General features: G+C 41.9%; 2 protein-coding genes and 4 long non-coding RNA genes across 11 annotated transcripts; 2 read left to right on the plus strand and 4 right to left on the minus strand.

Annotated features, from left to right (window-relative positions):
• Positions 1-6,428: 6,428 nt before the first annotated feature.
• On the minus strand, positions 6,429-23,662 carry CA1H5orf47 (chromosome A1 C5orf47 homolog). 2 transcript variants are annotated; one of them, XR_008300276.1, is made up of 5 exons: positions 23,313-23,662; positions 15,124-15,209; positions 13,755-13,903; positions 11,906-11,944; positions 6,429-9,275 (listed from the first exon to the last, which is right to left on the minus strand). XR_008300276.1 is itself a non-coding variant. In XM_053226357.1 (4 exons), the coding sequence occupies exons 1-3, from the start codon at positions 23,587-23,589 to the stop codon at positions 13,778-13,780; spliced, it is 489 nt and encodes a 162-aa protein (XP_053082332.1). In that variant the 5' UTR covers positions 23,590-23,662; the 3' UTR covers positions 6,429-9,275; positions 13,755-13,777. The 2 variants fall into 2 exon arrangements, 1 of the variants encoding a protein (XP_053082332.1); XM_053226357.1 differs by lacking the exon at positions 11,906-11,944.
• Positions 23,663-30,530: 6,868 nt separating this feature from the next.
• Positions 30,531-31,825, plus strand: LOC113592812 (uncharacterized). Of its 2 annotated transcripts, none has more exons than XR_003412757.2 (2): positions 30,531-30,595; positions 31,676-31,825. It is a non-coding gene; the product is annotated as an uncharacterized LOC113592812 (long non-coding RNA). The 2 variants fall into 2 exon arrangements; XR_008300278.1 differs by lacking the exon at positions 30,531-30,595 and adding an exon at positions 30,602-30,991.
• Positions 31,826-38,799: 6,974 nt separating this feature from the next.
• LOC128316414 (uncharacterized) lies at positions 38,800-43,822 on the plus strand. Its single transcript, XR_008300288.1, has 2 exons — positions 38,800-39,500; positions 40,447-43,822. It is a non-coding gene; the product is annotated as an uncharacterized LOC128316414 (long non-coding RNA).
• CPEB4 (cytoplasmic polyadenylation element binding protein 4) lies at positions 42,116-108,838 on the minus strand. Of its 4 annotated transcripts, XM_015072698.3 has the most exons (10): positions 106,282-108,838; positions 86,483-86,564; positions 67,871-67,921; positions 58,237-58,260; positions 56,343-56,516; positions 53,100-53,189; positions 52,604-52,722; positions 50,599-50,713; positions 49,069-49,250; positions 42,116-46,567 (listed from the first exon to the last, which is right to left on the minus strand). In XM_015072698.3, exons 1-10 carry the CDS (start codon positions 107,404-107,406, stop codon positions 46,340-46,342), a joined length of 2,190 nt encoding a protein of 729 aa, XP_014928184.1. In that variant the 5' UTR covers positions 107,407-108,838; the 3' UTR covers positions 42,116-46,339. The 4 variants fall into 4 exon arrangements, with proteins under 4 accessions (XP_014928184.1, XP_014928186.1, XP_014928185.1 ...); XM_015072700.3 differs by lacking the exon at positions 67,871-67,921; XM_015072699.3 differs by lacking the exon at positions 58,237-58,260 and having other exon boundaries at positions 106,282-108,837.
• On the minus strand, positions 69,988-79,996 carry LOC113592821 (uncharacterized). The gene is made up of 2 exons (XR_003412766.2): positions 79,331-79,996; positions 69,988-71,224 (listed from the first exon to the last, which is right to left on the minus strand). It is a non-coding gene; the product is annotated as an uncharacterized LOC113592821 (long non-coding RNA).
• Positions 91,239-92,698, minus strand: LOC128316412 (uncharacterized). Its single transcript, XR_008300286.1, has 2 exons — positions 92,417-92,698; positions 91,239-92,179 (listed from the first exon to the last, which is right to left on the minus strand). It is a non-coding gene; the product is annotated as an uncharacterized LOC128316412 (long non-coding RNA).
• Positions 108,839-144,179: the final 35,341 nt, after the last annotated feature.

Below are 144,179 nucleotides of genomic sequence, written 5' to 3' on the forward strand. Positions count from 1 at the left end.
CTACTGTACTAATGGTCTACTATTGACCAGAAGCCTTACTGACAACATAAACAGTCAAGTAGCAATATTTTGTATGTTATTTGTATTACAGACTATATGCTCATGGTAAATAAGCTAGAGAAAAGAAAATGTTAGGAAAATTATGAGGACAAGAAAATACATTTACAGTACTGTACCATATTCATAAAAAAAATCAGTGTGTAAGTGGACCTATGCAGTTCAAAACCATGCTGTTCAAAGATCAACTGTATACATACGTATATATACACGTATCACATTATCACATTTTTTTATCCATTCATCCCTTGATGAACAAAGGTTGATTCTATACCTTGGCTATAGTGAGTAATGCTGCAGTGAACACGAGAGGACAGATATCTCTTTGAGACACCGATTTCTTTCCCTTTGGATGTATACCCAGATAGTGGGATTGCAGGATCATATGGTAGTTCTATTTATAACTTTTTGAGGAACCTTCATACTGTTTTCCATAATCGTTGTATCAATTAACGTTCCCACCAAAAGTGCACAGGGGTTACTTTTTCTCCCTATGCTCACCAACAGTTGTTATCTTTTATCTTTTTGAATTTTAGCTATTCTAACAGGTGTGAGGTGATATCTCGTTGCGGTTTTTATTTGCGTTTCCCTGACGATTAATGATGTGTAGCATTTTTTATATGCCTGTTTTTCCTAAACAAAGTGCAACACGGATGTGAGCGTCCCTCTCAGAATGTGAACTCTATACGTCGGCAAGGAACGAAAACTTAGAGTATTGCAAATTTCCCATGAAAAGTTCCTTTTTGCAGAGAAGTTCTACTTGCTTGATTTTTTTATGTCTATGTTAAAGAACTGAGGAAAACTCATCCCTCACTGACCCATATAAGGTAAAAGGGCCCTTGCTTCCTCTCAGTACATGCTCAAAACAGGTGCCAAGGCTGTTCTGTTAAATGTTAGTTGGTCCATATCAATCCTCTGCTCAAAACTGTTCAACAGTTTTTCCTCTAACTCTGAAGAAAAGGAAAGTCCTCAAAGTAGCACAATGCAATCTGGCCTCTGTCACCCTCTCACCTTATCTCCTCCTCCTACTCACTCTCACTCACTCCACTGGACCTGTTTTTTGCCCACCCCCCCTCGTTCTTCAGCCTTGGGGCACTGGCCTCTATGTAGAATGCTCTTAGGGTCTTTCCTCATATATCTGCATATATTCCTTACTTAGGTTTTTATGTAAATGTTACCTTCTATGGGAGGCCTTCCCTTCAGCTCCCTACCTAACACTGCATCCCTTGACACACACCTTCATCTCCTTTATTCTTCTCCATAGTGGTGTTGTTTTTTTTTTTTTGATGTTTATTTTTGTATTTTGTGTATTATCTCTCTTCCCCTGAAGACAGGGATTTTTACATCTTTTGTTTGCTTCTATTCCTCCAGGGCCTAGAAGAGAATCTGGAACATACGAATTTATCGTAACAAAAAGTGGGAAAATCCAGGCTCAAGTTGTTTTATTGCCAGAAGTGTGGATATTTTTCCACACTTCACTTCACTTTTAAAAAGTGAAGAATAAAATAAACCACAGTGAAGGTCAACAATACATATGAATGTTGGCAATATGATACTAAAAATATTAATACAATATTAAAATCCCAAAAAGATTATATGTAGCCTAATGTACTCATTCGAAAATTAAACACAAGTTTTAGGGAGACACGTAATTACAAAAAAACTACATAAAAAGGAAAGTAGAGAAATCATATGCATGATCAGCAGGATGGGTATCCGGAATACAGGAAAGGGAGGGAGGATGGGTTGAAGGTATTAAACAATGTGATTTGATATAGCTTATTTTCAAGATATTGTTTTGGGGATAGGTTCACAGTTGCTTATTGCATTATTAAAAGTCACTAAATAAAAACAGACCATGCGCTGATCGATGAGAATGCGATGAACCAAGATTAATGATTAATGAAATCTCTACCCTTGAGATTCATAAGTGTGTCAGGATAGAGATATGGTGATCAAAATTTCATGATGATATGAAATTGAACATAATCAAGTAATAGTTGATGGCCCAAACTTCTGGATTCAGCTTAGTATGTACCAAACTGGAAGGAGCATCACTCCCATCCTAACAAAAAGAAAGCTGAATCTCTGCAGAAATCACAATTTTCCTTTAACCCATCAGAGTACTGAGGTTACAGTGGAACCAACTTACTTGAAATCTAAAGAGAGATCAGCATGCCAGTAACTTTCTTACCTGAGTTAGAACCCAGACGCTATACAAGTTGGTAAGAATAATTCAGCTAAAATTTTAATGGATTGTGAAAAGCTGAATTTGAGGCAGTCTGAGAGTATAGAATCCACAGGAACAACAGACATGAGAATTTTCACCTGTTCCCAGGTCTTCTCCACATATTTCACCAGGTGCTCACTAGAGAGATTGAGGACAGAGCAAAAGGGCAGAGAAAGCCTTCTTCATGGTGTAGAACTTGCATAGGAAAATGGGTGCACCACAGGAAAGGCACAAAGCTGCGTTCAGATCCTTCCCTGTCTCTAGTGGAAAAGACTGGCAACATACATGACCAGATGAGAAATTTTACCAGAAAAACTAAAAGCATAAGAAAGAATCAAGTGAAAATATTAGGGATTTTAAAAGTGCTGGAATACAAAGTTTTAATGCCCGTAAAGAGATGAAAAACATTCCCTGAAGGCTCATCAGTAGACTTGAAACAGTGGTGGAAAGAATTAACGAACTGGAAGATAAATCAATAAAAACTGCGCAAAATAAAAAACAAAGATAAAGAATGGAACGAAAGAGAACAGAGCATTCACAAGCTGTCTAGAATAGCTGTTAGACATACGAATGTCTAACGTATGTGTAACTGGAACACTAGAAGGAGAAGACAGAAAGAATGAAATGGAAGAAATATCTCAAGAGATGGTGGCAAATTTTTCCAAAAGTAATAAAAGATACCAAAGCACACATCCAAAAAGTTCAGAAGATATCAGGAACAAAAACAAAAACAAACAAGCTGCAACAACTTCAACACATCGTATTCAAACTGCTGAAGACCCAAAACAGGGAAACCCTTAAAGGCAGCCAGAGACCAAAGAAACTGGACATACAAAGAAACAAAGACATATATAACAGCAGACTTCTCATCTGAAACTATGCAAGCTAGAAGGCACTGGAGTGTCACCCTTAACATCCTTAAGAAAATTAATCCAGAGTTCTACACAGGGAAAATACTATCCAAAAATAAAGAAAAACATAAAGATTTTTTTTTCAGAGAAGGAAAAATGAGAGTAATCATTACTAGTGGCCGTGCACTACAAGAAATGCTAAAGGAAGTTCTCTAATCAGGATGACAGCAGACAGAAACTTAAATTTACACAAATAAAGGAAGATCACTAGAAATGGCATAAATTAAGGTAAATATAGCATTCACTTTTAAATTATTTTTTAATTTTTTTAATGTTTTTATTTATTTTTGAGACAGAGAGAGACAGAGCATGAGCAGGGGAGGGGTACAGAAAAAGGGAGACACAGAATCTGAAGCAGGCTCCAGGCTCTGAGCTGTCAGCACAGAGCCCGACGCCGGGCTCGAACCCACAAACCGCGAGATCATGACCTGAGCCGAAGTCAGGCGCTCAACCGACTGAGCCACCCAGGCGCCCCTAAATTATTTTTAATTGCTCCAAAATAGTACTTGAAGGTAGACCAAATAATTTAAGATGTATACTGAAAACCCTAAAGAGACCACTAAATTTTTTTAAAGAAGTAATAAAGTATAAGCTGTGGTAGGCAGACTTCTAAGATGGCCCCTAATGATATCTTCTTCTGATAATCACTTCTTCATGTAATCACCTCTCCTTGAATATGGGAGGAACCTAGAGACGTGCTTCAAACTAATTTGTCAAAATATAATTTGACAAAAGAGATGGAATATCACTTGTGTGATTAGGCTATAAAAGACCAGACTTCCACATTGTTACAGACTCTCACTATTGTGGAGAGACCCAAATAGCAAGAAACTGAAGGTGGCCATAAGCCAAGGGCTAGCAAGAAACTTAAGGTTGCCAATAACGAATGAGTAAACTTGAAAGTATATCTTTCTCCAGTTGATACTTCAGATAAGAACAGAGACACTTAGCTGATACTCTGAAGCACTGGGAGAGACCATGAAGCAAAGGGTTCAGTTCAGCTGGGTCTATATTCCTGACCCCTAGAAACTGTGAGCTAATAAATGTGTGTGGTTTTAAGCCACTAAGTTTTGGGATAATTTGCTATGTAGCAATAGGTAACTAATGCTTAAACTAATAACTTAGATTCAATGGAGTAATAAAAAATACCCGATATAGAAGAAAACAGAAAAAGAGAACCAAAAGAGACAGAATCAATAGAAAATAGCTACCTAGGTGACAGACTTGAATCCAACCATATCAATAATGGTATTTACTGTAGTCTAAACACGCCAATTAGAAGACAAAACTTCCCAAATTGGATTTTAAAAACTATAGGCTTTCTACAAGAAATAGACCTTAAATATAAGCACAGACATGTTAGAAGTAATAGCCTGGAGAAGGATATACCAGGCAAGTGCCTACCAAAAGAAGACTAGCATAGCTATGTTAATGTCAAAGTAGACTTCAGAACAAGGATTATTACCAAGAATATAAAAAGACATTACCTAATGATAAAGTTGTCAATTTCTCCTTTATCACAGGTCAAACCATTCTAAATGTGTATACACCTAATAACATTGCATGAGAACAGCACTACCTTGATACTAAAACAAGACAAAAATTACAAAAAAAAGGAAAACTATAAATCAATATCCTTCATGAATATAAAGGCAAAAATCTTCAACAGAATAATAACAAGCCAATTCCGATAATACATTAAAAATGTATATATATTACATCACAACCAAGCAGGGTTTATTTCAGGAATGCAAGGCTTGCTCAGAGTTTTATAATCAACCAATGTAATTCACTTTATTAGAGCTTCATGCACTTTTCCCAAGCCCCACCTCCTCCTTAAACCCTGGAAACCACTGATCTGTTCTTATTTTCTATAATTTTCCCATTTCAAGGAAGGTACATAAATAGAACAATACAGTACGTAACCTTTTGTGATTGGCCTTTTTTTTACTCAGCACAATTCTCTGGAGACTCATGCAGGTTGTTGTGCATATCAATAGTTTGCTTCTTTTCATTGCTGAGTAGTATTCCATGGTATGGAGACACCAGTTTGTTTAATTATTCATCCACTGAAGGGCATCTGAGTTGTTTTCAATTCTTGGCTCTTATAAATAAAATGCTATAAGTATCATGTATTTTTATTTGATGAAATCAGACCAATCCAGTTTGAACCCTTTGCTTAATTCTATGTCATTAAGACTTTCTCCTATGTTTTCTTCTAAACATTTTATGGTTTTACATTTTATATTTACATGTATGATCCATTTTGATTATTTTTTTACATAAGGTGTAAGGTTTGGGTACAGGTTCATATTTTTGCACATGAATATCCAATTGTTTCAGCACTATTTATTGAAAAGACTACTTTTCTTCACTGAATTGCCTTTGTACTTTTTCTTTATAAAATATCGAGACTTATGCTTCTGGCAAAATAGATATATTTTTCCCTATTCCTACCACTAAAACCTTGGATATTATATATATAACCTTGGATATTATATATATAACAAACATAAGAAGACTCTGAAAGGTGTGAAGAAGAAGACAGATCAGCTAGGAACCTGAGTACCCAAGAAGCCAGCAACCTGGAAATGCCAATGGGCACAAACAAAAAATTCCCAATAAAAGCCTGCTCCACCTGAAAAAAAATAGCCTAGAAAGACAAAATTTTAATAACGTCTCTTCTCCAGCCAAACACCACAGAAAAAAAACTGGATCCCAAATAACACCCATGGCAGCAAAGGCTGAGTGGAGACTTCAGACTTCCACCTTTCCCCTGAACTGAAATGCCCCCTTATAACCCAATGGGGTTATGTCAGAAAAGGCCAAGTAGGGAGCCAGAATTTTCAACCCCACTGGCAAGTAATGAGTCTTCTCTTTCTTCCCACACTCCCTTACTCCCCCCTTTCCATTGTTGACACAGTGTCAATGGACATCACATGAGCAGCAGGAAGGCAGGAAAAAGAAAACAGAGAAAAGAAGAAACAGAAAACATAAAATAAAATAGAAGAGTTAAACCCTCATATATCAAGAACTACCTTAAATATAAATGGTATGCGGTGCCTGGATGGCTCAGTCGGTTGAGTATCCAACACATGATTTCTGCTCGGGTCATGATCCCAGGGTCATGGAATCTGCACTGAATGAGGAATCTGCTTAAGATTTTTTTTCTCTCTCTCTCCCTCTGCCTCTCCCCTGCTGTCTCTCTCTCTCTCAAATTAAAAAAAAATTAAAAAATATAAATGGTATAAATATATCAATTAAAAGACAGAGATTGGCTGAGTGGGTTAAAAAACATGACCCAACTATATGCTGTGTATAAACATTTCAAATATAATGAAGGATATAGGCAAGTTGAAAGTCAAAGGCTAGAAAAAGATGTATTAATTAAAACAAGGCAGAAGTAATTATATTAAGATCCTATAAAGTAGACTTAAGAGTAAAGAAAATTACCAGACACAGGGAGGAACATTAATTATATAATGATAAAGGGTCAATTCACAAAGAACACAGAGCAATACTAAATATGTTTGCACCAAGTAATATACAAAATATGTAAAGAAAAACTGATAGAACATAAAGCATAGACAAATACACAATTAAATAAAAAATGAAAACGTGACATGCAAAACCCTGTGGGACATAGTTAAAGCCGTGCTGAGAGGAAAAATTATGACACTAAATGCATACATTAGAAAAGGGGAAATGTCTCAAATCAGTAATCTAAGCCCCCAATTTAAGAATCTACAAAAAATAAAAAATAGGCCCAAAGCAGGCAGAGGAAAAAAATAATTGAAATTAAAGAAATCGGTCAAGTTCCTGGGCAGCCAGTGATGACAGGTGGCTGACACCAACTGGTCATGATTCTGTCTACTTAGTTGGTCAGTGTCTCTTCAGCAGTGGATACTTTCTCATGAGCACTGGCAAGTGATACAAACAATTCACACTTTGTGCCCCTTCCCGTATGTCCATCCACATGCCTCTGTATCAGATCTTTTTGTCTCCGATATTCCAGTCCTTCCTATCATGCCCCAGATCAGATGACCAGGTCATCGATAGATTCATATGGATTCTCGCCTTGAACCACCCCACCTATCACACAAAGTGGATAGCCATTTGTGCAGCTCACAACCCTGCCCTTTTCCCTTTCCAGTATCTTTCAGGGCCACTCTGGAACATGGCTATAGTACTAACACCATCTATATTGACTTGCACCCACAATGGAAAAATCCATTCGTAAACCAAAGCTCAGACTTTTCCTCCTCTTTTTTCTGGTTGTATGGGACCGCTTATATGGCCACAGGTGCAAGCAGAGGGAAGGGAACTAGTACAACTGATGTCGGTGACATGAGGATTGGACTATCTGCTCACACAGCCTGCTGCTTGTGCTGTCTGGCCCCACTTAGGAACTTTCTGCTGGGAAGTCTTCCTTCGCAGATGTGCTATTTCCATTTTGTGAGTCTGCTGCTGGTTTTTGTTTGTTTGTTTTTGTTTTTTGCCTCATGGCCAAGCGATTTGTTTCTACCAAAGCCTCAAACATGTTAAAGCTATCTCTCAAATGGCATTTAATTTTATGCTGTGGACAGTATGACCTTGATTTATAATTCCACTATGGGGCCCCTTTGGTTGGCTTTTCATAAGCTTCATACTACATCCTTTCCCACTAATGATATCCCCAACACCAAAGGGTCTTCCAAATCATATAATTCAAGGAGCAGGACTGCTTATTTCCGGGACTGGACCTACTGCAAAGCCCCTTCCTGAACTGGGTCCCACTCAAAGTTGGCAACCTTCTGTGTCAGTTAATAGATGGGCCTGGTCAATACTTCTAGGTGAGGAACGTACTGCCTTTAGAACCAAAGAGGTCTACCACGCACGTGCTTCAATTTTTGTGGCAAGAAATTCAGGATGGATGTGGAATTTTTTTTTTTATGTTTATTTATTTTTGAGCGAGAGAGAGACAGAGAGAGACACAGAGCACAGTGGGGGAGGGGCAGAGAGAGAGGGAGACAGAGAATCCGGAAGCAGCTTCCGGGCTCTGTCTGAGCTGTCAGCACAGAGGCCAACGCAGGGCTTGAAAGCATGAACTGCGAGATCATGACCTGAGCCAAAGTCAGACCTTAACCAACTGAGTCATCCAGGACCCCCATATGGGATTTTTTTGTCTTGTTTTGTTTTGTTTTATTTGTTTTTATCACAGGCAAACTCTTTTTGTCTTTTCCTCCTAAGTTTTCAGTTCCATATAGGCCTTTAAAACAATGCAGGGAAAGAGACTGCATCAACAAAAAGCAGATAAAATGATCTACGTAACAGCTGATTACTACTTAATACTGAGTAGAAAATAATGGTTCTTCACGGAGAAACATTTCTGAATTATTTTCAGAATTCTAAATCTCTCACTTATTGACTGAAAAAAAAAATGAATGTATCTATTAGTTAGGGGCCTGAAAAGGAGAAGAATGTTTCCTTTGATCTGTGCCCCAAAATTATCCTAAAATACTCCATATTACAATTTAGAATTTGCATAAATTTTCTAACTTTCCTTAGGATGAAAAGATGGCTTAAATAACCATTAGTTTTAACACCGAAAATAATTGTCACTATGTAAATTGTAGGTTTTTATCATAAGACAATTGGGAAATTTAGAAGAAGAAAGCCAGAAACAATTTAAATGAATCGAAGTTTAATTTAAAGCAGTTATATCATAATGAGGGATGAATAAAGTGGTGGTTTGCAGACACATTCATTAAAGGGAAACATTGGTAAATATAAATGCCTGCAATTGTATTGCTATGTCAATTTAAATTTTATGTATAAGATTAATTTAAAAGAATACAGAATAAGTACTAATTCACACTTGAAAAACACTTGCATAACACTTGTGTGCATACAACCATATTTAATTTGTAAAGAAATACTATTAATTTATAAAGAAGGTAGTTTTTCTATTCAAATATTAAAGTCCCAATACCAACAAAACACACCAAAATTAACATATAATTATGATTCAATTTAAAGTTCCATCTTTAAACTCTTCACAATCTTCTTTGGTAAATGGATCCAAAGATAGGTTAATCCTAAATAAAAGATGACAAAAGTGATTCTTGTTACTATAAAACGGTTAATAGTCACTAAAATATTTTAACTTTTCTAACATTGCAAAGCAACAGTTAGCCATTCTCTGTATTCACTGTTTTGGTAACTTTTACTTCCAGATTTTTCTTCTCCATTCCAGCACCGGCCAATAATATTGACGACTTCAACAGCCCCAGTTACAGAAACTGTGTCACAAAAACTGTGTCACAAAGGCCTTAACCTCCAGGCCACTTCAAGGCACTCACAAGCCAGGGTACCGCTTGGGCAATGTCATCATTTGGCACTTGTGCCTTACTTCTAGGAACTCTGACATTGTTCCTAGCTGATTTATTTCTACACTCCTACTTTTTGTACCCCTACATTCTCACTGAACAAGGCCATTGCCCTCCTTTGGACTGCCAAGCCCCTGGTCTCCTGCAAGCTTCATCCGTATCCCCCACCACCCCACCATCACTTCTCATTACTCCTGATGAAGCACCCAGAATCACTCTTTGAAACTGAGAATTGCTCTTCATCCTAGACATCACCGACATTCTGTGCTCCTCCTCTCCTCTCCTCCCATCCTCACACTGAGGCTTTCATGCACATCCACTGCCAGAACTACCTACGACCTTCACGCACCATAGACTGCACACTAGCCTCAGTATGAAACTTCAAGCTGCTCGCTTGGAATTTCTACCTGAACCCCTCACTATCACCTAAAATTCAACACGCCAAAATGAAACTCAGTAGCTTCACAAAATCGGTTCTTTCTCTTGACTTCCTTCTTTCTTATCTCCTCATTCTCAGAACTCAAGATGATCTCTCTCATCCCCTATGGCCAATCCTTTGTCTCCTCTCTACAAACTCTGCCACTCCCATTTAAGTGCATTTCACTCACTTGGACTGCTGTTAGAATCCTTGGATTTTCATTTCCTATCTTGCCTCCATTCCAAACCTTTCCACATTAGTAACATCAGATCTGATGTAAATGCAGATTTGATCAATCCACTGCTCTAAAATGTTCTATACTGGTGATGTTTGAGGTATTTGCATAGTCTTTTATTAAGCTTCCACAAAATACTTATTAATTACAAAAGGAAACATAAATTTCCTGAATTTGATCATTGATGGGTGGCTTTATGAAAGATACCTTTGTTCTTAGGATATACACACTAAAGTATTAAGGGGTAGTATTTTATTTATTTTTTTTAATGTTTATTTATTTTGAGAGAGAGAGAAAGAGCATGAGCAGGGGCAGGGCAGAGAGAGAGAGAGAGAGAGAGAGAGAGAGAGAGAGAGAGAGGCAGGCTGAGAGAGAATCCCTAGCAGGCTTCATGCTATCAGTGCAGAGCCCAACATGGGGCTCGATTCCACGAACCATGAGATCGCGACCTGAGCCAAAATCAAGAGTCAGACACTTAACCAACTAAGCCAGGTACCCCAAGGGGTAATATTTTAAACACACATACATACACACAGACAAAGAGAGAAAGTGCCTAAGAATGAACCTGCAAATGTGACGAAATGTTAAAAATCAGTGAAGTTAGGTAAAGGTTATGCTGGAGTTCTTTGAATTTTTCTTGCAAACTTCCTGTACTTTTGAAATCATTTAGAATAAGGGGTTAAGAAAATGTTTCATGTTGCTTTACTGTCTACTTAACTGAGTACAAATCCTTGGTCCAGTGCTCACATAGGACCCTTTGAAATACGGTCTCAGTGGACTTTTATACCTTCCCTCACAAGGACTCCATAAACGAGCTTTGATCAAACTACATATTCCTGGACATTTTCTTGGACTCCATGAACTTGCTCACATCCATGTCTAAAATATATTTCCCTCCCCCACCTTCCCATGTACAAAAGTCTGATTTCTTTTTTCCAACACCCATCTTACTTTTCTAGTACTTTCCAAACCCCACTAAATTGGTGTCATCTCTCCCTAGAAATTTAATGAGCCCAGGTAATTAGCAAACCAAGACACAACTGAAATAAATGGAGGAGAGATGATGCGTTCGATTTAAAACATGTAATATTTCAAAATAACTGTAGAATAGCCTGAAGAAATTCAGAGGTCAAAGGCGGAAGAGAGATTTAGGGGTCATACATCAAGAAAGAGTAATTGAAGCTATAAAATGGGTAAATTATTTCAGAATAAATATGTAAAGAGAGAGTCGACCCAACAACTACTCCTAGGGCAGCGTTGGATATCAAGTGGTAACAGAAGGGGCAAATTAAAAAATACACAGAAAATACAGTCAGAAAGGCAGAAAGTGAACCATGTCATAGCTTCCAGGACACTAAAAAAGAAAGACTGAAAGTAGCAGTGAGATAATATTAAATGTGAAAAGTTCAAAGAGAAAATAGAACTAAGAGATATTAACAAACAGAAACACACAAAAAAACCAAAAACCGTGGACCATGGAAAGAGTAGTTACAATAGCACTGTTAAGACAGGGCCCAAATGAAGCTTGTTAAATTTCAACAAATATTTAATGAGGCCTTACTGGGTTTAAGGAAGGAAACAGGCTGGAATTAGCAATGGTATACACTAAAAGTTGGAGAAGTGAAGATATAAAAGGGGAAGAAACAAAGTCTATACTTTATAATTATCATATAAATGAATTCTTACCAGAAGATGATAAGAAGATTCATCTTGTGTAATCTGAGTCTACGAACAACACAAAATATATGGGAAAATTCAACTTGGCCTCTAGTCCTGGTTTTCCCATTAATAAATACATATTAGGAAATAAGAGTCATAATACATTTCTAAATGTATTTCTATTAGTTTTTGTAATCTGGTTTAAAATTATAATGCAAAATAATGAACTACAAGGATACTTGTTTATAACAGGCTATTTCTGGAAAAGCATAGCATATTATTTTAAATTACTAAATAATTCTTACAAGATTACTTGATGTTTAGTAGAAGCCCTCCTTCTGAGGCACAAGAGACTGACAAGATCAAGGTTATGGCCAGAGCAAAATTAGATGTAATCTAATATGTTTATTAAAGTAACTGGATCTGGATTAACACTTGGAACAATGTCCAGGCTTCTTGCACATTGTTCTGCCTATTCAAACATCTTTTTCTCCCAATAAATCACGGACTACTTTTTCTTCCTAATCCCCCCATCTGCCTCATTCTTCTCCTTAATTGAACAAATAAAACCGAGTATCACTAATCTGAACATTGTTTATATGCCACTATAGCAAACAACTTATGCTATTATTGACGCAATATTACACTAACAGTCATGAGTTTCCAGTGTAACATTGCTTACAAAATGGCATTCTGTCCTAAATATTATCTTATGAAAATATTCTTCACAAAATTAAATTCTGCAGATTTACTGACTGTCAAAATAGAAGTTGCCATCGAGTGACTGTAGTAAGAGCCTACAGAAGCATTCAGCATGGTAACATGTGTATTAGGACAAGCATGTGAAGGAAAGGAAACAACTACTATGATTTATCAATTGATGTGGCATTATCAGTTACATAAATTTTATCCAACGTAATTGTTTGAGAATCCAGAATTTCCAGTGACTTTAATAAATATACTAGATCACATCTAATTTTTCTCTGGCCACAATATCAACTCATTATTTTTTTAATATGAAATTTATTGTCAAATTGGTTTCCATACAACACCCAGCGCTCATCCCAACAGGTGCCCTCCTCAATGCCCATCACCCACCCTCCTTTCCCTCCCACCCCCCATCAACCCTCAGTCTATTCTCAGTTTTTAAGAGTCTCTTATGGTTTGCCTCCTTATTGATGGAGCTTTAGAACATAGTTTAATTTATGAGTTGTTTCCCAGGAATGAAATAATGACATCAAGGCCATAATTCAAGAGCAGTTTTGTCAAAAGCATTAAATTATACTGCAGCATCCATGGAAAGGAAGTGACTATAAGAAGTGACACAGGATGTGTAATTTTATATTGCAGTTAAAATGTTTGTCTTCGTCAATATGGATGAGTTTTGTAATCTCTATTAAAAAGCTGCCATTAGGGGCGCCTGGGTGGCTCAGTCGGTTAAGCCTCCGACTTCAGCTCAGGTCATGATCTCACGGTCTGTGAGTTCGAGCCCCGCGTTGGGCTCTGGGCTGATGGCTCAGAGCCTGAAGCCTGCTTCTGATTCTGTGTCTCCCTCTCTCTCTCTGCCCCTCCCCCGTTCATGCTCTGTCTCTCTCTGTCTCAAAAATAAATAAACGTTAAAAAAAAAAATTTTAAAAAGCTGCCATTAAATCACAGGCAAGTGTGGTCCTTTCGCTCAGTAAATTCTCATCAACATTTACCTTCTGCTCTTCTCTACTCACACCTACATCGGCGGTCTAGTCTATAACTCAGTGCTTTAACATTGTTTGTGCTTTTTAATTACGATGAATAGTTGTAGCCTCATTTCTACAGTTCTGCACACCGCATGTGACAATTAGGAAAACTACTAGACTAATGTGACCCAAGGGTGACTAACCTGTTAGGAAAGCCAGTCTTCTTTCATACAATCAACTGTGTTAACTTGCTTTCACTGGATAGTTGTTGGTATTTCAGCCTGAGTCTGTATTTTTCATTTTCTTCAAGCATTCTAGAAATGACTTTGTATACTTTATTCCATACGCGAACCTTAAAAATATAAACACAGTTAAGGAACACCGAGCAGAAAGGTGGAAATACATTTTGACAGAGGCAACTGGCAGTGACTGAACTGTGTTGTACCTCAACTGAAACCACGCTAAGGCAATTCTAGCACTTACAGACCTAAAACTTAAATGTGACGGTTTTCCCATGATCAGTGATCTCTTTTGCTAATTTCCTAGCATTTCCTCTCTGTACTATTTAAATGAGCTACCCTGGATGAAGGCAATGCCTATAAGGTCCTATCTAAATGGTTCTAACACATTCAATTTTGTTTTCAACGGTTATGAAAATACTGAATTTCTATTCCACTGGGAAATTACTCGATTTTTAATGGGCAAGTGTTTTACATCTCATCTAGTAATAGCTTCCTACACTGGATTATTAGGATTAATGAAATATATACGTAAAGCACGTACCCCAATGTCTGGCATATTGTAGTTACGAGTAAATATTGGCTATTGCTCTGTTCTCTTCACCCAAGAGGAACTGATTCTTGGAGGAAATATTTCTTAGTATAGTGGGAAGATCAGGTGCACACTCAAATGACATTTGGGGTTAGTCACCTTGAATGCTGTTTTACACTATACATGGATTATAACTCATATAAACTCAAAGCTCAGAAACAATACAATTTGACGTGTCATTATCAACTAACGATTTCTTTAAGCTGAAGTGCTTAAGATCCATGGTGGAAAACAAAGATTCGTAGAGCTACTGATCTCGACTATGTTTAAAACACTCAAGTTGCCATGACATTTGGACAACCAGAGATGAAAATGGTTCAGCAGTAAAGGTTCATCCTCGTTAGCTTTCCTTCTAGAAAGTAAATGTATGTCCCTTGTCTTTAAAAGAGCAATATGTCATTAATACAGATACATTATTCTTTTCTGTGAAATCCATGATTTTCTCCTTATATTACACTAATATTCTGTGGAACATATATTTTTATGCTTTGAAAAATCTCCCATTATGTTTTGATTAAAATGTGTTCATATCTTCAAACACTGGAAGGACTGTTCTCTATAGTTAATAAATATTTCCAAACCCAGTTCTATTTCTGCTAAATTAATTCTATTTTCTCATTTCAGTAAATTAAATTTTCAAAAGATGGAACTGTTTTTACTGTTGAATATCTTCACACATTTGTATTTAGAGAAGTTAATCTAAAATTCAAATATTGCTCATTCTCCTTTATAATAATATACCTTTTTCTTTTTCTTCATTACTTTCGAAGCTTCATTCAAAGGTATAGGGAAATCAAACTGTTTAGCTAAATTCTTCTGGGTTAAACCTAATTTTAAAAAAAGAGAGAGTGAAAGGTAAAATATCAAGGCCAGCGCTTATTTTAAAGGATTCACTATCCTGAGAACAAAGACAATTATAAATGTCTCCTGAGCTCTCTTTGGGGATTTTTACACTCGTTGGTGTATTTCTGATCACAAGATGCTACCAGTTTACCAAGTAGCTAATATTATGCTGGGGAAGAAAACCAAGAAAACTAGAGACAAACTCCCTTAGAAATATCTAGAAATCCCTTAGAAAACTCTCTTTCTTTTTTGATTTGAAAGGTGAGTCCCAAAAAAATCAGCAATAGAATAAACAAATACCAGAGGCCACATCTTAACCCAATGCATCTCCAAACTCTCCTTTCTTCTCCGTTCAACTCCAGACACACATTATGCTTTCAACTATTCAAAATGCCTGTGGTTCTTCAAATGTTTTGCTCTTACCCTTCCTAGCCTTTGCACATGCTGTTCTATCTGGCTAAAACACTCTGTGTGCATGCATGTGTATACACACACACACACACACACACACACACACACACACACACACACAACCTACCAGGCAAATTTCTACCTGCTCTTCAAGACTCAGCTCACACTGTCACCTCCTCTCTACAGTCCCCTGAACAGCACTGGCTCTAGGAATGCTTAGGTCAGAGCACTTAGCACACTTTTATTTTATTTATTTTATTTTATTTTATTTTATTTTATTTTATTTTATTTTATTTTATTTTTTTAATGTTTTTATTTATTTTGGAGACAGAGAGAGACAGAGTATGAGCAGGGGAGGGGCAGAGAGAGAGGGAGACACAGAATCTGAAGCAGGCTCCAGGCTCTGAGCTGTCAGCACAGAGCCCAACTTGGGGCTCGAACCCACGGACCGGGAGATCATGACCTGAGCCGAAGTCGGACGCTTAACCGACTGAGCCATCCAGGCGCCCCCTTAGCACACTTTTATATCACATGTTTATAATGTGTTTCCTCCACTAGGCTGTGACCGGGATCCCAGAGGGTAATAACTATGTGGGTCTTAGTCATCTTTCTAGCCACACTACCAGACACACAGTAGGTACTAATAAAGGTTTGTCAGGAATGAATAAGCTTCCTCTCTCTACTCACCAGACCATGCTGCCTTCCCAAATATTAACTGTGAGAAGAAAACCCAAGGGCTTGTGTGTCCAAAGACAAAATCGTAAAACACTAAGCATGTGTTCCCTGAAAGCCTTTATATTCCCCTACCCAAACACTTACCCACCTTATTCCTACCCTGCCATCACCACTCTATACCTGGCTTTCTTCCACTCATTCAATATTTAGCTTTCCAGGAACCTTCTCTGATTTCACAAAGCACCCTATATGCTCAGTAATCATAACGTTTACCATGTTGTTTTATTCTTTATTAGAGATCCAATATCTAATACCATACACATTAGAAATGCAGTAAGCATTCCATTTGTTAGCGAATTAGAGTATGTTCTAAAATGGCATTGCCCAATTTCTTAGAAGCACACCACGAATTCCGTGTGGGGCACACACACAGCACTAAAGAACATTGACTCACACAGTGAGAAACTCATTCTCTCCCATTCTTTTTCATTCTGATTACATCAAGGAGAAAGTTTGGAAGTAGTATGTCATTAAGACTTCCCTGAGACTTGCTCCTCTCTCTTTATGACCACAGACCACCTTTATTAGACAAGCTATTTGGCTAGAATTTAATAATATTGTTGTTCCTTTATTAGATTGCTTTTAATTAATTTCTATGTGTGGCAAATGGTACAGGCTTGCCGCCGAGGTAATGATGCAACGTGTTCTAAAAAGAAAATTTAGTAGAGAGGGGAAAATGCACATATTAAGTAAATACATTAAGCAAATGATAGTACAGATGAAATGCAGATAGGGCATAGGAAAAGAACTCAAGGCTGGGAAATCTCTGTTCTTCATTTACCCATATGGACCCTTCTCCCCTAAATGTCTAAGCCTTTGGAATACTATACTTGCATCATTCCAAATGTTTTCCATTTGTAAGCCTTTCCTAACCTACACATTACTCCCCAGGGTCAGGATAGGAGCCATCAAGTCTGCCTGTAATTATCGGGGATCTAAAACGTGTCAAGGAGTATAGGGGATGCAAAAAAGAGAAAGGACGAAATCATTTCTTCTGTTTTGCATACTTCACTGAAGGTAGCTCCAGTACATACCAAAGACTTTGTCCCAACTCGTGTTTCCAAGCTTCCTCTAGCCTTCTTTCTGCACAGTTTCTATACACTCAAAATATGCTTCTAGTTCTTCCCTCATCACTCCCCATCATGGATCCATTCCCAGGGTTATGCTCACACATTTTTCCCACATATAATTCCTTCCTAGCTCAGCAACATGTGGGACTGTCGTGGAGTTTCTGCCACTGTGAAGTCTTCCCTAATTCTCTCATCTTCAAATTACTCACCACTCCGAAAGCATTTACTTGTACCTCCACAATAGTATGTCATCCCCTATGATATATCAATTATGAATATATCTCCCAAGTTCTGTGAGAACTAACTTATCAGTCTTGCCTGAAATGTTAGAAGAGTTTCCTGATTTGCCTGTCCCTGGATTTCTAAACTCCACTGCATCTTACAAAGAGCCGAAGATAAATTTGCTTATCTTCCAGAAGTGTAACTGTCTCTGATAGCTTCACTCCACCATTCAAAAATCTTTAGTGACTATAAAATGATTGTCTCCAAGGCATTCCACAATATGGTCCAAAACTTGCTTTTCATTCATTCTACAAATATTTAGTCCATTCTCACTATATACCACTCACTGGAATAACCACCCCCTTCCCTTCAAGCCATCTCTGTTCAGTAAGCCAACATTCACTGGTCATTTATTCCATATCAAACACTGGGCTGGGCCCTATGCATACATTACATACTGCATTTAGTTGTTATAGTGACTTATTAAGGTAGGAAGTATTATCCCCATTTTACATAGAAGGAAACTGAGGATCAGAGTGGTTAACTAACTTGGCCAATATCGCACTGCTAATAAATGACAGAGCCAAGATTATGTCTTTCTGACTTCAAAGCCAATACCCTTGATAATTTCTACCATCCCACTAGGAATTTCTCCATTCATGTCCCTTGATTTCCTGCCTTTATGCCTCTCCTTTCCCTAAACTATCAAAGCCTTTTGAAGGGGTCCATCTTACAGCATACATGTCTACTAGCTTATATTCACATTATTCATTTAGAAGTTCCTTATGAGTGGAATATTTGTCTGATCCATCTATGTCACGAGCACCTAATCTAGTGTCCACAGTGGGGGACACGTTCATGTTGTTGAACAAATAATTCAGCTGGTTTCCCAAGAAGAGCTAGGCATAAGCATTTAATAAATGTCCCTGTAATATTAATATTAAATCCACCCAAAACTGAGTAAAACTTAAGCACTTTCTGGCTTGGTTTAAATATAAATCTATGCCAGGACCTCTCTCCCTTAACTCTATTCTTGGTTGCCCAAGCACAGCAGGGGGGAGCTCTGAAGTTAAGGGCTCCATCCTCTGCCCAGCTGCCTAGCACAGAAACTTCAGAGTTGGCATGAACCCTTCCTTCTCCATCTTTCCGTCAGTCATTGGTCCTGTGTGCCAGCTCCATTGCTCTGCCTTAGGTCAGGCCTTTCATCTCTGTACTGGGCCACTGTGCCCCCTACCAGGGCTGTAGACTCCAGTGTCTCCCAGCCAACCCCATCGTAGTTCTCCTTCTTCCAGATCTGATCCTGTTACCCCTGCCACAAAGGAGCAGCAAAAATCCCAAAAGAGAAACCAACTAGAGGAAAGACGGACACCTTAGGTCTGCACAGGGTAAAGTTACAACAGCGCAACACTGCTTTCATAATCCTGCCTACCCAGTTACTTCTAACCGACATAGGTGGGGATCTCCAGCACGAATTCATGTATCCCCTCCCTTCTCCCCACCAGCTTCTTCACCTGCTTTCAGTGTTCTTCACTTCCAATCCACTACCTTGCTGAGGGACTATTATTTGTCCTCGCCATTTGTGGCCCTAAAGCAATACAGGCTTTCTATTGAATCCATTGTATTTGTCCTGGTTTCCTGCCAAAGCTGTAGAGCTCCCCCCCCCACCACCACCACCATACTCTTTCCTCTTCTTAGAACAGGACTTTCATTTGTTTCTATTATTCAAAGAAGCTGGAAACCCAGGGCTAAAATGTTTTATACTACCCCTGGATTTTTTAATCCCCAGCAGAGGGGCCAGGAAAAAAAACACCCAAAAACAAAAACCTGAGTGCCTTTTAACAATGAGGCCATCAGACGGGCTTGAAGTCCAAAATAATGACCCTGCTTAAGTATCTCTGAAGGCTTCCCACCACAGCTCATTCTCAGGAGTCAATCAAATTATACAGAGTACCATTTTATACATCTAAATTATCACAGCAAATTTAATCTGGAAGGATACCACACAAATATAGATTATAGAATATAGATTATAGAATATACAGAATATAGATTATTCAACTTGGGCTTCAGTCTTGCCTACCTCCAATTCAATCTCCCTTATATAGATAGCAATGGCCTAAATTAATCCAACCTCATCACCTCTCTTGTTCAAAACCTTTCAGTTTAGGATTTCAGAGTCACTGAAGACAATGGGGAAGGCGTGGTAACTGACTTCCCAAAATTTCACCCCAAACGACTTCACCTTTTGAAAATTCTACATAAAACCACGCCCTCAGCATTACTTGAAGACACAGAACACTGAAACTGCAAAATAACTGGAAGTAAAATAAGAAAATCATTGAATCGCAGAGCTATGATCCCATGTGCTTCCCCCCTCACCCCAAGCAGGGCTTTGCAGCCAACAGGGAAGCCAAAGGAAGGACACTAGAAAAAGTGCCTGCAGGAGAGGTGGAGCAACAGAAAGACTGAATCCACCCTAAATCTGAAAACACTAAGACAAAACCCTATGGATCATAGCGCAAATTACAGGGAAGGGAGTTCAATGGTCAATTTAAAGGCCTAGACACCACATAAAGTACTAAACATGCCATTTAATGGGACTGACTCAATTTAAAAGGGCAAGCATGATTTAAAGGGACAGTCTCTCAATTGCATGGCTTCTGGGGGAGAAAAAGAACAAAAAGGAAGAATCATAAATTAGGTCACAAAGAAAACATCGGTAGTACTCATAAAGTGGAGACCTTACAAACACTCTGACTACAGTGCAATAAAACCAGAGTTTACTAACAGAAACAAAACAGAAAAGTCCTGAAAATTAAAAATTTTTTAAACTTTAACTCCACAGTGAGAAGGGTAATACAAACTGAAATTACAGAATGAAAAAAAAATAGTGACACTGAAAATACTACGTATTAGAATCTATGGGATATATAATAGTGGTTAAAGGAAAATTCATTGCACTAAATATTTTTATCAATAAAAAGAATAAAAATAAATGAATGAAATGTCCTGCTGAAAATAAGTATAAAAAGAACACAGTAAACCAAAAGAAAGCATGTTTCATCTTTATTATCTATCTTCATTTTTTAATGAGGAAGAGACCAGAAAAACAAGATGTCTCATTAATAAACCAAAATCCTGGTCTTTTTTTTAATTAACAAAATGGACAAGACACTGGCTAACTTGCTCAAGAAAAAGGGAGAAAGCACGTACATACAGAAAAAAAAAATGACAATTTGGAAATAAGCACTGAAACACGAGAAATTTAAAAAAAAATTTTTTTAACATTTATTTATTTTTGAGACAGAGAGAGACAGAGCATGAACGGGGAAGGGTCAGAGAGAGAGAGAGAGAGAGAGACACACAGAATCGGAAACAAGCTCCAGGCTCTGAGCTGTCAGCACACAGCCCAATGTGGGGCTTGAACTCATGAACCGCGAGATCATGACCTGAGCCGAAGTTGGACGCTTAACCAACTGAGCCACCCAGGTGCCCCAGGAAATTTTTTAAAAATCATAAAATACCACTTGCGCACCTCTATGCAAACAGATTTGGAAACGATGAAATAGATAATTTCCTAGGGAAATACAGATTACCGTTAGACTTAGAAAGCTTGAAGAGAGCAATATCCATACAAGGTATAAAGAAAGTTAAGGAATTATCCCACAAAAAGCACTAGACCCAGATGGTTTCACAGAAGAACTCTACCAAACCTTCAAACACCAGGTAGTCCCACTGTTCTATAAATTATTCCAGAGCATAGAAAAGCAGGAAAAGTTTATTTTCATTCCTTTTATGAAGTATAACTCTGATACCTAAACCAGATGAAAACGTACAAAGAAAGAAAAACCACAGATCCCTATCTGTCACAAATACCAATGCCAAAACCTAAACAAATTCTTAGCAGAGTCCAACACTACTTTAAGAGAATGACACATCATAACCAAGTAGGCTTTATTTCAGGAATGCAAGGTTGGTTCAATACTAGGAAATCCATTTATATCACATGCCATACTAATAAATCTAAGGATAACATATATTTATCTCCATAGATCTGAGAAAGCCTTTGACAAAAATTCAACACCCATTTATGATAAAAACACTGAAAAAATAAAAGTTGAAGAATACTTTTTAATATTTTAAATATAAATGCCTTGGTCCTCAAGCCAGTACCTTATATAATGGGCAACACTAGAGACATTTCCCCTAAGGTCGGGAATAAGGCAAGGATACCCCACAATCTCCACTACTATTCAACATTGTACTCGAGGTATTAGCTGATGTATGCAGTATTATGCGTGCAGTAAGATAAAAACAGGCGATATTTTGATACATGGCAGGCATAAGAATGGGTAAAAAAGAAGTGAAATGATCTCACTTACAAATAATACCATAGTATACCTGAACAGTGACAAAACTTATTCTAATAATAAAAGAATGCAGTGAAGCGCTAGGACCTAAAATTAACACACCAACAGGCTAAGTGAAAGAAGACAATCAGGAAAGCTCATATATTGTATGACACAATTTACACGAGATGTCCAGAAAAAGCAAATCTATGCAGATAGAAAGTTTCGCACTTGCTTAGGGCTGGCGTTACGGGTAGGGGAGGCCAGTAAAAGGGAACAGTGAGTGTCAATGGATACAGGGTATGGTGCTAATAGGTACAGGGTTCTTTGGAGGGCAATAGAAATGTTCCAAAATTGAGTGTGGTGATGGTCGTACAACTCTGAAAAGCACTGAATTGTGCACTTTAAATAGGCGAGTTGAATGAACTGTGAATATCTCAATAAACTTTCCAAAAAAAAAAAAAAAAAAAAAAGCACATGTAGAGGGATGAGCCCTCAAAAGAGAGGCAGGACTTTTCCAGAAGGAACTGCTCTCTATCTTAACTGCGGTGGTGAGTTACTAAAGAATATAACCTTGTCAACCGCCTCAAAATGTATATAAATCAATCCTAAACAAAAGGTGATATTTGAAAGATCATGAAGTTTCCTATATACAAACAACAAGCATTTAGAGGACTTTACGGAAGAGGAACAGACGAGAAGGCCAAACACCTAGAATAAATTTAAGAGGATATACGCAAAACCTATGGAAACGTTTCAAATGGAAAACATTCCCGAAGGACACCGAAGCAGATGGAAGAAATGTTTTCAGAGAGGAAGTGACTCAACAGGGTAAAGATGTCGGTTCTGCTCAAGCTGATTTGTAAATTCAGCGAGCGCTAAGAACGCCGACAAGCACCCCGACGCCCCCTCATTCTGGGGGACGCCGGCGGCTCCCTCCGGTGCCCTTCCCAGGCCGTCGGGCTGACCTCACGTGACCGGCGTGTGCCCCTGGGCGCCCTCTCCGCCGCACGCGTGACGCCGGGCACGCGAGGGACCCGTCTTTCTGCCCCCCGCGCCGGCAGCCGGACAGACGGGAGGCGGAGCCTGGCCGCCGCCGGCCCCACTGCCCCGCCCCGCACCAAGGCCGCGGGCCGCGGCGGGGCGGGAGGGCTGACAGGACGCTGACGGAAAGGCCGAGGCCTGAGGCGCCCCACCGCCCTGAGACGGCGGCCCAGGGGACGCGGGGGCCGACTCCCAGACCGGCCCCCGACGGGCGGCGCGCCCCGCTCCCGCACGCCCGCCGCCCCCTAGGCGCCACCTGCTCGCGCCGCAGCCCGGGAACCGCTCCGCGCGCTCGACGCCGGCGCCGGTGGGGAGGCCGCGGGAGCCCGGGGGCCGGGGGCCAGCTCCGCGCCGGCCCGGGCCGCCGCCCGCGGCTCCTCGGGGCTGCAGCCGGCCCCGCGCCCGGTGCTCCCGCGGCCCCGAGCCCGGCGGCGGCCCAGCTGCAAGACGCCGCCGCACCGGTGCGAGCCGAAGCGCGTCACGTAGACGAAGCGCGCCAGGTCCCGCTCCTGCTCCCTGCCGGCCGCCGCCATGGCCGCCTTGGTCGCGCAACCGCCGTGGAGCTTCCTCAGCGACCGGCGGAGCGCGACGTCCAGTGAGCGGGCACGTCGGCGGACTGAGGGGGGCGGGGGGTGGGGAAGGGGGCGGGCCACGGTGCGGGGTGGGGGCTGAGGGGCGAGCGCTGGAGCGGGATCGCGGGGCAGGCAGTGGGCAGGGGATGTGCGTGAGGAAGGAGGGACGCCCGGTGATCACTCGGGAGACCACCCTTTAGAGGGCGGGGGACCCGGAAGGGTTTCTTTGCGGGGATGGTGGACCACTCCGCTGGAGAGTGGTGTTGAGGTTTGGGGACCAGATCACTCGGGGGTGGGGAGCAGACCGTGGGGGCACAGCCCTCTGAAGAAATGAGCGGAACCAAGAAGAGGATGGGGGAAAGGAAGCAGGCCACCGGGGCTCCCTTTCCCGTGGCTGAGGGTGAGAAATGTTTCCGAGTGATGAGCTGACCCTGGACTTGACCGATCTGGAGTGTCAGTCAATGAAGTTGGGGGCCTGGGGGGAGGGGAGGGGAAACGGCACCTTTTACTGCCACAGGGTTCCGGTGAGACCTTGGCATGGCATATGTTGTGCTGGACCAAGGCCCTGAGGTAGGCGGCTTACGCATGCCGACTTGAGGCCCATCGTGGTTCTGCTGCTCCCCAGCTGGATTACCTGGAGGCTACTTTCCTTCTATAAACCTCGTTTCCCCAGATGTAAACTCCGCATGACTGGGTTGTTAAATCAAAATAAGGCATTTTAAGCATCTGGCACATAGAGATAGTTCCCTTAGACTTAACATTTCACATTTATTGAGTACATACCCTATGAAGTGCCCATGGTAATATCTTTACATTTATACTTTACAAATGGTTTTCCCATAGACCACCCTTTTAAATCCATGCAGCATTTTATAGCAGAGGAACTGAAGCTCCAAAATGAGTGACTTCCCCCAAAGTAATAGGCAGAGACCTATTTTTCTTAAAATGAATCTTTTTAATTGAATTATAAATACGTGCAGAAAAGTGCACTGATCAGCAGTATCCAGATGGATGAATTTTCACACACTAAATATATCCATGTAATAGCCACCCACGTTCAGAAATGGTGCAATGCAGAAGCACCTCATGTCCTCACCCAGGCCCAATCCCTTTCCCTTCTTTCCCAATTGAAACCTCATCAGTTAGGTTTGCCCATTGTGTTTGACTTCCTTCACTCAAGTTGTGTTTGTGAGATACAAGGTATGGCGCGAGTTTGTACATCATTTGACTACACCGCCGTTTATTCATCGGTTCCACTGTTGGTGAACATTTGGTTGTTTCCTGTTTGAGGCCATTATGAATAGTGCTGCAAGGAACATTAAAATATATCTTTTGTTGAACATATATCACAAGGGGTATACTTTATTGCTTAGGGTATTCATAGGTTCAGCTTTAGTAACTACTGACAAACAGGTATTTAAGTGGTTGTACAAATTTTCACTTCCACCAGCAAAGCATGAGAATTCCAGTTGCTCCACATGTTCATTTTGCATTGTCAGTGTTTTTCATTTTAGCCATTCTGATGGGTATGTGTATTCGGGCTTTCCAGAGAAACAGAACCAATAATGATGTGAGTGTATATGTGTGTGGAGGGACAGAGAGAGAAAGGTTTTAAGGAATTGGGTTACATAAGAATGTAGGCTGGCAAATCCAAAATCTTCAGGAGTGGCCAGCAGCCTGGAGACCCAGGGAAAAGTTGATGCTGTAGTTCAGGTCTGAGGACCAACTGCTGGCAGAATTTTCCCTTCTTCAAGAGAGGTCATTAGTTTTCTATGAAGGCCTTCAACTGTTTGGATGAGATCCATCCACACTATGGAGGATAATCGGCTGTCCTCTAAATGTTAATTTCATGAAAAAATACTTTTGCAGAAACATCTATGATAATGTTTGACCAAATATCGGGGTACTGTGGCCTAGCCAACGGGACATATGAACTTAACCAACACAGTGTGATATTGCTTTCTTGTAATTTGCATGTCCCTGATTACTTAGGAAGTTAAGCTCATTGGCTATTTGGATATCATCTTTTGTGTTTAAATCTCTTGTCTATTTCTATATGGGATTTTCATCTGGTTCTCAGTCACTAAGAGGACTTCTTAAAAATATGTTCTGTATATTAGTTATTTGCTGGTCATATGTATTGTAATTTTTTTCTCACCTTGTGACTCACCTTTTTATGCTGTCTACGAACTCTTAATAAATAAAAGTTTTTAACTTTAGTCCAATATATCCGTATTTTTCTTTAGAATTATACTTTTTGTGTTTGATTTAATAGATCTTTGTCTATCCCAAGAAGTTCTTGGCTATCTTTTAGAAGCTTTATTGTTTATACTTCACATTTAAATATTCAATCCACCCGGAATTGATTTTTAGGAATAGTATAATATAGAGATTTAAGAATCATTATTTGTTTATATGGATATCTAGTTCATTTTGGCTAAAACCTCCAGTATAAGGTGAATACAAATGATAGTGAACATCCTTGTCTTATTTCTGCCCTCAAGGTAAAGTTTCAATGTTTTATTATTAGGTATAATAATAATTAAGTACTCTAGTCACTATAAATTTTTTTTAATCATGGTATTTGTCAGATTAAGGAAGTTCCCTTCTATTTTCAGTTTAGTTTGGTGTTAAATTTTATCCAATACTTTGACTATAATCTATTGAGATGGTTATATAATTTTACTCCCTTTGTCTGTAAATGTGATGAGTTGCATTGATTGAATTATAATGTTAAACCAACCCTCTATTCAGGGATAAGTCCTACTTGCTTGTGGCATATTATCATTTTATGTGATTGATACACTTCTAAATTTTATTTTTCAATGTTTTCCACTTCTGTGTTCACGACAGAGAATGACTTAAAACTTCTTTCTTAATGTATTTGGTAGGATTCATTGATGAAGACACCTAGGCATGAAGTTTTCTTTGTAAGAAGGTCTTTAGTAGTTATAGAATAATTCAGATTTTCTATTTCTTTTTGGGTCCATTTAGTAAACTGTGTTCTAGGATTTGTTCAGTCTGTATTTTAAAGCTTAGTAGCAAAAAATGTTCAAATATTCTTTTATTATCTTCTTAATGTCTCTAGGAGCATTGCAAGATCCTCCTTTTCATTCCTAATATTGATAATTTTTGCACTATTTTTTCTGATTTGGTCTCAACAGTAGACCATCAGTTTTATTAATCTGTTCCAAGAATTAACTTTTGGCTTTGCCAATTCCCTCTGTTGTTCTTTAATTCTTTCTATAACATCCTGTGATGGATACTTAAATCGTTGATATTAAGCCTTTTTTTTTTTTGTAATGCAGGCACATAAAGCAATACATTTTCCTCTGAGCATAGCTTTAGCTGCATGCCATAAGTTTTGTATTTCGTATTTCCGTTATTCCATTCAAAATATTTTAATTGTAGTTTCTTAGACATATGGGTTGCTTATAAGTATATTGTTTCATTTCCAAACATTTGAGAGCTTTTCAGTCTTTTTGTTATTTATTTTTAACTTAGTTCCATTGTAGTCAGTGACTATACTCTGAATGATTTCATTCCTTTGAAATTTTCTGAAACTTGTGTTAGAATGCAGCCTGTGGTCTACTTTTGGGAACTACCTTGTGCAGTTGAAAAGTATGTGTATTCTGTAGTTGTTGGGGCTAGTGTTCTATATATGCAAATTCGATCAAATTTATGAAGTGTCTTATCTAGGTTTCTTTTTTTTAGTATTTATTTACTTTAGAGAGAGAGAGTGCACATGGGCACACACACAAGCAGGGGAGGAGCAGGGAGAGAGGGAGACACAGAATCCAAAGCAGGCTCCAGGCTCCGAGCTGTCAGCACAGAGCCGGACATAGGGCTCAAACCCATAAACTGTGAGATCATGACCTGAGCGGAAGTCAGATGTTTAACTGAGTGAGCCACCCAGGAGCCCCTTATCTAGGTTTCTTAATGTATCCTTGTTGATTTCTTTTTATCTGTTTTGTACTATCAGTTAAATAAGGTCAGACTGTTCTATAAGTTGCTGACAGAGGTGTGCTGAAAATCATCTTCTATAGCTCTGAATTTTTTCTTCTCTTAGTTTTGTCAGTATTTGCTTTGTAGGTCTTTAACTGCTGTTAGATGCCTACACATTTACAATTGTTATATCTTCTGGTAATTTGACCCTTTGATTTTTATGAAGTATTAGCTCTAATGATGCTTCTTGGAATATATTCTGGTGGTTATTGTTTCATGGTATATCTCCATTATTTTACTTCCAACCTTTTTTCCTTATAATGTCTGTTGTAAACAGCATATAGATTTTTTTTTTGGTAATTCTACAATGTATTTTAAACATCATGAGACATTAATATTATTATTGTTTTATACACTCAGTATTCATTTTGACTTACCAAATTTTGATAAATCTACCTTCTCTGTTGTGTTTTCATTCATTCCCACATACCTGTTTTTCCAAATGGGATTATTTTCTCTCTACCTGAAGAACAACTTTAACATTTTACATTAGTGTGGTTGTACTGGTGATGAATTCACTTAGTCTTTTTTGTAACTACTTTTAAAGAATGTTTTTGCTGAATATCAAATTCAAGCTCGCCCGCTATTCTTTCAGCACTTTGAAGAAATTCTATTGTCTTGTCATTGCTATTTCTTTTGAGAAGTCAACTGTCAGTCAGATTACCGCCCCTTTAAAAGTGATGCAATTTTTCAGGGCGCCTGGGTGGCTCAGTCAGTTAAGCAATCCGACTTCGGCTCAGGTCATGATCTCACGGTTCATGAGTTCGAGCCCTGTGTCAGGCTCTTTGGTGACAGCTCAGAGCCTGGAACCTGCTTCAGATTCTGTGTCTCCCTCTCTCTCTGTCCCTCCCCTGCTTGTGCTCTGTCTCTGTCTCTCAAAACTACACACTGAAAAAAAAAAAGTGATGCAATTTTCGCCTCTGCCTGTCTTTCAGATTCTCTTTTTGTCTTTGCTTTTCAGCACTTTTATCACGAAATAGTCGACTGAGTATGGTGTTCTTGTATCTATCCAGCTTGGACTTCATGGTGCTTCTTGAATGTGTGATTTGCTATCATTTATCCGCTTTGGTAGATTCTAAGCTATTATTTCTCCAGCTGTTGCTTCTGCTTCATTCTTTCCCTTTTTTTCTGAGACTCCGCTACACATATTGTCTTCTTGTACCCTGTTCCGTATATTTCTTTTGCTCTTTTCTGTGGTTTCCGTCCTTGTTTCCGTCGTCGCTTCTGTCTGGTTATTTTCTGTAGACCAGTCCACTAGTCCACTTTCCACGAATTCACTAACCTGCCATCAAGTTCTAAATTTCAGTTACGTTTTTCAGTTCTGGAATGAAATGGAAACTGAGTTTTCTGCCTCTGAATTTCTTCAGAATATTTTCTAGAACGTATTGATCAGAGTGGTTTCCCATCCCATTAGGATCCGTGCAACCACTTTTCTTCTTTCTTGTTTTTTGGTTACTTGATTTTTGAATCCTGGTGTTCTGGGGAATTTGTGCATGCCAGATAATGTATAATTAAAACTATAGATTATTTGAGAGTCTGGATAATATTTATCTTTCGTTTCTGGCAGGCAGGTAGGGTAGGGGAGTTTGAATTGATTTATAGCTTCGCTTGAGTCTTTATAAAGGTCGGTGTATATCTTGTTCAGTCTTGCTCCTTAGAATGTAGCTCCTCAGATGTCCCAGTGTAAAGCCTGGGGCATTTACTAGGCCCTCCTTGGGTGACCTTGAACGCTAGGCTGCCACTCATAACCTGGGCAGCATCTGGGGAGGGGGGAGAATTATGGTGGAGAGTCCTCTTGGTGCTTCTCTAGTGTTTGATGGTCTTCTTGGCAGGAGAGACGCTGGACCTGACACAAATTAGTGCCCCCCCCCCCCCCCGGCCACCACAGGGATGGGACAGAGGCAGGGACCAGAGAAGACCGGCTTCCACACCTCACCAGTGTACGGCCTCTGACAGGACTACCAGCAGGATGTCAAGAGAGCCAGGTGGGTGAAAGCAGTTCCCAAAGCCAGAACCTTCTCAGGGTTCAGATCTCATCGCAAAGGACCCTCCTGAGAGTACCCCTCCGGGGTCCCTCTCTCCAAAGCAGCCTCTGTGCCCAAGTCCCTTCCTCACCCAATGTCTTTCCCACGGGCTGGGAGGTTCTTTCTAATGGAGCGGCTTACCCCGCAAGCCACTTGTCACCCCACAAGCCCTCCAGTTGCTACATGAAAGCAAGGACCCTGACCCTTTTGTTCCCACAGCCTGTCCCCAGGCACTTAACGCAGTGCCTGACACACACGTTCCACACTCCCCTGTTGTATTTATGAAGAAATAACGAAATGAGTGGCTAGACGCATTAGAAAAGGCCAAAAAGAGAAGGAAGTTGCTCAGCTAACTTCCTCCACCAGGTGGCAGTCACAGCTCCCATATAAAAGAGGATCGCCCCTTTCAAGGAGAAACCACTCAGTTTTTATTTTTGCCAAGGAGTTAGGAGCCTGAATTCAAACCACGACTCTTTCCTTTGGCTTTTCGAAAGTGACACTTGGAGAAGGTGCGTTCCCAACCCGTATGTCCCGTGGGGCGAGTGGTCCTGGCTGCCTGCGCAGGGGGCAGGCTGGGGTAGTGCTGCATAGAAAGACCAGGGCCAATTGGATAAGAAGGCATCTCAGCCCACAAAAGAGATATTTGCTCCTCCGTCGCCCCTCATCAGACAGCTGCAGGAGCTGAAAGAAAAACCAACGGATGCATATTCCTAGCCATGAATTTCATTTGGCCAGTCGTAGGCCTGGGGACATATGGTTCCCCCCCACCCCCCCCCCCCAGGAGGCAGCCGCTGACGACTGTCGGATAAGGGCCTTCCCACCTCATCCGTGCTGAAGTGCTGTTCCTTCACCCTCCACTGGCTCTGACGAGTACCGCTCCCTTGTTTTGGCCCTTTGTGAATGAGAGAACCACAGGATGGGACACCGCTCAACACTGAGTAAGTTGGGATTGAATGGATGGGAGGACCCCGCCCTGTGGGGAATGCAGAGAAACTTCACTAAACCTGGTGGCAGGGAAATCAAGTATTCCCTCCCTCCGCTGCTGCCTACACCAGCAAATCAACACCCATCTCACACATACACATGCACCCACACATGCTTTGGCCCCTGGTTTTTAAGCCCCATCTCTGAGATTAATTAAATTGTCTGTGTCATTCATCTATCTCATCTTCTTTCCGGAAAACCCCTCCGCATTAAACTAATGCTTAATCCGAATTAGAGCCCATCCAAGGCATCTAAGCGCCGCTCATTACTTGCTAAAGCAGGATCTCTCTTGCCCTTTCAAACAAGCAAAGGATTTCAATGAGACCTCCCAGGACAGGGAGGGGAACGGGGTAAGAATTTCCCTTTGTAAGCGATATGCTCCTTTTGAAGCTTCTGTGTGTCTAGGTACGATTAGAACTGCCTCGTTTCCTCCTGGTTCCCCGAAGGTTTGGCCTTTGCAGAAGCGTGCCAAGGGAATGGGATTAGTACTGCTTGGTAAATTGTGTTTCCTCCAAAATTAGCACAGCATGGACCCGAGTCGTTCTCACATATCCCTCACTCCAACCTATAGCCCTCCCGTGCCCACCTCTCTCCGTTCTGCCATCACTCTGGCCCATGCCTCTGTCATCTACCAACATCCACCGTCCTCACTCACAGACACCCCTGCCATCCCTTCCTAAATTGTTCTTCTGCTCCCACTCTAGCTCCCCTCTAGTCTCCACACCATCACCAGAGTAATCCCAGCTCAGTTCCCACCCTTGCCCTGCAGCTCCTTTTCAGCAGCTCTGTGTCTGATTCAAAACAAAACCCAAAGCCTCTGCCCCGGCTAACAGAGCCCTGCTTTATCTGGCCCTTTGGCCTCTCTGAGCTCATGCCACGACCTCTTCTTCCCCTTGTTGCTGTGTCCAGCCACACTGCTCTTCCTTAAGTATGTCAAGCTTGGTCTTGCCTCAGGACTCTTGCAGGTGCTGTTCCCTCTGCCCAGAATACCTTTCCCTTATATGTCACCTTGGCTTGTTTTTCTCCTTATTCAGGTCTCGGCTTAAATCTCACCTAGAGATGCCTTCTCGAACCTCCCAGTTCAAGTAGCTCCACTTCTCGTCTCCACCAAGTTACCCGGTTTTATTTTCCTCGTGACTCTCAGAACATTTTCCTGTTTATATATGTGTTTGTTGATTATCTGATTTCTGCTTCTGAATGTAAATGCCTACAGGACAGAGACTTCGCCCCCACAATATCCCCAGAGCCCAGAACAGTGCAAACACTTGGATGAATGATTGACTGAACAAGGAAACCCCTCAATATAATTCTCCTTTGCAGATTTCCACCTTTGGCTAATAGAGGGCAAGTTCAAAATTCAGATGAGTGGTTCTGTGCATAATAATGCTTTATCTTCATAAGGCACTGTCTCCTGAGAATCTCCCGGCAACTCCCCATGTTGGGAACAGGCATCGCATCTTGCCAGGGCTCAGAAGTTGAAATGACTCACCCAAACCTCTCTCTCTTACACACACAGGTGAGGTCTCAAATCCAGGTCTTTGTTTACAGGACGTAAACGCCAAGAGGACAGAGACTTTGCCTGTCTCATCCCCACAGTATCCTCAGGATACATAATATCCTCAGCAGGTATTTGCTGGAGAAATGAGGGATACATGAATGAGCAAACTCCTGGGTAGAAGTCTCTCTGTGAGGCGGAGGCACAGTCTAAAACAAAGCTGATTCCGACCTTTCACCCCATCTGGCTGCTCTGCTCTCCATATCCAGAGGACGCTCCTCCCCTCTTGGCCCCTGGATCCTGGGTCTGAGAAGCTTCCAGCTCGGGAGGCGTGCACACCACCCCTCCCAGCCACTATGCTCACCCTGTCCTTGGGACTCCAAGGTTTAAAAATTCAAGGCTTGGGGGCGCCTGGGTAACTAAGTCGGTTAGGCGTCTGACTTCAGCGCAGGTCATGATCACACAGTTTGTGAGTTCGAGCCCAGCACGGGGCTCTCTGCTGTCAGGGCGGAGCCAGCTTGGGATCCTCTGTCCTCTTCTCTCTCTGCCCCTCCCCTCCCCCACTGGTTCTCTTCTCTCTCTCTCTCTCTCTCTCTCTCTCTCAGAATAAATAAACTTAACAAAATTTTCAAGGTTTTCACGAGGCCAAAGTTCTTGCTTCTCCACATGGTCTGCGATGCAGCAGTTTGGAGAAGCAGTTCTGAGAGCTTGTTAGAAAGACAAGAGTTTCAGGCCCCCAGGAGTGCTGAATCAGAGCCTGCATTTGAACAATATCCCTAGCTGAACTTGGTGCCCATTAGCACTGCAGGGCTCGGAGCTACCTTTATCTGGCATTCCGATCTCTATTTTGCTGGTGAAATACCTGAGCCTTGGGGCCCCATCAGCTCTCAGGCCCTCCTTCTGAAGCACAGATCCTTTGGCGGCTGTTTTGAGAGCAGGTCTAGGAAAGAGAACTAATATCCAAATCCCGTGAGTCACTCATTCAGTAAACATTTATTGAGCACTTACGCTGTGCAAGGCACATGACTGCTCCTGAGGACACAAGCACGGGTAAGACAATATCTCCCCCGCCCCAAAAAACCGGGTAAACAAATGATGTATAATGCTAATTACACATTGTAAGAAATACTAGTCCGAAGGTGTGCTTCTGATAACAAAGTGTGATGGGTGGGGAGGTGGGACGGGGAGACTTGAGAAGGAGCGATTCAAAGTCCTCTTGGAGGTGATGTCTAAGTGAAGTCCTGCAGGGTGGAGGGGTTGCGTTGAAGTCTGAGGTCGGGGAGAGGCGGCGGGGTAGGCAGATACTTTCTCACTGAGGAGGCAATTGGTAGGAAGACCCTGCCCCAGAAGAAGGGGCTTGCATTGGAGGAGGGCCGCAGTGTGGCTGGAGTACACAGTGGAGAGAGGTGGGGGTGGGGGCCGGGGCCAGATCCCATAAGGCCTATGGGCTTGAGAAAACAAAAGCAGTTTTTTGGCTTTTTTAACATTTATTTGTTATTGAGAGACAGAGTGTGAGCAGGAGAGGGGCAGAGAGAGGAGGAGACACAGAATCCGAAGCAGGCTCCAGGCTCCGAGCTGTCAGCACAGAGCCCGACGCGGGGCTCGAACTCGCAGACCGCGAGATCGTGACCTGAGCCGAAGTCAGACGCTTAACCGACTGAGCCAGCCAGGCGCCCCGAGAAAACACAAGCAGTTTTATCTCCAGGGCCATGGGATGCTGTGGGAGGGTTTGGCAAGGCAAGGGCAGAGCCAGATTTCTGTTTGACCCCAGCTAACATGGTGGGGTGGGTGTTGGGGGGAAGGAATTGTAGCAGGTGGAGGCAGTAGCAGGGAGGGTGACCGCAAGGAGGCAACGCTGAGGCGGGGCAGGGGACCGGGCGTTCCCCTGACTTGGTTCTCACCACAGCCCTGGAGACCGGTGTCCTTGTCTCCTCCATACAGAGATAGCAAGTGTACTGTCTCAGAGAGGGGAAGGGACTTCCCCAAGGTATTGGCAGGCCACGATGGCCAGATCTGGCACAATAATGGTGATGATAATGACAGTCTCCAAAGTTTATTGTTCAAATGCTGCTTTTTTTACGATTGCCTCATTGAAGACTTAACCTCCGCCCCGAAGATGGGGATTTCATTTTTTTACCCCTTCTGACTGGTGAGACAAACAATATTCAGAGCTGAACTGAAGTGGCCAAATTCACTCACCCAGAGGTGGCAAAGGGACAGAAATCCTGGGGTCTCACCCTAGAACTATGCCCCCTGTCTCTGGGGTATGAGCCTGACTTCTAAATCCAAGTCACCTCTAGTACCCAACACCACGCCTGGGGCCACCTTTGCCTACGTTTTGCCGCTTATAAGGGCAAAGGGGAAATAGCGGAGGAAGGAAAAATCGTATTTGCTGGAAGGCAGCATGACGGAGCTGTCAGCTGGCAGACTCCAGGCCTAATCTCCAGCTCCTCCCCTTCTTTTCCTGCTGATTTCCCTAAAGTGAAAGATTCTTGGCTCATCTAAAACTCCCCAGAACACCAGGGTTCCAGGGCACAGTCCCTGGGAGTTTGTGTTCAAATCAGTAGCAGAGTCCTGACCCTCTGTGCAGGGTATGGTTCCCCACCGTGGGAGGAATCCCGTTCCCAACGTGGAAAAGAGACAGCAAGAACAGGGCGCAGCAGCAGCAGCACTTGGCCTGGAGTCGCCACACTTTCCCCGTCACCATGGCAACCCTTGCCGGCTGGAGGGGACAGAATGCTGAGAATATGCAGAAGGGAAATGATGTAGGACAGCGGCAGCAAGAGGGTTCCTGCCTGACGCACGCACGGCCACCCTGCCACCCTGTCCTGCCCCCAACCCAGCACAGGCACCAGCACTTTCTAAGTGCACAGAGAGTAATAATAAGAACAGCAGTCGTTCGGATGCTAATAATGATGAACACGTACTGAGGGCACTAACTGCCTGACGGAGACAGATCAAGGCGTCCAGAGACCCCACGTCTGAAGGTCGTGGAGCTGCGCCCTCCGTATTAACTCAAAGGGGAAAATGACACAAAATAAATACACCGAAATCCAGGAAAGATTCCAATTTTCTGCCATCGTGGGCAACTACTTGCCATCATTGCAAAATGTCCCCGTCCCAGACGAGAGAGGAAATGGTGTGGACGGCTGTGGCCCCAGCTGTTTGCAGCGTGTGTGGAGGGTGGGGCTACTGACCTCTGACACAAAATTGTATTTCTTAACTGAATTCCACTGCCCGCCTCTTCCAATTCTTCCCACTCCCCCTACTATCCACCTTCACCCACCCTCGTTCCCCCCGCCCCGGGACCCGCCCCGGGACACCCCTTGGGGAGCACTACTGATTCTGACATAAGTAGGACACTTTAGGGGACTAAATCTGAGTCCCCATTTGCATCCTTTCCAGTTTTAGAGTGTCGAGTTTGCTCTTTGTTAGGTTTGAATTCTTTGGGGGGCAAAGAAAAAGGAAGTTGCTGATGACTGTATTTGGCTGTGGCCTTAATGTCTCCCTCAGAAGGGTGTTGCTGCAAATCTATGTTCAGACATTCTAAGTTGGTTCTTCTAGGCTCTCTAGCATCACATCTGTTCAGAAACAGCTGTTCAGGCTGCAGCAATGATCAAAGCTGTGTATTCCAGAGCTCCGGTGCTCTAAAAATGGCAAACACTTCTCTTTCTCTTTATATACATATACATGTACATATATGTATATGTATATATTATATATGTCATATATATTATATATGGATATATATCATATATGATATATATGATATATATGGGGTATATATAATATATATATATGTGTATATATGTATATATGTGTATATATACGTATATAATCAAGAATATATATTCTCTGCAGAAATCTATTTTAATGATTCTGACATCTCAGTCCAGAAGCAAAATATTCGTGTGCCATTTTAAAATTCACCAGGAAAATTCGTCAGTAAGAAGGCCTCTCCCTGCTCTTTTGGATTTCAGAGCTTTTTTTTTTTTTTTTAAGTTTTTATTTTGAGACAGAGAGAAAAAGAGAGGGGGGAGGGGCAGGGAGAGGGGAAAGAGAGAGTCCCAAGCAGGCTCCACACTGTCAGCGCAGAGCCCGATGCACGGGACTTGAACTCATCAACCGTGAGGTCATGACCTGAACGGAAATCGGATGCTTAACTGACTGAGCCACCCAGGTGCCCCAGGACCATTTTTTTTAAGTTTGTTTATTTGAGAGAGAGAGAGTTTCTGTGCACCCACGCGCAAGCGGGGGGGTGGACAGAGAGAACCCCAAGCGGGCTCCGTGGTGGCCGTGCAGAGCCTGACACAGGACTCAAACTCACCAACTGTGAGATCAGGCCCTTAGCCGAAATCAAGAAACACCTAACCAACTGAGCCTCCCAGGCGCCCTGGATTTCATGATTATTTGGAGGAGATTACAAAGACTTTGCAGTCTCAAGAATGAGATGCGTGAGGGGAGGCTTGATTTGTACGATCTCTATATAGAACATGTTCAATTATAGTTCTATAGGAAGAAATAAAACCCTTTCTCCTGGGTGAGAGTTTCTTTGAATCTAAAAAAATATATCAGATGTATAGAGGTATATAATACGTATGCAAATCTCTCAGTCTGTCTGCCTGCCTACCTGCTTATCCATTCACCCATTTGTCCATCCATACACCCACCCATCTGCCCATCCATCCGTCTAGCTAACTAGATAGATATCCTTTCTTGACACCCATGTGATTTGGTTGGTCGGGTTTCTCCTTGGCTTTCTCAATTTAGGAGATGACGTAACTACACCCAAAAATAGCTATCACAGCATTGTTAAAGACATCCTTGTCAGAGACAATCAAGGGCAATGATTTTTCGATGGATTTGTAAAATGGTATTCTTTCAGTATCATTTCTTTTTAATTTTTAATGTTTATTTTTTGAGAGAGACAGAGCACGAGCGGGGGAGGGGCAGAGAGAGAGAGGGAGACACAGAATCTGAAGCAGGTTCCAGGCTCGAGCTGTCCGCACAGAGCCCGACGTGGGGCTCGAACTCACAGGCTGTGCGATCATGACCTGAGCCGAAGTTGGACGCTTAACCGATTGAGCCACCCAGGCGCCCCGCAGTATCACTTCTTGGTGAAATTTTAATGCAATTCCTCTTTGATTGGTTGGAAACTTAAAAGGGGGGTGAGGTCAAACAGGACCTGGGCGTCTGTGTGCCTGGGTTGGAATCCTGGCTTTGCAGACTGGTTAACCTTTCCGAACATTAGCCACACGAACAGTACCTACCTCGTGGCGTTGTGGGAGGTTGAAAAGAGGAAACGCCTATAGCAAGCGGGATGCCTGGCATCTGGTAGGCACGCCATCCATGCTAGTTGATGGGGGAGCGTTAGGCGAGCTGAGGGGCCGCACCCCCCCCCCCACTCCCACCCCCAACCAGGTGGGATGTGTGCTATTCCTTGGGCGCTCCTGGCTGCCCAAGAGTGAAGGAAAGGGGAAAAACAAATGGTTAACTGATAGAGATCATAGTCCCGCAGGACCTCAGTCTCCATCACCCCTCCACAGTGATGTGGGAAACGAAGGCAGAAGGAAATGGTGGATAGAACTAAATTTCCTTACAACCGGCCGCCGCCCATTGACAAATACTTGAGGCTGGCAGAGTAAAACGTCCAGGAACTCCTTACTGTCTCAATGCTTTGCTGGAAAAGAAAAACAATCTTAGCCTGACAGTAGCCAGGCCTCCAGTATCCTGGGAGTCTTCTTTAATATATGAAAATCTCACCGGAAACTTCCCCTGGACTTTACCTCCCCCCAACCCCATAGTATATAACCAGTCTCTCCTCGTGGTCCCCGGGGCAGCTCTTCCTGCCCACGGGTCCCGTCCCCGTGCTTCAGTAAAATCACCTTCTTTTGCACCAAAGACGTCTTCAAGAATTCTTCCTTGGTCTTTAGCTCCAGAACCCCACTTTCACTCCAAAAAAAAAAAAACAAACAAAGCAAAACAAAACAAAACAAAAAAACCTCATCACTAGCTGTTGTAATCGTTATTCTTACTCGAGAACTGTTCGTGATTCTGGAACTGGGGGGTTCATGGTGCTGGAGGAAAGGGTCTTCCTTTGGTCTTTGTTGCCCGCCCCAAACTGATCGGTCTTTCACTGGTGGTTCAGTCAAAGAGAAAAGGTATGCATTAAGAAGTCTGCAGCTCCTCCAAGTGAAAAGAAATGCCACTTCCACTGCCTTGCCCCTACTCCTGGAGAAGTCCGCCAAGTCTGGTCACTGAACCAAAGACACACACTTAGGGAAGCCAGTAGATAGACAAGAATCGTAGAGATGGCCCAGACCCAATCAAAACTCCCATTCTCGCCTGCAACTTTTGTTTTGTCTCCCTGTCTCGATACTTTCAAACATGATACCTTGCGCCCAGATTAGTTTTAAGAACGAAGCTTCTGTTTTAAAAGCAAATACCAATTGGAAGAAAAAAAACAAAAACAATCCCCTCCATTGCCATCCCCGTGGCAGTGAGGTTTACGGGGAAAGAACGTGGGATTTGGTAGATGGGGCTTGAATCCAGCCTTTACCTCATACGGGTTGTGTAACCTTGCAGGACACCCAACTTCTCCTGGAGATAGTTCTGTCTCCTGTTCAGTAGCTCCCAGGGCAGGGGTGGGGGTGGGGGGGGGCGGGGAAGGGAGGGTGCTGACCATGCTCATGTATGTAAGTGCCTAACATACCAAGGTAGTCGGCAATTACGGGCTGCCTCTTCCAGAATCAAACCATTCCCTCACTGCCGAGTCAGGCGGGCTGAGAGTCACCTGAGAGATGAGGCCATTCTACACCCCTACCCCCAACCCTATAGCAGGTCTTTGGAATCAAATCTTCAATAGCCGGCTAAACACACAAGGGGGCGCTTCCCTTTTCCCTCAACTATGAGAGGTGAATTCTGCCTCCACGCATTCAGATGAGGCGGCTCAGGTCTGTACTGGACCCCGCCTAAGACCTTTTATGCAGTTTCACACATGTTTATTACACCCAGTTCTCATCCTGGCTAACTCACTCCAGAACACGTTTTGAATGTCCTGCCGCCTGTGGCGGGTTCTGCAGCGGGGTGGGAGGGTCATTCCTGGGGATGTTTGGTCCTTTTCTCTCTCTTGGGGTTGGGGGAGGGGGGGGGTGGTGGGAGACGAGTGGAAAATAATCTCTTTAAATGGTGACATTTGCTTAATCACGTTGACATTTTTATGGTATCGAAGCCCTGCTTACCGAAATAGAACTCCAATGAAAAGGATAAAGAAAGCTCGGGCTTAGATTTGGACACCGCTGTTCATTTTTAACTTCTTGAGACACACGGCTCTTTTCCAACTCTGGTCGCCGCACTGAATCACAGTAAGACACTTTTTTTTTTTTTTCCTCTCCTTTTCCAACCAGTCCACAATGACACCCAATTTGACTAGGAAAAAAGATTCCAACTTAAAATATTCTGACAAGGTTCAGGCATGCCAAAAACACAATGTTCTTTAATAAGAGACTGAACTGGTACTGCAGAAGAGTTCATAGTAGGGCACGGATGTTCATTTTCTGAATTCTTAGAGTTTATTCAAAGCCTGCGGTCCCGGCTCTCGGAGCACTGGCAGGGGGTGCGGGGGACATTTGCGAGGGAAAATTTTCAAAGTTGGGAAATGACATGAATTATCAGGAAGACAGCATGTCACGAAGGGCAGATTCAAACCACAAGGTGCTTGTCTGAAGCAGCACTTGCCGTGGCACGCATGAGCAGTAAGGGCCACTCTGAGCCAGGGAGAGGCACGATCAACAATCGCTTCCTAAGGTGACGGACGGTCCATTCTGCAAAGAAACTTCTCTCTTCTGGAACTGGGAGTAGAGGGAGGGGAATTAAGAAGCTAAACCGGAAACGGTGCAGGGGTTAGAAGCTAGGCAATGACTTCGAAGCCCCGTAAAGTTAACATGGACAATGGTTACCAGCCTTGGGAATAACTAAGGAGGGACAGGACCAAGAGACCTTCTAGAACAAAAAACGGTAAGGTTCTTTGACTTCCTGATACTAGTAAACATACTAAAATTGGAGAGCAATAGATCCCAAGTATGTCCCATGGGGCCCTGTGTTATCTGTAAGCAGAGACCGTAGGCAAAGAAATTTGGTGGTGGGGGGAGGCACTTTTAAACAAAGTAAAATGGGTTTCTTCATTGTCCAACCTCTCAAAGCCTCAGCAAGCTAATTGCACGATTTGATTTTCCACGAAACAGGGTGTCTTATTTTCTATGTTTATCTAATGACCGAACTTCACATTTTTTTTTTGTCTGTTTCTTATAGAAAGGATTACCTTACTGTTTCGAAGATCCCGATTTGGGAAATAAATATGGAGTTCCTTGTTTATTATTCTGCCATTACATACTTCAGAAAAGAATTACTCTTTTGTATCATTGACATCTCCACAGTTCCTTAATTTCTAAAATCAGGAATTTACTTTCCCCATGACTTTTGATCAGACTTTAAGGTATTTATCCAACTTTAAGAAAGAAATCCATAAAAAAATCATTTTCCTTTTGAACTGGGTGTGGATACAAAGCCATTACCAAAAGAGGTTATGAAACAACTTGATTGTTAAGGATGGTGAAGAATGGGGTAGAGAACTTTCCTTTTTGGGTGAATTTGGGTGAACTACCAGTGAATAAGAAAATGCAGCCCAAATAGCCTCTCACACGCTACAGATTCACCGTTCTGTGATTTAAAACACCCACGTGTTGCGCCTACATATTATTTTCAGATTTAATTGTTATATCACTTACAGTTGATGTGCACTTGCCTAACATAAATATTTAAAACAAAAACAAAAACAAAAATAAAACAAAAACCAAAAACAAACCCCGGAATCTACTTACGTCTTTTTTTTTTTTTTTGCCCCTACTTTAAGTGCCTAAACCAACCCAGAACGCCCTAGGATGTTGTCGAAGTGGCGACCAAACGCCACCCACATCTCCAACGTCCCCTGAGGCTTCCTCAGGGGCCCTTCACTGAACTGGGAACATAAGTTTTCCCGCTATTGTCAGCCAAAGCTTGAGTGAGCCGGTATTCCCGGGGGATATCTAAGCGCTGCTCAGCCCTTCAGGCTAAGGCCCCTCAGGCTCCCCTACAGCTGGAAGAGCTACAGGTTGGAAAGACAAGTTAGATGCAAAAGACCTCTACAGTCCATTTGTCTCAGGACGAGAACGGCTTCTTCTCGTCTTAAGACTACTATCCTCGAGGTGAGAAAGAGCAGAAATTAAATTTGACAAAACAGAACACTCTCCGTGTTACGCTTCATGCCATAATAAGTCCTGAAGTTAAAAGTTTGAAGATGTGGTGTAAAATGTAAACACGAATGCACTGTGGTGCTCGGTAGTCCACGTGATTAACGAATCGAGTCAGAGATCCTACTGTGAATTCACATGCTACAGAGATTATTATCCCAGAGGCCATATCCTGTGACATTAGGATCCAGGGAAAAACTAGGGGTTTGAAAGTCCAGACTTATTAACCAAGATCCTCTTGTAGGGTGGCCAAAAATCAAGGCTCTTCATTAGCAAAGACCACAAATCAAACCCCCCACATATTGACCTTTCCTTACTTTTATTGGACATTGGCCTTCAGCAGGTGACCGAATGCTCGAATCCCTGCCGAGGCCTCCCATACACACGGGAGGCTATTTTAAAAAAAAAAGAAAGAAAGAAAAGAAAAGAAAAGGAAAGGGAAAAAAAAGGACTCTGCAGGGCAACGTGTGAACTAATAGTACAGATCTAAGACAACAACTCACAGATATTTACAAACTTACACAAGCAATGCATACTTGCGACTGGTCCCTATATGGCTGGACATCTTTTCGTATCAGTATGTTCTGCCTTGGCCCGAGATATACACCTAATATTTTTTAAAGGTTTCATTCCTGATCATGGAAGCATAACCTACTCATGTTGCAAATAAATAAGTATATTAAAAAGAAAGGCTGAGTTAAAAGTTTTATTCATTCAACATCTCACATTACAAATATTTAAAAATTATATGCATACTGGTATAAATAGTCATTTGCAAACTATTTAATAACATTAATTTTCCACTAGCACTTCAACAAATGAACTCTTTTAAAAAAGGAACTGTGTTATATAACTTAAGAGTAGAACATACAAAAATAGGAACTTAACGTGAAAATGACTTTAATAAAAAATGAATTACCCTTATTTAAAATGCTATAATAAATACTACAACCTCCCCATACACAGTAAAAACTATATGGAAATTCAGCCAAGTAGTACAATTAACTGACATACTTAAATAACTTTTCCTTCTGATAATATGAGCAATACACTGGAAAAAAAAAAAAAAACATTAGGGATTAGTAAAAACTAGACACCCACTTGCTAAAAGTTTCACTTCCAAAAAATATAACAAAAATCTGATGAAAATTATAAAAACTAATTATACTTTAAATTTTAAAAATATAAAAAATAAAACAGTTGAATACAATATTGTCCCAATTCTTACAATGCTATCAATCACAGTAGCTTTAAAATAAGATAATAAAATAAAGCAAATGACCAAAACCTCTTTTATTCCATTTTTAAAAATAATCTCAAATTTACATTAGTAGAAAGATTGATTTCTGATTCTTTTCTTTAGAAACACCAGCAAGAAAGAGGATTACTCTTAACAGTAGAAAATGACATTTTTAAATGTCTGCAATTAAAAACAAAGAATTACACTGCAAAGATCTTTCAAAAGTTTGAAATAAGTATTGCACATAACTTGAAGTTAACTTGCCACAATTCATCACATTCAAGTTTTAAATCACCTTTTAACAGAAGATTCAACTCTTCAAAACAAAAGGGGTGAATTATCAAGTCTTTCCAACAGCACTCTCATAAAATGCTAAATTCGTTCACTGCAAGTTTTATTTTGCATTCTGCAGAGGTCTGTGTATGGAGAAGTATATATATTATACCAAAGCGTGGGGACCAGAAGGGGAAGGGAGAGAGGGTTCCTTTACATAGAAAATAATCAGAAACACTTTATTTTACATTGCAAAAATAACCATGTAATTACTCTGTAACTACATTGTAAGTACATGGCTGGTGCCATGCTAGTGTGCTAGAACTACATGCTTGGTAAATTGAAGTGATACCCTAAAATCTGTAAACTAATTCCATGTTAATTATGTTTTGAGTTACATGGTAACTCCCAACTACAATCCCGTGTAATCTGAAGGACATGTAATCAATAACGTTCAGAGTAATAGATAATAATTGTTTATGCCCTGTAAATTGAAGTGTAACCAAATAATCTGTAAACACGCTTGTCACACAATCACAAGTAAATATTAGTAGAATAACAATTTCTTACATTAGTCATGCATACTAACATTACACACCTGTCCCACGGCAGGCTATTTTTTTTTTCTTTATATATAATTAAAAGAGCAGACATCTCTGAATCAAACACTTAACATCAATTTATTAATATTAAAAATGGCTAAACATTCACCAAGAATGTCTGCGTTGTGAATAATTTTAAAAACTTAGTAAGAAGCTGTAGACAATTTTGTTATTTTAAATTTCTACCCTATGCTTATGCGTTTAATTTTTTGTCTTTTTAGGAACTACCGTGTTATCTGTCATTTTCATGCGAATTTTTTTTCATTAATTTGTGACTTTACATAGACTATTTCTTAAATTATAGGTACACCAATAGCTGGTGCTGGGGAAGGATGTTTAAGCAACATGCTTTCTCTTCTCTGCAGACTCTAAAATAGCATTGCCAGTGCACAACATTCATAATTTAAAATGTATGCAGAGCACTGAAATGTATAAAAAGCAGAATATAAGAAAATAAAATTTATTAAAATTATTTATATTAAAAAATGAAGTATATGAAGATCTCTCAGTAATAAAAGTACAAAAAGCTACTCTTTGCAATATGAAAAATTGAGGTATTGCATAAAGAGATATCCCGTCAGTGAAAAGTGTGCCTAAAAATGTTCACTGTTGGAAAAACAAGATATACAAAAGTAGTGCATAACAAATATACATTATGTGCATGACAAAATAAGTTAGCTACAAAAACACTGTACCGAAATTCAGCAGGTCATGTACAAAGGGAAAAATTATTATTCAAAGCTAGTTCTCAAACAGTGTTATTTCTTGTTAACTCATCACACCTGTTTACTGAGTAGGAACAGTACAATAGCACACCCCAAGCCACCTACAAGCATCGAAAAGAATAAAAAGAGGCAAATGAACGTTTCGGTTAGAATTATGTCGTTCAGGAGAAAAGAAAAAAAAGTCCCTGACCAGCTACACAAGAGCACCCTCCATTCGCATGACTGCTTTCCGTATTTGCAGGGAATTCTTTAAAAGCAGCTCCCTTTCTGTGTCTGACCATTAGACAGCATATGCCTCCATTTTGACCTTTGGAACTTAACAGGTATGCAGTTCGTTAAAGCCTGTGTTAAAAATAAAGGACTGCTTTTCCTAACGATAATCAGCAGGGGTCATCAGCCAGGTGGTTCCACCGTAGTGCTGGGGCAAGTCTTTGGTTTTGAAGGATCCAAGACGGTACTGTTAGGTAGCACAACTAGCAGGATTTTTTTTAATGTTTTGCACACCGGTAATAATCCTTTTGGTGGTGGGTAGGGCATTTGATAAGAGAATGTCAATTAAAATAAAAGTCACTTCCATGACCAGGGCTTCAAGAGACTATTTTAAATTTACCCCTGAAGCGTACTGTTCAACACATAATAACGCCTTTCGAAGCTAGAATTTTATGTATAATAAAGCATGCATTACTTGATGAAGTTGGCACTTCAAACACTGACTATGTCCCATGCTAAGTTCTGAAACGGTAATGTTATTTTTATTTTATAGGAAGAGTAAGATAAACATACGTACCTTTGCACAGATTTACACAGTTACTTAGTTCAACAGTGCAAAACACTCTGCAACTACTTAACTTTTTTTTTTTTTAACTTTTTTTTTTTCCGTTGTCTATGTTACAACTAAATTACAGGATACCCAAAGCAACTTTAAATCTAAAAGTAAGCCAATCGGCAGCCAATTTGTATATTGGTTTTGTTTCCCAGTTTTGGCTACAACTGTACTGTTAACACAAAATCAAAACTGATGTCCTTGAGGTATCTCTAGATCCGTTCTGTTCTGTTTCGTTTTTTAACGTCAAAATGGAGAGCAAAGGCTGACACCTGATGAGTGTTTACTAAATTAGGATATAGAGTTTATATATAACATCAAAAATAAAATTTATACATTTGTTCTTCGGGGGGGGGGAGGAAATGCTAGTTTTCCCACCAGTTGTCATTAATTCTAGCTTTGGTAGGTTTCCTGGGGCCGTGACCAGACGAGGAAGTTTAAAAATAAATAAGTGCACTCCCCTCAGTAGTACATTTACCCAATTTTTACATTCTAAAGGTTTTAAAATGGTTGAAAAGAAAATAAACCTAGCTCTGCCTACTTTACTATTTTTTTTTTTTTCTACTGTGGTAGTAACTCGGAGGCGTCATGAAATTCTACTCGGCCTCGAAACCCTTACAATTTGTTCTAATGCTGCTTCGATCTTGCTCATGCATTTGTGTTTGCTTTAACATGCTCTTTCCTGTTAATAATTGTTAACTTCCTCCACTGCTGTAAATGAATAAAACGGTGGGGGGGTGGGGGGGGAGGATGGCAAAAAAGAGAGGCAAAAAAGAAAGAAAGGAAAAGGCAAAAGCACTTCTCTGGGGGAAAAACTGTGTCAGGACAGACTGATAGTGTTACTGTTGCATGGTTAATTTTAATAAAAGTATTCTTATATGTTATATTATTAACAATAATTTAATTAAAAACCCAAAATACTCTATTGTTTCATTTCTCTTTTAATATTTCTCTTTCTCCTCTAAGAAAATGCTACAGGAAGTTTTGGATCCTCTTGGTCTCCAGCAAAACAAGAGAATAAAACTTCCGTGCAACACGATGGCAATACGAAAAAGGAGTTCGTACGTACTGTTTTCAGTGACACGAGAATCTACAAAACGCCTATATTATAGGTCATTCTTTTTGTTACACTATTGTTAAGTTACGGGCTGCTACAAAAGGACATGCCAGCGTGAAGAGGTCGAGGAAGGGGTCAGAATTAACAGAAGAGTGCACTTATTCTGAGGCCTGAAAATGAGCACTGTAGTTACCCTTTAGTTCCAGCGGAATGAAATATGTCGCGGACGGTCACCGCCTTCCTTCACCAGGGGCTTGTGGAACTCCCTGCCAGCGCGAGAATGAATAGCAGCCCAGCAATATTCACAGTAATACTGCAGACAGGTAACGTTAGCACAGAAAAATGGAGCAAATTTTCCACCACAACGGGCCCCCTGACATTCATCACACAGCTGATCATCCAAGACATATGGCTTAACTTCCACCTGCAATCGAAAATAAAAGGAAGGCGTTTACACTTTTCAGTGAATGGTCCAGGCACCTCTTACTGTGGTGCGTGCACTTTCAACCTCTGTCTGAATCAATCTGTGCCGGGGTGCCCCGAAACAAGGGTCAGTAGCTCTTTTCCTGAAATTAAGGCAGTCCAGTCCATCTTTAAGGACCTGGTGAGGCTTTTGTACTCATCATTTTACATTTCTGTCTTATTAAAGAAACACTTTTCAAAGGAAAAACAATTCCGCCAGAAACAAAAAAGGGAAGCCAACTGTTTAGAACATTACGAGATTAAACCCACAGGAGCATTTTTATAGACACAAACCATCGCTTTAATTAGTGGATCTGGATTTTTGTCATATGTGGAATTGTAATTTGAACAAAACCAACGAAGGGCTTCCCAGTTCCACAAAATAGCACTTCAATATTCACATCAGAGGGAAGATGCCTGACTTCTGTGTCATAAGCGTCTTAAGTTGTAATAAAGGCTGGGTCACGGTTTCTATTTACAGTGTGCACGTCGTGGGTTATAATCACCCAGACTCGGAACTCTGAGCAAACAAGACGCGGCCACAGTACTCACAGTCTAAAACCTCGCCTTATTCTCTGTCAGTAAGAATGGTTTACTTCAGTCTAAAAGTCAGAGGTGAATTTCTAAAACTGGGTCTGTTCCAGTGTTCAATAGGCCAACCTGTCATTTGAGTCTCTCAAGCATTAAAAATAACCTGGCTGTTAATTCACCAGTGAGAAAAGAGTTGGTTATTTTTAGTCGTAGAGAGACTCAGGGTTAAAACTCCCTTATACCAGGCCATCACTACCACCGGTGCCATGCAGTTGTGACAAGGAATCCTGACAAAGGTTAGCCATGAACAAAAGAAGACGAGTGACAGGAAGACGGGAAGAGCAGACAAACCAGAGCATTAGCCTTCTGGCCCCGAGGCCACTCCGTGACATCTATGGAGCTGCAAGAACGCTGGTCAAAGGGCTTGATTGCAGAGGAATACAAATGAAGTGTGCATTTCCAATGACTAACCTTACACCTCTGACACCTTTGCTGGGATGAAGCGGCGAGACAGGAGACACTGCTTGGTCAGACGTAGCTATTTTTTCAGTGAGCTAAAAGCATGTGGTCTTGTTAACTTATACTGCAACGTGTCTTGCCCCCTCCCTCCGTGTTTATGTTAGAATCTAGACCTTTCTTTTCATACAGTCACAGCATGACAACCACTATAACCTTGTATTTCATACCGACACTGTAGCAGCGTATACATGAAATGAAACATAAGCAGTAAGTGTCAACCACCATCGCCTTGATAGTTTCTACATAATGAATTGAGAACAGCGCGAGACAATCAATCAGTAAGGACTTTTTGGAGCACAATGCCTCAGAGTGTTGATATCTAAGTCAGTCCTAATGAAAGTGCCAGTCTCCCATGAAATAAGGAGCTAACACCAGAATCTAAATCAACACACTGCTTCTTTCATCAGGAGGGTCTTTCTAGGGGGAGAAAAAAAACCCCAAAAAACCCCAAGTCAGCTGAACTAATCAACACCACGCTTCCCAATGTAGCTGATTCACATTCTGGTGTAATGGTGTAAACTCCTATCTCACCACAAGCCAGTAACCATTTGCTTCTGGCAGTCAGTTCACAGGCCACACTTTGAGCAGTGTCAGTATAAGATACAGTTATATCTATCAGAACATCAACTCCTCAGGAGATGTTCCCGAGAAGAACATCAACTACTTGTCCTAGGTGCTAAAACATCTGGTGAATGCATGAAACACAAAACTAAGAAATAAATCTGTGAATGCAAAGAAATAAGACGGATAACGGAGCACAGAGCTTCGAATACAGTAGCTTAGAAAACAGAGGAGAGCGCTCTCTCCGAGGTTTTCTCCAGCTTTTTAACTCAGAAGACAAACCAACAAAGAGGAATTTAAAGTATTGAAGATAATGCTAATTACTGCCTAATTTCAGGTGGTAGAATACACTAAAAATAAAAAGATTATGATTTCTTTCTCTTAATCTGTTTCAATGAAATATTTCTAACGCAGTCCTACAAGTGAATTTATTCAGTCATTTGTTACATAGCACACTGGAAAATAGGGCTTACTGAGATAGTCATGATGTCTCAGGATTAAAAAAAAAAAGGTCAGGGGATCTCAAGGGCATTGATGTTTGTACTTGATATAATGGTATTTACTGAATGACTAACTGAATAAGTGAATGGATGGAGGTGATAGCTTAGGAGATTAAATCAACCACAGTAAATTGATGCAGGGCTCTGATTAGGCTACTCAAGAAACTAAGAGACAGAAAAAATTCATAGGAACCCTTAGATGCATTAAAGAATATACACCTAACTGGTCCTACAGGCATAACTGTCAGCTGCCAATTTTATTGCCATATTAAAATTCCCCCATTCCAATCTTGGTAATGACACACCGAGAGGGCCATTTCCAGAACTTTCCAGAATGTAATCTAGGACTTACCCGTTTATCTATCTCTCCGTGCTGCAGCTGAACAAAGCGGGCACTGATAGCAGCTATGTAACTCTGTTGATTAGAGAATGCGACTCGCCCAGCTCCTTTAGGGTATTTCAGCTCAGGGTCGGTATCAATCCCCGCATAGCACACACCTCCATACAGACGATCCATTATCATGGCAAGCTCCACTAAATAAGAGAGGAACAAAGACGGCATTTGAAATCAGGAAAACCCATCTCGCTCACCAAAGGTTTCATCAAAAGCAGTTCATATGTATTCTGAGCTCACGTCCTTATGATAATTATTAAATCAATCTTTAATCTTTTAAATAAGGGCAGGGGCTCTGCTGGTTTTTTTTTTTTTTTTTTTACACGTACGGTCTCTTTTAATCTTCACAACAACCCTATGAAGTAGGTAGTGATTTCCTGGGGAAATTGAGCCACCGAGTGGACGTTCAATCTGTCCAAGGTCACAGATGGTTAAGTGATAGTGCTGGGCCGGTCATCTTGGTCTGTCCGCTCTCTACCATGCTGCCACCATGGCTTTACAAGTAATAATGTATTGCTTAATATAAATAATCAGGTGAACGCTAGCAAATTGATTGTACGAAGGTCGTTCTAGAATATCTCCATGAAAGCCTTGTTACCTTTCCCTACAGTCTAGTTTTCCACCAATTTTTTATATAAAAACTTGAAATAATGAACGTATGGTGTTCTCCATGAGATGTTTAAATTTTGAAACTGCATTCTCGTTCATTTTTATCTTATCTCATTTATACTATTAAACCTCAAATTACTTGAGGTCGGGGACGAAATTTCTCGTGTAGGTCCTACTTTTAAAGACATGATGCACTGCTGAAAACCCTCCCATGTTTCAGAGCTCAGTAAAAGCCGGTGGGCAACTGGGGGCTTGGGAAATAAACCCTAAACATCTCGACATCTAGTCTACTCTTGAAGGGCTCTTCCAGATGATGACAAGAGTGATGCTCACTAACACAACACGGAGCCCTTGGCCCTGCTCATCACACTCAATCCTCAAAACTATCAAAACTCTAAACGAAGCAGATACACTTCTTGCTCCTCTGGAACTGATGAGGACATTGAAAATTAGAGAAAATAACTTGTCCAACGTCACTCAACTATTAACTGGGAGCAGGGCACATGAATTCAAAGCCAGATACTTTGATTCTAGGATTCTCTTGGACATTAACTCAAATGCTTACGGAGAATTTTTCCTAATATATCTTTATAAGGGGAGCGCCTGGGTGGCTCAGTGAGTTGAGCGGCCGACTTCTGATTTCAGCTCAGGTCATGATCTCCCCATTCATGAGTTAGAGCCCTGCATCAGGCTCTGTGCTGACCACGTGGAGCCTGCTTGGGATTCTGTCTCCCTTTCTCTCTGCCCCACCCTCGCATGCATGCTCACTCTCACTCTCTCAAAAATAAATAAACATTAAAAAACAACAAAACAAAAACTTTATAAGGTTATTTCTTATGCTAAAGAATAAAGGGGGTATTTTTGTTTGTTTAATCATACCAGCTCGTAATGGTCGAGGAACACCACCAACAAATATAGTTTTTCGTGGATCAAGAGGCTGTGAACCATCCATCACAAAGTCACTGTCACTGAGATTCCAAGGCCGAATCTGCACCTAGGGAACAGACAAACCAAAATGTCTCATTCTTAACGCTGACAATTTATGGAGAAATAAGTTTAAAATTACTGCAGAGTATTTGAAGAGCAACAACAATCCACATCATTATAGATCAATAAGGTTGTAAAATTAGAAGACTTACAAATAGCATAGCCCAACCCTTCATTACATTTTTGAGAGTAAACCAAGTGATTTTTTTTTTAAGTGAACCAATGTTAAGTGAACCAAGATAGAAAGTTCAATTTCATTACCTATTATAAACGAAATCACTAACACTTCTTTAATTATCGCTAATTAGCTGTTTTTCACATTATTTGGGCTTCCATCCCACCCGATCCCCCCAAATCTATATAACGTAAGTTAGCATGGTATTTGAGGTTAATCAGACTACAGTGCTAATGGGGCGCCTGGGTGGCTCAATCGGTTGAACATCTGACTTCGGCTCAGGTCATGATCTCACAATCTGTGAGTTTGAACCCCGCATCGGGCTCTGTGCTGACAGCTCAGAGCCTGGAGCCTGCTTCGGATTCCGTGTCTCCCTCTCTCTCTCTGCCCCTCCCCTGCTCATGCTCTGTCCCTCTCTCTCTCTCTCTCTCTGTCAAAAAGAAATAACATTAAAAAGAAAAAAAAAATTAAAAAAAAAATACAGTGCTAATTAGTAAACTATGATTGTGTGCCCAATCCTACAAATGCAAACTATTCCTAATACTAACAAACCTGTTGCATTATTTCAAAAAGCACTTCAAAGTAAAAACATTAATATTTGCACATAGCAATGGGTCCACTGCTTCAGCCAACCAAGAATCATGTATCTCATCCTAACTGTTTGCATTTATTTATTGTTACAAATGCCCATACCAAAGGCTATGGGTAGGTTCATAGTGGGGTATTCCCAATATGCCCATCAACAAAGTCCTAGGCCAGAGGTCCAAATTCAAATACTGTGAAGACTATGGGGGAACATAAACAAGTCAAGTATAAAGAGTCTAGGCCATGGGAACTCTGGGAAGAGTGTTCCTGACCTAGACAACCCCGAGGGAAGCTCCACTAATTACTGCTTGAGCAGTATGAACCCACAGGCACCTCCATTCTGAACTGCACCCCATTACTAGACCAACCTGAGTGATAATCAGTTGTTGATTTGCCAGATTTGTCAAAACAGGACAGTTGCTACTATTCTTACAGACCAAATTTTTTGATAAAAAAAATTTTTTTTTCCGAAAAGAAAAAACCAGGGGCGCCTGGGTGGCTCAGTCGGTTAAGCATCCGACTTCGGCTCAGGTCGTGATCTCACAGTTTGTTGAGTTCAAGCCCCGCGTCGGGCTCTGTGCGGACAGCTCAGAGCCTGGAGCCTGCTTCAGATTCTGTGTCTCCTCTTTCTCTGCCCCTCCCCTGCTTGTGCTCTGACTCTCTCTGTCTCTCAAAAATAAATAAACGTTAAAAAAAAAATTAAAACGGAAAAAAAAAAAGCCATGTACCTTTCTCTATATACATAATTCATTTTACTTTGGGAGAATACCTTGTGCAAAAAGTTAAGGACATTTATTGGGTAAAATTTTGATCAAAGAGAAGAAGGAGATAGACAAAGACGTATTTGTGATTTTTGAGTTCTATTACTCAGAGGAAATTCAGCTACTTTATCAAACGTATTATCGAGTAAAGTCTTTCAATGGTAAGGATTTACCAATATTTTAATTAACCAAAAAATCCAATGTCAAAAGAATGTGCACGAATAATACAGAATGTCAATGTTAGGAGGTTGACAGCAACAACATTCTACTTACAAACTTATCCATTAGCAAACACATCAAGATGTCTGTGGGTTTTCAAACCAAGCAGAGATGGAGGCAAAAACAAGAAGCTATTTTCATGTTAGACAACACTCACTGGCTTATCTTTGATAGTGGGACTGGACACACACAGGTAGAGCTTTCCATCTTCTTCAATACATGCATCAATCAGAGCCTGAACAGAGCTTTCATCTTGAAAAAGCAGGAAGGCATAGCCTGATAAAAAGGGGAAAAGAGGCTTATTTGTTTCCCTTCTTTTTTTTAATGTAATTCTTCAACAGAAAGGGAGTATAAACTGAAACTAAGGAAGAGAGAAAGAGTAAAAAAAAAAAAAAATTAATAAACTTAAATATTCCTACCTGAAGTCTGATAGTATCAACATTAAAGTTCAGTTTGATATCTTGAAACGTATTTTGGAGTAAAATGAAATTTGAATAGAAAGTACACACTAGGTAGAAATTTTAAAGATGTATTTGGGAAAATATAAGTTTAACAATGGAAAATTTTATAGCAAAGATGAACGTTTATGAAAAGGCTAAACATTAAACAATGTAAGGATACACTGCACGTGTATATTAAATTTGGAGAATTACCTTTAGGAGGAAAATAGGATTTGCTCTCTGCTTTATGAGGCCAATCCACAATCAAAGGGCCAAAGCGACGAAAACTAGCTGTGATCTCATCTAAAGAACAACAAAGCAAAACACAACAGTAAATTTAAATATTTTTGTAATCATTTTGGGGAAGTAGTTTAGAAAAAAGTTTCAAATCTATTTACAAGAATAGTACAAAGAACTCCTACACCTCCTTCATCTAGATTCCCTAATTGTTAGTATTTTACACATTTCTTGCCCTTCTTTCTACCTGTAGGTATGCATGAAATCAACCTATCTACCTACCTACCTACTTAACCTATCATTTTTTTTCTGACATCGCGCTCAATAACCCCAAAATACAACCGCTGGCACCTGCTCAAAACAAGGCCATCTCCCCATCTACCACCATGTGACCCTCCCAATCAGGAAATCAATATTCATACACTATTACTACCCAATTCAAAGACTCCACCCAAATTTCGACCTATCCCGGTAGTATCTCCTTTTCCCTTTCTGATCCAGAATCCTATCCAGGACACGTGATATATTTAGATGTCCTGTCCCAAGGGTATCAGTATTCTCCAGTCTTGGAACAGCTTCTCATTCTTTGCTATCTTTTATAGCTTCTGGCAGTCTCAAAAGGATAGAGGCCATTCATTCTGTAGGATGACTCTCAGCCCGTACCATTTCCTCAGGACCAGACTCCTGAGTAGACTATAGGAAAACAAATTTCCAAAGAAGTTCTGGAAACAGTAGGTAAGCGTGTATGGATAAGACCCAGGAGGAGAGCAGGTCAGAGGAAAAGAAGAGATGGGAGATGTGCTCAAATTCCAAGCTGGTAGAACTGTTTTTCTCTCCTCCAGATTGTGAAACAGTACAGTCTGCTCTCCTCTGGATGCCCGTTTCTGCAGTACCATTTAGCTCACGTAAGAGAGACTGGTAAATAGAGGAAGGAAATCAGTATAACCTAGAAGTTTTACTGGCTCACAAGTGATTTTTCCTGGGCACGGTGAGCTAGCATAGTGGGAGGACAACTAGAACCTTCCTCAGGAAAAGAAAAAGCCCCTAGCTTGTCGGATATGCTGGCAGGAGCCCTCCCTCTCTCTTGTAAGAAAATTACAAATGAGCACAGCGACCAGGGCTCTCTCGCTGGAGAGGTATACTCTCAACCTTGCAGGGCTCTCTTCTCTGGACTGTTTGCACCTTCTCGGGTGCTGAGGTCCAGTTACATCTGCACTGCCTCCAAGCTTGCAAGCCAGCGTTTCTGCTCTAGTGGTTTTGTGCATCTTCAGTATTCCTTGAGGTAACCTCCAACCATGCTGACCTACTTGCCTACATTGTCCAAGTTATCTCCGGACATTACTTTCCTTTTTGCTGGTGCTTCCTAATGAACTTTGGGTACAAAGTTCAATAGGTTCAAAATTAGCTGCTTCTAACCCTATTTCCCCAGAAACCCTATAATTGTTGAGGTACCATTCCACATAGCACAATATTCTCCAGGACCGCATATTTCATGTTATAGAAATAACTTATCAATATGCTTGGTCTTAAGGATAATGCAAGACGACTACCATAATTCCCATTAATTTTGCTCAGTTTAAACCATCTCCTTTGCCAGGTTAGTTATATTTACCTGTGCTTCTAAGAGTTTTAGAAACTGCACATTTAAGATGGCTCAGTAATTTTCCAAAAAAATACAGGCTATCTAGGCCAGGAAGGAGTTTATCCCAGGCAAGGTCAGGTTAAATTCAGTCGTCTCTCTCTTTTTGTATGTAAGCATGTAATTCACTCATTAAACACCATCTGGGCTATAAAGACTTTAAAAGGTTAAAACACAAAACAAAACAAAAAACCACCTAGAATCTACGGTACTAGGGAAAATGAGGATTCCAGGCAGAGAAAAGAGAAGGCTGAACTTCGGAGCTTACTTAGAGAGGCCAATTTTGTGACCACGTGGTGAGCCCAAGATGAACACTTTGGAAACCTGTGCCCTCTGACGACAGGATGGAGACTGATTCAGTCTCACCTGAAATCCCAACACAGCTTCATAGATTAAACGAAACAAACAAAACAAAAGAGAACTGTGTTTATTTCAGTCTTTGGCTTTTTGAAACCTTTTTGTCTCAACCTTCCAAAAGATTGATCATCTTCAGGAAAATGAAGTGACTCAATACATTTAATCTCAGCCTAATGGGAAGCCATTAAACCTTATTATTAGACTTTACAGATTTTTAGAGAAAACTATTCTCCGTAACATTAATTGGTTTATTTCCATTTCCAATTCGGTGAAACCAAGACAAAAGAGATTAGGACAAACAACAACGCCACCACCACCACCAAGGATATATGGTGGTTGCTCTATGGTCTGCACCTTGGGTCTTTACTAGGTCATTTAGACCCACAGAGGAATAAAATATTACTGAACAATTAGTCCTCTAAATCTCTGCATGGCTGGCTCCTAATTCAGGTCTCAGCTCAAATATCACTTCCCTAAAGAGGATTTCCTTAACCACCGAATCTAAGAAGATATCACCGTATCACAAAATAGCACAGTATCACACTATTTTTTTTTCAACACTTACTCTCTGATACTTTCTTACATGGTTGCACACTATTTTATCTGCCTTTCTCCACTAGAACTGAAACTCTATGCAAACAAGGACTTTCTATCTTGGTTATGCTATAAACAAGCCTAAGAACAGTGCATGGCATTTGAAAAGCCTGTAAATATTTGACAAGTGAAAACATACTCCTTGAATGATAAAACTCTGAAGATTCCCTTTCTTGTGGTCCTCCTTCAGGCTTTATTTTCCAAAAGCTCACACTTAATCTAGGATTTTAAATGTTCAATTAACCACATTTATGGGGCACTCATAAAAGGTAGGAAACAAATAGGAAAACACATAGTGGAATTTGGCCAAGGCAGCCCGCACAGACGAAAACGCAGCAAGCACTGTTTGCCCACAACAGACTCCTTGAGCCGGTTTTCCAATGTTTACTCTTTTTCATCTAGCACAATCACTTGCTTCAGCTGGTGTTGCCAAAGTCCTGTTCCCCTTCCTCCGTAAACTACTCTCACTTGCCAGGATAGAGAGATAGAACAAAAGAACCATGCAAATCAAAACGGAATACCTGGAGTCAGATAAGGTTGTTAGTATAATAACAGCCACCACCATCTATGAGTTACCTACTATGTGCCACAGTAGGCACCGTGCAATTAACCGTTCTTTGTAAATATACCTTCATCGATGTCAGGAGGTAATCCGCCCACGAACACCTTGCGAGAGTATCGTTCCACTCTCTCTCCATTCTGGTGAGTGAAGCAGTGAGGTGAACCCAGGCCACTATGAAGAGGTTGATCCCCACGGCCATCATCCAAGAATCCATCTTCCATTGGAAACAGTGAAGACTGACCTGGAATAGAAAGCAGGAAAAAAAGAAAACGCTAACAGCAAATGTTCCTTGCCACCGATTACCTTACCCAAGAAACCAGGAAATGGGCAGATTCAACAAAACTGCTGCTTTTATTTTTCTCACTAGATAACAAATTGCTTAGATAGGCTCTTGAATTCCCATCGCTTTCAAGTCTCAATGGAGTCAGAGAGAAAAGCACACGGTTAAACAGAAGACTGCTCAACTAGCCCCCTGGGATCCAGAAACTTCAGGGAGGTGAACTAGAAGTATAGTAGGAGGGAGCACTCTCTTTTGGAAGCAGCTGGCAGTAGACAGCACTGCCTTGGCAGGGCCCCATGGTCACGGGCAACCTAGACATGTATACCAAGTATTAAGTTTGACTAGCAGATGCTAGATCACTTGAATTTTTCAAAAACACAGAATGACATAGCCTGCCCGACCTCCTCTAAGACTGTCCTTAAAATGCACAAGTCCATTCTTAAAGTGAGCACTCACCTTAGTTTACCTGAGTGGGTTCTAATCAAAACCCATTTAATGCTGCTCTCCAACCTCACTGTCTAGTCTTACAGAATTTAAGATTCTTAGGCATGCTAACGATCTATTTTCTTTCAGTTTGAGTAAGGACCAGTTGCCACCGGTGCCAGCTAATTCTAAAAACTAGGCATTATGTGTGCGGTTTGAAAATCCTATGATACAGAAAATATAAGCGGAAGAGACCAGAGACGCCCAAGCGGTTCACATTATTCCCCTGTGTACTTGACCGCAAAACATGAACGTTGCAAATCATAAGCGAAAACACAGAGCTACAAATAACTGTAGAATCTCTCGAGCGCTGTTTTGGGACTTTCCGGGCTGCCAATTTCCTTGCAGGTACTACCTGAGGAGTTTGTTCACAGATCCTACAGAAATGTAGCGGTCAGTGCTCTTCCTCCACTGAAACATTCCGATGTCCCTTTTTTGCCACACTTGCCTTCCTCTCGACCTTCCTGACTGAACGCAAATAATAACAGTGTACTCGCTATGCATTTATCCCATAAAACTATAGCTCAAGGGCTATGTAATGAAGATAAAAAATGACTTTGGAGGTTATTTCCTATATGGTCTTCAAAAGTCACTTCCATTTCAGAGTTGAGCTATCTGACTATCCACCTTGCTTGTAAAAAGGCAAAGCTATCACAGGCGTCAAAAATAAGGTTTATTCAGGTACCTCTAGGAAATGGTTCTTTTAAATTCTCTAAAATTTCTCGAGTTTTTTCCTCCAGTGTTGGAAATGTATAGGATTTGTCATTTGTGTAGCTAATCTCATTCAGTATTATGCTGAAATTAGTAGAGAAAAGTAGACATAAGGTATTCAAGTATAACAGAGCTTCCAATATGATCAGGCACTTTGAGACTAGTCACCCCATATTTTCCTTTTTAAAGATCCTTAAGTTTCTTCTCCTAAGAAATTCCTTTCAGCAAGGAAAAAAGCAAAATAAATCTTCTGATACAAAGAAGTTGAGTTTATAATTCGGGGACATTATTGATTCAAATCCAAATCCTACCATGCTGACTCCTTCAAATTAGAAAGTCTATAATGCTGACTATGACACATAATGTACGGATCAAAGCTACGGTGCATTCCCCCGCCCCCCTTCCCCACAAGGGTTAGAAATTGAGTGAACTTGGGTCCTCTCCAAATACAACTGGTACATTCAAAAGTTAGAAACAATAATGTTACCTCTCCTTCGCCCATATGTCCTTGCTGCATGTCAAATGAGAAAAAAAACAAAAAACAAAAACAACCTTTCAAACATTGTCAAAATAATCAACTGTGATTTCAACTACCAGCTTCTGAAACTGAAAAAAGTTGGCTATGCTCCGCATTTCCTAGTAAATGTCTCAAAAACAAGGAATTTGGATGGTGAGAGGTCAACTTAATACACCCTTCTGACTTGTTTTTAAGTTCTTCGAGAACACTGTAAAGCTGTATTGAATTTTACTTGTGGTAAGAGAAGTTTTTGGCTATTAACTGTCACCCAGGATCCAAACTAGGTAACATGTAACACGATCTAAACCGACTCCTACCATACTGATCTTACATTGTCCCAGAATTCCCTGCTAACTAGCAATTCAGCAAATATGTCAATATTTAATTCAAGACTTTTTCACCACTACCGGATAAATAGCAATTTTACACGATGGCTTGATTAATCTCTCATAAAGAAAATCGTAACAAGTGAAATCTTTAGGCAATTTATAAACTTCCTTTTAGCCAAAGGAAGTTTCTTGTCCCTTGTCAAATTTCCCACCATGTCCCAAACGCTGAAAAGTAAAAGGTCTGGCATTTTATTGCCAAGTAGTTACGGCTAAGAGAAGTATACAATATACTGATACGTATCTCCTTGAATATCAGGAAAAGGGCAGTACAAACTTTCAATCAAGAAGCTTTTGAGAAAATGGCTCCCCTGAAACCAACTGGCACTTAAAAGCCGGGCTTGCCCAAACACCTGAAACCAATTCAACATTGCTTGAATGCCTGATCTGGCTGGGCACTACAGACAAAGCACACGGCCCTGACTACACAGAACTAGCAAACGTAAATGCCAGACAGCTGCATAAGCAAATAATGATAATACAGCATGCCTACTGCAGTGATAGTTATGTGTTAGGTGCAACAGAAACAGAGGAGGAAAGCAACTGGCTCCGATTAAAGAGTCAGGGAGAGGGGGTGTGGCATTGGAGCAGGAGATGGGATGGCACGTGAGACCTTAAGGAACAAACAGAGGAAGGGCACTGCAGGCCTAGCAATGCAGCAAATAGGAGCGCTGTCATGGTCAGGAAAAGGTGCCTAGAACAGAAGGACATGGAACGAGTGAGGACCTGGCTGCAGGGGAGTGTTCAAACAGGAAGTCGGGGTCGATTTTTGAGTTAGAAGGTGGAGTCGTACCTTGAAGAAGTCATTATACAAACTGGTCGGGGTTTTAGTTCTTAGCCCACTAAATAAATGCCTAAGATGTTTAATTCAGTTATAAGGGAGTTGTAACTTAGAAGCACTGTGTGGGTATTTTCCAAAGTGAGACTGTCTCATACAAAATACATGTTCTGGGGCGCCTGGGTGGCGCAGTCGGTTAAGCGTCCGACTTCAGCCAGGTCACGATCTTGCGGTCTGTGAGTTCGAGCCCCGCGTCAGGCTCTGGGCTGATGGCTCAGAGCCTGGAGCCTGTTTCCGATTCTGTGTCTCCCTCTCTCTCGGCCCCTCCCCCGTTCATGCTCTGTCTCTCTCTGTCCCAAAAATAAATAAACGTTGAAAAAAAACAAACAAAAAAAAACACACAAAATACATGTTCTCCCACTAGTAGGTAACATTGGATTTCACCAAAATACTTGAACAAATGGATTAAAACCACATAAAATCTCCCTCAACTAGGTTTTCACTTTGGTAGGTCTTAAATTTGGGGTGAGGGGAGGTATTTTCTCAGTTAACTTGACATAGGTTGCAAAGACAAAGATATAAAAACAGGTGCTTGTTTAAGAACATTCTAGTCCTATAACTACTTCAATGACAAGGAAGTTTGGGAAAACGAATGATTTGAAAATCTCGGTTCCGTCAAACTTAAAAAGTTGACTGATGCTACTCAGATTTCTAAGAAAACAAATATTTGAAAAGAGTAGACTTTTAAAAGCTATAAAATTAACATAAAGCTCTCATAGCTTCCACTTATCAAAAATAAATACAGTTTCAGGAACAGTAAATGCTATAGATTAAAGGCAAAAATAAAATCTCAAAAATCTGTAAATGTATACTTCCAAACTTTGATCTTATACCACAGAATTAAGCTGGTTAATACACAAGAATTCATGGTTAAATTCTGAAAACTATTCAGAAATGCTTTCCCACACGGAGAAAAATAAGGGATAGGCACACAACGCTTACAACCACAAAAACTGTCAAATGAAGTAGGGAAATTAATATAAATTAGTGCCAAAAGATAAAAACAATGATATTCTAGAACACAGAAGAGAAGAATGTTTATTTCCACTTATTATTGCGCTGTTAATTATACATTAGTTTTAATGCAGATTTTGACATGACAAAATAAAGTACACAGATCATTAAGTACAGAGTCCAATGAATTTTCCAGACCATGAATACACCTATGTAACCAGAACCCAGATATTAACAGAGTAGTAAATGGTGCCAGTTCATCCTACATAGGAAAGATGTAACAAGCATCTTTTTCCCAACTATTTCAAATTATACTTGGCTTAAGATTATGATGATGGAATACTTGAAACACAGGTCTGCACCACTTTATTGAGGAAAATGTCAGATTTGAAATCTCATGATCATCAAATGTTACATATTATTTCATGTTTCTCAAACATCCAAGGAAGTGGTGGGTAAAAAAAAAAAAAAAAAATCACTTAAATATGTATAAAGAAATCTACACTTTGGAAAATTCTAGCTAAGTTGGCTGAAATAAACTCTGCCCAGATTCTTCCTTTAATTTTCAAAGGGTACACTGTTAAAGATATTTGTAAAATGCATGCTATTATTACACACAAATCTTCTAGTCCCCATATGATTTAAAATGACTACTATTTGTATGTTTATCTACTTTTATTATAATTTCTTAGTTTTCACTTATAAAGTCCTCAATAATTTCATGTTCAGTATTAACATGATTCAAGAATGCTCTAAATGGACTGGAAACATTGTAGCTATAAATTATTTTTTAATGTTTTATTTATTTTTAAGACAGAGAGAGACAGAGCATGAGTGGGGATGGGGCAGAGACAGAGGGAGACACAGAATCCCAGGCAGGCTCCAGGCTCTGAGCTGTCAGCACAGAGCCCGACCCGGGGCTCAAACTCATGAACCGCGAGATCCTGAAGAACCAAAGTCGGATGCTTAACTGACTGAACAACCCAGGTGCCCCATAGCTATCAATTTTTATGATTTCTAGATGCATGCTGTTATGAGGTCTATTGATAAATACTTTCTCTCCAAAATGTCTCCACAGGATTGCTTACAAATGCCCTACATTCATCATTAAATTCCCTCTAGTAACATTCCAGTACTCTGGGATGCTAGATTTGCAAAGAAGGTAGAGATAGACTTTTCAGATCTTTTTTCTATAGATCATTATAAAAATGACAATATTATTTGTTTCTTATAAAGTATCTTTTTCTCATTGTTTCTCATTTGTCAAACGTTTCTCATTTCTTGTCAAAAAGAAACAAGTGTCCATAACAGGGAAACAATCTTAAGAAGTAAATACCTAGCATGTAGCCATTTTAAGAGTGGCAAATATTCATGTGCTGGTATCTAAAGCTCTCTCAGAGAGTTTCCATGAGTTGCCTATGTGTGTACTGTATGGTTCATAACGTGTAAATTTAAAAAATAAAGAAAATACAAATAGGTATGTGGGAATTTGCATAAATCTTTTTTCTAAAAACCACAAGAACCTTCAGGGAGAAAAACTGGCATGGGGAAAGAAAGAAGGATCTCACTTCTTGTTTTATCCTTTTCTGTATTATTTACATTAATCAACTACATTACTATACTCGCTCACAGATCGTTTTTGGTTTTCTTCTTGGTACTGACATTAAAAACAAACAAATGATACATTAAAGAAAAGCAACTTTGTAAAGAAGAGGCTTTAGGCCATGAGGGATAAGAGATGACTACGTTTTAGGAGGCAATGAAAGACTGATCACACTCCAGCAACTCTGGCCTACCTCAGGCCTTTGGTCTACAACTCTCACTGCCCCCAAGCTGAGAAAACAGATAGCAATTCTATTTGGAAAAACAAGGGGAGAGGGCTCAGAATAAGAGATGTTATTGAACAACAGATTTTTCCAATAGGACTAAAAAAAAAGTATGTAGGGGAATTAGTCAAATTAGTAGTCATTTAAAAAGATATAAATCAAAGGCTGGAAGCTAAAAGAATGAAGACGGTAGAACCAAAAAGCAGGCAATCATCATAAAGACTGGGGCCTACAATTCAACAAAGAGGCAGAGAATCATCTTAAATCATTTTATAAATCTACCCCTAATGTAATGGAAACAGTATCCCAAATTTTAAATCTACGTTTCACAGTTAGAATCTCCTATGTCACGTTGGCTTGTGTTTACGCTAACTTGTTGGTATGCTATTCAAAGATATGGGTAAGATGAGACAAATATATTATGTGTGAAGAGCTATTTTAGAGAAGGGCAGAGGATGTGACTCTCGTTTCTCTATATCCCCAACCCTCAGTTTTTTATAAAAATGGAGAGCTGATTAGAGAATAACAAAAGATAGCCTATGTATATATCATGACCACATAGTCAGATGTTCAGTAAATAGTAATTTTCTCCCTCCACAAAAGTAAACTCATGTGTCTATATTCTGAGGTTGGTCTTCAATAATTACTCTCGGCTTTTCATTACTATTCTAAGGCTAACAACCGCAGAGCACTTTAGAGTTTACAATGTTTTCATATTATCTTTTTCAGGAAGGCATCTTTCAACATGCTCCTTATTCTAGCAACTAGAACCATATTATATACATTTTCAGTAAGTGACTATAATCTACTTTTCTCCTGGGTAAATTATACCCTCTCTCTTTTCATAGATTTCTGTGTATGTCGCCACCCCCACCCCCCCACCCCACCGCCCTGCAACCCTTAAGCAAACAATCTTCCTCCTCTCATTCCAAAGAACTATAATTAAGAGTTGTTGTTCTATGCTAACCTTTAAAAGATCTCTTACGAATCTCCTATCTGGGACAAACAAATATTTTAATGGATGCTTCCAAGTAAAAGACATCCACAGAGAAAAGGAAATACATACATGAATCTGTTAAAACCTAATATATTTCGCTGTTATTCTATAACTTTCCCTGCCAGAAGTTCTATTTTTGAAGCAGTTAATCCTATGGGCTGAAGCAGCGGAATGGGAGGTTGGGAAAAAAAAGTGCCAAGCTCAGGGGCGCCTGGGTGGCTCAGTCGGTTAAGCGGCTGACTTCAGCTCAAGTCATGACCTCACAGTTCAGGAGTTCAAGCCCCGTCATCAGGCTCTGCGCTCTCAGCCTTGCCTGAACTCTCTTTCTCTCTCAAAAATAAATAAATACGCATTAAAAAAAAAAAAAAGTACCAAGCACGAATACTTTTATACAGAGGTGGTGGTAGTTGTACGTTAGTCTTCTCAGGCAAAATAAATTCTCAAGATGGGTAAAGGGAAAATTAATCTTTTAATCTGATGTCTGTCTCAAAGCTACACCAAGGAATCTGAGGAACCTGAGGATAGTCTGGCCCAAGCTCCTTTCTGACTTGGCTGAGAAACTGAGTCAGTTTTGGGCTTGCTTTTCATAACCATGAAATGGATGTTCTAACTATATTCCTATTACATAAAACTTATTTGGAAAAGGTATCTGTTCTGGGATGAATTGTGTCCCCTTCTCAAACTTCCTATGCTAAAGTCCTAACCTCCAGGACCTCAGAATGGGACTATATTTGACAACAGGATCTTTACAGAGGTACTTAAGGTTAAATGAGGTCATTGAGGTAGGCCCGAATCCAAAATGACTGATGTCCTTATAAGAAGAAATTAGGACACCATTCATGCACAGAGGCAAAATCATGTGAACACAGAGAGAAGACAGCCATCTAGCCAAGGAGAGAGGCCTCAGAAGAAATCAACCCTCCTGGCACTTTGATCTTGAACTTCCAGCCTCCAAGACTGGAAGCTGGAGTTTATTTCTTCCGAGGAAAAAAATGTCTGTTTAAACCACCAGTCTGTGGTACTTGTTAAGGCGGCTCTAGCAAATGAATACAGCATCCAGAAAGTAGCTACGAAGTTTGGGGGTTTTATTACACTTAAAACCCAAGGATTTCCCCTGTGAATGTCCCTTAAAAAAAAAATCTCTACAACTGATAACGGCAATAAATTGAATCATTCCCCAGAATGTGCACTACAACATTCTTAGCATAGTTATCAATTATTATCTGTTGAATTATACTTGCAGTGTCTTTTAAAAGTCATGAGTGGTATATGAAGGTCACTGCATAGTATGAAAACTGATGATTGAGCATGGCCAAGGGGGAAAGAAGTAATTTGATCTACCAGATGAGTAAGCCCTTTTTATCTCTGTACATGCAAATCCCAACACTACTCCAATATAAACTCAATATAAACTGTTGAAGCTGGTAGACCACTCTGAACATTCTGAATCTTTTTTTCTTTTTATTTATTGAGGATTTAAAGCCTACTTTTTTCCAAAAAGAACTTGGAGGTTGCTTGAAAATTTCAAAACAAATTGTACGATAAAAATCATAGTCGAAATTCAGAGGTTCATGGGAGAAAGAGTAAACAATTCTTACACATTTTTATCCGAACAAAAGAGAAATGTCTTTCCACTCAACAGTGGCTTGGAAGAAAAAAACTCTGAAACACTGCAGGTTACACAAAGTCGAATAGCTACATAACCACTTTTATAAAGGTTTTAAAACACGAACAGATGATTTATGGTGGGCAGGGAAGGAAAGCTCCTATAGTTCCTTAAAGTCTTAAACTTAATAATGAATATATAGCAGCACAATGAACTAGGCTGTTATCTTCAGTGTTCAGAAAAGACTGCAAGGACATAAGACAGGAAGGGACTGTAATTCAAAATGAATACAGTAAGTTTCATGTTATCTATTTTAATTTTGTTTAGTGTCGATTCATTTTTCAGAAAGAGAGAGAGCATGAGAAGTGGGAGGAGGGCAGAGAGAGAGGGAGACACAGAATCCAAAGCAGGCTCCAGGCTCCAAACGGTCAGCACAGAGCCTGACACAGGGCTCGATCCCACAGACCGCGAGATCACGACCTGAGCCGAAGTCGGATGCTTAACCGACTGAGCCACCCAGGCGCCCCTCTGTTAATAATCAGACAAAGAAAGCATGGTCAACTATAGACAATTCTTAGACTCCTCTTAATCCCTTGTTTTTTCCTTACAAATTTTTAGCGCTAATATTCCTAGCCACATCTATTCCTAACCATTCTAATTATTTTAATTTGACTGTGTGCCATGTATTATGCTAAGTGGTTTACATGCATTTCATCTTCATCTCAATTCTGTGAAATGGGTAGTATTTGTGAGTTTATCTTCATTAAGTACAATTAATGCTTTACACTAGATTTCCAAAACATGAGCTAAATTGACAGCAAAGTTACTAAAAACGCAACACATGAATAAGAGTAATTTATCTATAGAAGCAATCCACCATAGAAGATGCTTCAAAAATCTGACTGAAGAGAGCAGGCAATGCCCACATCTAATCAAGGTGACTGAAAACTGCCTCAACATCCCTCCGTCCCCACCTTGTTTCAATTCCAGGATTTTAAAGTAATCTGCTATAATCTGGATTTTGCTACCGGGGAGAAAATGACCCTGTCAGCCAACTCCAGCATCCGGTCAACCTAGTTTTACTCCGTATTAAAAATGTATAAATTGGCATCTGGTCCTAGTTGGCTGGTGATTAAAAACTGACACTTGATCAAATCTGACAAAATCAAGTTCTAGGACCCTCTGAGATGAACACTAGATCTGAGACTACGGTAGTCATAACCCCACTCTGCGATCCTGCTTAAGGAACCAGTAAGTTCTCCCTCTCTGACATCTCTTTGTTCTTTATCTTCCTACCTTTCAGTTTGAGACCATATTAACCTCAGCCAGTATATCTAATAAACAAAATTTCCATGAATGTAACAGCAAAAACCATAGAGTCTGTGGACCAGTAAAATGTCAGAATATAATTATTTGGGGGAGAAAGTTACCCTTATTTTTCTTTGCCAAGTAGGGGTCACAAAAACTAATCTATTCATAAAAGAAAGGATATTAATGGCAGGGGGGAGGAGGAAATATAATATTAGACTCTAAAAATTTTGAAGTGAATTTAGCTTTAAAGAAAACCCAGGAGAGAGTCTCGCCTCAACAGAGATGGACCCCAGAGGCAAATGATCTAATTTAGCAACTGCATGAGGAAAGTGAGACAAAGAAGACTTGGCCACTTTGCCTAAGATCACACGTCAATATCTCAAATCTTGGGTTCACTGCCATTTCCAGCACACAGACTCTGGAACTCGTTCCACAAGAAAAGCTAAGATCCTGCTGTAATGGCAACCCCTTATATTATTCCCCCTTATCTCGATGTCATTATCACCACTGGGTTTGGTTTTCCGTCTACACACATTTACGCTGAAGTATTATATTTTGACATTATTTCTGGTAGCTGTAGCATGAAGAGTCTGCTAATAAGTGAGGCTTTTATAAACTGTACGGTCTCCAGAGGATCTGACCCATCCATCGCAATTCTCACCAATCAAATTTCTTTTCACTTTTCCTGACTCAACAATCCTATGTCCTTCAGAATACTGATTTCAAACATAAAAGCAGATCCAGTCACAAAAATAATTTGTAATCCTCCATTCATGATATACCATGGACAAGGAGTACAAGGTGGTGTGTTGGTTTTCTGCTTGCTTGTTTGGTTTGATTTCGTTTTTGGAATGATGAGAATATGGCTCTTTAGTCAGGGAATACTTCTTCGAGATGGTGGGACTTAAACTTTGGCAGATAGAAGGCATTGTGAACACACAAATTTAAGATCCATATTCAATAGTGGATGAGTAGAAAAGAAGTAAATATGTCTTTTGAATTCTACCCAATTAAACGATAGTAGAACAAAACAGACACTTTTTGATTCTTTAATTCCTTCTAGGAGTAGATGCCCCTTCCTGGTGAAATTTAGTCTGTTTCAGCAAATGCGCATAAAAGAGAACTCGATAGTACAATGGGGTAATATTTAGAACCAGAAAGGAGAATTTACCAAAGGCACTGTAAAGGCCAATAAAACTTCATCCTTCTTGTTCTCATTAGACAGCCAACAGTGAATGACCTTGTCCTTCACAATGTCAAGCCCTGTGGTCTCAGGCTGCTTTTTCTGGTTTCAGATCTCTGATTACCCTCCTTTTCCCCTGGAACATTTTTCTAACTACATGGAAATGGTTTTTATGTTGACATTTCAAAGGTCACGCTACAGAATCTAAGGGTAGATTAAACCATTCTTTATGTATCAGTATGTGATTCTCATTTATCCTGTCACCAATTTCAAGACAGAGAATCAGTTGGTTCTCAAAGTTTAAAAAGTTCCTGCCACAATCAGGAGGAAACATAATTATTCATTATACAGCTAATAGATTAATAGCAACTTGCAATTATGATTACAGAACAAACTAATGTCATTTTTTCCACCGGTCAAAGCATACCTACTATATTTTCTCATCTAGGACTAACTTGGTTCAGTTCTGTGAACTTCACTAGGGTAAATCAATTATCACTTACCATTAATAAGCAGAGAGCTATCGGATCCTGGATATGAATAGTTTAGACGACCTGAAGGTAAAAGAAGGCCGTTACTAAATTTATTTTTTTCATAGATGGTTTAAACGTATTTGTAACAAAGCTGAATTAATAGCTTTAATAGGTAAGGTATTTTTAAAAAGCTTTATTATGGGATAAAACTTTGCTGTGCTAATGAACACAATGAGTCAGAGGACATGTCAATCAGCATGTTCACAAACATCCAAAAAGGGCAAGTTTGAAAGTGGGAAAATAAAATATCCCTCATATTTAACTATTTGCTGTCTAATTTCCAAATTCCCACACAAAGTAATTTCCTTTATAACATTATGTTCTAACACAAACTCATCATGATAGCTTTTTTGCTCCGTAAGTGTGAAAGTTTTCAGGTGTGCAGTTTTTTTGTGCTTTTTTAAAAGTACGTAAGTAGCAGGAAGATTTCTCTATATAATTCATAACAAAAGCCCAGGCTTATAACTACATGTACAGACACACTAATAGGTTTAAATTCTCATTTGGGAGGAAATGCACAGAAGGTAAGCAAAACATATCACTGTACTTACATGTGACAGAAAATATCAAAGCCCAGAGCACAATGCCCAGAGCACAATAGGTGCTCAATAAATGCCGGGATGGTTTACTTCTGATTTTGAGGTGATTCAAAATCTAGTTTTGAACCTACAGTGGACACCCAAGATGTCCATCAAAAGAGAATCTGTGTTGGCACTAAAATTTTTGGAAGCCACAGCATCTTCTAGATTGGTAGCCACAAATAAAGGGAGGGAAACAGCAGTGGGGTGGATCTCTCCATTTATAAGGAATTACATTTCTGTTTTGGAGGAGTTTCTAAATATCTACACCACATAGTACCATGTACTACTTCTGGGTACACACCATACCCCTAGTTCTACTCTGTAAATTATAAACATTATCAGGGCAACAGTTTTAAGTCTCCATATTCTACACGTTCATCTGCACCCGCCTTCCTAAGAATGGTGGAAAACCCTCTACAAGTCTAAAGAACGAACAGGAGAACGTGACTGTTAATTATCTACCATGGTCAGCACTTTGTAAATCGGGGAATAGTGTGAGAATTTAAAACTGACTCCTAATTGCAGACATTTCATTAGGAAATAGCACACTAAACTCTAATCCCACAGAATCACAGCAGACTCTCCGAAGGTATGGAAAAGTGGGTACGCAGAGGTTCTCGCACGCCTTAAGGCTGAGGCAAGCCTTCCAACATGCCAGGAGGCTCTATCTAGCTCCAGGAAACACTGTGGGAACCAGAGCTAATATGTGGTCCTATCGCTCCACCAGCCATATATTTACAACTCCTCAGAAAGGAACTTGAGGCCTCAACTACCTTTCGATTTCTCAAATTCTGCTTCTTTGAAATAGTCTCCAAAGAAACGACCTCATGCCATGAAAAAAGAAAACTGTGCTCTATTGCTAATAGCTTTAGTTAACCCATGTCCAAAACTTGGGAGTCTAATATGAAACAAAATCTGAACTTCGTAATTTTCCTATACTTTAAGGCCAAATACAAGGATTATTATTAAGTTGTTAATTATTTCACTTAAATTTCAGTTTGCTCCTAGTTAGACTGAAGCTAGGGATGGAAATAGGAAAGGAGGAGGTAAAAGTTAATTCTGATATTCAACTTCTTCATGAAAGTTGGCTCAATTATTTAACGCTGATATACACAGCCAAGTATCCAAGTTGGGCGAATTCCATCTAAACTGCTTTTAACTATAAGCCTGGATTGTATGATCTGTCACAAGCATTTTTTTTTTCTTTTTTTTTTTTTAAAGCAGAGACTGGTGATGCTGGAAAAAGAACATGACCTTAACTGTTAAAAAAGTTAGGAGCGGGTGAGTAGTGTTTCTGAATCAGTTAACTCAAAGTAGCAGCTGATTTTCTGTAATGGAACACATGTACAAATTTTACTGCTGCAAAAACCCTCTAGTAAATAAGAGAACTATGATACATACCATTTTCATTTACCATTTCATTTTTTAAGTTGATGTAAGTCAACACAGAAACAAAAGTATTTAACTATATTAATCGAAGTTAAAAGGAAATGTTTTACTTCTAAGAAGATATTCTATTTTTTTTTTTTAATGCTAACATTCCAGGTGAAACCAGAACTGTTCCATATAAACTAAATGCCTCTTATCTGATGCCGAGAAGGGATAATCAACAATGAGAATCCAAAAAAGACAAATGACCAAACTGGCTGGCCCAGTTTACACAAACCAAGTTCCACCTTATCAGAAACTCACCTTTTGGGTATCTCTTTTAAGGAGAGAGAGATAAGAAGAATATTTCAACTTGACAGGCACAAAAATGTCCGTAATTCAGTTCTCAGAGTTTCCCTCAACGCACAGCTTCTGAGGAGATCCTACCCTTTACCGCCAAGGTAGGTGACCTTTGACACCTTTCCTGCTCTTCCGACTTCTGAATGCAGTAACTCTACCCTTCAGCTAAGACAATAGGGCACTGAAGAATCAACAGCCAAGTTCATAGTTTAACTCTGAAAGTGATACTTGTTTTTAATTTTCTAACCTGGTCTTGTGATATGAGTCCTGTCAAGCTGGAATCAATTTTGGCCTCCAGGTAACAAATACACCTGTGACATTTTGTTAACCAATCAGTAATGTTTTCTACTTCAATTCAGAAAATATAAGCAATGATATTTTTTTTCAAAAAACTTTTTTTAAAACTTCATAATGCTTCCTTAACCTGACTGCCCTACCCTTCTGTAAATTCTTTCTACAATTAAAATATCTAAAGTCATCCATTGATGACATCCATTATGGATGACACATATCACTTCCTTTCTGGAAATCTTCCATAAACTCTCATTTTAAGTGCCATGGGACATTCAAGTCTTCCGTAAGCCTTTTCATTCTCCTTGTACACCCTTCATTTCTGTGCTAATATTCCCTCTGTTCTACGGATGCCAATTTTTACAGACATTTCTGCGGTTTCTATTCCACAGCTAGATCACTGACAATCCCTTCTTTTGTCTGACAGTACTCTCTTCCTTTGTTCCCAGGGGAGGGGATTTTTCAAATCTTTTCTTTTTTTTCTCTCTTCAGATTCACCCTTTTCCAGTGCAACCTTCCCCAAAAGGCAACCCCCTTTCTAGATTAACTCACTAAGTTTTATTTCTAACTATGTTGCAACAGCCAACCTTGTTAGGTAATCATCTAAATTTCTTTTTTTTTTTATCTCTTTATCATAATAGCCCCCTTTAAGAATTAGACTTTTACCTAAGTACCTTGAGTTTCCTGTTTGAGTACCAGGTAAGCATTCAATGAGTTCATTCCACTGAAATTAAAATACCAGCATTTTACAAATGAATAAAGTGAAGTAGAACAAAAATAAATGAGCTATCTGAATATGAATATAATCCAGTGTTTGTGGGTTTTGTTTGGTTGGTTTTTTGATAACTCATCTATCTATAAATAACCCAGGTTTTGGCACATTTAGAATTGAATTTCTCAAGGGAGAAGGAGGACACTGGGATTTCAGGCAAAGTGAACCTACTGGATAAAATTCAATCTTGGAAGGCTCTTAGTATTGATTATGTTATGAATATATAGAAATACTGCCTGGCTAGCCATCCTAATCTTAACGGAGATTATGACAGAAAAATAGTAGTCCCTGGAGACCAGCTGGGGCATTTGGAGCCAGGAGCCCGGCATACATCATGCAGAAGGCAGAGACTATATTTGGTGCTCTGACTCAACCTAGCCAAATACAGGCAACTGATACAGTGTGAGACTCTGGGGAACTACACTACCAAATTCTACAGCTCGGAAAAGATCTGTACTCCAGCTAGCCAATTTTATGCCAGGCATTTTTGCAAGTTGCAGAACCAATATTTACCAACCAGAATAAGAACTGCTGATGGGGGGGGGGGGGGGAGCAGAAGTACCCAAAAGAACACTATGTACTATTATACTAAGACGAAAACTAAAGTAACCTCGTCAATGAGATGAAAGGAGGAAGGACTAGAAGGAGATACTCTGATACATTAGAGTATATATATATGTATGCATCACTTTCAAAATTAGAGAAAAAGTTATTTTCTAAAACATTACCCAGATATTACTGCTACTGATGATTCGGCAGGAAATGATATAATAAATGCTACTATTTCAAACACAGAAATATACATATACAAACACCGAAAAATGTCAAATGTTCTATAGTGCTATTCGATTTCATGCCACAACCTTCTTTTTCAGTCATGCCAGCATTGTCGGTGACGTGTGTAGGCTAAGGAATGATAATACGGGATAACTGCAAGGTTGCCCAAAATACAGCCATGCAGTCCTATATAAAGTAACGAGTGATGTAAAAGTCTAAGTTTTTTTGATTGACTCACCCTACAAAAACCTGGATACTCCGAGGAAAAGAGAAGGGTTTTCAGTGGACACCATTAAAATTTTCTAACAGGAAAAGGATAAGTATATAGGCTTAGGCCCATTTCTAAGGCAGAGTAAAGATTTATACACAGTACCAACATACATACACACATACATACATAAACATACATATACACTTGTTGTTTCACTGCAGTGTCCCTGCTAATTTTCCTTAGCTCACATTTAAGCAAGTCAAAGCTATACTGCCACCAATGAGTTTTTAAAGGAGGTGTTGCTCTACCTGCCTTTCTGCATCTGCGGTTTTTACCAACACTGCCTGAGACTTGCAGCAAGATGGCGCTGTGGGGACCTAGGCAACACAGAGCAAGGCTCAAAGAGATGTACAAAAAATTCAGTTTCTGAATACCAAATTTATACTTAGACAGATGCAGAACACATATCAATAGGAACTATTGTAAAATGTGTTCAATATGTTCTATCACTTAATCGTGTAATTATTTTTACTAATGCATTCCACTGACCTTATTCTACCCCCTAACCTATCTGTGATACCACCAGCCTCCAGTAAAGATGTCTCCATGCAAAATCACAAAGGAGGAACTGGCTGGGACTGACATCAGCTGGCGAATCTTGCCCCTCACCCATCCAAAGAGACATTTAAATCACACGAAGACACACTTCACGCTAAACAAAACCCTTCTCTGAGAAAGAGCTGGCTTTCACTTTAAAACCCAGGGCTTACTAAAAATTCTTGACTTCTCTTGCCTATCTCCCCAGGTTCATCTTTCCACACTGCCATTTCCCTTCCCACATTAGCTACTCCAGAACTACTGGCCCATTAACTTTTACTTCCGGGTTCCACCCTCTGTCTGGAATGCCCTCCTCTCTCTACTCCCAATGTCTCACCACTCAAGCCACCACCCTTCTGCCCAGGTAGCTTCTCATCCTATGGGAAGTCCTCCCTGCCTGCCCAAACCACTGGCTCCCTGGTTCAGACAACCTCATGCACTCCATACAACACCCTTTACACGATATTTGAATTACCTATCTCTAAACTCCCTCTTTCTCTAAGGCAACAAAATCTTTCAGGACACATTTGGAGGTCTTGCCTCCCAGAGCTTCGAGCAAAGATGCTCCATAAATAGCTGAAGCAAATGAAGCAAAGCCAGCAATTGGTGGTCTCTCTGCCCCGGAACATGCAGTAGAAAGGGTAGAGAGGCAGACCAATTCCCGTCTTGTGAGCTAGGTCGAATTACGTAGCTTTTATGAGCCTCGGTAAAACAAGTATTTCCATTTACTTTGCAAGGCTGTTGTTGAGAAATTCATGACACAATTTTTGCAGAATGCTCAGAAAAGTCCCCGGTACAGAAGAGGTGCTCTATTAACATTAAATCTTTTCCCCTCTGAGACCACAAGCCAGAGATAACCAACAATCTCCCACTTATGAAAGAAAGAGGAAGGATTTGTTTTAGCCAAATAAGATCCAAACTGAAAACTTGGAGAAGGGAGTGGCCATCTGGGGGATTTTTCAGCTGCAGAGAGATGAGAGCTTGCTGGTGTTCTTGGTTACAAACGGATGTGATTCTTTGGGGGAGCGAAGGGGGAAAAAATCAAACTCCTTACCTTTATAATAGCCAAACTGGCAAAGTAGCAGAAGTGTTTTAAGAAATGAAAACTGAAAATTCAACTGAAAAAATGTTCCTTATAAAAAAACCAAGGAGGTATTGTACCAATGCCTCAAATTTATTTTTCAATTGTGATAAGAGATTGTAATCGTGGCAAAACAATAACATTTATCCGCAAGACAGGGAAAGTCAAGGGGTAAATTTCCATAGATTATAGAAGGTTTCCTATAAAAAAGAAGGATGGCTTTGACTGGAACTCAGGGCAGGTACAAAGTTGCAAGACCTAACGAAAAGCATCTAAGAATTTCAGGCAGAAGGGGATGTCTAGAGAGAAACCAGCAAACAGCTGACCCAATTAAGGAATTCAAAAGATTTCCTACTGCCAGTAAACCAACAACAAGCCGGCAAGCAGGAAGGCTATTTTTATTCCTGCCAGAGGCCTTCTGACTCTGGATGCTACATTTAGAGGACAGAGCAACAAGATAACTTGCCTTAAGAGGATGTTATGATACCAGTGATTAATAGCAATTTTTAAAGCTTAAAAAACTAGGCATAGTTTTTGTCCAAATTTGAATGAACAAAAGCCAGTTTGAAAAACAAAAACAAAAAGATAATGTAATGGAAAGAAAAGTGGAAAAACAGACCAACGGGTAGTAAAGTTTTAAGAAATCCAGAAAAAAGTCAAGGCAGTAAATTGAAATTCTCCTATCTTGGCAAAAGTTTGATTAAAAAAGGCATGTGTTACAAGGGACACATTTTAAAAGAACCAGTGAATAAACAAAGAATTAGCGATCTGACCCCAAGGTACAAATGATTTTGAGACACGGCTCTCTGTACTGACATGAACATAAAAGATCAAGACAAACTTATGAAATCTCTAGATGCCAGAAGCCAAGTTGCTTGCAAATGATTGAGAACTTTAGAGAAGAGTGATAAACTGCTCCTGAAACTGATTACTGAAGTCCAACCCCCAAAAAGCAATCGGCAGAGTCATTAACTGGCTTTCTGCATACATACCTATCCTCAACTCTAATCACTTATTTTTTTTAAAAAATTTTTTTAACGTTTATTTATTTTTGAGACAGAGAGAGACACAGCATGAACGGGGGAGGGAGAGAGAGAGAGGGAGACACAGAGTCGGAAGCAAGCTCCAGGCTCTGAGCCATCAGCCCAGAGCCCGACGCGGGGCTCGAACTCGCGGACCACAAGATCGTGACCTGAGCCGAAGTCGGACGCTTAACCGACTGAGCCACCCAGGCGCCCCATCTAATCACTTATTTAATATAAAGTCTGATGACTTTATTGAACCTTAATGAAGAATGCACTTGAATTTCACACCTGATGTAATTTCACCTTTTGTGGTTTCTCAGAAGGCCCAGTTTTTATTTTCTCCTATCGATATTTAAGGCACTGAGGCTTCCTCTGCCTTACTAGCCTTCAAAACTAAATAATAAACAAGCTATTATTCCAAGATATCTGCTAATTATTTGAAGGATAAGATGCATGAGGCCAGGAGTCTTTGCTTTTATTCCCTGATATATCCCAACAGCCTAAAATAGTGCCTGGCACATGGCTGATTCTTGATATGTATTTGTTGTATGAATGGCCTCCCACAGCTTTAGATTTTATATCCAAAGTGGTTCACAAAGTGAGTGAAGATGACCGTGGGGCAAGACAGCAGTGTATTTGAATCACTTGGAGAATACGCATGCTTCAGTCTCATGACAGACCTGGTGAATCAGAATCAGGGAAAATAAGCCACCTTGGAAACGTTCCCTCAGTGATCCTATTTTGACCTCTACCCTCGATAATGTAACCTTCAGTAAGAAACCAGCAGATTTGAGATCTGAATCTTTTACAGTACATTATGATAAAATGCAGATCTTCAATTCTGACCCAGTGTCCTAAGTAAAAATTAAGAAACGTTAACGCCTATTCTCTGTCTAAAGCATACTAAAAAAAAAAAAAGAAGAAGAAGAAGAAGAAAAAAAACAGTCAGGCTCTTTTTATGTTTTCCTCTTAAATGCCACATAATAAACACCCAAGCTACTAAACCAGGAACCAGGAGCTCTGTGTTCCTTTCTAGGTACCAGTTAGTTGAGTGATGAGTGACTTTTCCAGAAGCTGTTGTGTCTCTCTGAATTTCAACTTCTTCAACTGTAAAATGGAGATCACAAAACTCACATAAAAGGTTATGGTAAGGATTTAAGTTACATAAATCCCAGAAGGGGCACAGAGTGAAAGTCAGAGAAACAGTATCAGAAGGATGAGCTCTTCCACTTGGAAGTGGTTGTTAACACTGCTTGCTACACAGAACGTCCAGGTCTATCTCAAAAAAGAAAACCGTAGACTGGCATCAAATGTGTCCTCTGATCTACTACTACCTGGTGCACAGAGTGTGCTCAAATATTTGTGGAACTGGAATATAAGCAGGAGCTCAAACCGTGGGCCTTAAAGAAGGCTGTCTCCCCCTGCTATCAGGGGCTGCCATGCTACCCAACCGCAGAGCACACGTGCCCCTTGTCGCAGGGCTCCCCCGGACCCTAGCATTGTGCCAGACGTAGTTTAAACAGCCCACGCTCCTAGCCCTGCCTCGAAGGGCAAAAAGATGGTTTCAGACGTCAGAGACAAAGTCCCAAAGTGCTATTTTGGTGGAGCTAATAATCTAGGGTAAGGCAAGTTCAGCTCCTCATTCCTCTATGTCTCCATCCTCACCATCTCCTCTATTAAATTCCTCCTTACGCTACACTCTTTTTGGTAACGGGGTACATTCCAATGGCAGTTTAAAGAAGAACAATTAGGGGCGCCTGGGTGGCTCAGTCGGTTAAGCGGCTGACTTCAGCTCAGGTCATGATCTCCCGGTTTGTGAGTTCGAGCCCCGCATCGGGCTCTGTGCTGACAGCTCGGAGCCTGGAGCCTGCTTCGGATTCTGTGTCTCCCTCTCTCTCTGCCCCTCCCCTGCTCACACACTGTCTCTGTCTCTCTCAAAAATAAACATTAAAAAAATATTAAAAAAAAAAAAGTTTCAGAGAGCCTCCCCACCACACTAACAAATGAGACCCCCAACCCCCACTCCCATGAATACTACGGGTAAAACAACAACAAACCACCTTAATAATAGAAGGCTACTATGAATCTAGCAACACCTTGAAATGTATTTTAATTACATTACATCAGCATCCACATGCTTCTGAAGACAATCCTGCATATGTAAATGATATATCTATCACCTAACTGGAATGCTTAGTCCTAATGGGTTCATAGGGGCCCCATCAAATAATTCTCATGGTTCAAGAGGCCCATGGCCCACAAATTGAGAACAAAAACATTCCATGACGCCAAGTTTAAACAAAGGCTTCCTAAACATAATATTTTTAGGCCTATCTCAAAAAGAAAAGATGCAGTCTAAAAACAAAGCCTACATTCAGCTGACTACATTTATTTGATTCCTGGTATACCCTTTCTACAACTAATCAGTATAAAATACTGCCACGCCCAAACCCACACGAAACCCATTCGCTACTTTTCGTCATTAAACTACAAAACTCTGCAATTTTGTCACTTAGGAACACCATGTCAGAGAGACTTTGTGGAATTGCTAACAGTAGTTTAAAGGTCATGGTGTTCAATCCTTCCATTCCCAGGGGAGGAAACCAAAATCTAGAGAGAAGTGATGGACCGAAGGCCTTATTACTGCTAATGGCAGAGCCAGGTTGGAGCACGATCCTAAATGCTTCTCTTTTCACTCCTCACAATTTGGGAAAGTCGGTTAGAAGGTAACAACCACTGATCATTTACAATAAAGAGATGGAGTGGCTAATTTAAATACCCGTATTTAATGAACCATACTAGGCATTTATTATTTGGAATACTAGGGCCAGTAGAAGTTAGATTTTTTTGTTTTAAGTTCTTTATACTTCAATTAATCATGACTGCTCTTCAGAATTGAGATTTGCACTTATTGTGGGTTTCTTGAGAATGAAAAAAGGGCCCTCTAATTGGTTGATTCCTCCTTCTCTTTCCCAATGTATAGCAACTGGCATCAGCCCAACTGGATTCCAAAGAGATTATGGAACTGCTTTCCCTTCAGAGTTCCACTAACGTTCTTAATTGACTGGTTACCAGGTAATACCCAGAATAAAACAAAGCCTTGCTTTTAAGACCAGAGCGCACTGGCGTGGGACTGAATTCAGAATCCGTCAATTAGACAAAATAATGAAGCCCAGAGGCAGCCTGGCCATCTCAATACCTGATTCAAAGAGTAGTAACTAGTTCAAAATTACTTAAAAAGTACTCCTTTTGCAAACTTTTAGTGCTGAACAACAACAGACTCTCTCTTGTGAGAGTTTTCTCTCTTTTCCATCTTGTAACTTTAGTAGTGAGGACAGTGGCAACGTGAGGGGGAAAAAATAAGGAGCTGTGGGGTAGAGAAATTCACCGCACCGGGTATATATATATAGGTGCTAAATGAATCACCTGCATACACTAGTCATGTGGAAATTCCATGCCTATCAAGGAAGAAACAATTTTGTGGCACAACTGTGCAACTGATCTGTCCTTCCTGTCACTGAACTGAACGCAAAGAGAATCCTGGATATTTTTATGACAGCTCCAAGTTGGCAAATAACATACTCAAGGATTATAGATCACAGGGTCAAGGAAAAGTCTTAAGATCTTTGCAGACTACTCCCTATTGTATTACCCCATTATCAAAAGACTTTTCGTTATGTAGCTATTAGTATTCAGGGCTGGTTTACTACCTGTCACGAAATAAGAGAGCAAGTCCCCTCTCCAGAGAATTTTAGAATATAGAAGGGAGACCAAAAGTACTAAGTGACACTACCAAAAGGTGCACATATACTATTATTTATTTGGAGGCAGGGCATGAACAAAATGGATCTCTATAAATATTCTGGACTTCCTTCTACTATTTTTCTAGTGTAGGAAGCTCCCTAATACGTAACGCTGGCAAACTGCTGACAAAGTCTGAAGACTTTACTGCTTAAATATCGTTCTGATTTCATTTCTGAACGAAAAATAATATTATTTCCTGTCCATAAGGCAATACCTATACTTACTAAGTTGTACACAACACTGAAAGGGTAAAACAGGGCAGAAAAGCACTTGTTAATTTGCTACCTGACTGCTGCCTTTTTTTCCCAAGTTACTATTTTCTTGTTATTTCTAAGTGTTAACTGTCACGTGTAGTTGATTCCATCACCAGTCCCTGCTCTGAACGTACATCCAACAAAATTAAGCCACAACAGCCATAAAATATGTGAGCCTTAACACAATTGTAAAGGGGGGAAAAGGTTACAAAGTTAAAAGCTTCTTTTAAAGAAATGTTTCGGATCTTTAACCTTCTATAAACAGTTCACTCTCACCCCCCCCCACCCCCCATGCCCCTTTACCCTCACCTCTCACGCAGGTAAAATCAGGAGTTTAACAACGTTTTAAGAGGATCACTGAATTTTCATGGACTCAAAATAAGATTCTTTGTGCTCCATGCTCAGGATTAAGAGGACTGCTTAAGTAATTCTGGACCCACATCATGGATGACATAAGACAAACTCCCTCTTTGTGACAACTGCTTACACGATTTTCAGAACAAATAAAAACAAAAGTCAATATTCTATCACAAATGTGTGGAGGGTACAGGGCAAAGAATCTACTTACCACGACATGTTACGTTAATAAACTGGGCAGAGGAGGGTCTGGACACAGCGCAAGGAGTGTTTACTATGGACAGAGCGGGTTTCAGTTCAGAGGCTAAAGGTCCAATGTGCTGTTCATACACATCACATTTTGTTCTCCCAGCCATCCCCACCACCCCCCCCCCTCCGAAAACAAAATAAATAAACAAAACCAAAAACAAAAGCAATCCCCAATCCGAAAAAGTGAAGCCCTGGTCAAAATCCACACCTTTGTAGGCTCTGCCTACGCAGTGCTTGAGGAATCCAACAGATCCTGACCGGTAGTAAACCAGAGAGCGGACAGTGGTTCACAATTAAGAATATACCCTGCGTCGGTGATACAAAGGAAATCATGCCCCGCTACTTTGTCCTCTCCTGGCTCACAAAAGAAGTTACCTCAACACAGAAGCCCAGGTCCCATCCTGCGGCACCGCTAAGCCAAGCAAAAGAGAAGGAGTGTTGAGGATGTTCCATTTCAGCGGTCATAAAAGGGAGAGAGCGAAAGGAGAGGAAACCGCTTCGTTTCATTTCTAAACAGCCACACACACAGTTCACTGCAGTCGAGTTTAAATTGTATTTTTTGCTGTGTACTTAACTCTATTACTCACGAAGCTTCTAGAAGCAAGGCCATGTTCTTCTCTCTGGAGGCCTTAGCCACTCCCCTGCCATGCCTCTCTGAGTTAAGTTGGTATCATCCAAACAGAGCAAGAAGGAACCAGCCGAGTTCAGGAAGGATCCGGCCCGACTTTCAGAGCCGCTGCCTGGTGGACTCTGAATCTTCAAGATATTTAAAGATGCCCCCAATTCACCAGAAGACATCTGACGCCAAGTAACAGTCATTTACTTGGAAGGTGAAATTTGATTAAGAATCACGAGCAAAATTAGCTGGTTTGCACTATCCGTTTCTTCTTTACGGTACTTTGTATCACGCTCTGTTAAATCTCCCTTAAAGGAAAACGTTCATCTTGTCCTTTACAAAAGCGATGGAGGCGTGGGGTGCAGAATTGCCACAGGCAAACTGATTCAACTGGGAAAAGGTTAAATACTACAAGAAATGATATCCCCTCACTACCATTTGGAATAAGTCATTTTAACATTACAGCAGCGGAACTTCTTTTAGTCAGAGCTCCTTTCTTTTTTATAATTTTATTCACTCCAAAATCCAATTTTATAACAATGATATTAAATGTAGTCCTATTTTCAACAACTCTCATAAAAAGTTTTTGGAGCTATCTCAAGTATACATAAAGTCACTCTGCAGTATATGTTCTAAAACATCTGTATCAGTTTGCAACATCTGTTCTTTAAACTACAGAATTAGATGGCTGCAATTTGGAATATAGGATTATTAAAAGAATCGGGTATCAAAGAAAAATGTAAGGCTTCCTGGCTCTTTTTTATGGTATCTATTTTTAAGTAGCACTAACTTTATCCTCCCCCCTACTGTAAGGAATTTAAATTATCCCAAAGGTCATTCTCTTACAGCGACATAAAAAACTTATGCAAAATAAATGAAACAGGCTTTGTGTACTCAACTTTCAACAGAGTTTCATGATTTTCTTCTAGAGAGATCATTATAAATTCTTTTGCTTAGCAACAAAGAAATGAGGCACAGATGGAATCATCACTTGCCTACTCATTTAAGCATTTGTTTCAAACAAATCCACAGCAATGAAAAATAGTGGGGGGGAGGGCCCCCAGATTTAATGTGTAATAAAGAAAGAAAAACGTATATCAAAAATATTTTAAAACGCAAGGTCACAATACCTTCGGCAGCCGGGAATTAAATACATCGCGTTTTTGGGGTAGATCCAGCTCTCAAAATAAATTCTTATTAAATGAATGCATGAAGCAAGTGTGGCAGTAATGTCTAAGTGTGTAACATACTCCCACTGCTTACTCTACATATGCAATAGATTTCTTGGGCACCACGGGATATGTAAAAAAAATGGCACTTGAAACAACTTGCACTTCTGAATGCAATCCTTATTGCTTACATTCAAGTCAAGTATTTAAGATGCCTGAAACTCACTGGGTGGATACTTTTAGTCCCTCTTCCAAAAATGAAAGCAAGATACATTCTGTAACAATATAAAGACAAGAGGATTCCAATTTCACAATATTCTGAGGAAAAAATAGGATGATATTCTGACTCATAATTTAGTTAGTTGATACCTGAAGAACAACTATAATGTTTTGACAATTTACAGATTTGCCTTTATTCTCGCAATAATTTTGCTGTCTCCTTTGGCTTTCTAGTGAAATGAAGCAAACTATATACTAAGTTGCTTCCGTATACAGGATTTAAAATACTCAGCCACTATTATGAAACTGTGGATTGTTTTACTCCATCTGACATCTGATAATTTTCAAGTACTATTTCTCTCTCTTTATTCCAGTGCGGCCTCCCTCTGCTTCCTCTCCCTAACAGCTACTTTTTGGTTTACATCTATACTCTTTCATTCCCTTCCCAGACAGAAAAGGGAAAAAAAAAAAAAAGGCTCCTTAATCGTCAGAGGTCTTTCCTACCATACACTGAATATAATACCATTTTGTGAATCTTTTATTTCACTGTGTCCAGCCCATGCTTCAGAAGGCTGAAAACAGATGTGCTCGCATGTGGTTTTAATATATTTCACGCTACTCCATTTCTAAACAGTGAGTACCAATTTCACAGGCAAGAAAAAACACAAATAACAGTAAGATAGAATATCCCCCCAAATGATCAGCTGACCACCTACAACAGTAAAAGATTCTTCTGTCCAGGTGAAGGAAATACTTGATAAGCCTAATAATTCTGTGGCAATGAGCAACCTGCCACTGGGAGATCAAAATTCAAAATCTGTCAATGGCTCACGCTCTTAGCTTACGAGACTGGGTGTGCAGTAAAGAAAATGAAATCGGTCTCTGGGGAAAGGCTTCTTACGGACTATTACCGGCATTGGTTATGGAGAATGCAATATATAATTTCGTGGATAAAAATAACATACAGACATGCCAGTTGATCAGAGAAAGGACATGGAGATAAGGTAGAGGCAAGACCCTTTTCCTCCCAAAGAGCTAATCCTCTGTCCATGAAGAAAATGACAGTAGCCTTAATATTCTTGGAGAAACTACTTCAACTGTAAACAAAACTAATATAAATTATGAAATGAAGGCCAGGTACTCCTTTTGCACATTTGTTAAAAATGTTAAAAAAAATTTTAAAAAGATGAAAGGTTTTCAACAAGCCAGTTGGAATCAACAACATGTTCATAAAGATACTCAAAAGCTATATTTGAAGGTTCCTAGGCCTATTAAGCATTTTGTCTGTTGACTGCAAAATTAAGTTTTAAACCACACTACATTAAAGGAGATTTTTTTTCCCAAAAGGAAAAGCAAAATTTCGTTTTCTAGGTTTTTTTTTTTTTAATTTAGATGAATAATATAGCCATATCAATCCATCCAACTTCTAGGTCTTATATCAACTTTAAACACATTCAACAATCACATTTCTATAAGGAACTGCAAACGAAGGATTAAAAATAAGTGAAGTCATTCATAATATATTTTATGAAATTATTTTTAAGATAAAAGAAACCCAAATATAAAATTTGCTTCCATATGGTGGGCTCTTTTTAATTCTCAAATTCTTTTAATTGAATTCTCATACTTTTTTTTCTAAGAGGCATATTACTTTCTACTAATCTCACAGAATCAAGGCCCATATTCTGTTTTCTCCATTTCTAAAGTAGCAGAGCAACCGGAGGGGTTCTTTATTTTCAAAATGGATTGGCAGGTTTTATATATTTACTTTAAAAGGACAATATGTTGTTGTGGTTTTTTTTTTTTTTAAGATATTCAACTTCTGTTATCACCTTTAAAAAAAAAAAATCTCACAATAGAATCACTGTTAAAATCGAGCACAGCTTTCCTAGTAGCTATCTAAACCAAGGGAGCTTGACAAGAAGTAAAGTATTTCCTCGAGCCAAACTACATTTCGGTGGTAACAGACCACAGTAATATAAAGTTCATCATCTTGGTTTAAAAAAAATCAAGCTGGGGCACCTGGGGGGCTCAGTCGGTTACGTATCTGACTTCGGCTCAGGTCATGAGTTCGAGCCCCATGTAGGGCTCTGTGTTGTCACTTCAGAGCCTGGAGCTTGCGTCGGATTCTAGGTCTCCCTCTCTCTCTCTCTGCCCCTCCCCCACTGACGCTCTGTCTCTCTCAAGAAATGAATAAACGTTAAAAGAAATTTTTTTTTAAATACAAAAAATCAAGCATAGCTATACTCTGACATTTTGGGACAAAGAACTCATGTATGAATTCTTTACTACTCTTTCAAGGAAAAAAGGGACAAAGTTCACTTAATATACTTAAGTCACTTTGCACTTAAGCTTAAGTTCGAGCTAAGTTTCTCATTTGATAGGCTTGAAAATAGACTTAACAGATATTTAGTAATAATCTATACCATTTATTGAGTGCTTTCAAGGCTGGGCAGTGTGCTGGATCTCATGGATATATCATAGCATTCAATCCTCCCAACCACCATAAACCATAGCAACAGAATGGCAATTGAAATCCAGATCCGACCCCAAAACCGATGGCCTTTCCGCTTTGCCGCACTTCCTTTTATAAATCACTATTTTTACAAAACCTTTATGTTTCCAGACCAGGCCGATCAGATTTGATGTTTTCTGTCATCGGACTTAATTTTTCGTTATCCCTACAGAATCAGCTTAAAGAAACTTGATTTGGGTAAAAGTTGGTAGGAAGAAATTGAAAGGGGAATATAGAATAAAAGCAGAACTTTATACGATGATTCAGCACACTAGAAGAAATAGAAATAAACCTGAGAGATATTCTGGCTGTATCTGATAAATCAAAGAAATGCTACTGTTAATCCTATTAGAATAATGTGTGCAAACTCTTATTTCTCACCTAAGTACTAGTTAGGGCTTGCTTCTTAGAAGCATCACGTAATAAACTGCTTACATCTGCTACCGTTTGGAAACTGTTTTCTCTGAAATGCGCTTATCATGAATAAATAAATAAAATAAAATATCATGAAATAAAAAGAAACAGGCACTTATCATGAAAAATGAGTTCTGATTATTTATTATCCCTTGTATCAAGTACATAAGAGGCTCTCCCCCGCCCCAAAAAAAGAAAGTTGCTGAAGGAATCGAATACAATAAGAATAAACAAATGTTCTTTACCTTCAGCTACTTTTTCTGTACTTAGCTTTTAATTTGGGGATAATTGCAGATTCACAGCAGGTTGCAAAACATAGTACAGAGAGATCCCATGTACCCTTTATCCGGCATCCTCAAGTGGTGACACCTTACATAAGTAGAGTACAAACCAGGAAACTGCCGTTGGTACAATCTACAGACCATATTCACATTTCTCCTTTAGCTTATACTTTTAATTTAAGAGTGTGTAGTTTTTCTGGTGCTAGAAAGGGCCTTAGACTCTCCTCACTCTTCTGATGAGAAAACAGAAAGACACGTCAAAGAGGCTGACCCCAAGTCAGAGTGCTAAGGAATGGCAAAAATAAATTCTGAACAAGAGATCATCTTTCCTCAGAAACAGACTGTGTATCTGGGTTAGAGTCACCCGTCAGAATTATATGGGGAATTCAGTAAAGATCTTCAAAAATATTCTTAATTATGGCAAAGTTATCTCAACAGCTGGATGCATACTTTTTTCACATACTATTTTTCATCTCCCCAGACCTCAAAAAGCTCTCCTGAAAAAAATGTACCATTGTTCGTCTGCTGAAAAAATACTTAAAAGTTTGACTGCAGCAGTAATATAATCAACCAAACTCAAAACCAGGCCGGGCTGGTCACCACTTAAAGCAACAGGCTGTCTTGCCACCTTTGACCCTAGTGCAAAGCTGCGTCTGGCACAAAGTAGGATCATAAACACTGAACAAATGAATGGATGAATGAGTGAACGAACAGGTAAGTGGGATGACCAAATGTATCCAACGTTCCAAATTTCTTTAAAAAAAACAAGCAAACAAACAAAAAAACCCAACCCTGCTTTCCAGTAAACTGACATTTATGTGCAGAAAAATATCTTATTTTGTGGGGTAGTTTTCACAAAATCAGAGCTGGAAGGGCCGTTAGAGAATACCCAGTCTGGTAATTCTCAGTCCTGGTTACCGGTGAGCATCACGTGAGACACTGAAAAGTTGACATGCCAAGTCCCATCCCATACGTGGAATGGGGTCCAGGCATCTATATTTTATTTTTAAAGCTTACCCATTATAAGTGCCTTACTTTAACAGTGAGGCTAAGCCTCTTACTATAAAGATGAGAAATTAAGGCCTAGGCAAAAGAAAATGTACGATTCAAAATAACAGAGCCAGTCAGCAACAGAATTGAGACCAGAATGCAGAAAGAACACTATTTTTTCCTAACATAATCCATGAAAACTATTTCAATAATAAAACTTCATTTTAACTTGGAAACTACTGGCCGTTTTTAAAAATGTAAAACTAGACCAAAACCTCTATCAGCATTTGGACTCTGACTAGTGTCCAGTCACTATCAAGAGCAGAGACACATAGAGGTTTGAGACACTGAGCACTTTTTGTCTCAGATGTAAAAAAAAAAAAAAAAAAAAAAATGAAGTGTATGGTTCGTGTCTCCCATTAAATTAGAACTCTTGTAGCTCTCTTAATTGGTACTGGGAAGGGCCCACAGTGGACGCCCACCAAATACGTTTGATTTTTTCACAAGAGAGGTCCATGTATAAAGTTGATGGAACTGAGTACATACAAAATATGCACCCATAATATCTGCTGCATTGCTCACGAGATTACATAGATAATACAAATGTTTAACTATTCACTAAAACCAAATAGTTAGATTTTTTTTAATTACCTTTAATGGAATCATTTTCAGCTCTCATAATGTCAATGAGGGAACTCTCCAGGGAGTGCATGTCAAATGTCCTGGGGCGATCCTGCAAACACAAACAGCCACAAACCACTTTTAAAATAGCTTTTAATTATAAAAGGAGACAGTAAGCTGCATCCGATGGGACACAGATCAAAAAGGGGCAATTTTACTCCCTCTATGTGTAAGGTACATTATTAGTACATTTTATTTGTAACACTTCCAAAATATCAAAAGCACAAAAGTACCCAGGGTTCAGCAGAGAGTGATTTGATTTCTAGTAATTTCAATAAAAGCTTTACTTTTACTAAGAAAGCAAAGGCAACTAAAACCTGTTTCCATGTAGTCAACAACATGAAACAAATGCAAAAATAAAATTCATAACCTGTCTGCCACTTAAGATTGCAGTAACGTGGCAAAACTTGACAAACTTGTTTCAGCACTTTAGGCTCAGAGCTGCATTCAGTAGAGATTGCTACCGAATAGCCATATGCTTGTAACCCAAAGTTTGGAAATCGTTACCCAAAAGTCTTTTGACCACTAAGTGGCAAGGCAGTCTTGATATTGCTGCCATAATTTTAAAGGGAAGACAGGGGGTCAACACTGTTGGTCTAAACCCTGGCTTAACCAAATGCATTTCAAGAGTAGGTGAGAAATCTGAAAATACACCACGAACCAACCGCTCTGGCATTCTTTTGGAGGAAAAGTACTAGAGATAACTAAGATTAAGTTTAGCCTGACAAGTGACGAGTAGGAGATGAAAATATTTTCAAATTAAACTCGGAAAGGAAGCAGTAATACAGGTTTCGGAACCACCCGAAGAATAAACAGGTGCACATACAGAGACAACTGCCAAACGTCTTAAAGAAAAGGGGCTTCCAAAGGAATTTGACAAGCGGGAGTCTATAACCTTCTCTTCAGCTTTATTTTCTCTTACGTTACTTTTTAACTCAAAGCTTTGGCTTTTTAAAAAAGGTTCCCCTGATTTTATCCCCCACCCCTTTCTTTCAATTTGTGGAATCTCACTTTTGCTCTTTCCTAGCAAACTTCTAGAACCCTAAGACTGATAGAGCACGTTCTCCACTGGACAGCATTTTTTGATCAACTTGGCATTTCTCCTCCGTCCTTCTGTAACACCGCCTGTCCTATTTCCCTGAAATAGGGATCACGTCTGACCACACTCCACCATGTAGACATTCAGAATGTTCTCTGAATGAATTGTTATAGGATACCAATTTCTTTTTTTTTTTAATGTTTATTTAGAGAGAAAGATACAGCCCTGACACCAATTTCTTTACCTCTGCAACTTGAGGAGCTCAAGAACAGTTATATTTGGATATAATCCAATATTTAAAACAGAGTATTACAGGTTTTTTGTTGGGGGTAGAGAGGATGAAGCTGGGGATGGGGAGCAGAAGCCTTAACACGCTGTTCTGCTCTGACCTGGTACAACTCCCTCCAGAATATCTTTCTCACTTTTCTTCCCGATTCTTTCCTCATCATCTTCACCTTCTCAATATGGTCTACAGAGAAGCAGGAGGACACGTGGCCAGAATTAGAATTTCCAAAGAGTAGTGTTCACAAAAAGGGAGACAACTGCTGTTTTTTTATCCTTCTTCATCTCAAGCATTGAATCAAATCAAAACTCTTGAATTAAATCAAAACTGCCTATTCTTTTGAAAGCTAGGTGGATTTGAGGCATAACTTGAGAAAGAAGTTAAAACAAAATTCCATTGTCTTATTCTACAGTTGCTGGATTTTGTCCCCTGTTCTGAAATCTACGAACCACACCGATAACTAGGCCATCCACTGTCTCTACTACCTCCGATACAAAACCAGTGTTGGAGGCAAGAATTCTCGGTGTCTGATAACTTGCCTATGTCGTCAGTTTCTCAAGGTCAGGAAGTATGTCTTACATCAAATGTTCCCAATGGGTACAACTCCAAAGGGTGGCAGTGTGCCAAGATATTAATCGCCTAAGCCCACAGGACTGATGTAGCAGGAACTCCCTAACAGATGATTTCTGTTTCAATATTACGTTTTCTATGTGTGTCATGATATGAAACAGGTTGAGAAGCTTTGCCCTACATTTCTGTATCACTGTGCCTCACCCAGGATCTGAAAGGTAGAAAGCACAAGCGTTTGCTGAAGCAATGAATAAATAAATGCTTTCAAGTAATTTTTAAATATTTAAAATATTTCTTTCCTCCTATTTCCTTAAGGTTTGTTCTTACATTTTCCCTTTCCTGCCTTAGAGTTGTAGGTTTTCTTTTGCCAAAATAGCTGTCCTGGGTGGTGGGGTAGAGGATACTCAGCCTGGTTTTTTTTGTTTTTTTTTTTTTTTTTTCTTTTTTAATGCAACTAAGGCAGTAAGCAACCTTGTGAATTTCCAGAACTTGCATTTTGCCAATCACTGAATAACAAGATCACTGAAGAGAAGCAGTTTGTTTTGGTTTATGACAGTTGTTCCCATTAAATAAAGAAGCTTTCTGCATCCGACTTCAGCCCAGGTCATGAACTCATGGTTCATGAGTTAGAGCCCCACATCGGGCTCTGTGCTCCAAGTTTGGAGCCTGGAGCCTGCTTTGATTTCTGTGTCTCCCTCTCTCTCTGCCCTCCCCTGCTCAAGCTCTGTCTCTCTGTCAAAAATAAACAAACACTTAAAAAAAGAAAGAAAGAAACTTCCTTTTGGGGCACCTGGGTGGCTTAGTCCGTTAAACATCTGACTTTGGCCCCGGTCATGATCTCGCAGCTTAGGAGTTTGAGCCCCACATTGGGCTCTCTGCTGTCAGTGCGTAGCCTGCTTCAGATCCTCTGTCTCCCTCTCTCTGCCACTCCCCTGCTTGGGCCCCCTCTCTCTTTCAAAAATAAATAAACATTTAAAAAAAATATTTTAAAAATTATTTAAAAAAACAAAAAATAAGCTTCCTTTTAACCTGTAAGTTTCTAACTGTGGTACTGAAATTTACCAAAGCCACTTCATTACCTCCTCCCCCAGCATAGTGCCTGAAACATAAAGATTTTTGCTAATATAACCATTGACTTGTAACTGGTGGAACATATTAAAATCCTAAATGAAATTTTTAAATTTTCAGTAATGCTTTATGGGATTAAAAACAAACAAACCCTCTATCCTTTTTACACTCATACTAACTTTCATTTCTCACGATTTAATACAAGATTAACAAATAAATGCCAATATACAAACTCTGATCAATTGGTATTGATTCTCAGATGCGATGTGTTGAGAAAGATTTTCAGGCTCTGTGTGGATTCAAGAGGGAATGGCGTCTGGACAGACTGCTGATGATTTAAGTGCAAGGTACAGACCCAATGGCACAAGTACCACATTCTTGCCAACCGCCTAATATGTATTCCTTCCCACAGTCCAGCCTTATTACAATTATTATAAATAACTACATCCATATAACATTTTATTTCTTATGATGCCTTGGCAATTCAAAGAGTTCAAAAGCCACACATTTTGTCCAGTAAACATTCTGTTCTCAGAGAGGGTCTAAAGTTTATCCTTCTTGACTTACTCCCTCTCACTGGTCTTTTCCATCGATTTTTAACCTCTAATTAAAATAAAAACAAAATCTAACATTTAGGGGCGCCTGGGTGGCTCAGTCAGTTAAGTGTCCAACTTCAGCTCAGGTCATGATCCCATGGTTCGTGGGTTCGAATCCCGCATCAGGCTCTGTGCTGATGGCTCAGAGCCTGGAGCCTGCTTCAGATTCTGTGTATCCCCCTCGCTCTGCCCCTCCCTCACTTGTACTCTCTCTCAAAAATAAATAAAAAGTTAAAATATTTAAAAAAAAAACACTAAAATTTAAGTGAGCCACTAGGAAATAGGTGGAGAAGTAGACACAAATAAATAAACCCAAGGAACAAGAACACAAACGATGTTGGTTTTCCTACGCAGTAACCAAAGTGTCAAAATAAGAGGGCTTTGATTTCCCTATTTCATTCTTTGACTTTGCCTTTTTTTGATTGCTAATTGGGCCAAATATCATAATCACTTATCTATTTTCTAGGATCCATTTCCCAGAAAGTAAACTATAAAATAAAAAACTTGCTAAGTGACAGCTCTCCTAGATTGAGCTTGAGCTGATAACCAAAATATGAACATCAGCATAAATCGGTGGAATGAACATTAGACCCTAGGAAGCCCCAACTCCTCCACTGGTGGGTCATGTGAGTTTGGGCACGTTCACCTTTCAGACCTCTTTGCTGATCTGAAAAAGGAAAACATTTGATTAGATCTATAATGACCTCTTCCTAGCTCCAAAATACATTTGTATTCCAGCCTTCTGATGTCCTTAGTTTGTGGTCTCCCAAGATTTAGTTTAATTATATTGATGACTATTGGCAGGAAGCAAAGATGTAATTGAGAATGACTAATGAAAGCTCATCATTTTGTGCCCACGAAAATGTGAGAGTCAATCACAGGTTAATAAGAAACGAAGCCTTAAAAGTCTTAGGAGGACAATCGTTACATTTTCTTATGCTATACATAATGGAAAATAGGCTTTTTAAATAAAAAAAATTTACTTAAAACAATTTGTTGAAGGGGATGTGCTGATTTCAGGTGAAAGGGCAAAGACTCTATTATAAAACAAAAAACACCAGAAACCATATTTGCTTCAACATACCATCACCTGTTTCTCTTGGCAGCCTAAAGGGAGAAAAGGCAGAAAAACAGAACTATCTTTTACTGAACACCTACTAAGTTCCTGACATTATTTTAAGTACTTTAAAAAAAAATTTTTTTTTAACATTTATTTATTTTTGAGACAGAGAGAGACAGAGCATGAACAGGGGAGGGGCAGAGAGAGAGGGAGACACAGAATCTGAAACAGGCTCCAGGCTCTGAGCTGTCAGCACAGGGCCCAACGCGGGGCTCGAACTCACGGACCGTGAGATCATGACCTGAGCCAAAGTCAGACGCTTAACCAACCGAGCCACCCAGGTGCCCCTTAAGTACTTTATTAATAAATACTGTCTTAATTAATCCTCAAACCTCCTTCTAAGTTAGATGGCATTATTCCTGTTTTCATGATAAAAACTAAGACTAAGGAAAATTCTGTTTACTGCACAGACAGGTTACTGCATAGTTCAGCAGCTTAGTCAGGATTCAAGCCTAAATCGCCCTCCAGAGCAGGCAGTAATTCCTTGGGTAAGCAGTCAAAGGACCACACTAATTAAGACATACATTTACACAGGGGTGCCAGGGTGGCTCAGTTACGTGTTCGACTTCGGCTCAGTTCATGATCTCACGGTTCGTGAGTTCGAGCCCCACATCGGGCTCTGTGCTGACAGCTCAGAGCCAGGAGCCTGCTTCAGATTCTGTGTCTCCCTCACTCTCTTCCCCTCCCCTCTCAAAAAAATAAACGTTAAGAAAAAAAATGTTAATAAAAATAAAACAAAAGACATACATTGGTATAAATGAGATACTCTGCTGTAAAGGTCCAGGGAGCAGGAATGTGCTGGCAAGTGCCCAACAAATTGCAGGCACTGGAATATTTCTCAATAAAGAAAGAAAGAAAGAATAAAATGTGTAAGAGTATGTATAAGGATAATATAGGATTACATCAGAGGTACCAAGAAGATACGAAAAGAAGCCTCATCTTCCTTCTTTCTGTCAAGGTGGCAAATAGATATGGTGCACAAATTAAAAACCTACCACAGGGGTGCCTGGGTGGCACAGTTGGTTAAGCGTCCGACTTCAGCCAGGTCACGATCTCGCGGTCCGGGAGTTCGAGCCCCGCGTCAGGCTCTGGGCTGATGGCTCAGAGCCTGGAGCCTGTTTCCGATTCTGTGTCTCCCTCTCTCTCTGCCCCTCCCCCGTTCATGCTCTGTCTCTCTCTGTCCCAAAAATAAATAAACGTTGAAAAAAATAAAATAAAAAATAAAAACTTACCACAAATGCCACTCTAGGCTTTCATCTGCCAACCACAGGAGTAGAAGTGGTAGTAACAGTAGTAATAATACCACTAACATTAGTAGCTAACACTTATCAAGCTCTAATGCTTCATATACATGATCTTCTTTATTCCTCACAAAAATCCTATACACTTAGGTATGTTCCGGAATTATCCCTTTTCACAGATGAAGAAATGGAAACTTAGAGTGATTAAATAACTGTATCAGTGTGAGGTAAGTGGAGGGGCAGAATGTGAACCCAGGCCTTCCGACTCTAGAACATGTGAGCTTAATAATCATGAATGAAGATAGAAGAGTACCAATTATTTTCAAGGCTCAGCAAAGCAAACCTGACTACGACACTTAGACCTCATTTTATTTTGTAATCCTAATTGTTATATTTAACATATAGAGTTGCAGGTCAGTAACTGGTTGGTTTCAGTTTCTGTCATCTGTACCTCACAGAACAATCTCTAATGGGAAAAAACCATACAAGCTAATATGAAAATCCAAGTTGATAAAAAATAATGTTCTGATAAAACAAATTAGTACTTCAAACAGCAGGACACATCCTTTTTTTTTTTTTTTCAACGTTTATTTATTTTTGGGACAGAGAGAGACAGAGCATGAACGGGGGAGGGGCAGACAGAGAGGGAGACACAGAATCGGAAACAGGCTCCAGGCTCTGAGCCATCAGCCCAGAGCCCGACGCGGGGCTTGAACTCACGGAGCGCGAGATCGTGTGACCTGGCTGAAGTCAGACGCTCAACCTACTGCACCACCCAGGCGCCCCAGGACATGTCCTTTTAACTTACACCTGAGTGATCCTGACTGCCATGGCAAAATAGGAAGCCTTACATCAGCAAATATCTGATGACATGGCTTTTCATAACATTCCAGGAGTAGCCAAAAGAAACACATGAACCTGTCGGTCTATTGACACAGGAAGAACAACTAGACTGCAGTTATACCACAAACCAAAATCATCATTCATGGCTTTTTTTTTCTTTTTAACATCCAGATGGATATTCTAAAACTTGAGAGCGTATGAGAGACGGTGATTCTCAAGCTCGAGAGTCTATCAGAATCATCTGGAGATCTTGTCAAAACATAGTTTAGGAGGTCTACCCACAAAAGTATCTCATTCAGTAGGCCTGGGTAGGATCCACGAATTCACGTTTCTAGTAAGTTTCTAAGTGAAGCCAGGGACCACACTTTGAGTGGCACTGAGTCAAGCAATTACATTCAACAGGTTAACTTCCTTAGATACTTGGGGTTGTGTTTGTGAGTTACATCCTGGCTGACTGGCCACGATACAGTCCAGCTTAAATAGTCTACGTCACCCATTTTAAGGTTTCTGCATAAAGCGAAGGGATTGCTCTCAGAACCCAAAACAAAGCCCTCTCCGAGCCCAAGACGCCTAGCTTGGAAAAAGATTACAATCAAGTTCAATTTCAACAATTCAACCACCATGACCACTCTATTACTGGTTCTTGTCTGTTTATACTTGGGTTAGCATGTTTTTGCATTACTAGACTGGATCTAACCCACAAAAAGTACTTAACTGAATACAGCCACATTATTAAGAACCAAAGCCAAAAGTCAGCTACTACTCCCTTCGCTCACTCTCTCCCTACAAAGACAGACAGCTCTGTGATCACCACTTTGCAGACAACTATGTATCTATATCAGTCAATGGAAGTTTCTCTTTCTGGCTGAAACTTTCCCTAGTGAAGAAGGGAAAAGAAAATATTTTGGTTTGAAAGGAAAGTCTATGCCAGGATGTCAGGGGCCAAAATAAATAGGAAGTCTGAGATGCCAGTACAGTCCATAATTAATCAAAGGTACTATGGGAGTTTTAATCCAAGATTTGCCAAGATGTGAATGTTCTTCTTGGGTTAAATATGTAAGCCCACAGGCATCAAAAAAGACTACCTAAGTCAACTTTCATGAGTCCACTTCCAGATGACCCTCAAATCCCTGTGCAGAAACGAGTCCCTTTTGCCCATCCCCCCTAACATGCCACCATTCCACATGATGCTGACAAAGTTCCATCACAGACATCCCCCCAGTGGACTGTGAGCACCACTCATCTACACAGCCACAGATATGTTGCACATGTGCAGAGTATAAGTCCTTCATTATTGTCACCACCATTATTAAAGTGGCCAACACATTCCTCCTGGTTCAGTGTTGTGCATCTTATGTGAGTTATGTATGATATACATACATTGGTTCCTCACAACCATCACATAAAGTGCATACAATTATCATCCCCATTTTAGGTAAATGATGCTATAAGAAGTTAACTAATCGCTCTCCCAGTCACATGGTAAGTGGTAGAGTCTGACGTCAGAGAAGCTTAGAAAAGTGGTCCGTTTAAGTAAGCCTCATCGTGACCTAGAAATTTCAATGTGTAAACGCCCAGCAAGTATGAAGTCCTTTGCTATATACAGGGCCTGAATGCAGAGAACAAGTGTCAGAGGTTAAAGTCAAAGAGGTAATCATCTGCCGGAGAAGAAACCACACTCAGGGATCATCTCATATTTCTTCACATGGTTCCTCTTCCATTAGTACTTTCTCATAATGACAGCTTAATAACTAAGGCAGAATCTTAAGAGACCATAGGCTACCAAATGCTCCCTATAAAAAACTATAACTAAATGAGTGAATGTCGTTGGTGTTTTATTCTGATTGGATCAATAGCTCCATTTGCTCCCATGTGAACTGATGAATCAGATCTCTCCAGAAAGCCTTTGAGAAGAAAATTTTATTCCACCTTCACTAAATAAACCACACTCATTTTGAGCATTAGAGATCCTTGAAATGGTAAACACTTCTTGTCACCACTTAACTGAATTTACATAACAAGCTGGCTGCCTTTCCAGACTTGATTAGTCATTCCTAGGTCAACAGACCCCTTCTTTTTGTTGACTATTTGTTCATTCTCACCTTGCCTGGCAGAGAGAAATAATTAAAGTCTATTCTATTCTAAGACCTGAGTTTATTATTTTTTTAATATAATTTATGGACAAATTGGTTTCCATACAACACCCAGTGTTCATCCCAACAAGTGCCCTCCCCAAAGCCCATCACCCACTTTCCCCTCTCCCCCCACCCCCCATCAACCCTCAGTTTGATCTCAGTATCCAAGGTCTCTTATGGTTTGCCTCCCTCCCTCTCTGTAACTTCTTTTTCCCCTTTCCCTCCCCCATGGTCTTCTGTTAAGTTTCTCAGGATCCACATAAGAGTGAAAACATATGGTATCTGTCTTTCTCTGCCTGACTTATTTCACTTAGCGTAATACCCTCCAGCTCCATCCACGTTGCTGCAAATGGCCAGATTTCATTCTTTCTCATTGCCAGGTAGTATTCCATTGTATATATAAACCACATCTTCTTTATCCATTCGTCAGTTGATGGACATTTAGGCTGTTTCCATAGTTTGGCTATCGTTGAGAGTGCTGCTATAAACATTGGGGTACAAGTGCCCCTATGCATCAGCACTCCTGTATCCCTTGGGTAAATGCCCAGCAATGCTATTTTTTAAATTTTTGAGGAACCTCCACACTGTTTTCCAGAGCGGCTGCTCCGGTCTGCATTCCCATCAACAGTGCAAGAGGGTTCCCGTTTCTCCACATCCTCACCAGCATCTACAGTCTCCTGATTTTGTTCATTTTAGCACTCTGACCGGCGTGAGGTGGTATTTCAGTGTGGTTTTGATTTGTATTTCCCTGATAAGGAGTGACAATGAGTATCGTTTCATGTGTCTGCTGGCCATCTGGATGTCTTCTTTGGAAAAATTCTCAGACCTGAGTTTAAATGACCACTTACTAGACAAGTGATCTTGATGCCACAGCATCTGTGAACCTTGGTTTCATCAGCAAAATGAAGATAATAAATCGTGGTGAGGAAAAAGATAAGGTATCTGAACAGATTGTGCAAAATGCCCGGTCGTTAGTGGATCTATTCAATAAACAGTCTTTCTGCCCCTTCTCTCTCTAGTGAAATAGCAAAAGAGCCTGAAAGTAATATACTAAATTAGGAACTGTTATATCTGAATAATTCAGCTGCTGTGCTATTTCCTGTAGCGCATTTTCATAGGAAACTGAAATGGAAAAAAATATTTCTCCTACTTAATAAACTACTCAGGGCAAGAAGTCACTAGCTTAAGGAAAATAGGTAAATACTACTAAAACTCAACACTAAGGAATGAAGTCATTTAGCCCCTTCTGGCCCTTCCTCTGCCTTTGGAAGCTTACTGCCTATCAGAGTTCCTCTGTTCCATGTCTGCTGGGCCGGATCAGGTCCTAAGTCAGCAAGGAAAATGGTCACCCAAATGCACAATCTTTATTCCTAAACTGAGGCCCGTGTCCTATAACCCACGACATCTTTTTTGGGAACCTTGAGAGCAATGTCAAAAAGCAGCCTGTGCCCAGTGTCAGCCTTTCTGGGCCCTCACAATTCCCACCCCCATATCCTTAGCTCCCCAGAGTTTCCTGAGCAGAAGGTACTTCTGGCTCAGACTGTACACTTCAAGAAGTCTGCTTGCCTTGGTCATGTACTCCCAGTGCGTGGACCATTGAAAGTATCAGACATTTGCAAGAGGTGAAAAAATCTGATGCAGTCCAACAAAAGCCCCAAATCGCTAAATTCTTCTTAAAAAACAAAAACAGACAAACAAAAATACACCCCAAAAGCTCCCAGTCGTGTTCTGTTCTCTCTCCTTTCAGAGATCCTTCTCACAAGTCCACAGAAGCCTGAACCTGGGGAAAGTATAAGGTGGATAGAAAAAAACTAGACCACCCTCTCCCAAATTTTCAGTCATCAATTGATATGTTTTGGCATTTTTGTTGGATCTCTCCTCTTTTTTTCCTGATAGCCAAGTGACTACCAACACCCTTCTCTGCCCAGAGGGAGGAAATGAAGCCAGCAGTGATTTCCTTAGAGATTAGCACCAGCTTGAGTGGTGAAACAAGCTGAGCAGGTGCAACAGAATGTGGGCCTTGCTTCAGTTTCTCACTATCTTTTCTTTTCTTTTTTTTTTTTTAAGTTTATTTATTTTTGACAGAGAGAGAGGCAGAGAATGAGCAGGGGAGAGGCAGAGAGAGATGGAGACACAGACTCCGAAGCAGGCTCCAGGCTCCGAGCTGTCAGCACAGAGCCTGACGCGGGGCTTGAACCCACAGACCGCGAGATCATGACCTGAGCTGAAGTCAGATGCTCAACCAACTGAGCCACCCAGGCGCCCCTCTCACTATCTTGGCTTAAAAACACCCATGAAATGTTGTTGTTGTTGTTGTTGCTGCTGTTGCTGTGGTGGGGAGGGGGGGGAACAAACTCCTAATCTTTTACAGACACATACTAAAGCATTTACAGTTAAAATGATACACTATCTGGAAACTGCTTTAAAATAACATGAAAAGTGGGGGGCGCCTGGGTGGCGCAGTCAGTTAAGCGTCTGACTTCAGCCAGGTCACGATCTCGCGGTCCGGGAGTTCGAGCCCCGCGTCAGGCTCTGGGCTGATGGCTCAGAGCCTGGAGCCTGTTTCCGATTCTGTGTCTCCCTCTCTCTCTGCCCCTCCCCCATTCATGCTCTGTCTCTCTCTGTCCCAAAAATAAATAAACGTTGAAAAAATAAATAAATAAAAATAAATATATAAATAAAATAAAATAACATGAAAAGTGGGGCACCTGGATGGCTCAGTCGGTTAAGCATCAACTTCGGCTCAGGTCATGATCTCAGTTTGTGAGTTCAAGCCCTGCGTTGGGCTCTGTGCTGACAGTTCAGAGCCCAGAGCCTGCTTCAGATTCTGTGTCTTCCTCTCTCTCTGCCCTTCCCCCACTCACACTCTGTCTCTCTCTCTCTCTCTCTCTCTCTCTCTCTCAAAAATAAATAAATACATAACATTAATTAAAAATAAAATAAAATAACATGAAAATAACATAAGAAGATACAGGAGACTGTCGAGTTGATCATTGTTAAAGCCCAATGACATGTACATGGGGCTCTGTTATACCATTTTGTCTACTATTGAATATGCTTAATTTTTTCCTAATAAAAAATTTAAAAGTCACGAGGGAAAACACTTTGCCAAAATAGAGACCAAAAAAAGTCAATAATTTTTTTAGCAGTGTTCAAGAAAGTGAGAACATCATCTAGCTTTGAATTCCACTATCATTTAAGTACGGTGACTTTCTTTTTAAAAATTATAGTTTGGGGTGCCTGGGTGGCTCAGTCGGTTAAGCAGCCGACTTCGGCTCAGGTCATGATCTCGCGGTCCGTGAGTTCAAGCCCCGCGTTGGGCTCTGTGCTGACAGCTCAGAGCCCAGAGCCTGTTTCAGATTCTGTGTCTCCCTCTCTCTGACCCTCCCCCGTTCATGCTCTGTCTCTCTCTGTCTCAAAAATAAATAAACGTTAAAAAAAAAAAAAAAATTATAGTTTGGGTTATGAAAGTCTTCTTTAAAATTAAGCTCAAATTACCAGACACAAGTTATACAATGGTTTTCATATTTTAAGAAGACATGCTAATTGCAAGATTTTGAATCAATATTTTTTTAAATTTATTTTAATGTTTATTTATTTTTGAGACAGAGAGAGACAGAGCACGAATGGGGGAGGGTCAGAGAGAGGGAGACACAGAATCTGAAACAGGCTCCAGGCTCCGAGCTGTCAGCACAGAGCCCGAAGCGGGGCTTGAACTCACGGACCGCGAGATCATGACCTGAGCTTAAGTCGGCCGCCCAAACGATTGAGCCACCCAGGCGCCCAATTGAATCAATATTTCTATGTGATCACCTGTCAAAGCAAATGAGAAAATGAAGGATCAGGAAGGTTGAGTAGCTTGCCCTAGGTCGTACAGTAAGTGGCAGAGCCATATTTGGAACCCAGCTCTGACTTCCATACTATAATTAGGAGCTTTTTCTGAATAGCAACATTCTTATGTTGACTTTTATTTTAAAGGTTCTTACAGATGTAAAATAACAGCTATTTTACTGATGAGCACTCAGATGAGTTCCTCAAAAACACCTGGAAGAACTACTATTAAAAGTATGTTACATAATATTTAAATATAAATATGGCTTTAAAATGTATAATACTGAGGGATTAACTATAATGTAGTTTAGATCTATAAAAAAAATGATTGGGATATTTCTGGTAAATGTTCAGCAAACAGAAATTGCTCTAAAATATGAAATACTCTAATATTTCTAAAATATGAAATACTCTAAAATATGAAAAGTACTGGCATGGCTTAAGACTTTGAACTTTTATTAATTCAGTTTGCAAACATGAGAGAGGACCTGTAAGTGGCTGATGGAGTTTTCTCCTTTACGTGTCATAAGGCCTGAATTCTGTTAACCATAGGTTAAAGTTTGCCATTTTGCCACAGAACTTAAATAAGCACATGTTGCACCCAAGCATATATTTATAAATGTGACCATTAACAAAATATTTGAAAATACCATTAACACATTGCTTTTGTTATAGCTAAAGGTGGATCTCTTAATTTGCCTTAAAGTTCAAAACAGCTCATGGAGGGGTGCCTGGGTGGCTCAGTCAGTTAAGCGTCCAACTTTAGCTCAGGTCATGATCTCCTGGTTCTTGAGTTAGAGCCCTGCGTTGGGCTTTGTGATGACAGCTCAGAGCCTGGAGCTTGCTTCAGATTCAGTGTCTCTGTCTCTCTCTGCCCCTCCCTCTCTCTCTCTCTCTCTCTCTTTCTCTCTCACTTCTCTCTCTCTCTCTCTCTCTCTCTCTCTCTCTCAAATAAACATTAAAAAAAATTAAAACAGCTCATGGATTAAAATGACCTGAAACTATCAATTGCCAATTTTATTTATAATGAGATAAAAAAAAAGTATGTTTAGTATCATTCAGGGACTAGCACAGATCAGAAATAAATTATAAATCAAACCAAAACAACTTTTATGAGACATCTAGTCTTGCCCCTGGTCGATAACATAGGAAGTGCTCATTAAATATGTGCTAAATAAATTAAAATATACAAAACAAAACTGAATTCCAGAATAAATGCTAAAATATACCCAATTCAAATCCCTGGTACCTTTTCCTATCTCTTACCAAAAAAATCACAAATTCTCCTTTGAAACAGTCTCCTTTAATGTATACAAAGGCAATGAAATGTTCTAAATTGCTCAAAATAACTACAGGTAAAATTTTTCAAAGTATTGAAAGATACAGTCTGCCAATCCTAATGAAATTTTAAGCGTATACACAATTATAAAACTTCTCAAGAAAATTGATAATTCTGCTAAATGTTTTATCTGTCCTGGATTGCATCTAGCTCATGCAAAAGGAGTAAAACGTAAATAAAATATATAGCATGAGAGAGGCGGTACAAAGGACTGTTAAAAGTCTTTCATAGATACCATAATTGTAAGTAATTTCATTGTTTTGCTAAGAACCAGAGCCTGTGCTTCACTCTACTTCGTGTTTGTTTGGCGTCATAAAATAGGCTTTCTCGATAATTTTTCAAGTTTCACCTTCAAAAACTGATTAAAAAGAGGACTGTACCTTTATCTTTCTAGCTACTAAGAATTTTCTGAAACCCTGAAAGTGGAACCCCTTCTGTTTCAATAACATAAAATGTGATGAGAACCTATACTAATTTTGAAGTTAAAAAATTACACATCGCTATCAATTTATCACGGTGAAAACATACTTTAATTTCTGCAAGAGCAATTTTCTCTGAACAATTAAATATAAAATGAGTCTGTCAGGAAATATTAAAATGAATGCTTATGTTACGGGCTCCCTGCCTTAATTCTATACATTATCTTATCTGTGCTGGGACCAAAAACTGAAGTACAATGTAGTGTTGAAAATATGTGATAATGGATCTTCAAGCTTATTTTCCTTACAGCAAGATAAAGTTCTTAAAAAAATAAACACGGGCTGTTAAATTTAAACGAGGCATATGTTAACTTTAAGACTACTTTTCCATTCTTTCTCATGAACACCAACAAGAATTATTCTCAAAAGCGTAAACCCACGAACTAAGAGCATCTTTCTAGTTGCAGCTAGCAACAACCAAGTTCATGAGGCTTGCTATAAACAGGTTTTTCCTGAAAGACATAGAACAATGTGTTGATCACACTCCATGGCTTCTGTGAAGACAACAAAAAAAATAATAAAAAAAAAAACCACTCTACCCTGCCCAAGTTTTGATTCCATCAGAAAAGCAATTAAACCTAGTTGAAAGGTTTTCTACAAAAAGGCACAAAATTGTATCTGGTAGGCTTTTTCCAAAGTTGTTCCAATATCTCAATCCTGCTGGAGCCAAAACAATCCAACCCATACTTTATAGTTTAAAAAATGAATTTTCCTTCTTCTAATATGAAGAAATACAAAGTAATAGAAAATGTTTCCTGTACAAAGATACCCTCCCAGGACGCTATTAAAAAACCAAAACTGTAATGAGGTTGCACTTAGACAACTGCAATAATTCACCATGACTTTCAGAAGTGAAGCAATGCAGTAACTTTCTGTTTTCCAATATAAGATGCCATATATCATTTTAAGGATCAATAAACTTACAACACAAGCAGAGTTATTAAAGTGACATGAGTTATTTGCCTGGTTAAGACAAATCCATGGTGACTGTGTCTTAAGTAAAAGCAAATGGGCTCTAAATCCCAAAATGTCTCCCTATCAAGTTTTAGGATGGTCTTTAGGAAAGATTTTGCCCACCCCCTCCCCCCCCCCCGCCTATTTATTTATTTATTTATTTATTTATTGTCTATTTGCTGGTATTTGGCTAATGGAGGTGTGAGTATAACTGAGCTGAAGATAAGAGAGTATCAGAATATATACTATACAATTCTCCTTTACTTTCCTGTAAGGACAGAAAATAGGCACCTCTCCCAAGAAGTGCTGTATTCAAATATAATTATTGGCAAGTGCCCCAATATATTATTTGGTTTGGACATTGAAATTCCAGGATGTGTTTGGCAGGACCAGGAATTTTTTTTTTTTCCTCCTTAATGTAAGAGTCAAATCATGCCTTTAATCACATGAATATGGACCTTGTTTCTTCATTTTAAAATCGGGACAATAAAACCAAACCTCATAGGATTGAGAAGTCCTATGCCAGTGCCTGACATATAGTACATACTAAAAATAAACAAAAAAAAATTGACTTGAATATTATCTAAGCTTAACATTTTAAAGTTGAGAAGTATATTCTATTATTTTATATTATTTTCCACTTTCAAAACTGACATCTTTTGATTAGCATGTACCAACCATTCAAACTATAAAATTTTTCCTCTCATCTTACTTGCTTCTAGGAGGCATTCTCCCCCAAAACCTGTATTATGTTTATGTCAAGAGGCACTGTGGTATACTGGTTAAAAGCCAAATTTTGTGTCTGAAAAGTGATAATAATTTCTACCCCATAGGATTGTTGAATGAATTAAATGAGTTAATATATGTAAAACTGAATACCATAAGCATGTTAGCTATTATTATATTAATTATACAATATATATAATTATATCAGGTATATATAATTATATACATTAGTGGTATCTGAAAACAGGATTTGAGGCATGTCATTTGAGGTCGTATTAATTAAAGCTTTAAACTAAGCAAAAACAAAACAAAAAACTAGAAAAAGACCTTATTTTTTGTAATACAAAAAATATTCACAGAATACAATGCCTTGCCATATCAGTTATTTAGAGGATTATTCACATATTTGAAATCTCTGTTCTCGCTCCGCAAACATGGATAAAAGAGAATGTTAAGGCTGGCCAAAAAAAACTAACTGAAGACATTACCCTCAATTTCAATTCACCGTACGTACTCAAACCTGCACTAAACAAATGTGAAAACCATTCTGATTTATTTCAAGTTAAAACAAACATTGCCTGGTGTTAGTTCCGTATCGGGTGAATTCTTTCCTTTCAATGAAACAATACCATGCTGGCCTTTGATTGAATGCTAACACTGTAATGTGGCCATGTAAGCTGGATCCTGTAACTTCTGTGGTGCGTTTCCAGATCTCTACACAACACGTTAGGAATTCTTGACAATAGCCATTGAAACTGAATTACTAATATCTATAAAATTTCTTTCCTAAAATTAATAGCTTTTAGGGTAATAAATTCAAAAATGGCAGCGGTTAGGAAAGAGTGTGGTTGTGGTCGCAGCAATTGCAATTTCACAGTAGCTCACTTCAGGATCATAAGGAACTTAGGCATCACCTCCATCATCCCCCACATTTTATGGAGAAACCGAGGTCCCCAAATGCTATGATATTGATAGGGCCAAGACCATAACCTAGGTCTCCAGGCTCCCAGTCAAATAAGTGTTTCTTTGAGTTTTTCATATTAAATTTAACCAAGCAATCCATACCAACCCAAAATGGCATTTTTTCTTTTTTGCCAAAAACCAATTCAAAAGAGTAATTGTTAAAATACACACACACACACACACACACACACACACACACACACACACAGAACTACATTCATTTAAGTAAGCACTACAGTAGTCAGTTTACTAACTTCGTGTGATTTTTTTTCAAAACCCAATTAGGATTTTTTAAAATCCCTTGTTTCTATTGTGACTTTCAAATCACCACCACACTTGCTCTTGGCTCCCTGAACCCCACTCCCTTTCCTAAAAATGGTGGGGACGGTGAGCAGTAATCAACAATCTACTTTCTAATCCTACCATATTTGAGCCAAGTATATTGACTCATCCTTTTTCCCATCCTCAGCATAATAGACAACAATCCTAAGGGAAGAGTTAGTTTCCTAGTTAGTTAGTTTTAGGATCAATCTTAGTCTATTCTATTATTATTTCATATACACCTCCAACTGAACCGAAAGATTTCACGTTAAACACATTCCATTAGCCCCCCCAAAATACTAATAATGTGCATATGTATAGTTTATTCATTTTCCGAATTTTTTACTTTTCCAAAGCAAATCTTTATCAAAAATCAGTAAACTGAGAACAGAAAATAAAGCATGAGGTCACATAAGTTCATTCTGTCACTGTATAGTAGTAAAATAAAGTGTATTCAGTTCTGAACCAATCTTAATCAGTTGAAATGTACAGAATGCCATCTCAGATCTAAAAATTAGCAACATACGAATAATTCATAAAAGTCACCTTTGCACTACATTTTCTTTAAATTTATGTTCCAAAGAGTACTAAAACAACTTTTTTAAAAACAGACTTCATGAAATTGCCAATATCTAAAAGAGCCTTTTTTTTACCTAACCACTAACACAAGATAACTGCTCTTCAGTTTTGAGTAAAGAATCCTTTATAAAAGCAAAAGCCAACAGCTTTTTGATACTTAGGCAAAAAAAAAAAAAAAAAAAGTTTAAAACTCTAAAATAAACTTAATGGAATATTTTAAGATACATCCTAACTGTTACACCTGAATCCTTCAGGGAAGGGACATTTAATTCCTTGGAATGACATAGGATTCTCTTAGCAAACTTCCCCTCCCACTAAGCAAATGATTAATCAAAACAGATAATTCTGCTTGTGCTGACATCATATTTGGGGACATTGCAACTATTTTGTAATCTGCTTTAGCCCTTGCAGAAACGTCTCTACAATAACCCTCTATCTGTGGTGCATGCATGTGTATATACACACACACACAACGTACATACACACATATGTACATACACAGGTATACAGACATGTATTTTAATCCTTGTTTTTTTAACCTAGAATTGGCACTCGAATCAGCTGTGTGCTTTTGCGCAAGTTATATCTTTCTGATACTCAATTTTTTCCTCTGCAAAATGGGGATAACAATAGAACTTACCTTGTGGGGTCATTGTGAGGCCTGACTCAGTGTTAGCTTATCATCCCATATAAATTTCCTAAACACATATAAACAATCATACCCCCGAAGTGCACAAACTTAGTGGGGCATCTGATGCTCAATTAACTATGAAATTCCCTTTATGTCGTATCTGTCAACCAGACCGGCTGCTCATTAATTCAAAAACATCAAACAATGTGACTCTTACAGAGTAAAGATACACTGGTGGCCAGAAAGACAAGTGATCTTTGCCTGGATCTATTTTTAGGAACGGTTTATCTACACCCCTAGTGTTAACACTGGAAAATAAACAAATGGATGAAAGGCATCATGAAAGAGTCACTCTGAGATCAACAGTTTCATGGTATTTGAAAATAAATGGGGATGAAGAAAACATTTAGATCATTTCTGTACCAGTCCTTACTGAACAGGGCAGGCCGGAATTTGCAAAGAGGTTTAAGAGGAATTGCTGAATTGATGAATTCAGACTGTTCACACTGCAAGGTTCAGAGAGGTTCCAGGTTTAAAATGTAACCAGGGAGAAAACTATAATTCAATAGTTGGTTTTCACTGAATCACTACCCTACACTACAGTGGAGGAAAAACATGAATTCTGTCATCTAGTTACTTCACGTGGGCAGAAAATGATCATCAGTTTCCACAGTGAAATACACTTGTATCTATACATTATTTATTCCCACCTAAAAAAGTAGGGAAAAAACCAACCCTGCTGATCCTGTCAGGCTAGAAAGGTATTACAGTTAATAATTGTGACATCATTAGCTATCTGGTATTCATAAGTACGCCAATTCATACTATTATCTATGGGGGAGATTACAATTAGAAATTTCCCAAAGAAACCGCTGAATATTTTGTGCCAAATTATACTCCTGTCCTGCCAAAATAACGTCTGGTAATTAGCTCATTTTCTCAGAAGAGTTCTGATATGCGCATGAACAATTCAAACTCTCTTTAGTTAAACAGATACTACACCATGCAATTTCCTTATTCATCTTAATCTATAAATGGAACATAATCTTACCGGAAAAGGAAAAATGTTGTCAGCCCTGTTCAAGCTATCTTCCATCCAGGATTTAGGAGCAAAGGCAGAGCTGGGGCGAGCGTACTTCTGCAGCTGAATATGATTGCTTGCAAAATTTTTCTTCAAAGGCGAGATGGAGTTCAGGGGCGTTATTCCTCCATTCAGCCCTCTGCGGTGATCTCGGCCTTGGGAACCTCCCCAGCCACCATATCCACCACCTCCCGGGCTCCACGAAGAAGATGGTGTAGGAGAGGGGCTCTGGTAGCTGCTCCACGGAGAGGGGGGTTTGTTAAGATTATTCGCCAAATGAGGCAGCTGGTTAAAAGCAGCATTTCTATGTGTGAAAGGCGGGGGATGGGGACTGGCGGGAGACCTCCTCTGCTGCTGATGCTGGCTGTGATGATGCTGGAAATGAGGGTGATGAGGGTGGTGCTGTGACAGAGGCCCGATCTGAGGGGAGAAGCTGCCTCCAAAGCCAGGGCTGACGTGATGGGGGAAATTCTGAAACAACAGAGCACCGTTATTGGCCGAAGCAGCCGGGACCCCTCCCTGGTGAAAGAAACTTGCATCTTCATTGATGATTGTAGAGGAAGAAGGTGCTATCGCTGCCGACCAGTTACTGAAACCAGTAAGAGACGATGCACTAGACGTCAAGGGTTGGGTCGAAGTCCCCAGCCCCGTGGCTTCTTGATAATCAAACCCTGTCAACACTGGCGATTCGATTCTTATTTTCTCCTTCCCGTTGCCGTTTTCTGAAGAACTGTCCCCTTGATTTTCTTCCGACTTGGTCTTCTCGCTTTCAGGCAGTATTCCGGCTTCCTGACCTGGACTGGGGGAGAGTTGCTGCTTTTCTAAAGGGTCTTGCTGTTCCTGTGGCTGACTTTTTGCTTTTTCTGACCCCAGTATCTCATCCTGAATGTTATGGGTAGCTGGAGCGGGAAAGAGCCAAGCTGACCCCGCACTGCTGCCGTTGGCAGCGGTGTTATTATTTATAAAAGCAGCAGGGCTGGGGGTGGCATTTTGGTGATGGTGTGGAGGCTGCAGATGTGGATGGAATCTGACTGGAAAAGCAGATTTATTCCCAGTATTGCTTTGCACTAGCACTCCAAACCCGTAATCCCCCATTTATCACTTTTAGGATCAGAATCTTACGATAGAAAAGGGCAACCCGATGTCCCGCGCGTCTTTGCGTCCTCCACCCGAAATTTAAGTTGTCTGTTTGCAGTGTCTTATTTATATAGCTAGCTCAAAGATCGCAGCTTATCACTCGAAATAGTTCTGATTTGGAATTCTGGTCTCTGAAAGAAAGAAAAAACTAAAAAAAAAAAAAAAAAAGGCTCTTAACACATGGACATGAATCCGACTGGGCTTGTTTCTAGGAGGGAATAAAAACGAAGAGGGCAAAACTCAAGTCTTTGGTTAGTAAAATAGGCGCTTTCTTTTTCCAAAGGAAAATGTACATGAATGACAAAAACACAGCTTCTCAAGCATCTATGGATGTAGAAGAATAAGCCTTGCGCGGAGTAAAAATATATATATATATAATTTAACAATCACATATGGTCTTCCTCAGCAGTTTAGATTCACTCACATAAAAATTAGAATAGGGCTAAGAGGAGAATACGTTCTTTTCTTGGCAGCTTGGTTAAAAAAAATCAGGAATAATTTAAGAACATTATATATTATATATTTATATATATAGATTATATTAGGTTATCTGGGGCGGGAGGTGAATTCCTGGTTGCGGGAGAGGAAATCAGCATTGACTAATGGAAAGATGATCGCAGGGAGGTCTCTGCTGTTCCCGGTCCTGTTTCTGCTCTTTCAGGGGGCGCAGTTTTGGCCTCGGGGGCTGTTCCTGAGGCTCTGGGTGCAGATCTTGCTGCGGTCGCTGTTCCTGGGCTCCCCCCCGGCCTCCTCTCCCCCATGAAAGGGGTTGGAAACACCCGTTTCTCCCTCTTGGGGGGATCGCGATCAGCAAGGATTAGCGAGACTCGACGACAGGGAGCTGGCGGCCCGGGGGTGCGGGGACCAACGGGGCGACCTGGAAGGTCCTGCAGTTTCGGCCTCTTCCCCTCTCTGCGGCTCCGGGGTTTTTTTCCCTCATGGGACCCAGGGGCGGTTTGTTCAGTTCTCTCAGTTCGATTCTCCGCAGGGGGGGTGGGGGGGCTGGGGGAGTGGGGGGGGCAGGGAGAGGAAAAAAAGGGAAAACCCACTAGTGTAGTTATTCTAAAAGAAAAGGGCCTCCCCCCTTTGTGCTCTCTCTTCTTTCCCTCAGATTAAAAAAAAAATCTATAATTTAGAAGGCTTTTGTTTCTCCTCACGGTTGCTGGGCCGTCGTCGCCGCCGCCGCCGTCACTTTGCCCCGGTCCCGCAGTCCCCACTGTCGTTGTTGCGGACTCCGCCTGGCTCTTCTTTTGCTCTCCTTCTTCCTCCTCTTCCTCCTCTGCTGTCGCCGATGCCGCCGCCGCCGCCGCCGCCACCGCCTCCCGGTGTCCGGGTCCCGCAGCCGCGGCTGAGTCCTTCTCCTCAGGACCGAGCCGAGTGAAATGACAACCAGCTGGAAAGACCGAGAGACACTTCCGGTTCGAAGAGGGAGGGGTGGGGTACCGAGGGCACCCCGCCCACCTGTCGAAACACCAATCAGCTGTTAGAATTTGGACGAGGCCACGCCCCCCGGCTCCGGTCCCCTCCCAGGAAGGTCGAAAGCTTACCTCGAGAGACGCCCCTTCCGTCTGCGCCTCGCCCAGTGAGGCCTGGCGACTGGAACCCGCTCCCCCACCCAGAGTGCGCGCAGCAGGTTGCCATCTTTAGTGTGGGCACAGGATTCCTTCGCTGTTTATCTCCCCTCCCCTCTCTTTGCAGGAGTTGCATGTAGGGACGCACGGAAGAGAACGGATCCCTCGAGCACTAAGAAAAAGAGCCAGGGTCTTGCGGATCCGAGTGGCGACCGGTAAAACCAAGGATGAACGGGAGGCCTGCCCACAGTAAAGGTGGGTCCCCGGGCATCACGTGCTTTGGCCCGAGCTCCGCCCCAGAGGGATCTGGAAGGGGAGGCGGGTCTCCCCAGCCTCTGTGCCGAGCCTGGAACTGCGTACGTCCTTGTCCTGCTTGTTGACCTCACGCGGGACTCTCCCTTCACCTTCCATTCCACCACCCCCACTCCCCAGCGTGGCTTATCTGGGAGACTTGGTGCAGTCTATCAGGCGCAAAGATACAGCTGCTGTAAACGTACGTGGTTGAGACCTCTTCGTCCTATTCTAGTCCGCTCTCCACACCGTACCAGAGAGACATTTCCAACACGAAAATCTTACGGTCTCCCTCATCTGTTCCGATCTTTCTATGAAAAAGGCCAAACTCCTTAGCCTGGTATTCAAGGCCTTTCCGCTCTGTGGGCGGTTGTATCTTAACACCTCATCTCCGAACAAATGCCCCACACCAAGCTGCTCCAAACACCCTCCCGGTGCCTTTTAACATGCCCTTTTCTTTATTCTCCACTTGGTAAACTCTTGTTTTCATCTTAGGAATCAGTTCAAACGCTACCAGCTCTGCCTCCTGAATTCTCTTAACGAGCATCCATGGCCCATTAGTCCTGTGTGTCTCATGCTCGTTTGTCCCATTATTGTAATGGCTGCTTATGTCTGCCAGACCTGGGCTCATTGAGGAGAGGACCTTGTGGATAGGAGGACATGGGTGAATGAATGCTGAAGAAATGAATCAACAAACCAACGACAGTGGACGCTATCTGGAATGACAGTCCCCTTACCAAGTCTGAATTAATTCATTCCTTTTGCTGTTTGGAGTTCACGCCTCTCAAACTCTTATCATTTGGGTGATTCATTAGCTGCTGCAGCGTTGGTCTTGTTCATCTTTGTACATTCCCACTTACGACCGCCATCGGGGACTAGGGTAATGCCTCACTCTAAAGATGATGAATAAGTGTTTCCCTTTAGTAGGAAATGAGAAATGAAAAATGAAGAGAAGGAATCACAGTAGAGCCAGAGTAGGAAAAAAAGAGCGGTCAAAAACTTTTAAGAAGCGCATGAACACAGGTGGCTTCCATTTCATATCTATTAGCCTTCCCTGAATGGTCCTAACTTCTTCTTCTGCCACAGTTCCTCCATCCTCCAACACTTCCATGTAGAACGCCTGTTTAGAGCCTGAAGCAGTGATTTTTATTCTCTTTCCTTCTATCATGACCGTGAGTCTTACCTCTGCAATTCTATTTGGAGTTCTTTGGGCATAGGGATTGGGTCTTAGTCTGCTGTTTGTTCCCCACGACGGGACATACCTTGAGTCTTGCCGGTTCGGTTCCACCAGAGTGTCCAAGGTGTCATTTCCTCCAGAATGGTTGCCCTGACTGCCCTCTCTCTAACATCTTGTAGACTCCTCTCTTTAAATTACTGCTAGTTGTCAGTGGGTTCATTTCTTAAGGGCAAAGGTTTTACCCGGTTATCTTTGTGCCCCTAGTGGCCAGCGTAGGGTCCGGCACAGAGCAGGCTCAGAACACGTTTGTTAAGTGAATGAATGAATGTTCAGTACCCAGTAGATGGTTGAGTCTTTTGGAGCTACCAATTCTCCGTGGCTAAAATGGCAGCCATGACTTGGGGGAAAAAGGACTGTCTCTGGAGCCCAACAGTGTAATTTGAATCCCACCTCTACTTCTACTTCCTGGTTGTACAACCCTGGGCTTTACCTCTATGAGCCCCCACTTCCTTATAGACCAAATATGAATGATGTTTTCCTCTCTCACTAGGTTAGTAAATTACACGAGCTACATGTGAAGTGCTGGGCTGAGGTTTTTTAAAATATCAGTTCCTTATTAACATATTAAGTGCAGAGAACTTGTACTTCACAAGTGTCTTTTGCCTAGAAGCAGCTGTGAGCATGACAGAATCCAGGAACCCGTGTTGCTTTATACGGGGAGGAGGCAGACCTGGGCCACAGTCAGGGTGCTGCTAGGTCAGCCTGTTCTTTTAAGACTAAATCAAGTATGGGCAGTAGGTTTAGGCTGGACTGGAGCTAATTGTCACTATAGACACCAGGCTCCTGGTTAGGGAGGAGAAGCTTGGGAGAAGGAAGAGGGAAACAATTCTCTTGGATCATTTGTCTACTCAGAAACCCAGGATACCCACCCCAGGGCTGCCCTCCTTAAAAACATTCTGGCCTCGGAAACTGGCCTAGGTAACCATGACAACAATTCAGCAGCTCCATTTAGGATCTCCAAAGGGATCTACAGTTGTAGATGAGTGCTGGCTTGAACGCTGTGCTGGCAGAAGAGAGCCCCTCCATGAAGCATGCTCCCTGGGAACCTTTCCGTTTGCAGAGAAAGCAAGCTCTGCACAAACATTAAGGTGCTACCGGATAAAAACAAACAAAGCGAAACAAATAAACCTCCCTCCCTGTCCCGCAAGGAGCTGACACACCTTCAGAGAACTTGTAGCGTAGTGAATGCCTGTACCTTGCTGGCTGTTGCCCAGCCCCCTCTGGGGTTTGAGGTCAACCACACCCCAAACCCAAGCCTCCCAGGAAGCATGACCCTAATATCTCCTTCACCGGCCTCTTTTAAAGCTTGGCAGGTGATATAAATCTCACCCCGTAATCACCCACAGTGAATTCTGCCCCACTCCCAACTCTGATGTCCTCCACCACTGCCCTTGAAGCATCCGTCAGCCTTCCCAACAGCACACACCCCACTCCCCAGGGGCCTGTCTGGTGACTTTAGTAACCAGCGCCACCACCCAAGGCCACTCATGTTGTGCACTGTGCAATTCCATAAGGCGCCACGGACTATTACGGGAATGCCACCCCCTGGAGTTATACAACGTGGCGGCCCTGCTTCAGTTCATCTGAGTAAAACGCAGAGGCACCTTGTGAAAAGATGACACCCATACAAAAAAGTACCTAGGTACTACTGTAAATTATATGAGCACATTCTTATTGCGTGCAGAAACATTCAAAGCAGTTGATCCATTTAGAGTTTAGAGTTGGTGGCCCAGGAGCTTTCTGTGATGGAATTGAAGGACACGGTGTCCTTGATATTGTTGAGTAGTGAGCTGTAGTGAGAAGGCAAGTCTGGGCAGGTTCATGGTCCCGTCCCCTAAGAGATTAATACCCAGCTACTTTGCCTAGCTCTGTTAATAAGCCTTCTAATGTAGTGGCAGAATATATATTTTACTGGAACTAAGAAAATATAAGAGTAGTATATTCAGAGGCAGGTCCTGTGAAGGTACAGGAAGAGAGAAGAGTGGAATTACTTTTGGAATATCTTCTTGTCCACAAGCATCTGGAAGCTTACTCCCAGAAGGCAAGCTAGACAGAAAAAAAACCAAGTCCCAAAAGTAGGTTTTATTAAACCCCGCCTCCGATCTCCACCCTGTTTTGATATTGAAAAGTGTACATGTTTCCTTAAAAAAAAAAAACCACTGTTTTGTTTCGTTTTGTTTTATCGTTAATTGCTGGGTTATATTTTCCCTTTTTGTTTGTTGTTTTACAATCTGCACAAACCCTCTGCGTCTTAAACACTGTTTTCTCCCTGCTTTCTCATTTAAGGTTATTATCATTAACATAGAGTCCATATTAACAAGCCATTTTGGTGGGGGTGGTGAAGTCAGTTCCTCCAATGCACTGTTACTGCCTAAATGGCTTGGAAAGGTCCTGGACACAGACATGCTTCACTTGAAATTGCCTTCTCCTGGCAAAGATTTAGGTGAGCAGGAACAGGGGATTGACCTTCCAAACTGTGACATGCATCACATGGGATGACTGTTGTGGCCTCGGCCACCTATGTGGATGGGCTGCCGACCTAGATCACCCCTTGCTGTTTTGATTGGACACACTTCACTTCCCTGCACCAAACCCTGGCCTTACTGCTGAACAGCTGCCATCTCATACCCTGTGGATAGGCCGGAGGATTTTCACCTGTGAGACTAGAAAAAGAATAGCTTTTTGGAGCTTGCAGGGAAGACGTAGGGCCCAGAGGTCAGACCCAAATTCTAGCCCCAGCATAGCCATAAGTTCATAGGCACTGGTTCAATTTGATGATTTCCTTTCAGCCAGAACTTTTACTACCGAAAGAGTTTCACTTTGGAACTCTTAACCAATAAAGGTTCAAAGAAAGGCATTATAAAAAAAAAAAAAAAAAAGCTAAATTCTTTACTAAGTAACTAACTTCTTTTATATCCAAGTTTCCTGGTCCCCTATTCCTGGAGCATATATATTCCTAAAGAACAGTTATGAGTTGATTCATAAGCATCCAGCCTCACACTTTAGTGTGCACTGGGCCTCTTAGCAGCCTGTCAAATGCAGATTTCTAGGCCCTGTCCCCCCCAGGATATTCTGATTAAATTTTCTCATACTGCTTTCTCATAAATTTTAAAGTACAAGAGATTCTCTCAAAATTATGTAAGAGCACAGAAAAAAACCAAAATCACAATGGCCCAAGCAAAAACAACTTCCTTTCTCCCATAAAAGGGATTTGAGAGAATCAATAGAGGGCTGGTGGGGTGGTTTCAGGAAGTCATCAGAAGCTGGGTTCCTTCTATCCCATTCCTTCCCTCCCTAAAATGTAACTTCTGCCTATGATCCAAGATAGTTGATCAAGCTCCAGCCATCACATCTGTATTTTAGACTGAAGGAAGGAGGGAAAAGATGAAGAAGACATGACCCTTCTGTTTGAGGAAACTTTTTGAAAGACCTACACATCACTTCCATTTTCCTTCCCCCGGCAGGAACTTGGCCATGTGCAGTTTGGGCAAAAGAGGTTGGGAAGTATGGTCTTTATTTCACGCGCAGGTGACTCGTTAAGAAGTGACACTCTATCACCAGTGAAGAATAGGGGAGGTGAATACTGATGGATGAGGCACTTTGGCCTAGAGAAGTTCAGTGTCGTACCTGAAGTGTGTACTCGAGTCAGTGCCCTCATTCTGCAGTTGAGGAAACAGGTCCAGGGAAGGGCCGTATCTAAAATCAGTTATTTTGCTCAGATAGCTTGACCCAGAACTCTTCCTCTTCCCAGTGGTCCTCAAATTTAGCGTATTTCAGAATTACCTGGAGGACTAGTTAAAACTAGAATTTCTGATTGAATAGGTACGGGGTAGGGCCAAGAATTTGCACGTCTAACAAGTTTTCAAGTGATGCCAGTGCTGCTGGTTTGATGGAACATGCTGTGAGGACTAGTGATCCATTGAACGTCCCCACTGGGCCTTCAATTCACTGTGACCAGCCTTAGTCCACCTCCCATTTTCTCTGGCTTGCTAAATGGTGCCATGATTCATTCTCTCGGTTGGCTAAGCCAAACATAGGAGTCATCCTAAACTCCTCCTCTCTCCTCCTCCATCCTCTTAGAGTTGGACCCCAGGTTTTCTTCATTTCCTCTCTTCAGCATTTCCTCCTTCTCTCCATCTCCTACTTTGGTTCAAGTCTGCTCAGGTCTCACCTGGATTTTTTTGCAGATGCTATCTTCAGGCTTAATACCTGGCTTTGCTCACTGAGTCTTTCTAAATGGGGAGTCTAATTGCTCCATTGTTTAAACACTTTCAGTGGCTTTGTGTATTTTTCAAACCTCAAGGATTTTCATTCCAGCCTCACAATTTTTGCCATATGGGGGTAGCTCCTGCATTTAATAGGTTTCCTTAAGTTGGCCTACCTTCTACAAAAAACTTAAAAACTTGTTCAAGGTAATGTGATTTACCACTCAAAAGGAACAACAATTATCATTCACTAGAACCTAAAGGTATGTTGTGACATATAAATATTGAAAACAAAATAATGGTGTGAATTTCTCCTAGATCCCAGATTACAAATCAAAGGCCCTAATTTCGAGGGCTTCTTCCTCCGTGTTAAAAAGGAAGATTAATAAGGTTAGAAAGGTGCTAAAGGCTTACTAGCCCAATCTTGAAAGGTCTTCTTTACATAATTAGAGGGACTGAAAGAGAATGGAAAGGGAACTCAGTTTCTCACTGTGCGACTTAGGAGTACACACTGCGTTGTCTGGGTACCACGTGCAACCATCTCGTGGACCCCACTAGAAAAGGACCCACTGTCTGAAAAGCACTGCCAGACTCCTTAACATGGCATCCCATGCACCTCACCAACCAGATGATGGTTCAGCATCATTTTGTGCAGCTCCCCCAGAACCTTGTTCCAACCATCCTGAAAAACTTGAGGTTCCATGAACCTGCCATCAGTCACAAATACCACTTGCTACAAGTCACAGAATGCATGAGTAAGAATGACCTAACCAATAAGAGGTTATTTTTCTCACACATCAAGGAGTCTAGAGGTGGGCAGTTGCTGGTGGGAGGTGACTGGTCAGTGATGTCAGAGCTCTGGGTTGGAATCTCTAGATGTCCTTGGCCTTTCCTTCAGGGTCTTAAGATGTCTGCCACAGACCTAGTCATCGTACTGTGACTTTCAGAGGCAAAAAACTAAGGGCTTCAAAGAGTTGAGTTTCTGGTCATGAGGTTTCTTCTGATCAAGGAGAGTAGGTCTTTCCCAGGGGCCTTCAGCATACTTCCTTTTACATCTTTTTGGTCAGAACTAGGTCATATGCCATCATCTAGAGCAAACCTGGGCCCACCTTTCCTGAGACCAAAGAACTCCCAACATGAAACGGAAAACAAAATCGGAATTCTGCTAGCAAAGGTAAAGGGAGAGTCTTTGGAGAAGTCAAAAAATGTCTCCCAAGCTCATCACACAGTGTCCTTAAGGCCTTTCCATGTGTGTCTGTTTGCCAACAACACTTACTTTGCTTGCCAGGGGAACTCCTACTCATGCACCCTCGTTGGCCTCCTCTGACCGCCCAGCAAAGGTGGTGTCTTCTCCTAAGTTGGCAGAGATGCTTGGCCATGTAATTGACTATTATGTAAATGACTTTTTAGATCCCAGTCACTAGAGCTGCTCCTCTGGGTCAGGCACTCTTTTCTCTTTTGTATCCTCAGGGCCTGACATTATGCCAGCACATAGTAGGCCTTTCATGAGTGTGTGATGAATTAAGGTTGAATTTTTTCTTTTTTTTTTTTTTTCTGACACTCAAGCCACGAGTAAATCCAAAGTCATACATGTTAGGTTGGATTTAACAACGAACACACTTTGGAAGATCTTATAAAGAGTACTCTAGATTTTATCGTTGCTCTTCTGTGTTGCTTTATGAAAAATACGGCCATCTCTTATTAGCATACACCAAGTTTATATTGGCATAACACTTCTACGATGCTGAAGATCTTTCTGGCGAATCAGTCACTGTAAATCCTGGAGAGTGGTTTTATAAACTTAGTAAACCACTTCAATCTTGTGTAAGGCACATTATACAGGGTAATAGCTTCGTTGGGCCAAGTAAGTTTAGGTACAGTTCCACGATTGCATTAAGCTAGCCTGTATTGATATACCCTCAATGTTAAACAGCTTCTTAATGAGGTGAATTGCCTTGAAGCCATTGGATAGTGCACACACACACACATATGAATACGTGTAAAGTCATCACCACCCCCAAAACAACTACAGAGGCAGTAATTATATAATATTAATGATCAATATACAGTTGGATGTACCCGTTTCTAAGGTAGCTGAGTTGATTCTCAGTAATGGGTTTCCAGAAACGACCCGGTCCCCACAAAAGCACCTTCAGGTTCAACAGCCCGTGTAAAATATAATAAATGCATAAATAATTTAGCAAGAGAAATAGGTAGCATTATGGCCACACTTCTGTGTGGCTGTTATTTAAGAGCCTGGCAGCTTGGCAGTTAGAAACCACAATGTCCAGGGTGCTGTAATTCACCATTTGCTCAGAGTTAAAATGAGGCAGAGGAGAGCTCCAGGCCCCTCGCTCATTTTTCATTTAGAGGCGTTTTTTTTTAATCCATTCGGCCATTTAAGTTCTAAAAATAGAAAAAGGGAAAAGAAATAAACATGATTCAAATTTAGGAATTTAGAGGCTGCTTGGAGCCCTCATTAGGCAGGGTCTGGGATGCATTTTCTAAGCAACGTTCTACGAACTTGCAAGTGCATGGTGCGAGTTTAAACATTCATTTCATTGTGCTTGTGTTTCTTTTTAATCCCTAGATGGTGGTTTACGAGGCAGAGTTTTTCGAATTCTAATCTTTTTATATGCTCAAGCACATAATTTTTGCTGTATTATTATATTACCTTTTCTATTATTCACCCAATGTTATTTGTAAATGGACTCAATTTTTTAGAACTTAGCTAAATAAGTTGAAAATGTTGTGGACCAATATAAATAGAAAAAGCAACGTCATGTCATAAACAGATGCTGTCATTTACTTTTTCCTAACACACTCTGAAATAAACATATATGGACTCAAACACAAGTCTAGTAATTCAGGGTTTATGCTGAAAGCATCTCAAAGGACTGTCAGTGGCACTTTTAGGGAAGCACTGACTTACTGGTTAGGAACGCACACCTTTTAAATGGGGCAGGATTGGTCTCAATCCCATTTGCCAGAGTGCCATTTGCCATTTGCTGGATGACTCATGAGCAGGTCTGCTTGTCTTTCTGAGCCTCAGTGTCTGCATCTGGAAAACAGGGATAAAAATTATTAAGCAGTTAGTTGCGAGGATAGTATGAGGCAATGCATGTAAAGCTCCTGTCTGAGCTCCCCACCTAGAGCAAATGTCCACGAAATGTCAGCTATGATTATTACTCACTTGTGATTGGGGAGATGTGGGTGATTACAGAGCACCAACTGCCAACAAACTCAGTTCAGAACAAATAAAATACATATACAAATGAAATAGTTTATGATGTGACTTTGTGGTAGGCTCTGGGGACACGCAGATGATTCTCAAATTGATGGTTCTAAAGAGCTCGTGACAGCAGGTGTATAGGCAGTGCAGTGAGAGGTATGTGCTCAAGTCATTTTGGCAGACCAGAGGAGAACATGATGAAACTCAGCATCAGGAAAAAAAATCCATACATCAGGCCTTTGCTGATGGGTTACGGGGACATATGTCAGTACTGGAAGGTACCAAGTAAATTGGATTTCTGCTGGAAAACAGAAGATGCATGAAATTCAAACGTACATACAGCAATGGAGACATATCATGATTTACTTCTGGGCTTGAGTGACATGAATGAATTGGAGAATATCATTTTCAAAACCAAATAATGGTCAAACAACATATAAATGGAATTTTGATTTTCTTTCCTTCCATTGAGGTCACAGACAGGTGGTTCACGGATACTTTAGATTGGGCTTGCAGAGTAATTTACCTTTTTTTTTAAGTTATTACTTGCTATCATGTAGAAATTATGCAATTTCATAAGAAAACGAAGACTTGTATTTTTTTTTTTAATGGAAGATGTGGCCATCTGGATTCCTACATATGGCAATTTGGGGCTGGAGTTAAGTAGTTGCTACTCTTGTAAGATGGGGCGTTTGCTATCTAGTTCGCCATGGTCCCAATCCATCCAGCTGATAATGCTGACTAAGGAGTCAGGCAAGTGGGACCCTGCCTTTGGCCCCATGCCTTAGAGGCACCACTCTGTCCCCTCTCCAAAGGTGACCTTCTTCATGCAGCCAGAAGTTCATTGAGCCAAGGGATGCCTGCACTACCTCTTATAAACCATACTACTGGAGCCGAGGGACCCTGGAACTCCCTGCCCATATGACCTGTGCCGGCTTCCAGAGCCTGTAGAGACCTCTTTGAAAGTTAGTTCTTCCAAAGGTGAATGGCATACATACCCTGGGCCTAAGGAATGGCAAGAGAAAGCTAGGGTGTTTTGGTGGGGAAGGAAAGGAATGAAACTTGAATGTGCAGGCCAAGGTGCCCATCCACTTGCACAAAGTCCTTTTCTGTGCGAGCTGAAGTCAGGCATGGGAAGAGTAGAAGAGTGGATGGTCTGTTGCAGTGTGTGTGTGTGTGTGTGTGTGTGTGTGTGTGTGTGCGCGCGCGCGCGCGCGCACGCGTGTGTGTTATCTTGGGCTAGGGACCAGTTCTCTCTGTATCATCATCTTTAGGTAAGGAAGTCTGAGGAGTCCGAGAATTCTAACTTTGAACTTGGCCTTACAGGTCATTGTAAAGGTGTATTTGTCAATGTAGGAGACTACCCGATACTTCGGTTTATTAATTCTATTTATAACTTGTAAGTATTTCGACATATGGTGGATGGACTTCCATTTATACTCTTTCTCTGGGCCTGCAAATGTTAGTAAATATTAATAGTGGGCCAGCAGGTGGATTTCACTTCTTTCTCTTTGCTGCCTGACCCCCATTAGTACTTGAGTTTGTGGCTCCCACTAAACTGTGAGCTTCATGAGGGGGGCATCCAGCCACGCCGCCCCTCACCATGTATCCAATTAATGTTGAATGAGTGACTAGGTAATCTGAGAGCAAATATTTCAGGTTAGTCCTTTTGGAACTACTTTCTTCTGTCATCTATGTACACACATCGCAATTATTTAAAGTTTTCTCCTTAGAAATATGATTAACCTCTAGACTTTTTTTTTATTTTTTTAATGTTTATTTATTTTTGAGACAGAGAGAGACAGAGCATGAACGAGGGAGGGTCAGAGAGAGAGAGGGAGACACAGAATCCGAAGCAGGCTCCAGTCTCCAAGCTGTCAGCACAGAGCCCAAAGCGGGGCTGGAACTCACGGACTGTGAGATCATGACCTGAGCCGAAGTCGGCCGCTTAACCGACTGAGCCACCCAGGCGCCCCCTCTAGACCTTTTTTTTTTTTTTTTTTGGTGATTTCTATTTTTCTGATTTAAAATGAATTTATATGCATGGCAAAATAATCCAAAAGGTTTAAACAGCACAAAGAACCTCATGCATTGCCCTAACTCCACGGACGCCACCATTATTCACATTCTGATATCTTTATTTCCAGTCTTTTTTTCATCCATTTCTTTTCATAGTTGAGACCCTGCCCAGAGATTGATGACAGTAAGCTGCCACACTCCAACTATTTGAGCCATGTTTCTGCTGCTGTTTGTCATCCCTGTGATGCATTTCAAAAGATAAATTGCCTAAGAAACTTCTCGATTTCACGGAGAAATATCGAAGTGAGGAGTGTTATGAACACTTTCCAGAGAGGTGAATGACCAGGTTCTAAATTTGTGTGTGGGGGAGAGTTCATGATATATTCTACTTACCGATCGTTCATCATTTTTATCAACATCATGATCACCATCGAGGGTCAACTATTAGCCATCTAATTGTTTACAGCCTTTTTCCGTGGTGCTCTGTCTGAAAAATGCTGCCTACGCTTGGCCTGTTCCATTTCGAAGGTGACAGACTGCCCTGTGTACATGCACGTGGTGCAGTCAGCAGTCCGCACACATGCATCAGGTGACGCACCCTTGAGATTCCAAGACTATCCAGGCCAAGAGGGGAGAGATGACTAGATTCCAAATTGCAGTAAGCATGACAAGCCAGTAAAATAAGGGTGCCATGGGGACACGGAAGAGAAGCTGCCTTACTCAGCCTGGGCTCCGGGGAGGGCTTCCAAGAAGAGGCGAAATTTGAGCGCTGTCTGGAAAGCTGAGCTAGGGGTTGGCAGGTGTGGAAAGGAATCGGGTGTCGGGGTGAGGCCCCTCAAGGGTGTGGCTGGTGAAGAGGAGAGCACCTAACCCACATTCATTGACAACTGTGTGCTATGTATTGAAGGGCCATGCTGGATCCTCAGAAGATAGAGATGGACAGATGAATGAATGAATGACTATATGAACAGACCTTTGGGTGACATCCCACCTAATAGAACATTTCAGATCTACATCCTGATAATGAAGCCCAAGTCCGAGGCATTCTAGAACATCCCTAATAAAAGTAATTTAAAACACCCTCTACACTCTGGCAGTGCCTGTCAAAAGTGTACATAGCCCATGACCCAGAAATTCTATTTCTTGGTTTCTGCTGTAAAGAAAAAACCTGTTCAAATAACTTGCTTGTGTAAAAGGGTATACATCACAGCACTCTTCGTAAAAATAAAAAAAATAAAAAAAATGGGATCAACCAAAATGTGCAGAGATGAATGGTTGTCAAAACTAGGCTATATCTATCCCATGGAACTGTATGGAAAGTTAGGGTTAGTAGATTTATATACACACAGTAAAAGCTCCAAGACAGCCGAAAGGGGGGGGGGGGAGTCAAGCAACATACATACAATATATCATTTGTGTAAAAAAGTGACTTTTACATTGTATGGGCAAAAAAATATCATGTTTCCTATAGTTACAGAGATACACAAGTTTTTATTAGTTCAATAGAGACACATTTCATATAAACACTCAGATAACAAATTAAATGCTTTACCAGAGGACGGTTGTTGAACCGCAAACCATGGCTACCTGTGAGGGAGGCAGAGATTGGAGGAGAGTACAGAGAGCCTGTATTCTGTGAATGAGTTCTGCAATTAAAGACTAATTACAGCAATGAAAATGTTCTAACTTTCGTGATAAATCAGTACCACCTATCTGGGAATAAATTGAGCAACGTGAAACAAGACACTAAAATGTTCCTAGCCTGTGAGTGAGTCATTTTCCTTTTAGAAATCCATCCAAAGGAAGTAACCACAGAGAGCTGCAAAGATTTTCATATAAAGATATTCAGTGCAGGGGTTCCTGGTGTGGTTCAGTCGATTAAGCGATTAAGCATCTGACTTCGGCTTAGGCTGTGATCTCAAGGTTCGTGAGTTCGAGCCCCATGTCAGGTTCTCTGCTGTCAGCACAGAGCCCGCTTCAGATCCTTTGTCTCCCTCTCTCTCTGCCCCTCCCCTGCGCACGCTCTCTCTCTTTCAAGAATAAACATGAAAAAAAAAAGATGTTCAGTGCAGTATTATTTATCATAGTGGGGGGAAAAAGGAATCATCTGAATCATCTGAAGTGTTCAATTAAATGGGTAAAACTTAAGTGGTAAGTTTTCATATGGAATGTTGGGTAGCCATCAAAACTTGGTTGCAGAAGAATTTTTATTGACTTGTAAAAATGTTAACAAAGTACTATGAAATCAGAATATAAAAATTTGAAGATAGTATGATCCCTAATATAATACAAGCACAAAGGCACATAGACAAAGCCCATGAGGGTGGGGTACAGGACCCAGGAGAGCAATTTGACTGGGTCTCATGTTCACTTAAGGTCTCAAATTTAGCCTTTTGACACAATCTCTCTCTCTCTCTCTCTCTTAATGTTTATTTATTCTTGAGAGAGAGAGAGAGAGAGAGAGAGAGAGTACAAGTGGGAGAGGAGCAGAGAGATAGAGGGAGACACAGAATCCAGAGCAGGCTCCAGGCTCCAAGCTGTCAGCACAGAGCCCGACCCAGGACTCGAACCCACAAACTGTGACATCATGACCTGAGCTGAAGTCATACGCACAACCAACTCAGCCATCCAGGTACCCCTCGACATCATCTTTAAATGCAGTTTTATAAATAATCACAGGGATACTCTGAATAGTTACACTTACTCACAGATATACTGTTGCCATTTAATAATCATGTGACTCTGTTGCATGTAAACATTTAAAATACAGCATAATTTTCCCCCACCCTGCTATACAGTATTGCTTCACAAATAGAGGAAGCCCTGACTGCTCACTCACTGAGAGGGCCTGTTCTGCCACGGGCACACAGGGGCAGAAGGAAACACCCCAAATAGGACTGTGCACTCTTGGTGGTGGGATTATAGACTTTTTAATGGATAGTTCTCCCCTTTTCCTAAATTTTCTATACTGAACGTGTTGTATTTCTTTCATAATTTAAAAGTAGCTCTAAAAATAGAGTAAAAATTAAAACAAAAAACAAACAAACAAAAAAAAACGGAAGAGGAAATGTCCTTCTCTAAAACACAAAAGCAGCTCCTGGTTCTAGAATGTGCCACATCAGGATGTCCCCAGCCGGAGACCGAGGCAGACTGGCACCAGGGCTGGACAGAAAGAATGCAGCTGGACCCTGCTTCAGTTCGTCACTGAAAGGCCAGCGGTGACTTCTGCCCCCACCCCTCCCGACACTGCGCTTCTGTGTGAGGCCAGAGCAATTCTGCAGGCCACGGGGGCAAGACAATTGTGGTTCAAAGCAGGACCTGACAGTTGGAGGGGGTGGGGAGATAATCCAGGCTCCTGATAAACTGGGCGAACCTGCAGCCCTAGTTCCGTGGCTCTAAATCAGGGTGCGTGGGAGCCAGGAGGAGTTGCTCATTTGCAGGAACAAATGGGATACTCAGGTCGGGCTGATAAATAAATCCCTTTATCAGGGGACTTCAGAATAGGATTTATTTGCATGACAGACAAACAGCACCTCGGATGGCAGGCACAATAGGGTGAGAGAAGACACGAGTCACTAGATTAGAGTGGAATCTCTTATTAATGGATTCGGGCCCTGTTCTTGACAGGTTCAGGGTGTGTGTGTGTGTGTGTGCGCGCGTGTGTGTTTTATAGCCAACAAAAGTGAATGCTCCTTCCCACCACCCTCCACCCTCGTGCTCCACGATTTCCTTTTTCTCCCCCACTAACAAAGCGGGTGTAACTGGTTCTATCAGCAGAACCAGCACACTGGCGTTCAGGGTTTCCCCTCGTGAGGAAATCGTTCCTGCCTCCTTGCAGGAGACACACAGGCACTGGTAGGTCAGGGAGCAAACAGAGTATCTAGTGGCGAGCAGCTGGGGCCGGGAGCCAGCACCCTCATTAGAGAAAGCTGCTGCTATTTCTAGCCTGCCTCTCTTCAGTGAAAGCAGGTCATTACAAACACAGCGCGTTTTTGCATATTAACCAAATTAAAATAATAATATGTTCTCTCCTTTCATGTGCTGTACTGATAAATCCCAATTTATGAATGAAACATGCTGATTAGTTAGTTAAAAAATAATTAGTCCCAGAATGTGTTTCTGAGTCGGAGACTTAATGAATGCACACAAATACGTTTTCCCAAGTCCTCAGCACATTAGTCTTTTAAAGCAAAATATTCATAAGACGCGTTCATGAGAGACACATGATGAAGTAGCCTGATTTTATTTTTCTTCCTTTCTCACTGCGTGGGGGTAAAATTTGGACGTTATTTGGTGCCTTTCAGGCTGGGTCACTTTAGAGATTATGGATCCAAGCAACGGCGGTTATACTCGATTGGGTTTTGACATTCAGAGTGCCGAGAGAAAAGGTCTCAGCCCAGAAGCTCCTTCTTGTCCTGGAGAGGACCTTCGAATTCTGTTATGGAGCCTTCATTTCTGGGGTCCAAAGGTTAATTACACAAAGGCTGGGGCAGCTGAGAATCAGGGGCTAGCATCCCCAAGACCAGGGTGCGGTCAATTAGATTTTCATCATGTTCCTACATCTGGGAAAACCAGTACTGGGTTTTGGACAAAATCTAGGTATTTGGGCCACTGAGAATCAGGGGGTTCCAGACACTCCAAGGACAGAGGAGCAAAAGGATGACCACCAAGCTAAGGGCCTTTAACCTGAAGACCAGCTGACCATTTCTAACCTGGGAGGCTGTGCACAGCACAATTGTACCTTCCTGGGGCATTAAATTCTACGGCTTGTACTGCATTGTATATTGTAAAAAACCACCCTTGAAAATTCCTTATCTTGCCCAACAGATGTATGTCATAAATAAGATGGTTTAGTTTCCGTTGTTGGACCAGACCGCTGTTTCTTTGATTGAACCTCCTGCGAACTACAGGCTTGCATTTAGGAACTTTGTTTTGGACTCTCCTTCCTGCGTCTCTGCCTTGACCTTTCCTTCGGCCCTCAGTTCGCCCTCTTGAAGTCTGTCTGTCTAATGAACATGCCCTCACAACTCAACTCAAGCACACTCTCCTCTATGAAGCTCTCTCTTAGCCCGCCACGAGTTGATATTCCCTCAGTTCTGTGTAAAGGCTGGGATCTGTTCTGATGCGTTGGGCAACCATTCAGACTTGTCTGTCTGCGCCAGTTGTAAGATATCTTGAAACTCCTCTCGATCCCTCCTCCCCACTCTGTGGTCCCACAGCACTCTGCAGGTATCTCCGTCTTTGTTGTCCCGGGTTTTCTTTGTTGGCTTTTCCTTTTCTGCTTCCCTACCTGACTGTGAGTCAAGAGAGGACAGGTTTGACTATCATTCATCTCTGTAGCTAGCCCAGGGCTGGCCACTAGAAGGTATCAATAATGGAGAGAGGGAGGGGACAAGGAGAGAGGAAGATGGGTAGAAGACGAGAAACATGGGAGGAAAGGGAGCTGGTGTATTTTGGGCCCATGTGCTGATCACCATGAGGAAGTGGCCGCAGGCTATAAAGCTGTCTTTATAGACACCTCCCCCAGCCATCTGCCCCCAAAACTCTGGCACAAGAAATCTCTGCCTTTCCTAGAAAAATTTCAGCTCCTATGCAAATGGTATATAAGTGTTGAGTATTATCTGCGTTTTGCATTTGGAAAGAAAAAAAATCTCTTGCCCTGGCCTGTGTCTGTTTTATTGTCCGGCCCTTTGAGGCTCTGGTCTGTGAGTGTCTGTGCCAGTGTGTGTGGCTGAGAATGGGCGCTTTATGTGCAAAGGAAGCAAGGCTTTTTTTGGCCGGTTCTCTGAACCCAGCTGCCAGTCACAGGGCTGGCTGCCTCAATCCGCATCAAGGAAGTCTCGGTCTGTATTTGAGTCCTGTGCTAAGGAAGCCGCTGCCTTTCAGGGCAGGCCTCTAGGACATCCCTCGAATCGGGAGTGCCCTGGGCCATAGAAGGCTCGCAGCCCAAGTGCCAGGCAGCACAGAGGAAGGGTACAGAGCCCTTATGTGCCTTTCTCTTCGGGAAGCTCCGTGCTGCCGTGAAAAGGAATCGGGCTGACAGTGCAAATCTGCCTGCAAATCTTCCGCTGGGCGATCTCAGGCAGGCTTTTCGACCTCTCTGTGCCTCAAGTTTCCTCATCAGTAACATGGGGAGAACAGAATTGCCACCTTGATAGAGTTGCTGTGACGAATTGACACAACGCACCTGATCACGTTTTGTGAACGGAAAGGTTAAATGCATGTGTCGGTTAACAGGAGATCAAAATGGGGGTTTTAGCAGAGGCACCAAGGTGCGACAGCGGCTACATTTCACGGGCGGGGCGGGGCCAGCCAAGCGAAGCCTTTTACAAAAGAAAAATCCAAAAACCAGTTGCACACTTCTCAAAGCTCTTCACCACTTTGGAGGAGAGAACTGGGTTGGGCTGTTGAAATGTGGGAAAGAGTTTGTGAAAACTTCTTCGGAAAAGGAGTTTGTGCTTTGGCCTTAGCCCTTAGGCCAGCGGGGACTCTCAGAGAGCTTGTGTCGTATGCCCCGCCGTGGGGGGTGGGGGGCCTGGGTCTGGCACATGCTCTTGGAAGTGACCGTGGCTGATGGCAGCAGAGGAGGGGAAGTAGGGATATGACCCTAGGTGGCAGGTGAGAGGTTGTAATCATAGGTGGTCACAGCAGGGACGTCTCCAGAAAATCTAAGTGTCAACCTAAAACATCTGTCACACTCAGAGAGTGCAAAGCCAGCCTTCGACAATACACACAACTGAGAACTTTTCTATCCCCCTTACCTTCTTGGAGGATCCAGAAAACAGGCTCGCAAGCTCACAGAGGAGCAGAAATGCTGGCGTAGGCCCTATCAGGAAGAGGAGAGGAGACAGAGGTAATGAATGGAGGCAGTGTCCCTGAATTAGGATGATCACTAGACCTTCTATGATCTAACGGTGATTAGGAAACTCATGGGCCTGACCATATTCTCATTCTGGAGCAAGGAATAGATTGCACACAATGAGTAGGTATAAAGGGAAATGATAGGCCAAAAATAAGAAGTTGTTTTATAGGAATCTTGCTTGTTCGATGTATTGGATACATTATTATCCCTTAATCAGCACGAACCATGTGCTAAGCGCTGTGCAAAGCACTTTATATTCTCAAATAACCCACGGATGTAGGAGCTGTTCCCATGTTCATTTTGCAAAGGAGGGAACTGAGGTTCAGAAAAGTCGGATAACCTGCCATAGGTTGCAGGATGGGTGGGAAGGAGCCGGGATTGGGAGTCAGGTCATCAGGCTCTAGAGTTGCCCTACCCCCTCCCACCTCCGTGTCTCAGTAGGCAGATCAGACAAGGTATTTGGTGAAGGGCTAAAGTTGTCCTTCATGCCTCCAAGTGCACTCAGCTAAAAATACTTCAAGAGCGCACAGGAATTCTCAGCAATCCCTTTGGGGAGGGACTCTAAGGAGACATGCTGTTTTGGTTAGAATGACTTGGTTTTAAATATCAAGACTCACTCAGGCTAGCTTAAGGCCAACAGGGAACATGACCGGGAAGACACAGGGATGTGTTCCCATCGCCTGTCGGGACTCTCTCTGCCTCCTTCCCTCTCCTTTCTGTTTCTTACTCCTCCTCTTTTTCCCTCTGCACATTCCACAGTCCATTTTGCAGAATGTGGCTGCCTCCGATCCCAAGTTAGGGGCAGGCTCCTCAGTGCCAGCTCTGCAGAGGCTGAATCCTGATGAGAAGTGTGGAGACAGTTTATATACAGTGAATATACACTGAGTATCTACTACGTGCCAGCCATTATCTTAGACATTTGGGATGTAGCAGTGAACAAAACAGGGGAGAAAAATCAAATCAAGACAACCCCGGGGGGGGGGGGGGCGTCCCCTCCAGTGAGATTCTGATTGGTCTCTTTAGGGTCAGCTGACCTCTTCCCCTGGTCCAGTCAAACATGCCCGGGGGCGGGATCACAGAGTAGAGGCTCGTGGCTGGAAGCCCAGCCAGGAGACTGAGCTAGGTGTGGAATCCAAAGCTGTCAATCCCTGAAGCCATTCCAGCCAGAAGATTTCAACCCACAGGTGAGCTAGTTCTAGCAAAGTTTCAGCCCTTCATAGTCGCTGCTCCCCTCTGTTAGGTCCCACTGGCAGCCTCTCTCGGGAGGGTCCCCACCTCATCAGCCTCGTCCCTGGTCTCTTTCATGCCAGGTTTGACACACATTGTCCTTTATCCCACCCTTTTGTGTTGGACGAAGCCACATCTTATTTCCCCGTTGCTTTTTGTTCGTCTCTCCTCCCCGAGTGAATGCCTTTCAGGGGGGAAATGGGGCGGTTTTGCCCTGCCCTGGTGCAGGCATCGAGCGGAGGCAGAGCGGGAAATGGGAGCCCACCCAGAGAAGAAACTATATACTGGGGCTCTTGTCCCCCATACGGTCCCTTCTGAGCCACTGACACTGCTTTGTACAGCTGGGCCTGGCTGTGGGGACCTTGTCAAAGTGTCCTCATCCTTCACTGTCCTGCAGGAGGGAATTACGGCGACCTGGACAGTTGGAGTCCTCTCCTGCTTCCTGTTTGATGGTCACTGTGATCAGCTTCTGTCCTGCCAGCTGCTGCTTTCCAATTGGCCGGGTTCTGGGCCTCCCACCTCCCTACCATGGGTACAGCCATTTTCTTTCTTTCCTTTTTGTATGTCAGCCATGTCAGCCATGTCAGCCATGTCTTTCTTTCCTTTTTGTATGCACGTAGTAACAACCCAACACCCTGACGGCAACTGTCAATGCGTTCGTTACATCCCTCCTCCAACTCTGTTCCGCCCACGTAATCTCCACAGAGACGGTGGGCTGGAGCCAGGCTCTGGGGTCACACAGACCTGCAAGGTGGCCTATTCTAGGGTTGCCCTGAAGACGAAATGAGATAATGTACAAAATTCGAATAAGCACGTGTGCTATTAAGCATGTTCACACATCTTACTGATTTAATCATAGCACCTCCAAGAGGTAGGTACCATTATTTTACGGATTTTACGCACAGGGAGGCCGAGCCATCAACAGGGGCCTGACGTAACTGGCTCCAGGGTAGGAGCTAGGATAAGGATGAGGCAGGAAATGGGTAGAGAAATCATGTCTGTTCACCGTGTCAGTCCCACGCTCAGCCACACGGCCTGAAGTGCCTGGCACCCAGTAGGAGTTCAAACAACGTGAATTGCATTTCTCCATGCTGCAGATCTATAACAACAAGGCTACAGAGCAGAATGGATGTTTGGGACAATATCTGTGTGAACCATTAGGGAGTAAAAGCAAGCCGATGATACGACCAAGTAAGGTTGAGACAGCACCTACTGTGCGTCAGGGGCTCTCCTGAGGACTTGGCGTGTGTCATTGCAAATTAGTCGTGAGAAGCACCACATGCGGTAGGTGAATACGCCCCCGTGGTTTGTGTGAGTTCTGTCCCCTTAGACGTCTGAGATTCCTGATCTCACACGAGGGCCGAAAACCACTTTTTCTTAGAACTGGCAGGAAAGACTCTTGTGAGTGGCCCAAACTGAACAACAAACAGGATGTGCAAAGATTTGGAAGGACAACCTTGTCATGGCCAAATTTCCAGCCTTATTTTCCACTGGTCCAGAAAAATATATGCACAGAGTAAAGCAGTATCCAGGCCGAGAACCTGGAGGTGTCAGTCAGGGACTGGCAGGAAACAGATGGCACACTTAAATTAGTGATTCGAGAAGAGTTTAATAAAGGAGCTATTTACAAAGATGTGGGGAAACCACAGGGGTAGTGCAGTTCCCTGGGGCCAGTAATAGCTGAGTGCTGTCACCTCCCCTAGGCCTGAAGGGAGAGGGGACAGAGCGGTGACCTGAACTGTGCCGAAAGGCCCACCCTGCAGGAGCTGTGGCTTTTGGTAGAGGGACCCAGCCAACCCACAGTGACCCAGCAAGGCGGAGGCAGGGGACTAAATCCTGCAGCCTTGCTCTCCTCCCTCCTTCCCATCGCCCGCTCAGGCTCCCCATTGTCTGAGCCCAACCAGGAACCAGAGGGCAAGGAGGGTGGTCCAAAGATTCAATCCACCCAGATAAGCCTCCCCAGGGCACAGAGCAGAGTGGAAGAGGTGGGAGCGTGGGACTGACTGGTCAAAGGGAAGATTTCTGGAACACTGCGTCTCAACTATAACCACAGAGGCCATTGACTCCCTGGGACATTTGCAGGCAAAGAGAAGTTTGGGACCTCCATGGTGGTGGCCCGTTTCTGGGTTTGTGGAGTGGGATGGTGGGTGCACGTGCTTGGCAGACTTGTGCTGGCCAAGCCAGGAGCCTGACGTCACCCTCTGTCCCTTACACCTTGGATGGGGTCTCTTCACCAACTCGAATCGAATGGGGTATTGAATCTCATTTTTCTTTATGGCTACACTCTTCAAAGCCAGAAATAGCCAAAGGGGACTTTGCAAGCCCAGGAATGCCTCTGACAGCAAACGCAGTCATGTCCTTTAACATGGGCATCAGTTTTACTTTTTCTATGATTTCGTTTCTGATATTTGTGTGTCCGTCCCATTGTCTAAGATATAAACCCCACAATGGCATGTTTTATTCATCCCCACACGCCCAGAACTTGACACGAGGCTGACATTCTGTAGGATCGCAATAAATATTCGTTAAATCTTTACGTCCTGTAGTCCTCGGCAGATTCCAATTTAACCGGCATTTATTAAGGCCCTACTAGTCTTCGAGGGCTGTGTCAGGTCATTTTCATATCGCTTCTCTAATTTAATATTCCCCACAGCCCGAGTTTCTTATCTCCATTTTTACAAATGAGGAAACTGAGGCTCAAGGAGACGAAAGAGACAGAGCCTGGATTTGAACAGAGTTCTGCTTCCCTGGTCTAATGCTCTTTCCTTTCCTGCTCAGATGGTGTCCCTTGATTGGTCACCGGACAGTTATTTCATGCATATGCATGAGCTGACTGCATGAATGAGCCCAGTGGAGCCCCTGTGTATGTGTGTGCTTTGCGAAGCTCTGAAAGATACCGATGGTGCTGGCCCACAACACAATGTTTGCCCCAGTTTGATGGCTGTAGCCAACAAAAGTGCTCCTGGAATCCTCCCCAACAAGTCTACCTTACACCTGTCCTGCAGTGTGAGCGTGAGATCGGGTCGGATGGGGGCTGCCCCTACACTTGGCTTTTTTTTTTTTAATTTTTTTTTTTAATGTTTATTTATTTTTGAGACAGAGAGAGACAGAGAATGAACAGGGGAGGGGCAGAGAGAGAGGGAGACACAGAATCCAAAACAGGCTCCAGGCTCTGAGCGGTCAGCACAGAGCCCGATGCGAGGCTCGGACTCACGGACTGTGAGATCATGACCTGAGCCGAAGTCGGACGCTTAGCCGACCAAGCCACCCAGGCGCCCCTACACTTGGCTTTTGAATGCAAGAGCCCGGCTCTCTCATACATAGCTTGCTCCCATTGATTCAAAACACACATATTTCTGAGTTTCCTCTGTTGAACATCGAAAACCGAAAACTGTCAGGAGCTTACCCTTTGGTTGTTCTGGAGCCGCCAAAATTCGAATTGGCCAATAAAATTCACTTGTCTCAGAAGAGTCCCCAGTATGCCCCCATTTACCAGGAAGAGAACAAAAGTTAAAAGCTGGTCCTTATGCATATCCCATGTGCCCTGAATTTGCATATAGGTCTCTCCATGTTCATAACGGCCCTAAAGGTGGGAACTGTTTTTAGTCATATTTTCCAGGTGGTGGGCCCCAAGCTTTAGGGTGGTGGGGCCCTTGTCGAAAGTCACACAGTTAGGAAGTGGCAGAACCAGGACTCCGGGCAGACTTGGACTTTTGGCTCTTGCCAAAAGACGGGAGCAGCCCGAGGGAGTTTTCTCCAGCTTCTAAGCCCGCTGGCCTCAATCACAGGTAGGATCACCTCGATTCCTTCTCATTACCTTCTGCCCTATTTTACTGAGGATTCAGGGCAGATTCAGATCTGGCCTAGAAAAACATTATTCTGACCCCTCAGAGAAAGAAAGAGAGGAATGTGTTTCCAGGCTGTTCTGTAGAACCTAAGGCACTTTCATGACAAGACTTTCTCCTTTCTGCTAATCCTCGGGACACTTTGTCTTCCCCTTCCTACGGCCCTGTCACAGCCTGCCTTGTTTCTGTCCTGTCTCCCCCCTCTAGGCAGAGGGCTCTTCCAGGGTGGAGTCTGTGGTCCATTCGGAGCCTCCCGTCACACCCAAAGTCTCAGTGTCCATCAATACGTACGAGTACCCATTGTATGCCAAGTTCCCTATCAGACACTTTGATAGCTGTGACCGTGCTTCTACTTTGTGGCCACCCATGCGGAGCACATTGGAGGATTAGCCCATTTTGCGGATGGGGATGCTGAGGCCAGAGAGGTGAAAGAACTTGCCCAACGTCACAGAGCTAGTCAGTCAAGGACATTTGAGCACTGGCCTGTTTTGCCCCACTACTGGTGATCTTTCTGCAACATCACAGCTGCTGAGCGAGTGTGCAGTGGATGTTGGTTGAATGACAAAGGAAGCAAGGGAGGGAGGAGGAGAAGGAGGAATATTGAAAACAGTTCAAAGACAGCAAAATAAAAGAGAAACAATAGACTATTGCAAAGCAGTAAATTGGTGGAACATGGAAGAAATGGATCTAGGGTCTAACTTCCTTTCTTCTAAGGTCGTGAAAAGAAAGGCATACACTCACGATCAGAGAAAGAAACATGGAAGCAGCTGGAATTTTAGCTTCAGATGGATCTTTCACCAGGCTTCCTGGGGGTATGAGAAGGCTCAGTCACAACATCAGGATGCACTACAAGGCACGTGTGCTCTATGTTGAAACGGTAATATTCTTTCCAATGAACTTGAGCAATTCGTATATATAGAGTTTACATATATGTATATGCACAGAGCAGCTAGAGAAGTCACCACCGTTGGAGTTAAATGGCCGAGGTTCAATTTCTAGGTCTGTCCTTCCCTAGCTGCCCAGCCTTAGGTAGACCCTCTTGTGTCTATCAACCCCAGTTTTCTCTTCTGTAACATATGCTTCACAAGAGTCCTCATTTCACAGGGGGTTAGTAAATCTAAGTAAAATAGGAAATATAAGCCCCTACCAGGGATTTAGTTAAATGTTTCCCACATTATTGCATCTAATTAATTCATTTTATTCATTTAAAAACAAATTTTGTTTGAACATTTGTTTATTTTTTGAGAGAGGGAGGGAGCATGAGTGGGGGAAGGGCAGAGAGAGAAGGAGACCGGGGCTCCGAAGTGGGCTCTGTGCTGACCGCAGAGAGCCCGATGCAGGGCTTGAACCCATGAACCGTGAGATCATGACCTGAGCTGAAGTCGGACGCTTAACCGACTGGGCCACCCAGAAGCCCGTAACTGATTCATTTCAAATGAGGAAAAGAAAAGTAGCCTCCTCTGCTAGCAGCTCCCACACCGTACCTGGGATAGCACATGAGGCAGTTCAGGGCAGTAGGGGTTTCCATGGGGTCTGGAGCCAGACTATCGGCGTCTAAACCTGGCTTTGCCATCGTGACGCTGGGTGACCTGGGGCAACTTACTTAACCTCCTTTGGCCTCAGTTTTCTCACCTGTAAAGTGGGCATAACCATAGGACTTGCCTCCTAGAGTTCTTAAGAAGAGTATGGTCCCTTGGAATCCTGCCTAGCACATAGCAAGTATTCAGAAAATGTCCGTTATTACAGTATTAGCATCATCATTTTTAGGTTCTGAGTGTTTTTGTTAGGACTGCATTTCAGTTGTTGCATCCTCTCCTTCACCTGCCCTCCGCCCTGCATCCCCACTGCTGAGCTGGGGGACCCAGATCTGCAGGGCAGAGAGGCATGACTTAGGCGAGGAGAGAGCCTCGTCGTCTTTCAATGATGTCAGGAGGGTTCCTTATCAATAATTGAACAGTTTTTCCAGGAACCCAATCTAGAGAGTGCAGTGCCCTGGCTGCAGCAGGGCCTGGCTGGCTGGGGCCCCCGGAAGCCTCTGGGCACAGTGGGGATTGTGATCTGCCTGCTCTGTGGGCAGAGGGTTCTGCTTGCTTGCTGGATGGGCTCCTGCCGCAGGGTGAGACTTGAGACCCGGGCCTCACTGCAGGGCCTTCACACTGCCCCCAGGTCTTGCCCCCGCGGTCCTGTTCCAGCAGCCCCCAAATAGATGGCCCTGTTCTTCACCTGGTATGCTCAAGGGATCCCAGAGCCTGTAAGTCATTCTGAACACTGACCCCCACCACTGCTCACTTTCAAGTCACCCACAGGCCCTGATGACTTTGTTTTTAAATATAACCCAAATCCGCTCGCTTCCTCCCTCCATTTTCGTCTCCACCACCCTGGTCCAGGCCTGCTGGGGCCCCCACAGAAGCATCTTCCTGGCTTCCCTCACCCCCACGTGCAACCCCACCCCCAGCCCCAGGGTGTATACACACACACACACACACACACACACACACACACAGCAACTAAGAGTAATCTTTCTACGATGCAAATTAGGGTCCCGTCACCTCCGTGCCTAAAACGCTTTCACGCTTCTGTGATGCTCTAAGGAAAATATCAGCCCTCCACATGCACTCAAGGCCTGTGGCTAACCTCTGTCCAACCTCACCGGAAGCTCTTCATCCATGACCTTCCCCCCACCCCTCCCTCATATCAGTCCCTGTCACAAAGACTTCACACCTCCAGGCCCTCACCCCTCTTGCTCTGTCTTCTGTGTCTGCCTCCTACTTATCACGCAGTTCTCAGATAACTACCTCCTCAGAGAAGCCTCTCCTGACCCTCCTGATCGAAATCGGTGACCCCACACCCCCACCCGCCTTCCCTCCACGGCCCCTGAACATTTCCACCGTGAGACTCACCTCGACCAGAATGATTTGGTCAACCTATCGGCTTCCTTATTTATAGTCCGTCTCCCCCACTAGAAGGAGAGCCCGTGTGGACACGGAGGCTGTCCGTCTTACTCACAGCTGTATCCTTAGGACTTCAACAGCTCTGGTGCCCAGCAGGAAGGCAGTAAATATTTATTAAATGGATGGCGGGAGGCTGGGAGGGTGTGGAGTGTTGTGGAGCAAGCACTGGACTTGGAATCTCGAGTCCTAGGTCTGAGTACCAGCTCTGTGATCTGCTCCGTGTGTGTGTGCTTAAACCCCTCATTATACCTCTGAAGCTGCAGCTGGAGTCAGGAGACCTGGGGTCTAGCTGGGGCCCTACCACTTGCCGACCGTGTGACCTTGGGCCGCTTACCTTATCTCTCTGGGCCTCCTTTCCCTTCGCGGTCAAATGGGGATTGTACTGTCTACTTCACAGGAGACTTGTCAGTGGAGTGTATGAATGGAGTGTATGGAGCCAGAGTGTGGAATCCATGCATGAAGACAAAGTCCGGCACATCGTGGGGGCAAAGAGGGGGAACCTAGAGCCTGCCAGATCCTGTGGGCGTTCTGCACATAGCAGGGCAGATACATCCTGTGTTCGCACCACGGAAGCCACAGCCAGAAAAGCAAACAGCAACTATCCAGCCCAAAGCCTTTTAGATGGTAACCCACTTCAAAGGCGCCAAGCCAAAGAAACCACCCCCAAAGTATGTGTTGCCTCCCTTTAAGGAGGGAGAGATCCTTCTGGACTTCATCGAGTTTCCCTTTTGGAAGGGGCTGCTAGGGAGCTCAGAGACACCTTGGAGCCTCGACCACAGGTTTTCCTCCTGCAGTGTGAGTGTCCGTTATGCAAACTGGATATAACCCAGTGGATAATTCATGGTATACAATTGGCTCCCCAGAGTCCCCTGGGGAACCAAAGGGGCCATTAGGTGAAAGGCTTTGAAGTTGTAACATTTGCTTTGAGACTTTATCATAACACTGGCTGGAAAAGAGGATAAAGGAGATAAAAAAACATCTGTAAGATGTTTAGTACTAAAGTCAGAGCTGGTGGCCATTAGGGGGGTGGCACTTAGTCTGCTAGCACTAAATCTACTGACATTTCGATTTTACAGCTATGAACTCCCAGCTACAGAACACCTTTACTGCTGGGACCCCGTAGGAAGAATTCTTTTTATTATTGTGACTCTCGAGATCTCTAGTCCAAAGCCCCCTCCTCCCCCTTTTCTTGTTTTTGCTCACATTGCAACAATTTATTTCAAAACCGTGACCCGGAACTCATGGCTGCGTGGGGGTTAAAGGCAGAAAGGGCCATCAATGCTTAGCATGCATGTTTCCACCTGCTTGCCAGGATGTTGCCTTTTTTTTTTTTTTCTTTTTCTTATCTGTGAATGACGTCCTGCCTCCATCAGATGTAGCCTGGCTATCTCTCACTCCTAAAGCTGACCTAGATTAAAAAGAAGCCCCTGGTTGGAAAAGAGGAGGAAACTTGCATAATGTCACTGCCTACCAGGTCCCTCCAAATACCTGACCATATTTGAGGAAGGTAGGACTTATTCTACCCCACTTTTGTAGAGAAAAACAGTCTCAGTGCCATTCAGTAACTTACCAAAGGAATAGAGCCAGAAAGCGGCCACGCTGGATTGGAACCTTGATCTCCACAACTCTAAAGACTGCAATCCTCCACTGTCTGGAATCTTTTCTCAGGTTTCCGCTACTTCTTTAGGAGCCCGAAGCAAGTTTGAGCTCGCCAAGTTTGCATTTGTTTGCAGACTGGGCTCCTGAGTTGTGATTTACTTTTCAGTGTTCATTCCTCATTTTGCAAGCAGCCTGCTCCAGACCTCTGATTTCTCTTAGTTGGTCAGACTTCTCATCTGTAACCCAACCCACGATCCTAGCAGAATCCAGTCAAAATAAGTGATCTGCTCTCAGGGCGGCTTGAATATTTCATGGTGGCCTGGATGGAGGCGGAGGACAGATCATTCTGCTCTGGGGGCAGGCGAGGCAGCTAATGGGTCAGCCGTAGGCACCAGATGTCCAGCGGCTGGGATAGATGACCCGTCAGATGAGGCCAGCAGACGACGATGCTTCAGGTGAAACATCTTGCTAAGGATAGGGCTGCGTGTTTGTAAGAGGTCATGTTTTTAAATGCCTAATTTAGGTGGTCCCTTGACCCTGGACTTGGAGGACAAGTTGGTTTTAGCATTGCTATAACTCTTATGGCCTTATAGCAGCCCTTGAATGATCTTCTAAGAAACACACACATACCTACCCCCCAGAGGAAGCTGGTGGAGCCCCCAATCTGCAGGTGGGTAAATTTGCTGCCCACAGAATTTAAATGACATGCTCTAGCTTACCCTGGAGATAATGGCAATTCTGGGATCTGATCCTGACTCTCTCTGTCTCCACCTAAGAGAAGTGACCAGTTATTGGAAAGGTCTTGGGACATAGAGAGAGAGGGGAAACCTAGGTTCTCTTGCCATGTCTTCCACTCACTGCCGATGACCAGATCACGTTCCCCTTCGGAGCTGCAGTTTCCATTCCGAAGAGCTCTTGGGATCGACGATGTTATCGCCAACATGACTTTTCCTCCCAGCAGCAAATTAGGTGGGGGCTATGGCAGAGAAGGCAGGGAGGTGGACCAGAGGGATGAGAAGGCCATTCTAATTCTGTGCCTGTGATCTCCCACTCAGAGACCATGGTCATCAGTCGTGGGTGGAGAAATGAACTTCAGACCAGGAACCTGATTGTATGTCAGCTGTGTTTTAAGAGTTCAAATGAGGAGGGGCGCCTGGGTGGCTCAGTCGGTTAAGCGTCCGACTTCGGCTCAGGTCGTGACCTCGCAGTCCGCAAGTTCGAGCCCCGCATCAGGCTCTGTGCTGACAGCTCAGAGCCTGGAGCCTGCTTCTGCTTCTGTATCTCCCTCTCTCTGACCCTCCCCCATTCATGCTCTGTCTCAAAAATAATAAATAAACATTAAAAAAAAAAAGAGTTCAAATGAGTTCAAAGGTGGGAGGTGCTTCGGGTTAGAATGCCAGCTCTCCACTCCTCACTCACCCAGAGATGATTTATTGAGTGCCTACTGTATGCCAGGCACTGAGCTAGGTCCTGGGGACCCGAGATGAACAAGGCAGACGCATCCCTTACCTTTTGGGGCCTACATTCTAGTCAGGGAGGGGAGTGCTATCCCTAAAAAAGGGAAGCTTAAGGAGTCACCAGGGTTCTTCAGGAAACAGAACAGGGTGGAATGGAGGGACCCGTAGGAGGCATGTCCAGCAGAGAGGTGACTGTGAGTGACCTCAGAGCTGGACCTGAGGATGAGATGGAACCAGCTGGGAGGAGAGGGTCAGACAAGGCTACGTGCCCAAGTTCGGACGCCTTCAGCTAAAAGTAACAGAACACCCAAACGCAAGGTGGCTTAACTGATAAGAAAATTTCTGCCCTCCCTGAGCCTGTTTGTTCTTCTTGCATCATCTCCTGGGTCCCGTGAGGATCCGCAGGGGCAATGTGCAGGAGCCTTCTAGCCCACCGCTCGGTATTTTAGGAGGTGCACAATGATGCCCTCCTTTCTCTCTTGCAACTGGGGAAAGACTCGAACATAGTTCCCCAGGGATAGAAAGGGCCTTTGGTTCCAAACCCCTTCCAAACCCACTGGGGCTCAGGAAACCCCATCTTGCATTTTGCCTTTGAGTCACCAGTCCCTAGAAGCGGACCTACTCTGGACGGGAGCTTGGTCCCACCCACCATGCGGCCCAACGCGCTCGCTATTTCAGTCACAGTCACTAAGTGCTCCCATCCAAACCTCTTGAGGCTACAAGGTACCAAACATTTTGAATTAATTGGCTTCTATTTTCCTTCCTGTGCATGTGCCTCGGTGCCTTTTTAGGGCAAGATTGACTAGAGGAATCCTTCCTGAATTCTGGAAGCCCTGATTCAAACTTGGAGTTAATTATCTCTAATATGCTGCGCAATTCCCTCTGCACCTTTTATGACATGGAGTGGAGGCACAATTTATCCAAGTCTATCACTTGAGGCTTTTTAAATTTTTTTGCTGAAGGAGGGGTGCCTGGGTGACGCAGTCGGTTAAGCGTCCGACTTCAGCCAGGTCACGATCTCGCGGTCGAGTTCGAGCCCCGCGTCAGGCTCTGGGCTGATGGCTCAGAGCCTGGAGCCTGTTTCCGATTCTGTGTCTCCCTCTCTCTCTGCCCCTCCCCCGTTCATGCTCTGTCTCTCTCTGTCCCAAAAATAAAAATAAAACGTTGAAAAAAAAATTAAAAATAAATAAATAAATAAATAAATAAAAAATTTTTTTTGCTGAAGGAAAGTTATGGTGTGTGCCTTATAAAAGTATCCATTCCATCTGTCATTGCGTGTTCACGAGATGTTTATTGATATTGGGGACACGCCTCTGTGCCAAGCATTGCACTGGGTCCTTCATAATTCAGGTTAACTTCTCCCAAGTCTGTCAGGTCAGTAGTCTTATCTCCATTTGGCAGAGAAAACAACAAAACAAAACAATAACAACAACAACAACGACAAAGTTCAGACTGAAGAGAAGGTTGGAGAAAAAAAACAGAAAGAAGAGAAGGTTGGCATTTTTCATTCTCACCCCTACTTTCTCGAATGCGTGTTTACCAGGCGCTGTGGACCTCCGTGGAGAGCAGTTCCAAATGGATTTCACTAACACGGTTTCTTCCTTTGCTCCCTTGGCCCAAGAGTGGGTCCCAGCCTCCCTTTGTTGCCTCACCATCCCTGGTTTGTCCCCTAACTTTCTCAGCACCTCTCTACGTGGTCCCTCCCCACAGATCGCTTCATCAGAGCCATGAGCAGCGAGTGGCCTTTCCTCCAGGACCCTCGCTGATCCACCTGTGCAAGAGCATGCAGCTGACAACAAGATGGCGGCTCTGAGACTCCACATTCTCTGTCCATTGTCGCTGTCACGCTGTCCTCCTGCCCCTGTTATCCTGAGAACTTGTTTGTTTGTTTTTCGAGGAAAAGAAAAAGAGCGCCTCCTTGAATCTTTGAATGTCTGCAGTTTTTATAGGAAATTTGGAAGGAAGTAGACCTTTTTTAGAATCCAGTGAGAGGGTGTGCGTTTCACGTCCAAAATTCTATTCCAATTGGCCCAATTGAAATCAATCACCCGGTTCCTTTGAGACTCTTGTCCTACTGGAGATGCAAAGATGGCTGTGGGGAGCCATGTCAATTAAGTTTCCTAGGGCTCCCATTACGTAATATACACCCCGGGGGCTTAAAACAACAGATATTTATTCTCTCCCAGCTCTGGAGGCCAGGAGTCTGAAGCCACAGTGTCAGCAAGGCTGTGTTCCCTCTGAGACTCTGGGTAGGATCTTTCCTTGCCTCTTCTTAGCTTAGGGTGCTGGCAGGAATCTCGGCCCTTCCTTGGCTTGTCACTGCCTCGCTCTAGCTCTGCCTCTGTCCTCACCTGGCGTTCACCCTGTGTGTCTGTGTGTCTCCTCTTCCTGTAGGGCACTGCGTCCTAGCACATTAAGGCCCTCCCTACTCCAGCTTGACCACAACGAATTACGCTGTCAACAGCCCTATTTCCAAATAAGGTCTCTTTCCAAGGTACCAAGGGTCAGGACTTCAATGTGGCTTTTTGAGGGATGCAATTTAATAATAGCAGAGCTATCACGGAAGTCCCACCGAAGGGGATCCCACATGGAGACTGACTTAGCAAAAGTGATTTCAGAAAAGAAAAAATCAAGAGTTACAGTAAACACTGAAGGGCAACCTTTCCTTCCTTCCTTCTTTCCTTTCTTCCTTCTTTCCTTCCTTCCTTCCTTCCTTCCTTCCTTCCTTCCTTCCTTCCTCCCTCCCTCCCTCCTTTCTTTCTTTTCTTTCTTTCTTTCTCTTTCTTTCTTTCTTTCTTTCTTTTCTTTCTTTCACTTTCCTTTCTTTCTTTCTTTCTTTCTTTCTTTCTTTCTTTCTTGACTGTAGGCAATGTTTCTGCACATCAGCTCACATCAGTTCATGCTCCCATTCGGACTCACAAGGATGTCAGCGGCGGGGACTTAGAGAAGTACATGGTGGGATGAATCATCATTCTCATAGACCTAACAGCATCTGCATGTGCGTTCAAGGTGTACGTATGTGTGCAGTGACTGGGGGATGTGGCAGACTTAAAAAAAATCCCCTTGCTTTATCTTTCAGAGTAATATTTACTGATCTGTGCCAGTCTGTGCAATATGCAAGAGCAAGAGTGCCAGGGTGGAGGGACAAGAGAAGGTTGGGGCAAGTGGGGAAGGGTCTGGACAAAGAGAGGCTTTGGAGAGGCATTTGACAAACCGCAAGAATCAGCACTTCCCCCTCCCTCGCTCCCTCTCTTCCCCTCCCCCTTCTCCTCCCCCCCCCCCTTCTTTCCTTCCTTCCTTCCAAGAAGACTATTGATCTGTTTTATGGTCAGTGATTCCCACATAAACGAATAAATAAATGATTTAACCAATTGGTCAATCAATCAATCCCGAATAAATATTTATTAAGCACCTATTACGTATCCTATTCTGTTGCGGACGATTTAAAAGGATATGCAAGTAAGGCATGGTGCACACAAAGATGACTGCTAACTTTTGCCTCTTCTCCCATAAACAGTGGAGTCTATTTAGAATCTGGACGGGCCTGTGGCTTGCTTCGATCAATAGAATTCAGCAGAAGTGAGCTGTGTGACTCCGGAGGCTGGGCCTTAGGACATCTGCAATTTCTGCTCTCACACCTCTGGCACACAGAGATGGAGAGCCCTGGAGACAGAGGTCACGTATCAGCTCCCTCCTTCCTTAGCAGGAAATAGTCCTGGGCAGTGGCTAGGTTCAAATCCACTGCCCTCTGTTTTTTATTCTCAGAACGTCTGAAGCCTGGGTGATCATTCCAATAAGCACGGTTGGTCACATCTCTACCTAAGACCCTTCACGGCATCCCCGTTCATCCAGGAGAAATCTACGGACCTCATGACTTGCTCCTTACTCCTCCAGCCTCCCCCCTCCCCGCCCTCCATAACATTTCCCTGTGAGTTCCGGGAATACACAGGTGTTACCATGCACCGTGTTCTTACCTATTTCCGGCCTTTGCTCCCATGCCTCCTTTGGCCTGCTCACCCTTCTCCTCTTCTCTGCTCAGCCAATTGTGCCAAGGTTCAATTGTCACTTCCTCCAGAAGCTTTCCCATCTCAAGGTGCTGATCCTCCCGTAGCTGAGAACACCCCGTTTACTGCTGGAGCCGCCCTGATCAGATTCCATTGTAATGGCCTGTTTATGTGTCTGGCTCTCCCACCGGACGGACGGAGAATTCCCTGAGTATTTGTGTCCTCCGAGCTGGCACAGAGCTGAGCTAGGGCTTTTCCCATGCATTACCTCATTTCTTAGCTACACTATTATCATCAGCATTTTTATTATTGGTGTGACTTCTCCTTTTGTAACAACGTGCTCCTGGGGCAACACTGTCCCCCCCAATTCCATAGATGTACTTCGGAAAAAGCAAACAAACAGTATTTCAGAATTGAAAAGCAAAATAAAGAAATAGGCCCAAGGTGAATATACAACTTCCTCTGGTAGTGGCTTAAGTGAGAAGACAATTAGTCCCCAGGTAGTGTTTACAACGAAAACAAGTCCCAGAGGACATATAGGGACCCTGAGGAGTAGGACATTGCACAGGAACCTCAGGGAGTTTCAGTGGAAACCAGCTTCTAGGAGGTAAAGCAGCTTGGCTTTAGTCCCTACCACCTTGATTTCAGACCCCCTTGCCCAAACTGCTTGCAGCCTGGGGGTTCACTCCCGTGGCATACCCCTAGGGGTGGGGGTGCCCCATGCCTCTGTCCTGGGGTAGTGTCTCAGCCTACAGAGCAAGGACTGTAGAGAAGTCCGACAGCGTCCCAGTGCAGGCGATCCCACGGGAAAGCTCAGATTTCCCTCCATAAGCTCCCACCGTCCCATCCCTGCCCGGCCCCGAGGACTCTTGGCTGCAGATTTGGGAGGTGGGGGTGAGGATAAATGCTGTTGGATCCCCCCCCCTCAGCATTGCAGGCTTTGGTCCCCGGCGGGTGTTGGGGGGGCAGGTCTGGGTGGGGGGAACGTGCAAAACGCCAACTGGGACAAGTCCGGTGATACAAATAGACGAACCGGGTCAGGGGTAAGGTGGTAAGGAGTGGTGGGGAATGAAAAACTTAGACCACTCAGCCCCTACCCATACTCGCCATGAGGGGATGTTGGGTCTGTGCCAAGAGCCTGTCATGTTTCTTCAGAGGCACCTAGAAGTTGAAATTTTAACGTGACGTTTCCCCATATCAAATATTGAACATGAGTTTACAAAAACTTAAAAGATCTCTTACTAAGTAAAGCATAGGAGCACAGGTGTCCAGCTAGTGACCTCTCTTCTACTGATGTGTTGTGTTCCAAATTATAATCCATATCTGAATGTTTGCCACCGCGGAACGTCACAGAATCAATCTTTTATGCCTCCCCAGTTCTGGGTCATTGATAAATTCGTAGGTGGAATGAAGCGATGGAAAGATTTGGAGAGTCCGAAGAAAGTGCGTTTGAATCTCAGAGCCGCTGTTTCCTAGGTATGTGCTGTTCCCTGAGCTTCACTTTTCACATCTGTAAAATGGGGACAATTGTGACAGACGCTGTTGGTTACCAGCAAGTAGCCATCCCCTAACCCACCCCCCAGCCCCGGTTTGTTCTTGCAAATAGAGAATAATTTTGTTCAGGCACTGGTGGAGCACAGTGAACTCAAGGAGACGAGCTGTGTTAGCTTAAGCCTTTGCCAGACTCTATCCCACTTTGCCCAGGATTTGCCTGGGGACACGCATGAGACCCAGGTTTGGGCAATGAATTCAGAAGGGAAGTCTGCTGAGGACGTTCCTGAGATACGTTTTCCTCCCTGCTGAAAGAGAAAGTGCTAAGGAGCAAAGACCCCCTTTCTGCCCTCACCTTGTCCTTTCGGTTTGGGACACTGCAAGGTGAGTATGATGTGAGGTGCTTACAGCCATGGCAGCCATTTTAGGACCACGAGGGAAAGGGCAAGAGAATCCCAGAAATGCTGCTCCACAGTCCTGGCCATCAGGAGTCTGCTTCCAGACGTCTCATTAAGAAATAGTAAATGTCCTTATGGTGTAAGCTATTCTTTCTCAAACTTGAGTATGCATCAGAATCACCTGAAGGGCATATGAAAACACAGATTGCCGGCCCTACTCCCCGAGTTTCTGATTCAGTAGGTCTAGAACAGGCCCAAGAATGGGCATTTCTGACAAGTTCCTGTGATAGTGGTGATGCTGGCGAACCACATTTTGAGAACCACTCTTTAAGCCACTGTTAG

Source organism: Acinonyx jubatus, chromosome A1 (assembly GCF_027475565.1).
Source record: "Acinonyx jubatus isolate Ajub_Pintada_27869175 chromosome A1, VMU_Ajub_asm_v1.0, whole genome shotgun sequence".
Taxonomy (NCBI): Eukaryota; Metazoa; Chordata; class Mammalia; order Carnivora; family Felidae; genus Acinonyx; species Acinonyx jubatus.

What these genes read in the sequence shown, in the direction of transcription:
- CPEB4 (XM_015072698.3), bottom strand. Translation starts at nt 107,406, where the DNA reads ATGGGGGATTACGGGTTTGGAGTGCTAGTGCAAAGCAATACTGGGAAT. An exon ending in ACAACATTTTTCCTTTTCCG is followed by an intron (nt 86,565 to 106,281) that starts GTAAGATTATGT and finishes TTGTGTTTGCAG; the next exon opens with GATCGCCCCAGGACATTTGA. An exon ending in TCCTCGACCATTACGAGCTG is followed by an intron (nt 49,251 to 50,598) that starts GTATGATTAAAC and finishes TCTCTTATTTAG; the next exon opens with TGGAGCTTGCCATGATAATG.
- CA1H5orf47 (XM_053226357.1), bottom strand. Translation starts at nt 23,589, where the DNA reads ATGGCGGCGGCCGGCAGGGAGCAGGAGCGGGACCTGGCGCGCTTCGTC. An exon ending in CCGGGCTGCGGCGCGAGCAG is followed by an intron (nt 15,210 to 23,312) that starts GTGGCGCCTAGG and finishes TTTTAAAATTAG; the next exon opens with GTTTAACCCAGAAGAATTTA. An exon ending in TAATGAAGAAAAAGAAAAAG is followed by an intron (nt 13,904 to 15,123) that starts GTATATTATTAT and finishes TATATTTTTAAG; the next exon opens with GTTCGCGTATGGAATAAAGT.